The sequence below is a fragment of the Cynocephalus volans genome, chromosome 10, assembly GCF_027409185.1.
Source record: "Cynocephalus volans isolate mCynVol1 chromosome 10, mCynVol1.pri, whole genome shotgun sequence".
In the NCBI taxonomy this organism is placed as follows: domain Eukaryota; kingdom Metazoa; phylum Chordata; class Mammalia; order Dermoptera; family Cynocephalidae; genus Cynocephalus; species Cynocephalus volans.
Window position 1 is genome coordinate 21,178,935 of NC_084469.1, and position 112,415 is coordinate 21,291,349.

Consider the following 112,415-nt stretch of genomic DNA (forward strand, 5'->3'; position numbering starts at 1 on the left):
GCCCCAGGGGGATGCCAGTGATCTTGGGCAATGGAGGGTGGTTTTCATGCCCACAGGTGTCTTATAGCAGAATTCTTTAGATGCTGAGACCCTGGAACAAAAGAGGCTGCTCACTTGGGCTACTCAACTTATCCCTCCCTCTTATCTCTTCTTTCAGCCAACAGGTTTTCAGGAGATGGTAGACATTGGCACCTGGGGGATTCCAGAGCAGAGCCCGGCATTACAGGGAGATCAGACATGACTGATGTTGTTGATTGGGAAGGGGAGAGGCATTGAGGCCTCACCCCCCAGCTTTCCTTCCAGTAATACCTGCTGTTCACTGCCCCAGCACTTGGGACTGCAGAAGGTCTCAGGCTGGCCAGAAGAGATGGCTGTTTCCTCAGCTTCACTCTCAGTGGAAGCATGTAGAGCCCCAGGCGAGAGGGGATGCTGCAGTGCAGGGACCCAGAAAATTCATGTTGGTGCCAAGTTTCCTTCCCCTGTTTCTACCATGGATGTTTCTGGCAGGAGCTGAGTTCACCCTGGCTTGGTGCTTCATTGCAGGGGCACGCTAGTGACTGGAGGGTAATCCCGTGTGTCACTGTCATACCCTGTGCTCCATCCTAGCACTGTGACTGAGCCAGGAAGCCTCCAGCTTGCCTTTGTGTCTCTCTCTCTTTTTTTTTTTTTTGGCCTCTGTTTTTCTACCTGTTAGATGGGGCCCCTTTTCCCTTAGTTCTGTCTCTGAGTTACTGGGTGGAAATTACCTCAAACATGTAAAACTCTTCTTCATCTATGTCCTGCTCTTAAATATATAAAAAGGAAATTCCCTGAGCCCCAGAGCCACCTGATTTCCCCCCAGAAGGTGGTTTTCAGTTTCCCCCAGTGAGCCCCAAAGTGCGGTCATTCCTCCTTTCCTTTTGCTGATTTGGTTTCAAACACCTGCGTGCATCACCATGCCTAGTGAGAATGTGAGCTTGCTGCAGTCCCAGGGATATAATTTAACAGGAAGGGAGGATATGACCTGCTGCCGGTGAATCCAGCTGCTTGTTTAATATGCATGTTGCCCTGTGGGGCCCCTCCACAAAATAGAGTAACCAGAGGTGCTGAACCATGGCCTTGCCCATAAACAGACGGAGGAAAATTTGCACAGTAAATAGAGCCAGCTGGGAAAATTGATGCTGACGTAAATAATACACGGCAAATCTAGTCCTTTATGTAGAAATTCATTGCCGGTGGCTCTGAGATGCAATATAATTACACTTCTCTTCCTGCCAGATGTACCACAGCTAGTGCCCTAGTGTATGAAATAACCCCCCCGTCTGTTACCAGCACCACGGCCATCCATCTGAGAGCTGTAACCCTGGCTAGGAGGAGAGGCTGACACCAGAGCATGGAAAATAAAAGGCAAAGTGGAGAAATGATCAGGATTGTTTACTGGCCACATTTTTTATAGGAAGGTCATCTTTCTTGGTCAGCGAGCCTGTTGCATAAAGAATGAGTTGTGTCTTGGCTGCAGGAAAGGAGGGTCAGAGTTACATGCAGAAGATATGACATTTAGAGGTGGTGGATGCAGCCGGGATAGAAGCAAGAAGCTTGGAGGACTGGGAATGAGTGGCAAACCAACTAAGGGTGTCTTAGCGAGGACAGGGTTGGTGAGACTAAGACTGGGGGAACCCTGACACTTGCTCTCACAGAAGACCCCAGGAGAAACGAATCTTCAGCACCTTTACACCATGGGTGGTTGGCACATTCTTGCAACTATAATAAGAAGCAATACATTAAGCTGGGAATGGAAAATGCATGCCACTCGTGGTACCATTTGGGCATCCTGAGCCAACAGCATACATCACCAGTCAATCACAGGCATTCTTTTTTGTGGACCTTGTAGTATTTTGCAGTTTTTCTGAATATAGCACTCCAGGTAGCCACTACCAATCACTTGGAGTTGGCATTCAAGGTTGCCATCCCTGCCCTGTTTCCTATATGTGGTGAGTCCAGGTGCTTTATATCAGACTAAAGACCCTAGAACAGTGCAGTCACCCATAAAGATCATCTGGCCCATCCTGTCATTTAACAGAGAAGGAAAGGGACAGTCCCAGTGGCAGAACCAGGGCTGGAACCCAGGATTCCTGATTCCTAGGCCAGTACTCTATCCCCATGTTGCCTTTAATTTCCAGTCTGTACAGTTCTGTTCCTGCTGGGGTGCAGACACCAGCTGAAGGTGTCATGGTCCTTCCCCAGGTGGCCACGGGAAGGCACTCTATTCATTGCTACTCCAGACCACCGGGTGACATTCCTGCAGGCCTTGTCCCTCACAGTAGGCTTGATCCTTTGGTCCTTGCTCCTAGATCAGGCTTTGTCTTGCCTGGTGCTGCCACGGCATTTTCTTTCTTTTTTTTTTTTTTTTAAAGATGACCGGTAAGGGGATCTTAACCCTTGACTTGGTGTTGTCAGCACCATGCTCACCCAGTGAGCTAACCGGCCATCCCTATGTAGGATCCGAACCCGTGGCCTTGGTGTTATCAGCACCACACTCTCCCGAGTGAGCCACGGGCCGGCCCAGTGCCACGGCATTTTCTGTTCCGGCCACACCACGTGGTGCACACCCAGGGGACTAGCTCTTCTGCCCAAGTGTCTTTTGTTTCCTTATGTGTCTGCCTCAGCCTAATGCCCATTATATCTGGTGCACACCCACCTTGACATTCTCCTTTTTTTGTGCCTCAACTGTGGTGTAGATAGATGTTTATCATAACTCCCCTGTGCTACTCACTTGTACTTTCTGTTCATGTGCCTACCCATGGGCTCCTTTTTTGTCAATTTTTTCCTCTATATTATGGGAGCTCCGTAATTATTAAATATATGAAGGGGGTAGCTTTAATGCATTTTAAAGATGGCAAAGGAAGAATGCAGGAATGTTTTTCTCTTGATCTAGTCATTGAGTCCCCACAGTCTCTTTTTACATATTTTTCTACTGGGGACTACTGTATATCGTTCATTTGATATTAGACAAAATTAATGGTGAGTCCCTACTATGTGCTAGCACTTGATGGCCTTAGTTAAGTAAGGCACTTAGACTCCCAAAGACTCTCTCAGGCAAAAGATCCATGTATCATTGAGGCTGCTGTTCACTGCAAGTAACAAAACCTGGCTTAAAGAGGCATAAACAATAAGGACACTTACTGTCTCTGATAATGTGAAATCCAAGGTTAGCTAATTCGATGGCTCACTGTCAAGTGGCATAGGGCCTTTCCATCTTTCTGCTGTGATCTCCTTTGGTGTTAGTTTTGTCTTCAAGTTCATTGCCCTCAGCAAAGCCTGGCTGCAGCCATTCTGAGCATCAATCCACCCAGGCATGACAATATCTACAGACAGGAAAGGGATCACCTCCTTGTATACTTTTAAGAACAAGGAAAACAGAGCCTCCTTCCAACCAAAGCAGACTTCCCTCAAAGCTCATTGCAGAATTTTTTCATGCACCCATGTCTAAATCAGTAACTGGCAAGGGAAATGGGACCACTATGATGGACTCAGACCAACTAGGAAATAGCCCTGGAGCGGGGGCCAGGGGCAGGCTTTCCTGAAGCACATGCTGTGGTCATTGGAAGAAAATGGGGGTTCTACTAGCAAGGAGGGAGTGTGTGTGGATGAACTGGATGGTGGATGGGCAACCACTAGAGCCTGCCACAGTCCAGGAGACAAATTGATCAAGGCTCTCATACGTGTCTTTAGGCCCTTTATAGACATCTCATTATGACCTTAGGACGGCCTTGTGGCATAGGGAATCATTCCATCTTACAGACAGTAAATGGGAGCTCAGTGAGGTTAAGGACATAAAGTTAGTAAGTGGCAGCATGGGAAATCTAAACTCCAATCTGTCTGATACCAAACTCACTTCCTCCCATCTTCATGCTGCTTTTGGCTATAAATATGTAAATGTTTCAACAAAACTTTTTTTCATACTTTGCCTTGATAGCAAAGGCTGCACATCCCAATGTCTTTTCAGCTTAGCTCACCATAAAAAGCTGGATCAGAGATCTACTTTATCAGCTCTTTCTGATTTCCCCCAGGGAAGTTAGAGAATGACAAACACTTGGAGAAGGCACATATTGTTAGTATTAGAGAAAACTGGAGGTTTAGGGGGAAATAAAGCTGATTAAAAAAAACAGCAGGGTCTGTGCATCTCTGAGATGTGAGCCAGGAGGAGATAAGGGATTTAGATGCATATCCTAGTACATTTTTGCTGTATTTTGGCATGGAGTTGTCTGGGCAGAGTTTAAACTGCAATTCTGTGTGCTGGAAATGGGTATTGGAGAAGGCTCTGAGATGCAGAGAGAGTAAATTAGAGCTAGGCATATTATTAATCAAAGGATAACCTGACAAAGGTGCTTTTCATCATTTTTTCTTGTCCTATTGCTCTGGCTAGACTAGCTTTCAGTACTCTGTAAAGTAGAGGGAACAATAGCCGTCATCTTTTTCCTGACTTTAGTGGGCTCCTTCCAATATTTTAACACTGAGTTAAACGCCTTAGGGTCCATGTAGTTACCTTTTATCAAGGTAAAGACCACATTGCATTTCCCGTCAGTCTTGGAAGGGTAGTCCAGGTATTGGCTATTACATTTGCCATGGATAGAGTTCCCTGTCCCAGCCAGTGGAATGTCCACATGCCCTGGAGCTGTACAACTGCACATCAGCTACTGCCCAGGTTTGACTCCTTGAATAGCCTGTGGATCTCTGCTCTTCCCTGGCTCTGTAGTCTCTCGGTATAATAGTCTCAGTTTAAGTTTGGGTTTTGCCAGAAAACAGTGGGCCTGTGCTGAAAAGGATACAAAGTCAAGGAACAGGATTTTTTTTACATATCAACTAACCTGGTTCTGGCTTTGACATTTACTTGCTGTATGACATTGGATGAGTAACATAGCCTCTTTAAGCCTTAGTTTCATCCACTGTGAAAAGGGAACAATAATACCTGCTTCATAGAGTTGTTTTAGGGTCATATAGCTTATGTTAAACACTGAATACTTTTCCAGGCATGTAACAGGTACTCAAACTCATCATTGTGAAGTTTATGATGGGAGGTACTGATGACAGTCTTCTGTCCAGGCAGAACCAACTTCATGGTCATGTGGCCAGTGCAGTCACACAGGGCCCGATGCTTAGTAGGGCCCTGCACTTAGTTTAATGCTCTGATGTTGCCGTCTTGAAATTCTTAATTTTTGAACAAGGGTTTCACATTTTGCCTAGTGCCCTGAAAACTAGGTAACCAGTCCTGTCTCCAGGAATGGGTTGAGCTCTAGTACTGGCCCTTCTCTTTGAGAAACATCCTACCACTGATTTCTTGGGGAATAATTCCCTGGGAGACTAACCTCCCATAGAAAAATTAGAGTTAGCACACATATGTACAATCAATTATGTTTCAATAAAAAAATAGAAAAGTTAGAGTTAGCATCCTGTGTATGTTTATCTCTAACTGTTCCATTCTGGGGTAACCTACGCAGCCTGTCTCCGAAAGGAACACTTTATATTTCACAGAATTGTTAGGTTCAGAAAAATTAGGGAGGGTTGGTGAAGTGGAATGATGATTCGGGATTTTGGAATCAGGAAAAGATCTAGGCTCAAAATCCTGCTGGGCCCTTTCTGGCTGAGCTACTTGGACAAGGTAACTTCTGTCTTATTGGTAAAATCTGTGTTGCAGGGGTATTGCATATATCTTATTGGTAAAATTTGTCTCAGGGGAATTGAACAGATAATTTACATAAAGTGCCTTTCACAGACAGTCTAGCCCATAGTAGGTGCTCAATCACCATTAATTCTTCTGGCTCCTGGCAGAAATAACAAAAATTAAGGCACTAGGATTACAAGCCATGCTGCTACTAATAAAATAAGTAATATATTTTTTCACTGCTGTTTGGGGAAAGGCATGTGCTTTATAAATATGTGTTGGAAAGTACTTAGCAAATGAGTAGAAATAATAAAGAATATGTCAAAGTAAACAGCTCCTGTAAATATGTCACTTGGTAGACAAATTAGTGTTTTACTACTAAATACTATTGCTCACTGAAAAGGATTTCAGATTACTTGCACAATGGATACATTATTGAGTGCCTCTGTGGAAAGGCGCGATAAAGATGAAAAATAGTAATGGTGATAATGCCTAAGGTGGAGAAAGGAGGAGTGTGGGTAAATGCAGCTCCAAGACCTCCTTGTTTCAGTGATATGCACATTATTTAGCAGCATTCCAATGATTTAACTGTAATATGGGCCAGAGGGTCCAGAAAAAAAATTTCCATGGGATGTTATGAATCCAGACTCCAATTATTGGGTACAATCAGTGGATTAAGTGCACTCCCTTTCAGAACTGAGCGCTCAGCTTTTGTAAACTAAAGACATATCTGGGTCTCACCCTACCCTTATTCTGGACCTGTTAACTTTCTGTGGCTATAAATCATATTGAAAGAATGAGAGATGTGGTGGAGAAAGCAGTGCTTTAATCACAACTCATGAATCCATTTCAGGATTGAGAGGATAGACAAGGTCCTGCATCTCAGGAGAAAAGGAACCAGGGAGGGAAAAGAGGGGACAATAAATGCCTTTGTGGGGGGAAATAAAGCCCTGGAGGGAAGCAGAGAAGACAGGGACTTGGATCAAGGAAAGTTATAAAAATAGCCAAGTAGGAAAAAGATGGGCATACTTAATTCAGGTGCAGGAGGCCTCTGCAAGGCCAGTCTACCAAGCATTCCAGGTGGTAGAAAGAACTGGTTTCACATTCCAGCTCTGCCTTTTTCTAACTAGTAACTGCTTTGGATAAATTACATAGATCCTCAATGATAACATGAGAATAATAGTACAGTTAGTTTGCTGGGTTGTGAGGACTGGAAATAACACTTGTAAAGTGAGTCTGATATGTATACATATTATTTTTACTTCACTTGTCCTTATGATATTATTTTAAGATACAAATTGCTCAGAAAGCCTTTGGGAGGTCTCTATAGGATCCTAAAGCACAACAAAATTAAGTGTCACTAGACACCAGTTAGAAGAGGGATTAGAATTTATATTATTTTTATGACTAGGCATCGTCTTAGCCCATGCTGGCTAATGATCCCCCACGCTACCCTGCTGCTTTATAGTTTACCAAGAACTTCTACATGCATTAGCTCATTTAATCCTCCTATCAGCCTGCATTTCTGGGATGAGGAAACGAGTTCAGAAAGGTTAAGTACCTTGCTGAAAGGTACACAGGTGATGAGAGACCAGGATGGGCTGCTCAGCAGAGCATTTTCGTTCTACCACAGCCTTTCTCAGCAGCTTCTTCACCTTCTAAGGTGAAAGTGCTAATCCTAGGGGATTAAGACTGGGAAATGCTAGACAGGGAGGTGCCATAGAGTGAGTGGGACAAGCATGGGTTTTGCTGTACCCCAGACCGAGCTTCTAATACCTCCCACCTATGGGAATTTGAATAAGCTGGTGAACTCCGACGGGCCTGGGTTTTTTCAGACGTGGGGTGGGAAATCATCACCTGCTCATAGCATTGTCCTGAGGAACGATGAGATCGAGTGAGGCAACTTTCAAACTGCTATCATAAAACGAGTTCAGAGAGAGGGACTCGCTCAAGGTCACTAAGCCGGGTCTCGGCCTACCTGAGACATGGATCTGGACCCTCCAGTCCTCAGGCAGAGCCTTACAACCAACGCAACGAGGAGCGGCGGCTGTCCTACCATCTACCCCGCCCCGCCTCCGGGAGGCTCGGCTCCGCCAGGGGGCGCGCGCAGGGGCCACGCTCTAGCCCGCCACGCGCATCGCTCCTCTCTATGGTGGCTCGCGCGCGGCGGGAACGGAGGCGCGCTCCCGGGAGGGGGCGGGACCTAGCAGGGGGCGGGGCCGCGCGAGGGGCGGGAGCGGCCGGGCCGGGCCGGCTAGGGATGGTTGGGGGGGCCGACTTCCTGGGGCCGCCCGTGGGGATGTCACGACCGTCCCCAGATGCCCCTCAACCCAGGAGACGACGCCGCCGCGGCGCAGTCCGCAGCCCCCCTGTCTGAGGCGTCCGCGGCCCGGATCCGGCCCCTCCCCTTCCCTCCCAGGTGTGGGCCGGGCAGGCGGCCGCGGCAGGTGAGGAGGCGGCGGCGGCGCTGGGGTCCGCGGGGCGCCCGGCCTGGGGTGGAGTCCAGGGAAGGACGAGGAGCGCTCTTCGGCCTCCGGTGCCGGCAGGCTGTGGTCTGAGGCGCTTCCTCTGTGTGGGGCGCGGCCTGGGACTCTCAGTGCCGTACAGGGGATGGGAGAAACCCCTTTCCCATTGGAAGTCTCTGTACTCAGGGCAGCCCACACCTGTCCTATTAAAAGTCCCCTCAAAGAAAGCATTTCACCTGTGGGGGCGGCACAGAAGGCTTGTGTCCTCAACTAACTCCAAGCGCCTTACAGACCGGCAGGTCCAGCTGGCTTGTGGGGGAAAGATGCCTCTTTGTACGGCAGAGGAAACTGAGGCAGTTTGCGGCGGCCTCTTGCCTCTTTCAAAGAACTGGCCTGCCCCCGCTTCCTAGTGGAGGAGCCCTGAGGGGTTCTCGGAAGAGCGAGGCGGCTGGAGGAGGGAGATTTGGAGTTTGGAGGTTTGATGGAGAAGTTTGGGAATGCGGTTCTCCCCCCAGGGTCCACTGCTCCCTCTCTCGGGAGTTGCCCTCTGTTCAAGATGTGTGTGAGGTCGCTTCTGTGCGGTAGTGGCTGAGATGGAGAGGCAAGTGGGGCTTCTCTTCAGCTGGCTGCCTAGGAGACATTTGACCAGGCGTAGGGAAGCCTGGCTAGACCAAGGGAGCCGAGAGCCTCCGCTGGCATCGCTCTGCTCAGAGCTTGATTTCAGGCCGGCAGAAGAGACAACAGCATATTTTCTCCTTTTTGTTGGTCTGTCATTTGTTCTAGGAGGGAAAAAAAAAAAAGGCTTGTGTAATCAAGGAAGAGTGTACCATGCTCCACCCAGTCTACCAAAGGGAAGGATAACTGTTAACTTGGAAATAGGGCTTTACCCACAACTGTCACTTTGCACCCTGGTTAAAGGCCAGAGTGACGTAATGAACCAACATCCCTAGGTGCATGTGGCCTTCTAAGAAAGGAGTTAAGTTCTTTATGCATTTCTTTGGTAATTTGGAGGACAGAGAGACTTCCTGTCAGCACTGTTGATACAACTGTATGGGGAGCGTTGTGGTTCTCCCAGTGACTTCAACTTACTGAAATGTGGGCAAGGCTGCCCATTTATTGTATCATTTTTCTTGGAATGAGACGAGGTGCTGGGCTGAGTTTAGAGTTCTAGGGCTGGATGATGACCGTGATATTTCCTTTCTGTTCAGGGGATTTCAAGTTTGACAACTTTATCCTTTTGCCTGATTGCATTCTCTTTCACTTCAAGGAAACAGATGATGACAAGCATTTCTGAAACTATTGCATATTTCCAAATTCTGGACTTCAGAGTGCAATTCACGCAGTATAGTTTATTTAGAAGTGTTATTTTCTTAAGTTTGAAAATGGGTATTGTGCATAACAAGTGCAGATTGATATGGCAAGGCTAACTAGTAACTTGATTGTGCTTGAAGACAATGTGCATATAATCTAGGACACACACATATGTTAATGTCTATCTAACTACAAAAAATAGCCCACTAAGGGGCTGGCCCGTGGCTCACTTGGGAGAGGGTGGTGGTGATAACACCAAGGCCACGGGTTCGGATCCCTATATAGGGATGGCTGGTTAACTCACTTGGGAGAGCGTGGTGCTGACAACACCAAGTCAATGGTTAAGATCCCCTTACTGGTCATCTTTAAACAAACAAACAAAAAAATAGCCCACTAAAAACTTTCATACTCATCATGTTGTTGGCTATTATCCTGATTGTTTATATTGGGATCAAGGGCTTGTAAATCCTCTAAATTGACCAATTTAACCAATTGCTAAAATAATACAGGGCCGGCCCATGGCTCACTCGGTAGAGTGCGGTGCTGATAACACCAAGGCCACGGGTTCGGATCCTATATAGGGATGGCCGGTTTGCTCACTGGCTGAGCGTGGTGCTGACAACACCAAGCCAAGGGTTGAGATCCCCTTACCGGTCATCTTTAAAAAAAAAAAAATAATAATAATAATAATACATACAAAAAGAGAAGGCTATTCTCAGAAAACTTAAAAATTGTTTTTCAAACTGTCTCACAGCCAAGCCAGTTAACGTAACTCTGCGTAGTACCATCTAATAGGAAAGCCTCTTTAATTGGACTCTTCAAACAGCAGTAGGAAAGCCATTTTCAGTGACCAGCATTTAAGACAAAGCAAACAACAAAAATAACAAAAAGGCACAATTTCTTTTCTAATTACATGTGCATTGTGATGTTTAATACAGCTACACCCATCTGTATGAGGGTTATGCCTAGGGCTTTCTGAAAACACCTACATAAACCTAAGGAGTGTTAGGGGAACTAATTCCACCTTGATATTTATTGTTGTAATAGAACCTTTAATTCTGCTATTGTTTTAATCCTAGATTAGAGACTTTTATACCAAACTTGTATTAGCCATAGTGTTTATCTTTTGTGAGGAAAGATTTAACCTCTGTACCTTATCTAATAACTCCTACAATACAGAGTTAAGATAATTTAGTTTAATGAGATTACGTAGCTTAAATTGCTATGGGTGAGGTCTCAAGGGAAGGTCTGCTTCATTATGATTATTGTTGTTTGGTAATGGTTACTGGTTTGGTGATGGTTACTGTTTATTAGTTTTGTTTGGCTACTGTTATGGTCATGGTTACTTGGTGTTTATTTAAGATTTCGGCAATTTTAGGGACGATCTTTTCATATACAAACAACTGACTCCTATTTCTTTAATAGGGAAGTGGTCTGGCCTCTTTCTTGTTTTGTGACTTTATATGATATACATATGGAGTTTTAAAATCCTAAAAACTAATTGGGCGCTTAGTAGGATATCCTATTTTCTCTCACATAAAAACCATCTCAGGGAGGAATTGGCCTCTTTGTTGAAAGATCTTAGCTCTCCCTGTTTCCAGGATTTAACAGATGCCATGGTCAGGACAGTGATCATATCTAATCCTGTTAGGTCAGTATTGGTTTAAACCCATTATCCTTCCTCTTCATTAAGACTGTCATGAAGTTCCTCCTTGGCTTTTCTTATTCAGGTCGAATATTTCACATTTTTGATGCATTTGGGCCTGTTAACATTCTGAAGTGGAGCTAAGCAGTTGGTTAAAAGAGTCCTCCTGCATGTTTTTAAACATTTTCCTTTTTCAAAGCAAGCATAAAATCTGCTTGTCCTCTTGGGGAAAACCAGCTCTTTGAATCTGATAGTAAAACAAAAGCTGGTTTTTCCAGCTTTCTACCAATAGGAGATCTTTGTTATTCTTTCCTTATTTTTTTTTTTTTTTTTGCCAGTATGGTGACTAGTGAGTAGTAGTAAAGATGACCCGGTGGCATTGTGAGATCCTGAAGTCTGCTTAATCATCAAAAGAAGGTCACATTGTTTTCAATGCAGCTTTAGCCTTTTTAGCATGTTTAATTGTAAGGAGTTCCCAAAAGCCAACTAGCTGCTCCTTGAAGGATTTGGTACCTGGCAGTTTGTCACAGTCAGGAGGGAGGCATATTTTTTAAAATGCAGATTTCCCAGCCCCACCTCCTGGAGATTTTGATTGTGTGGGTAAGTGATGACCAGGAACCTACATTTCAAAAATTGCATCTATTTCCAAAAAGGCCCCCTAAGTGCTTCTGATATACAGCCAAGCCATATGGAACTTTGGAAATTGGAATTCATTTCTCTTCCCTTTTTCTTTTCTTCTTTTAAAAAATATTTTTTAATTGGAATTGTATGCATTGAAATTCTTTATAAATTAGTAGTGCCTGTAATAACATCATTATGCTATCCAGGATGTTTGATTTGCTAGAATAGCCCATTTCCCAGTCATGACAGATAACAAAGAGCTTTTATAACTTTTATGTAAATTGCTTTACAGCAAGCCCTCCTCCCCCCTGTATTATCTATCAGGAGTCATGAGGGAGGGTTTTTGGTGAAAGTAGCTTCCCTTATTTTATGAGTGGACAAATGAATGATAATGTGGAAACAACTGGAGGTCTGAATAGGTAGTCAAATGTAGTTATGATGAGTGTTAGATGCCTGGGAATTCTCTGTATGTAGGATTTTAAAGCCAACTTGCCAGTTCTATTTCGACATAGTTGAAGCCCTTATTGAAAATAATAGGTGCTTAATAGTAAAATTTAGTCACAGGTCCTTTGTTGAGTTCATGGAAGAAAAAAAAATTACTGAAATACAGAACCATCTGAGTTAAAACAGAATCAGGCACTAAATATGTGAGGAAATTAAACTTGGGAAAAGCCTAACAATTTATGAAATAGGCAAACTTGATTTTGAATCCTGGCTCCTCCACTTCCTGGCTGTGCTAGCTTAGGCAAGTTAATTAACGTCTGTGAGCTTCATTTCTTCATTTGCAAGAAGAAAATAGGAATAGTATCTGGTAGGATTATGTGGATTAAAAGAGGAAAAATATGGTCTTTGTGTATTGTAGGCAACTCAATAAATGTTCCTTCTCCCACTTACTCACAGATTTTTATTCTGTAGGCTGAAGATGTCTTTCTAAATCTAGCCTTCTCTGTATCTCTTTCCAGGAATATCTTCTCAGTCTGCCCTTTCAGAAAATATATGAAAGAGTGATTGAGGACTAAAGTTAAGAACCAGAGGATATGGGTAAGAAGAATGAGTCATAGGAGAATTAGCAACATTAAAGAAGTTTTTTTAGAATGAATGGAGTGTTGGCACTTACGCAGAGTTACTGTCTGCAGGAATAAATTAATAATATTATCCAAATTCTGCCCTATGTGTTTGGACAGTAGCCTGGGAGCTCAGATTAGGCTAGAAGGTTTTGAGAGTAGCCCTATTGAATAGCACCTGATATCTATTTCTTATCTTTCTTTTCCTTATCTCCTTTTTGGTCTCCTTTGTTTTTCTTTCCCTCTCCTACTTTTCCCTCTTTCCTAGGTACCCTTCCTTTTGATTTGACAGTCATGCCACAATAATTACAGGCCAGGCCCCTGTAACGGGAGGCTAAAAGAGATTGCTCGTTGCTAACACCTGTCTCCCAGCTAAATGAATAGGCTCTTTTGTGGGCAGGATGTTAAAAAAGCTGATTAGTACAATACTGGCTTAAAGGACGTATTAATGATAAAGCATATGTAATTTATGGAGTGATTTAAAGCCATTTTAGAGATTAGTTTCTTATACTATATATTTTTATATTGAATTTGGATGTCAGTTGAATTTCTACATCTAAACAGTGAATCTGTTTATTGCTTAAACAGACTAATGACTGTCATATTCATTGAGAATCATTTATATTCTAAAGAAATTTCTACCCTTAAGGGCCTTTGTATTGTTTGGCAAATGTCTAACTAGTCTGTAATACAATTAAAGTTTTGTTCACTCTGCTGCTGACATAATTAGTTTAATTTCTGTTCCTTATATATTTCTGTTGGCAGCTGGAAAATTAAAATACTAGATGTGGTATAAGACTGCTTTTTTGAAGGGTGATTTTACTGTCAGTTGAATGGACTTGAGCCCCGGGGTACATTTTTAAGGATGTCTTATTCAACTTTCCGGTAATAGTCTCTTTCTCTCTATAGAATTAATGTATTAAAACACATAATTGGCTGTTTAAGCATTCAGAAGTACAATGTTTGGCCTTTTACCCTGTGATTATATTTTTTCCTATGTCTCTTTTGAGGAAATGAGTGTAATTTTTGGAAACTCCTAAGTATATTACAGTTACTTGAGCACGTGAACTTTGCAAAGACTAAAGAATGGAGTGTTTTTCTCTGATAAGCTGTATTATTTATTTCCCTCCCCAAATCATGGTTCTGTTCTTTTTAGATCATAGTGTTTGCAGACCTGATATGAAATAAGAAAGGCTGATGCCTGGTAAATCCTCTTCACAATTTTGCACTTAATTACTCTAATTCACACTTAATTTCCTACAAGATTCTTGGAGAGATTCTCACCAGGCTGCTGATTTCATGGAGTTATGACCTATGCAAGTTTTTATTAGAGCTGCTGTTTTTTTTTTTTTTTTTTTAAGTGACCTTGGTCTGGTAATTTCTCCATTGTGCTCTCCTGTAAAGATAAAGCAAAACCTTCTTGCTCTCTCAGCAGCCTTTTTCAGCTGCTACTCCCCGTTTGCTGAATTTGAGCACATTTGAATTTTTGATTTTGTTGAGCTAGTATAACTTACTTTTAAAGCTGCCCTTCTCTGATGCTACAGGTTAAGCCTATATCTTCTAGTTTAACATTTATATGCCTTTTCTAGAATTGCGTATAAAGATATGGTTTCATTATCTCTGGGTTGTGGAATTATCAGGGCTCTCTGTTGAAGTCATTTGTTTCCATCAGGCTAAGAGTAGGGGAAGTCTATTAGATTTGAACTGCTTGGAGCCGGTGTTATTTGCTGAAATATTTTAACTGTCTTAATCTACTTTAAAGAAATGCTGCCTAGTCATCCTGAAAGTTACAGGAAGTTAAGCCAACTGGAGGCCCTGCTTGCAGCTGAGTGGTTAAATACAATTCATTAGTAATCAGCACCATTGTTTACTTGCAACTGCTGGATTATGTTAAAAGATTTGAAAGGAAAAAAGCTTTTCTAAAGTAAATAGAACCTCCTCCCCCCACCCCACACTCCATGCTCTTTTCATTTCCTTTGGAAAACCTTTCTAGTTTCGGTACTGATCATATGCATAGACTTAGTGGCAGATGAATCAATATATTCTATCCTGAAATATATGGAAAGTGTGTGCCCCACCCCCTCGCATTTTCTGTGGTTCTTCCAGTGCTTTTTAACTTTCATAATGATTAAGATACCTGCTTCAGAAATAACCAAGTCTTGTCCTCTGTCGACTTTCAGCCTTCTCCTAGGTCTTGAGTTAGTGCGTGCGTAGCCAATTGCAGTTAGGCGGGATTATACCCCCTCTTAACATGCTAAATTATTAGTTTACATGATGTGGGAGAAAATTAATCAGAGCTTTATTCAAAAATGCTGGGCAAAGGAGTGTTCTAATTTGGGGAAAAGAGTGGAGTGTTTTCTAGGGCTTTAGGAGTACTAGGTCAGCTGAAGTTCAGCTAGTTTGAGGAATACTTAGTCAAGGATGGTTCTCAGAATTGTGAGGAATTGTTTTTGCAGATTATCAGCCATTGTTTGGGCAATTTGGATTTTTATCAAGGGGTGGAGAGGATCTGTTAGGGGTTAAAATAATGTGCAAGGGGGGTGGGAAGGAATAATTTCTGGGACAAGGACTTGCCCAGTCCACAGTGGAAAATTCTTAGTCCTTCAGGTTCTTTTGTCTGCTAGATTCAGATACCATTCTTGGCAACACCAAGGTCAAGGGTTCGGTTCCTTGTGCCAGCCAGCTGCCAAAAAAAAAAAATGTTTCCACAGGTACCATTCTTGGTCATTTTATCATATACTGATGAAAGAGTTTGCATAATCATTCTACGTCAGAGCTGAAGTATACCTTAGCCAGTGTTTACTGAGGGTCTGGGGGAGAGATGTCAGAATATTTCTGGAGAGCTTGACAAAGAGCACTCCACCTTACCTGTCTACCCTTGGACATATGGTTGGACTCCAGATAACTGAATCATCACCCCCCACTCCCATTGATCTAGTTCAGTGTTTTCCAACTCTCTGGATTGTTGACACAGTTGTAGACTTGCAGCTTGAGGAATAGTGACTGTGAAACCGTCGATTAATGAGGGACATAAAATGATTGTTCTGTGGCTTCACCTCCAGATCATCTTCATCAGGTTTCTAAATTGCATTTGCTTGATAAAAATCTTTTACACAGCACATCAACATATCTCTTGTACTACCAAAGCCAATATTAAAAATGTAAGTATGTTGATAATTATGTCTAATTTGGTTTTTATTTGAAATGCAGTCTATCTACACCTGCTCTGTTATTTGTGGAAATGCTTGCAAATAACTGCCTGAAATCTTTCTCCATGTTTCATTTTTTTTAGAAACACAAACATTACAAAAATTTGTCTCGGTGGGAATGGTACAGAATTTAAGAGTTCTGAACACCATCAAGAAAGCAGTTTTTGATGCTTTTATTTGTGTGTATTTTAATACGCATATTTGGCCTTCCCAACCAAACCTCATATTTTAAAATGGAGAAAAGTTGAAATTTGCTGTTACATGTTACAAATATTGTAAGTGTACTAAAATATGCTTTCTGTAAGTTTTAATTTACTGATTTAAAATATTTTTCTTAAAATAATTTCTTTATTGGGAATTACAAATTGTGACTTTTTTCATTCCTAAAGGCTTTAATAAGATTATATATTACGGCAATAGATCTCAAATTGAGTGTGCTTCAAAATCTCCTGGGTGTTTGTAAAAAATGCAGATTCCTGGTTCCTAGCCCAGATCTGTAGAATCAAAGCATTTGGGAATGAGATGGGGGATTCTATGTAGTTTATCTGCAGACCCCACTTGGAGAAAGTATTTCTGTGAGAAACAATCATACATTCAGACAAAAAAAAGTTGAGAAATGCTGATCTTAGTCTACTGGCTTTATTCTGCAGAGGAGGAAATAAGGGCACAGAGCAGTAAAGAGACTAGACTCACCAAGGGTTTCCAGCTAGTTAGTTGGCTCCTGCACACCAGAAGTGAGGTCTACTGACTCCTGATTGCTGCTCTTTCTATTAGCTCACTCTATCGTGCCTCTTCAGTGGTTTCTCTGATTGCCTTTAGAAATGCTAAATAGTGAGGTGCTTGGATTCCTTCAGAACAATAATGACTTAATTGGCACTTAATTGAGTGAAAAGTGAGTGCTTCTTAAACTGTGTGTTGAAGGATCAACTGTGTAAAGGTTTCCCACTCCCCCGCAATCTGTTGCCAACCAGTATTTTTATTTATTTTTAAAATTATTTTATTTTTTTAAAAGATGACTGGTAAGGGGATCTTAACCCTTGACTCGGTGTTGTCAGCACCACGCTCTTCAAGTGAGCCAACCGGCTATCCCTATATAGGGATCCAAACCCATGGCCTTGGTGTTATCAGCACTGCACTCTCGCGAGTGAGCCACGGGCCGGCCCTACCAGCCAGTATTTTTTAAAAGTACAAGAACAATGAGTTACTAGAAAAATCATGCTCTTGGACGTCACAGCAGTGTCAGAGGACTAGTAAAGATTTCTAAATGCTTACTTTGATTTTTTTCTGTTTATCTTGACATGGACCACTAGCAGTCTGACACGCACACTTTGAATAGCATTGTTCTAGGTAGTTCTGAGGACATTTTAAGAACTTGGTATCAGAAGTCTTTGATCATTTTCCTCCTCATGCCAGTCGTAACTGAAGCGACTGACAGAATTCCCATTCTTACCTGGGGAGAGAAGTTCCATCACTTTGTGATGTCCTTTGTCTGAACCACAATTTTAATACTTGGGGATTAGGTGAGGGATGTTTGCTTTTAATATATTTAAGAGTAAGTTGATAAACTTGCATTTGGTTCCTATATCAGGAAGCATATTCACCTCTTTTGACTAAACACTAGAAAGGAATTTCCAAATTCTTGGCCTGTAACTTAACTCACAGGTAATAAAGATGCCTAAAGGCAAAAGACAGAATAAAATTTGGGGGTGTGCAGTTTCTTGAGAAACTTCAGTTTGTGTTTGCTTTTTAGAAGCCTTTTATAAGTAATCTGGGAAGAAGCATTATTAGTTTGTGTGGCTGTAATGTCAAAATTAGTGTTGATTTGAAGCGGGGGTGGGGGTGGGGGGAGAATCTCCATGCATGCTTTCTGTCTGGGTTTAATTAGTTGGATGAAATGTCAAACTTGATAGATTATTGGAGCTGTTATTTTGGTAGTTAAACAATAATGAAACTGTTCAGATGTTTTTAGGGAACATTGCTTCCTGTGTCTGGACTTTGCACAGGAGAAAGTTTCAATTGTTCAGAAGCAATTCTAGTTAGAAAATGTAGCTTCTGTGGCTCCTAACACAGCTGTCTAAATTACTATCTATATTGGGGACTTTGGACAAGTATTGTTTAACACTTTTGGAAACAATTTATGTTTCTGATTCCAAAAATGTCTGTGGTTGTTCCCTGAATAGTTGAGAAAACTAGAAATGGGAGAAAGGTATTGCATGTATCTAGGTTATCCAAGTCAAGTGTTTTTTCTTTAAGCATCTCTAGAACAAACCATCTTTTTAACTAAGGACGGAGGTTTATGGGACTGTCGTTGACCCCATGAACCTTTCTTTCCTAGTTAAATGACTCTTCAGTAGGATAGCATGTTGTCAGGCTGTGTGCCAGACTTCAGAGGGCTTTGCTTATTATAACTTTGATTAGCAGAGAGGGGTGGGGAACATGAGTGTTAAGGGTACAGATGTTTTTGAAAGTCTCTCTGCCTGCTATGGGAAGTCTTGACTTTTTTTTCACTTTGAACATTTCATTTGGTGACGGATGTTATAAAACTGTCTTTCCAAACAAGCCCCCTTTCCTATTGAAATCATATGTTGGCCACAGGAGCTTGGGAAGCGCTGGGTGTGCTCGGTAGGATTTATTTTACTCATTCCATTGTGTAAGATGATGCTTTTTTCTGAATGAAATCGTATGCATTCTTCAGTAGGAGTTAGGGGAAGGCTTATTCTTGTCTAAAAGTATGAAAGAATTGTGTGTAAGACTGATCAAAAGACTGGCATTTATTTTGTTATGTGTTACTTCTATTTGTACTATATTTTACCTGTATAAAAATTACCAACAGTTATTGTGTGCTTTCTGTGTGCCAGGGAATTTACTATATTGACTCATTTAATCTTCCCAACAGGCCTATGAGGTATGTAGGTACTATCATCTTTGTTCCAGAGATGTGAAAGTACAGCAGAGAGAAGTTAAATCATGGACCTTAGGTCACACAGCATTCAAACCCAAGTAGTCTGGCTGTAAACGTTGAGCTTGCAACCACTGGGCTACAGTTGCCTCACTCCATAGCTCATCTAGTAGTAGTATTTTCAGAGTGGGTCTTTACCATGTGGGCTTAAAACTATGGTTCCATTTCATACCATGGGGGCTTAAAACTATGCTTTTATACTGGGCCTCCTTGTGTGGAATGCAATTTAAAAATGGTGTTAGCAATACTTGTTACTTGTTTTACTAGTTTTAGTTCTGTAAGTGTATTTGATATATAAGCCAGGCAACCCTTAAAAACACATTTGGCTAAATAGCTACATCATTGGGTTAGAGAAGAATTCGTTGGTGGTTTTTCATTTTTCAGTTTTTTTTTTTTTGGAGTGTCTTCCTGTTTGTCAGTAGGCTTTCCCAACCAAGGGGCCTCGTGCTGTAAGTAATATTGGTAGAGTAAACGGTGATAGACCATTTTCAGTCAGAAGCAGAATAGAAAGTATAACTTGGTTATCTGGACTTGAAGCAAATATTCTGCTTTCGGTGCTCATGAAGTCCCATGAGGATGGGTTTGAAGAATCACAGAGGAAGCATCGGTTTTATTTTTTCCACCAACCTCTCCCTCATGTTTTGGAGATTGCTACAGAGACTTTTGTAAGAAAAACTATTTGCATAATGAAGCCTGTCACATGTGAGGTGCCCTACCTGGTAACCACATCTTTGACAATTTATTTGTCTTATTGCTGTGGTTTTCAGATGTTTTTGATATCAAACACAGCACTTTTGACTGCCTGCTGAGCTGAAATTGCAGAGAGTTTATTCTGCATGGGTTACTTCTGCTGCCTTCTGGCCTATTGCTCATGGTTTTGGGGGAGCTTAGATAAAAATACCAGGAGGGATAAGGGCACAAGTAATGCCTGAATGTATTTCAGGTAGATGGGCCAGCAAACAATCCACACTTTAAGAATCTTTTTTTTTACTCCTGGCATAGTAAATACTGCAAAATAGTATGAAGCAGGCTGTGCTTTATAAACTTTTTACCTTTCTTAGTTCCCTGTAGTGGCTAGACAGTTGACTGAGTGGTTGCTTTTTTTTTTAACTTTTGGGTTTTTTTTGGTGACTAGTTGCCAAAACCCTTGACCTAGGTGCTAAACACCACACTCTAAACAACTGAGCTAACAGGCCAGTCCTAACTTCTTATTTTGAGATAATTACACATTTACAGAAAGTTGCAAAAATAGCAGAGTTCCCATGCACCCTTCACCCATTTTCTCCCAGTGGTTGCATCTTATTTAGTCATAATGCAGTATCAAAACCAGGAAATTGACATTGTTGTGTGTGTGTGTGTGTAGTTCTGTGCCATTTTATCACATATGTAGATTCATGTACGAACCACCACAATTGAGATACAGAACTATTCTGTCAATACAGAAATGCCCCTTGTGCTACCACTTTATACTCACACACGTCCCTTTCTCCCCACCATCCCTAAACCAGTAATCTGCCCTCTGTCTCTCTGTAATTTTGTCATTTCAGAAATGTTATGGAAATGGAATCACACTAGTATGTGACCTTTCGAGACTGGCATTTTTTACTTCCAAGTTGTTGTGTGTAGCAATATTTTGTTCCTTTTTCTTGCTGCGTAGTATTCCATGGTGTGGATGTTCCACAGTTTGTTTAACCATTTATCCATTGAAGGGGGCATTTTGGTTGTTTCCAGTTGGGGCTGTTACAAATAAAGCCATTATGAACATTTGTGTACAGGTGTTTGTGTGGACACAAGTTTTAATTTCTCTGGGTTAAATGCCTAGGAATGCAATTGCTGGGTCTTATGGTAAGTGTATATTTAGTTTTCTAAAGAAACCACCAAACTCTTTTCTAGAGTGTTTGTACCATTTTACAGTCCCACCAGCAATGTATGAGATCCTGTTTCTCTGTATCCTCATCAGCATTTGCTATTGTCACCATTTTTAATTTTAGCTGTTCTAATAGGTGGCATATCTGGTTTTGAAGTTTATCAGATTACAAAATAAAAATGATTTGACTGATGAAGGTAGAGTTTTGAGATGTGTATTTTTAGCCTTCCGTGTGAGTCTGCCTCTGTACAGTGAGATAGTGGTTTTTAACTCCCCTTCTGTGGTTTCGTTGAGAGTAGGACTCAAGAGGAACTCTTTTTAAGCAGCAGTACCTACCTAGTACAGCACTGCTCCTGGAACAGTACTGCCAGTGAACAAACTACGTTTTTAAAACTATAAATTTCTTGTTAACTCTTTATAAATTTGACTCCATTACTGTAGCCTTTTTTTTTTTTTTGGTGGGTGGCTGGTAGAAGAATCAAACCCTGGACTTTGGGGGCCGAGCCCGTGGCGCACTCGGGAGAGTGCAGCGCTGGGAGCGAAGCGACGCTCCCGCCGCGGGTTCGGATCCTATATAGGACTGGTCAGTGCACTCACTGGCTGAGTGCCGGCCACGAAAAAGACAAAAATAAATAAATAAATAAAACAAACCCTGGACTTTGGTGTTATCAGCACCATGCTTTAACCAACTGAGCTAATTGGCCAGCCCTATAAGCTACATATACTCAGAATTAGCTCAGAAAGGCCCTAAAAACTTGTTCAGATTGTTTTGTTTTATGTTATTTGTCAAGTGGTCTTGGGTACTTTATTTCTGACAATATTAATTAGCTTAAACTGCTCATTTAAAAATACTAAAATAGCATGCAAGTATATATATAAAGCAGAAGATAAATCCCCATCCCCACCAAAAGTAACTATTAAGTGGTTCTAGACTATTTGTTTTGTATCTCTCTCTGTGTATGTATGCATATGTATCTATCATATATATCTAAATATTCCCTACCTGCTGTACACAGGGTTTTTTTATTCTTTGAATGGGTAATGTGTTATGAGCATTTTTCCATGTGAATTTTTTAAAGCACTTAGTGCTTGGGACAGAGTTTTGGGTTCCTTTCTCTAACTTGTATTTATTCTGTTATAAAAGGGGTGAGTCTGGCTGGTTAGCTCAGTTGGTCAGAGCAGCCTTGTAACACTAAGGTCAAGGATTTGGTTCCCCTACCAGCCAGCTGCCAAAAAATAAAAAAAAAAGTAAAATAAAAGTGGGGAGATCCTTGTACTGGCCAGCTGCCAAGAATGAAAAAAAAAAAAGAAAAAAAGAGGGGGGAGGTGAGAGAGGTACCTTTGAAAGACCTAAAGAAAATCAATTTTATTCTTTATTATATGGATTTGTGTTGAAATAAGGTGGTAGATTTATTTGTAAGTAAATCTGTAAAATTCTGCATGTTAGGATGTATCTATCCACTTTATTATAAATAATAAAAGTCTGATTTTATGATGTGATCTCTTGCAGAACCTTGGGGGAAGTGAGAACTGTGAGCATAATAATCTTTAGAGAATGTGCAGACCTTTGGGTATTTGTCTACCCATCGGCTGCTTAGTCAGATGGAGTGTTTTCTTAAGTGCTACTGAAATGCACAGTTCAGTCTTTATTTTGAAATCTCTCCTTCTGTCTTCTCTCCCTCTGCCATTACTTTGATTACCTTGATGGGATGTTCAAGCTGTGCAGTCTTATCCTTTTATTTCCATAGCCTACAGAAGCCAGTTTCAAGAGTAACTGTAGGTGAACAGGTAATCTTATCTACTTGGCTAGAAATCACCCTTCAAGATGAAACATGTTGACAAAGGCCCACTAGACTTGGGAGTGTGAACAAAGGTAACTTAATCTTGTGGTATTTTTAGTGGAAACCAGGAAGTCTGACTTACTGGAGGCAGAGGATGTGTGTGAGGGAGAGAGTATGTGTGTGTGTATTTGAGGAGAAGAATCCAGAGGTATACAGTAAAGAAGAATTATGAATTCAGGAGATCTTCAAAGTTGAATTACAGAATCTTTGTTCTGAGAGGATGGTTACAGGGGCAAGATAATAGGACCTGAGCCTACTGGTCACTTCATTATGAAGCTATTAGAGTTGTTTAAGTGATGGAGTCTGCCCTTCTTCTGTATTAACAGCTTAGGAAAAAACCCAAGAAATAGCTTTGTATAGAAAATTACACTCATCAAATGGTTCCAAGATGCCTGTTGCTAGGTATCTGAAATGAGCTGCCCAAGATAGCAATTTGGTCACATTGCCGACTTTCTTTTTCTCTGTCTTGTTATCAGGTCCTCAGACTGTGTCCTGACAGCTTTGGATTCTTCTTTTTCCCACATGCTTGCTACTTTTTCAATTACTGACATATAGGAATGTAGTATTTCATTGTGCCTGAGGTAGGCAGTTGCTAGACTCTTGAATTTGGATACCTTTTCTGAGCTATGAAGTATTATACCATAGTGGATAATAAAGTGCCCACAATTACATTTTAGAACAGATTCTGGTAACCGTTCTAGTGGGGATAGACTGGGTTCGCATGCCCCCATGCACCTCGGGTTGTTCTGCAGCAAAGTGCTGTGAAGCAGGTCGCGCCTCATGCAGTGCCAGTTCCTATGTCTGAACATGAAAGTGGCTCGTTAAAGATTAAAGGGACCGCCTGGTCCTTCTGGTCCTTCTGGCCCTAAGATGGAATGATCTCCACCATGGCGACAGCCTTTGTCTCCCAGGAGAGGCCATTTTATATAGTAGGTTTGTGCTTCCAAATGTTACAGTAAGCCTGTGCTGGCTGATGCTGTGGTGATAAGTTGGCATTTGGGTGCTCTCAAGACATATGAGCTATATGCCATCCCATCGTTTGGATTTCTGAGCAAAACTGACTGACCAGAAGTCAAAAACCTCTACTTTCAACCCATGCCATTGGGGGAAGTTTTCTCCTTTGTTTTATTTTACTATTCTGTTGAGTTGAGTGAACTTTAATTTTCAAAGCCATAAAAATTCCATTAAGTACCATGTACTTACTGTATTCCAGGTGTGAAAATGTCTCAGTATAACAAGATTGTGGGTGACAGCTAAAATCCTTAATAGTTAGGATAATTGTCTCTGGGAGCTTAAAGACAGTAATGGTCCAACCAACAAAATAAATACCATTCAATGGTCATATTCTTTGTGGTTTTTATGAGTGAGGGGATTGATGTCGAGGACCTGCTCAGTGTGATTACTGTTCAGCTTGGTGGTCTTCTCAGACAGAAAAATCTTTTCATTTTACTCTGAGCAGTGCTTAGGGAACATAGCTGTGACCTCTCTGAAAACACGATCCAAGGCCTATCTGCATCACGATTGCTTGGGAGAGAGAGTTGCTTACTAAAAATTCAGATTCTGGGGCCTCCCTGCACTTCTGCTAATTCAGAATGTCTGAGGGACTGGGATGGTAAATGATCACTTTCAATAAGCATCCTTGTTGATTCTTAAGTACCCCTAGAGTTGATACTTGAGTATCTTAAAGCTTATTTTTCATGTTTAATTTCTGTGATTAGATGATAGATGTTTGGGTGGCACCCTTATTATTTTTCTTAAATAGTAGATACTCTAGTTTAAAAAAAAAAAAAAAAGGGTTACAAGATCCTGAACACCAAAGATTAGAATTTGTCAGCGCCCTTAATTATCAACAATGTGGAAGAGCCACTGATTCCTGGAAATTTGGGTTTATCAATTCACCATCTTCTCAGTCAGAAAAAGGATGTGGACATAAGTATGATTAATTTTGTTAAAAAGAAGAAATGTGCAGTACCATTTAGGATGCTGGGAGCAGAGAAGTAGATGAAAGGGAGGTATTGAGAGGAAAGAGTTTGAAGGGGAAAAGATTAAAACAGTTTATAAACTACAAAAATGTAAAGCTTTAACTGAATATTAAACTACCAAGTAATATTTGAATATATGCTTGCTGTAAAAAAAAAAAAAAAAATTAAATGCTAATAAAACTAAAAATGGCTCCTTGATCCTCGTTCCCACTGCAGTTCTCTCCCTGGTGTGTGTATCCTCCCAGATTTTTTTGTATGTATTTGGTAATTTTCTATGGATTTAGAAGACTACAGTTTCCTGAGAAATGAATATTTTTCTTTTTCTTTTGACACCTGCTTATTGTTTATAATGTTAAGATCTATTGCAGAAAGAAAAAATAAATGTGGACTAAAAAATGGCATCACATTTCTGTTCAAGTAAAACAATGAGTGAGGTTGTGTACAAATTTTATATATACATACACACACATAGCTACACACACATTACGTATCTGTTGAACCACTCATTAAAAAAAAACCCTGTAAATAGCTTTGGGTGGTAAATTACCTGAGTTTTAAAATAATGTATTGAAAGAACTTAATCTCAAAGCCACAGTTATTTTTCTTATTTCTCACATAGCCTCATATTCTCATAATTTTCCTATTACTTTAAAAAAACCTCAAGTGCCTGAATTCGTTAGTTCAAATTTAGCATCTTTTATAAGCTTTAAATGTGTAATCCTCAGCCTTTCCATTCTGAAAGAAAGAACTAGGATGGAGTATGGCTATATTTGGGGGGAAACTGATGAAAACTGTATCAGAATCCCAGAGAGGGAGAAGATAAGCTGCGATGGCTCTTCTCACCTACTTACTGGTGTCTCTCTGGGCAGCATTATGGAGTTCCCAAGCTCTGGGCCTCATGTTGCTCTTTGTATAATTCACATTTATTTGCTAGGTACAGTACCATCTAGATTTTCTCTTATTTTAAATTTAGTAACATAGAATGGGCCAGAAGCTTTTAAAAATAATACTTTGTTTTTTCCAAAGGAGGTTCCATATTTGTCTGTACCTTGGGAGTTGTTTCATATTAGAAAGTTTGTGACTTATCATCGTCTACAGAAATATGTTTTAAAGTGTGACCCATGAGATAATGGTTGTCAGCTGCTGTAAAGATGCTTTATCATTTGAAAAGGACTAATTAACACATACTATAGGGAAACTGCTTTAAACATAGCCATTTTCTGAAAAGGAAAATACCGAAGGGGAAGAAATAAAACGGAATATTTTATAATACCTTATAAAAGCTTAGTGTGGCTAACCTACTGGAATAATGTAATTAAGGAGAATTAAGTGAGCTGGATAAAGAACTTTTTTTAAGAATTAAGTAGCATAGTTTTTTAAACCCAAATTCTGTCCGCACATACATTTTAATTAACCTAACATTTATTGAATGACAAGCTGGGTTAGCAGCTACATCCAGAGTTCATGCCGTGAGAGACCTACCTTGAAGGATGGAATGAGGCTAGGTGTGGCGGCCTCCAGTGCTTATACTCAGAAACAGCTGATGGTCATGGGGAACCATCACATGTTCTGAGTAGGAAACAGAAGAATCTGATATGAACTTCAGTTTCTCTTTTGTCAAATTAGAACACATAGATAGCAAGGACTTGATCTTTTGTTTTCCTTGTATTGCACTAATGCCAATTCTAGCCTGTTAGGGCAAATTCAATAAGAATTAATAGCTGTTGATGAACCAGTCATTCTAGAATTGATTTTTTAATAAGCAGGCTAATAAATGAGAATTGACACGAATTTAGGGATTTTTCTTTTAAGAACAAGTGTTAAGGTGATTTTCACAGCCTCCTGTATTCCTTCTGCATCCATCCTGGTGTGATAGTGGATAATTTAACTTTAGCATAGAGAATGTAGCAGCTGATTTAAAAACAAACTGCAGGACTTCTGTCTTAATCAGGGAACTTGAGTTATCCAAAGACAGAGGTCAGAGGAGGCCGGGTGGGAAAAGGATCAATGAGCCTGGTTAGAGCTGACAAAAATTCACCTCAATGATTTGACCAGTTAACAATGACTGGGCAGGGCCGGCCTGTGGCTCACTCGGGAGAGTGTGGTGCTAATAACACCAAGGCCACGGGTTCGGATCCCATATAGGGATGGCCGGTTTGCTCACTGGGTGAGTGTGGTGCTGACAACACCAAGTCAAGGGTTAAGATCCCCTTACCGGTCATCTTTAAAAAAAAAAAAAAAAAAAGCAATGACTGGGCAAGTTCCCTCCAGTCTACTGACCCAGGTGTTCTAATTTATAAATACAAAGTGACTTCTTTATCAGCCTCCTGGGAAAATCTTCAGTGTTGTGAACCTGCTACCTTCTGTAATCTTGCCGTTTGAGCCCCAGGTTGTTCTCAGATGAAATTTCAGAAACTGGCCACTAGAGCTTTCCTGGTAAGGGCTCTAGGGGCGGTTGAGCTACCAGCAGTACGGGGAATCAGGTTTACCTGCCCTCCAGTAATCAGCACTTAATTGAAAACAATCAGTGGGGTGCCTCAACTTTTCTAGGTTGCATTTGATTGCATTTGGCTCAGGCTGAGTTGTTTGGGAGTTTTGCCTAGCGTGAGTCAGCACTGCCCTGGGTAAACTGCCTGCTCTGTTGCGATCTTGCTTACCAAAGAAAGATACGTCCCCAGGCGGTACCATTCACTTTGCCTGAAAGCTGCTGCTGTTGGTTCCTGAGATGATCTCATCTGAACATGGCTCCACGACCTCAGCCACAGGAACCGGGTGAAGCTTGCTTTCTGCCGTGGCATTGTTTTGAAACAGGCAAAATCAGGTAACCCCAGACTGTTTTCTTAGTTTCATTAGCTAGACTCAGCTGGGAAAATCTTTAGTCTTCAGAAGCGAGTCAATGCCTTATCAATTTGGGTATCTTAAAAGTCAGTCCTTCAAATCTCTGAAGGGGTACTTGGGGGAAAAGTTTCATTTCATTTGGGATCTGGAGTGGCTTTAGATCTAATTAGACCATTGATTATATAGAGAAGTCAAGCATTACGTTTGCAGCTTTATCCATCTTTTGCTGTTGTATTTTCTGTTCTTTTTGTGTCTTGTGAGAAACAGTTGTCAAATTAAACAAGTTAAAGGAAAAGAGGCAAACACATTTGCTGACTGACCTAATAGCTGTGAATATTGAATTGTAGAGGACACTGTCTTACCAGTGAGTTTGTCCCCAAATTCCTTTCTGAGGTATTCTGGAAAACCTCCATCATCCCTAATTCTGTTCAGGCTACTGCCCTATATCCCTCCTGCTTTTCACCTCTAAACTTTTTAACTCTCCAGCTAGAGGGTCAGACTATTACATCTCTAGGTAGTCGCACCCCTCAAAGTTATGCTTCTGCTCCGTACAGTTATCCTACGTGGTCCATGTTCTCTTTCACTTTGACCTTTGCACATATGAGCCCTCTCTGAAACACCCTGCCCCAATTTAACCTGGCTAACCGGTTTCATCCTAGAAGTCACTTCTTCCACAAAGCGACGTATTTACTAAGACTGGGTGAGTACTCAGGAGAACCCACTATTTATTCCAGTCATAGGGTATATTGAGAATCAAGGTCTGTTTTGTTGGAATTGTATCCGTGGTACTTGGCATGTAGTAGGTTCTCAGTAAGGGTAGAATGAGCAAGGACCTATACTGTACTTTCTCAGCTCTGATCCTCTTATCAGTCCTTTGTTATTTTGGCTTTTATGCCTGTTACCGTACTCATACTTTCCGAAAGATCACCAGTAAACTAATTGCTAAACCCAGTGTCCGGGTCTCAGTCTTCACCTTACTTAATCTCTGCCTGCATTTAACACTGTTCAACTCCCCCCTCCCCCCCAGCAATGCTCTTCATTTCTCCTCTCCTTAGTTTTCAGTTCCCTCCTATTATTTCTTCTCATTCTCTGTGGACAATCCCATAAATGTTAAGATGCCCCAAGTCTTTGCTTTGCGTATCTTTTCACTCTTCCCTAACTCCCTTCCTCTATCTCAAATATGCCCATAAATTCAGCTACCCTCATTATGTTTTACTATCCCAGCTATCCTTCCCAAACTTCAGATCCTTATTTCCACCTTGACAAATGACCAACTTGACAAACCTACCAGGGTGTTCAAAAGGCATCTTAAATTCAACATGTGTGTAACTGAACTTATCTCACTTTCCCAGTATCTATCTGCTTGTATTGCTGTATGTTTGAACTTTGTTAATTATATCCACCAAATCTCCCTGTTCGTTCTTTTAATGCTCACATCCTCTAAATATGCAAAACCCATGGTTGCTAAACCTTGTCGATTATATTGGAGTACTGTTTGATGTGTAGCTTTTCTTCATCCCCATTCACATTGCTTTAATTTACCAGAAGTCAAAAACAGGACATTTTGCTTAACCAGACCAATGACCTAGAATTTTGTGTGTGAATATTTTTAGGCAGGGCCTGCACTCTTCAGAGATTATAGATACCACCATTCTCTGAGATCTTTCACATTGAAGACTTCACATTTTACCTACTTTGTTCCCAGGAATTTGAGTTCGTAACTCCTGGTTCAAACCCTTACCAAACAGACTTCTTCCGCTCCACCATAGGTCTTTCTCTGCTCCTGTCTTCTCCACATAGCTCAGGTTATCTTGCTATAAAGGCCAAATCTAGTATTTTCATTTTCAGGTTTTCAAGGTGCCATTGGTTCTCTGTGACCTACTTAGCTTGATTTGTAAGTTCCCTTCACAATAAGACCCTGTCCTTCCCATTATGGTTATCCATCTTATCTCCCTCTCCCATAGTCATTTCTCTCCTCTCCAACCTCTCTGAACTTCTCATTTTTCCATTCCCTGTATATAATATGTCCTTTAAGACTCTATGCCTTTTTCTGATGGCCTTCCCCTTCTCTGACTGGCAAAGTGCTCATCCCCCAGGAGACTCAAAACATATATGAAATCTTCTCTGACTTCCCCTAGTATAGTTATTCCTTATTTGGACTTCTGCAGCACTGTTTGCCTCTCCCACTAGACTGTTGAGTTCCTTGACTGAACTTGGTGTCCCTGGTCTAGAGTCTGGTACCATCATAGACAGTGGCTGAAGTGGGTCTCCACTGTTCTTTTTTTTTTTTTTTTTTGGTGTCTGGCCAGTACGGGGATCCAAACCTGTGACCTTGCTGTTACAAGGCTGAGCTCTTAACAACTGAGATAGTTGGCTAGCCTCAAACTACTATTCTAAATGTCTTTATTAGTCTTTTCAGTATTAGGAAATCCATAAGCTCTCTTATTAGATGGCATATTTTTGGTTTCCATTTGATGAACTTGAGCCCATGGGTATCTATTCTGTATGTGTCACCTGAAACTATCAGGTAACCATTCTGCTAATTTGAAGATTTAAAGGGCTTATTGAAATCTATTCCCACAATAGATTTCACCTAACATTTTTATAGTGCTTTACAAAATTATTTCCCTTATGTCATCTTATTTGATACCTACAGTAATCCTGTGTTGGGTAGGCTTTCTTATTCCTATTTTATCTGTAGTTATAAAGCTAGTTCTGACATGGAAGCATATATTCAGGTAAGACTCAGAAGGAAAACATGTTCTTACACTTCATTAATCAACTGGTGTTTCTCTTTGCCATTAAATATACTCTCTTGGGTTCTATAGAAATGGTGCCTGTGCTCTATAGGCACGTGCTAAAGATTTTGCCTTTTATAAGGCCACTTATCATCAAGGTGCAAGGAGAAGGTGCCCACAGCCTGCCCGACCTATCGAAAGCCCATGCTGTGGTTAGAGACCTTGACTGAAATTAATGGTGTGCCCACTCCAGCCTCTCAAGCTTTCCTGTTGTACTTCAAATATCTGGGATTTGTTAAAACCTACTACCATAGTGAAGTGTCAAACCAGGGTGGTGAGTGAAGGTAGTCAGCACAAAATGGAGTAAACTGAGTGTTAAGAGCAGAAAAGATTTCGTAGTAATTCGAGCAAGTGATTAAGTTTGTAGAGCATTTTACAACTTCTGGGGTGCTAAAATGCCATATTTGTGACTATGTGAAATTTGATTATAGAAAGATGAACCATCAGGGTTAGGAAATAATCTGTTAGATACTGGCATATGGCATTCAATTTCGGTCCCCTCATACTTGAGAGCATAATCAAAGATGATTGATTAAAAGGTTGAAAAATAGGTACTATCATTAAAAGTTAAAAAAAAAAATTAAGCCTATGGAAAGAAAAGCTAAGGGATAGCTTGACTACCATCTTCAAGTACAAGAATTGTTTTTGCCAGGGGGATTTTTATTAATTATTCTTCATGAACTTCAAAGATTTAAGAGGAAATACACTTAAATTGAAGGATGATGAATACAAGGAAGATATTTTTGATCACCAAGGTTGGGAGACATTTGAATGATTGCTAAAGAGAGTGTTGAATTTCTAACGTTTCAGTTGTCTGTTACTGCGTAACAGATTACCCTAAAACTTTTGGCCACATAAAATGACAACCATTTTATTTCTCATGATTCTGTGAGTTAATAATTCAGGGAAGGACATGTGATTTTTGTTGGACTGGAGAATCCAAGATAGCTTCACTCAAGGTCTGGGGCCTGGGTGCTAGCTGTTGACAGAGACATCTTGGTTCTCCTCCATGAGGTCTCTTTATTGATCTCTCATCATTCATTGATCTAGATTGGGCTCCTATCATGTGGTGGCAAGGCCATATGGAAGCTGCAGGGTCTCTTAAGACCACATCATCGCTTTTGCCCCATTTTTTTGGGTCAAAGTAAGTTACAAATGTTGCCCAGATTCAAGAAGAGAGGGGACATGGACTTCAATTCTTGAAAGGAGGAGGGTCAAAATCACACTGCAGAAGGGCATGCAGTATGGGTAGGATTACTTGCCAATTTTGCAAACAATTTACAACATTGACTGTAGAGATTTTTCATGAAAAAATTATACATGTTTACTAAATGGGTAGTTTGGGCATATGATTTACAAACTTGGCTGTATATTAGAGTCATCTGGTAGCTTTTACAAGCGTATACTCCTAGGTATCAGACACGTAACTGAGGATCTCCTGGGGGTGTTGGCACATAAGAGATACTCTGTGTCATTTCTCTTAGGTGACTATCAGTAAAATGAGTATGGGGGTGGGGAACAGATCCAGATAGGTATAATATATAAGGAAGATTGGTAAGTGGGTTAAGATAGGCCTGCTGGTCTCTTCTGGCTTCCAGGACTTGGCTGCACCCTCTGCCTGGTATACTGTTCTCCCCAGTCTGCCTAGTGTAAGTTCTATTTTATTTAGTCAGCACATCATCAGAGCAATGTTTCTTGATGCCTTATTTGTTTTTTTCTTATAGTTTCTAGCACTTCTCCTTCTTAGTATTTTTTGGTTTATAATTAGATATTTATTTGACTGATATATAATAGACAAAAATATGTCTGCTTTGCTTTCCAGTATCTAACATGCTACCTGCCTCATAAAAGGCACTCAGGAAGTATTTGTCAAATGAATAAGTGGTTGATTGAATGCATGAATAAATGAAGTGATATTTGAATTTGGTTTTAAAAGGTGATTAGAATTTTGGAAACATAGAACAAATGAATGGAAAATTCATTGTTCTGAAGTGGAAAGTGTGGATCATATTGCTTATATAATTTCAGAAGATTGGAGGAACAGGTTTGGGAAAAGATGAAGGGTTTGGTTTTGAGTGTACTTAGTAAGCTACATTTGAGGTATTGATATCTAGCAAGCATCTAGAAATGAGGTACTGAACCTGAAGGATGAGATTGATTCCAGGTTGATTTGGGAGTTACCTGAATGAAGGCTATGGAATCTTTTCCTTCAACAAATACTTAGTGAGCTTCCACTGTGTGCCAGACAACTGCATTATAGGGAAGGTGAACTGAAGTCTGACTGGTAAGGAGCCAGCTGGGGAGAATGTTCCAGCCTGGAAAGGAACCACAAGTGTTCAGGCCTTGGGGCAATAAATAATTTATTATTTTTGAGGAATTGAAAAGAGGCCACCGAGGGCTGGAGTGAGGTGAATAGGGGTGTGGGGTGGGGGAGTTGCATGAGGTAAAGTGGGAGAGGCAGGCAAAGCCCATGTCACATGGGGCCTTTGTGGGCCATATAGAGAGTCTAGACTTTACTCAAAAGCATGATGAGAAATCATTGAAGGCTTTAAAACAGGAAAGTAATAAGAAGAGATTTTTTTAAAAAATAAAAGGTTACTTTGGCTACTCTGTAGAGAATAGAGTGGCAAAGAAGGGACCAGTAAGGAAGTGTTTGCTCTAGAGTTTAAGAAAGATCATGGCAGATGGGGCAGGGTATGGCAATGGACAAAGTAAGAATGGGGTAGTTTCAGGATATATTTAAAAAGTAGAACCAATAAAGTTCACTAGAGAAGGAAAGGAAGAGTGGGGAGTACAGAACCCTAGGGGATATTCAGGGGCAAAAGGAAGAGCCAAGGAAGGAGGCAGAGAGAAAGATTGGTCCTTGAAGTGAAAGGAGAGTCAAGCTACTGGACTTGCAGTAGGAGCCAGTAGGGAAGAAGGAGCCTCTAACAGATTCAAGGAAGGATATGGGTAGGTCATCAGTGTGTGGGGCTGAAGGAAAGTCATGAAGGTTGAGGACTTAGGAAAAAGCCATGCATTTATCCATCATAAGATCATTGGTGACCTTGGCGAAAGGGCTTTCAGTAGAGTGAAGTGGAGTTAATGAATGAGTGTGTGATGGGAAAGTGAAATCAGAGTACCAGCTACTTTCTTAGGGAAGTTGGGAATTGAAAAAGGAGACAGCAGAGAGCTTACTGTGCATAAACTTGTACAGAGAAGCTTGTGTGTAAAGGTATGCTTTTAAAAACTGTACTGGACCAATATTTACTAAGCACTTACTCTGCCTGTCACTGTGCTAGATGCTGTACCAGGTCTATTTATTTTTGTCTTTCAGCAGTTTGCTAAATAGCATAGTGGCCTCCAAAGTGAGTTTCCAAATTCTAGGGTTGCATAAGACCTTCCTTTGGGGTATGAAAAGGAAATATTAGAATTAAGTTTTTCTATATTTTATCTTACCCTTTGAAATTTCTTTTCAGTATTATGTTTTAGATAGAACATAGTAATTTGTATAGTAGTACATGTCTAACTTGCTGTTAAATACAGGTACATTAGAGATGTGCTAATTTTTTAAAACTTAAAAATGGTGAACTCTACTGGTCTAGTGAATAAGGGGAATTTTTTTAAGATAGAAAAGAAGAGGCAGGAGAGAAGGATGGGAAATCAACATGCCAAGTAGTCTACACATTATTTTAAACCTCTTACGAACCCTGGTAAGTTATTTTCCCCATTTTACAGACAAGAAACTGAGGACTAGATAATTGAATTTGCCCAAGGACACACTTAATTAAAGTGATAGAACTAGAATTTAAAACCAGGTCTGTTTTGCTCAAAAGCCTTGTCGCCTCACTCTTAACCCTCTTCATCTGCTTAATGCTTTCTCATATTTTTCCATTTAATTCTCAGTGATTTGGTAAGAAACTTATTAAAATACCCATTTTGCAGTTGAGGAATCTGAGACACAGGTGAAATGACTAGTACATGGTTATGTATCTAGTATTATGGCACCAGATGGACTCCTGATTCCAGTTCTCTTTCCAATGTACCATAACTGCCTCTCAGAATAAATTGATGGAACCCAGGTTGAATTGTTTTGGTAAAGTAGGTGAAGATGTTGCTAATTATCTGACAAAGAAGGAGTGGAAGAGGGGATAGGAGTTGGAAGATTACTTAGACAAAGTAGAAAACAGTAATAGTTCCTATTTTGGGGGCACTCATCTGTTATGGGTTTGCATGAATGCCCTCATTTAGGTAGTCCAATGAGAAAAATGAAGCTTAGGGAAGTTAATCACCTTGATTGAGGTCACACAGGAGGAAGACTGTGAGTTCTGTCTGACTCTAGGCCCCATGTTCCTAAACCCTGCATCACACTGCTCTTTGGAAAGTCACTATGGGAACATCAGTTAGAGTTGAATGAAAGGTTTTCAGAGCCCAGTGATGGTTTGGCCTCAGTTGTATGAATTTGTTGGGAACCCAGATAAATAAAGTCTTCTGATTTTTCTGGAATACTTGGTAGCTTAGGAGTGGAGAAGTGGAGGAGAGGGAGGGAAAGGAAAGGGGAAGGAAAGTGTAGAATAAGAGTTCAATAAACCAGAAAGGGGCCTCAGCGCAGGAATGGTGGGTTGCAATGGATTGTGTTAAGAAAAGTTGTGTTTGAAATGCATTCTTGCAATGAATATTTATTGTAGTTCTGTTTGATGCAAGAAAGATATGTTGGGATATGGAAGAAAGAATGCAAAAATGAATAAGGTCTAGAAGGTTGGAGCGGGAGATAAAGTGCCTCACATAGTTCGTGACTGAAGGGTACGGGAGAGGTGGAGGGTGGAGAAGTACAGGAAAGTATTACACACATTGGCTTGTTGTAGATTGAGGGCGACATTAGGTAGGGCTGGCCAGGGGGATGAGAATCTAGCTTTTCAGGAAGACTCCTCAGGGTTTTTGTCACTGTGTTCTAGGTCTGGTCTCAAGTCACAAAGTGTATTTTGTTGAATACCTGGAAATGATCAGTCTTTTGGAGACAGTATTCTATTCAGACTTGAGCGGCTGATCTCAGAATGGAATGCCAATATGTTATTTTTGTTTTATTTCTGGTGGCTGGCCAGTGCGAGGAATCGAACTCTGGACATTGGTGTTACCAGCACCATGCTCTAACCAGGTGAGCTAACTGGCCAGCCTCAATTTGTTATGAAGGATTCCTTTCCTGTTTTATTACCAGGATTCTGGATTTTGCTAGGTTACTGATTTTTAATATCAAGAGATCTGGAAAATCAAATTTAATAATATCAAGCTTGCTTGGTAAGCGTGGAGTAATAAGATAGAATGGTTTATTGGGGAGAATACAGTTACAAAGAAGCTGAGATATTGACTGCTTACCATATACTAGGTACTGTATTAAGCATTTTGCATGCATTTGGGCATTTAATTCTCCTGGTAGTACTCCTGCAAAGTAGGCATAATTATCCTCAATTTACAAATGAAGAGACCAAGCTGGTAAGAGGCTAAACTGAGATTTGAACCAAGTTCCTCTAAGAGCCCATTCCCTGAGCTACTTACTACTAGATGCTGTCTCCACTTAAGCTTTATGAAATAACCTTGTTCTGCTGCAGAGAAGATGATGTGTCACCTAGCTCTAGTGTTTCTCTGCCTTGGGTTGTTCTGGAGTCAAAATCCCCCTCGTTGTTTTCTCTAGATTTTTCTAAGTTTCTTGGACCAATCTTTGATGTGGTCACATTCTTTGTTTAACTGTGTTAATTCTATCATCCGAGCCTTTATGTCCTCTTTTCTTGCTTTTGGTTTAGAAGACATTAGGTCCCTTTGGAGGGACTTTACATATCTGCACACATTGATTTTGTGTTGATTTTATTATCTTCATGAGTTAAGTTTTTGAGTTTCCTCTAGCTTCTAGCTTGTCAACTCCCCCCTCTCCCCTTCCTCCTCTGCTGAACTTCAATTCATATTCAAAGGCTGATTTCTGAATACTTAGTCTGGCTCCAGTCCAGCTATCCAATTTAGCCATGGCTCTCTGGATTGCTAGCTGCTGTTATTAATACCATCCCTCCCTTCGTGCCTGCCTATGTCTAAAATCAAATCCAGTTACTATATGTCCTTGATTTCCTACTTGGGTGCCCTTGTTTCTGTAGTGCTTTCAGCCTGGAATGTCATTCTTCTATGAAGCCTCACTTCTTCCTCCTAGTCTCATAGCAGAGGATTCTCTTTTATGTCTCCTTTATGGCAGAATACACTTTCTGCCATATGTTCCAGTGGTTTGTGTACATGCCTTCATCTCTCCTACTAGACCATGACCTCATTGAGCAGGTTGTCTGGTTGGCCTTCATATTTCTCCTAGCGTCTAGTTCAATTCCCTGCACATAGTAGGCTTTTGATGTCAGTTGGATAGATGAATGACTGGATGAACAGAATTCCAGATTTAAGTTTTTGCTCACTGGTTTAGGTTTTCCCCCTTCTTGGCTTTTCTTCTTCCTTTCCTATTTCCTTTTCTTTCTTTCTATGCAGCTTGCAGTGTTTTCCCTTGTACTGAGTCACTGAACTTGTCTTCACCACCCCATTTTTTTACTGAGATTTTTCTTCATTCTTTCCCCATTAGCAGTCACTATGTGGGTGTGCCACATGCTGCTGGTAAGATTTTCTCTATCCTTTTGTGGCTCTATTCTCTCCATGAATCACATGACCAGCGTGGGAATCGTGTGGTGATTACATTAAGATCTTAATAAAAAGACCATGTATAGTCTGGCCAGTTAGTTCACTTGGTTAGAGTGTGGAGTTATAACACGAAGGTCAGGGTTTGGATCCTTTCACGGGCCAGCTGCCAGAAAAACAAACAAAAAGGCCATGTGTAAAGAACAGCCCTTAAGGTTTGTCAGTATATTGCTTTCAAGTGGGAAATGTTCTAATCCATGTTTCAGGGGAAAGGGAAAAAAATTCCTTGGGTACTTAAGAGGTAGACCAAGGCATATATTCACACTGTGGGATGTGGGAAGTCAGAAGTATCTTATTTGACCAAAGAAGTAACGCAGGAAGCCACAGAAGCTTCCGCTAACTGAATCCCTGAATTTTTCTACAGCTGGAAAAAACATTAGAGATTAGTGCAGTCCAACCCTCCTATTTTCCAGATGAGAAAACAGACCCAAAAAGACTAATGACATGTCCATAAAAACTGGGGTGTTTGTTACCCAGTATTTATTCCTAACACTGAACATGGCCTGGGGAACCATAAACTCTTTGAAAACTACAGAAGTTGTGCCTGAAGTGGAGGCTTTAGGTCTCTAACTGCAGGGTTTTGCAGTGCTGCAAAGTAGACTCTATCAGGTTGGTAGCAGGTTGGATTCAGGGCAGTGTTTACCAGAAGGGCCCTTTTAACTGTCAAATCACTCCCTTCTGGGAATCTGCCCACTGGGGGCTGCCAACAAAAATCTGTTCCTTCTGCATTTGAAAAGGGGCCAACGGGCTGGCTGGCCGTGGCTCACTCAGGAGAGTGTTGTGCTGATAACACCAAGGCCACAGGTTCGGATCCCATATAGGGATGGCCAGTTAGCTCATTGGCTGAGCGTGGTGCACACCACACTGTGCCAAGGGTTGCGATCCCCTTACCGGTCAAAAAAAGGAAAAAAAAATGAAAAGGGGCCAACGTTTAATTATAAAAACATTTCCAATTTTTCTTGCGTTTTTTCCCAGCCTTCATATTCTAAGTTTTGTTTCAGGCTTAATTTCCTTATCTTAGTACTATGTGTGTTAAGTTTTTATTGCTTAGTCTAGGTCAGACGTCAGTATGAAGCATGGGAAATCCAGAAAGTGTCTTAGAAGCTCGTGGTTGTTTTTTGGTGCTTGTTAGGCGAATCATTTACCTGACTCATAGAATAATGTATTTTATTGTCACTGAAATATTGTCCAGAGAACCAGTTGTTAGAAGATATGAAAGGTTACCCATTTGTTGAAGGTCTAACATTGTTGGCCTAGGGAGCAGCAGTGTGAAGAGATTGGACTGCCCCAAACAGGAAGTCAAGTGCAAACAGGATGTGCTTGTCTTTACTGTAGCTTGTGTGCCTGTGTTTTGAAACTTGTTGTGGTTTAAAAGTCAAGACTTCTAATATTTGAGTTTGACTGAAGATGTCTCCGTTCTGCTTTTAAAAGAAGCTAACATAACTAGCCCTTTACTGCCCTTGCCTTTATACATATGTACATCTTTCTAACAGGGACCAGGTCATTCTTTCTTCCTGGGGTTTGGTTTTTCCATATTGCATCCGTATGGTTCATAAAATGAAACCACTGAATTGATTGCTGGTCTGTTACTTTTGGCAGATGTGGGATTTAATCTGTGCTTGGCTTTTTTTTTTTTTAATATCAATAGGAAATTTTAGCCTATGATTCACCAGCCTTTTAAATAACAGGTTCCTTTTGCTGGGTTCCAGGATTTCCAGCACAACTTTTGGGTGTTTTCTGAGCATGGTAGTTTACAAATTACTCGGGGGGGCCTTTGTGAACATTTTTTTAGTCTTTAAATTGAAAATTTCCTTGAGTACTTCACGCTAGGTCTAATGCTAGCTACTGAATTTTTTTTATTTCTTGGCAAGTCTCTGGAGAAGTTATTAAATAAGTAATTTTCTTGGGGTCACTCAGCTGGTAAACAATCTCAGCAATCCCTATTTTCTGAACCCCCTCCCATTCCTGATTGCTTCCTCTTGTGAAATCTGGTTTATTACTTTCATTAGGGGACTAGATTGCAGGAAGTCATCTTGGGATCTTTGTAGGTTGTTACAACCATTTTTTTTATTTCAGAACAGGTTAATTCTGCTGATTTTAAGCCATAAATGGGGCAGGTAAAGGCCTTGATAATGTTTTTTGTCCGTCCTGTATCTCTGCCACATTGCAAAGGAGACTGTCTATCCATCCACTTTGTAATTCTAGGAGCAGTGGGTAAAGTAGCAGCACATCTCAATGTGGGTGGTCTGGTGGCTTTGTGTGTGAAAGTAGTGAGAACAACATTCTTTCCTGGTATCAGCACAGGTGTCTTTTTTCTTGAATCTATCAAGGGATGGTAAATATTAGGCATTTTGCACTTTGTTGTGGGATAGGCTTAGAGTAAAGCCTGAAGACCAGGTTAAGCACAGGTGTTCTTTGCAAGGAGAATACAGTAAGCATACAAAGTTTTCTTTCTTTTTTTTTTTTTCCTAGCACTACGCAGACTAGAAATCTCCATTTCTTCTTCTTGGAATGGATAGGGAGCATACCACATTCTGGCAGGAGCAGAAAACATTTCAGAAAGTCAGCATAATTTTCAGATTGTGATCAGACATCAAACCAAGCTAAAAGTCTGAGAGGAAGGGGGTGCTTAGTCTGAATTCATCCTAGATTTATCACAAAATCCCATCTGACTTCAGTGCAGTGCAAGCAGTTGTGGTGTACCAGGTGAGGGCCAGAGGTGAATATGTTCATTCTTCTCAGAATTTGGCAGAGAAGAAGGGTTGATGGGTTAAGGGAGAAATTCTAAACTGCCCCGGACTTGGAGAGAGGGGGCAGGGTGATGGTAGGGGAAGTGACAAACTCATTAGCAACTGAGTAGAATTTGGAAGAGATTTAACAACCTGGGGCTGCAAGGATAAACCACTTCTGACCACCTCTGAGAGAAGTTCTTCAAAGGATTATATAAGTTGAGCTGATGGGAGGGGTTTGGAGTCATTTGGTTCTTGGAGGAGCAGTTCAGAAAATAGATTGAACCCAATTAAAGGTATTGGCAAGTCTAACGAAAAAAAGCAGATAAATTTTGTCTTTTTAGAGAACTTTAAAAAATATTTACTTTAAATTATTTATAACCAACTTTTGTTGAACACCTATTATGTGCCGAGATCTGGGGTAAATGTTTGACGTGTTATATTAATCTTTTCAATTATCATTTTAGTGTAGCAGGTTTTGTTTTTTTGAGGAAATTAAAGGTTTAAAAGGGTTAAATAACACCAGAATCTATAATCTCGTTCATTCCATACCACAATACATTTGGCTACAGTAACTTTTATGCAGTCCATTTTAGAAAGGTAAATTGCATAATTTTGATGCTAAACAGAATTCCCGTTCTGAAGTCCTGCCTCTTCCCAGGGTATAGGAGTGCCACAAACCCTAGGCTCTGGCTTCATTTGTTTGTTTGTTTTTTATTTTAAAAATTATTATTAGCATATTCATTATTACAGGCTTCGTTTTTTAAATCTCATTAGTCAGTTACTGTGGTAGTATCTTGTGAAAGTAGTTTCTTCAGTCAGAAGGTCTAGAAAAGCTTATCTGGTAAATCCTGTTTCCTGCACCAGAGTACTAGGGGGATCAGAGTCTCTTTATTCTTGATGAACTTTGTCATCAGTTTTGGAAGAAGGATCCTGCAGTAATTAAACTGCAGGTCCATTTATTCTGTTTTCAGCATTGTTAGAAGACTTTACTCTGAACAGCTTTCTTTCCTGATTGACTCACCCACTGGGGCAGAATGCCTGGGTTGAAATTAAACGTGTATGTTTCTCTGCTACAGTGTTCAATCTGTCATTTCTCCTAAACTTCAAACTAAGAAGCAGCCATTTAATTGTCAGACCCCAGGGGTGATATTTTGGCATAGATCCATTGGTTTGAATTACTTTTCCCCGAACTTCATGGCAGATACCTAGGTCCCTCTGCAGATATTTGTCATAGACTAGTTGAAACCAGGGAGTTTCCAAGAACATTTATAACTTGTGATGATTATGTATGTTTTTCAGGTGTTTACAACAGTTACCTCTTCAGGAAAAGAGCTCACTTATTGCTAGGGTGAAGTGAAATCTCTCTCCTTTCCCCCTTACTCATATTGTCATCTTGACACTTCATACCCCAGGGCCCTCTGCTGTTCTATTTCTTATATCCTTCTGTTATGTTTCTCCTTCCACCGTGCTCTGGAACAACAAGCAGCGCTCCTCCCAGACTTGGGTGTATCTGGTAGAGGTTGGTTTCTTTGATTTCTAGCATTTCTTTTCTCTGTTATTTTACTTCATTTGTTGTTTTCATGTTTGCTTGTATTTTTTGTAATTCGCATCACAGCACCATTCCAAACCAAGACGACCAGGAAGACATTGGAGCCTTTGGTGCTTTTTGGTGTAGAGAAGGGATGGAAATGACAGTCTTGTTTCTCTTCCAGGTGCTCCCTCTCTGGTTTTCTACTGCTGTAATAACTGACAATTTAAACATTTTCTGTTACTTTTTTTTAGGTCAATCTTTTCTTATTTTTCAAGTAATCTTAGCAAACCCTTAAATAATGATCTTCATTGTGTCTGAGGTAGGCATGTTACTCTTAGGTCTTTCCTTAAAGATATTGCTGTTAATTTGCTGATCATCCTGGAATCATAATTGTGAAGTTTTCAAGCATGAATTTCTGTCCTTTTTTAAAAAAAGTTCTATTGTTATTAGTTAGTAATTCAACAAATACAGGGTGATTACATTTACCTGGACTAAGACTGAGAATAAAGAATAAAGCTGTGAAATAGACTCACTCTTGTTTCCTGTTTCCCTTTCCACATCCTAACTATGGGAGAAAAATACTTTAAAAAGAATTATGCAAATTGTTAGCCAATTGATTACATATAGTGTTGCTAGAATGCTCATTCCTCCAGATTGTAATCAGCCTTGAGGTGCATGGACCTTGCCTATTGTTGTTGTTCTTGGAATCCCCAGAGGTATTCCCAGAGAGTAGTGATGAATAGGAAACCTGATAAATGAATCAGTTATAGGGATGTGTTTAAGATGCTATTAGAGCACAGACAGAGTGCTCTGAGGAAATAATATAAACAATGCATAAGCAAGGTGGGTGGGAACAGTGGTCCAGGCTGAGAGAACAGCTTGAAGAAGGTTACTACTAAAGCCAAAATAAGCTTGGCATTTGAGGGACTGAAAGAATTGGAGTAGCTCCAGCTAAGAGCAAAGAGAGTAAGGTCCTGAGCACTAAGGATTTACTTTCATTGCTATTTAAGTTACCCGAAACTCTTACTGAAAGGAGGGTAATAAAACATTAGTTGTAGTTGAAACAGTTAAGTAAAAAACTCTTCCTCAAGCAGAACAGAGGTGGTTAAGAATCAATTAAAAGCTTTATCTTTAGAAAGTTGGGGCTTAATATAGGGGTCACTAGTACCCTGAAGCTGTAGAAAGTAGAAAATGCAGATGATTTACTGGATGTATAAATTTAAATTTTAGTTTCTTGGGGCTGGCAGGTTAGCTCCGTTGGTTAGAGCATAGCTTTGTAACAAGGACAAGGGTTCAGATCTCCATACTGGCCAGCCACCAAAAAACAAACAAAAATTAAAAAAAATAAATTTTAGATTCCCAGAAATGGTTTTTCTGTCTACTATACTTTTTACAAGGTGCACAAGTGTTGAAAGGTTGGCTTGGTGATTAGGTACCCTTTTTTGGTGTCTTTAGGAACTAGTATTTGGTGTCTTTAGGAACTAGTATTAAATTAAATACTTTCTCCCTGCAGGCCACTTTAGGTGATTTCCATTGTCTTCTCCCACAGTAAAGCCATTGACCTTGCTCTTGCCCCCCAGGCCCTTGAATTACTAGTGCTTAAGGGTAGACACTGTGGATAGTGCAAGCAGCTCCCTCTTTCTGTAGGACCCCAAATCGGAGAACTTGGACTCATATCTGTCACCCCACTACCTGTGTGACTGTGGTCCAGTTACCCAACCCTCAGGACACAGCATTTTCATTCACAAAATGAGCATTTAATTCTGAATTTTATAGGACTACTGTATTAACTGAGACAATTGATGCAAATGTGACGACTAACCTGGCATATGTTAGATGTTTTGTAGTGTTTTTACTTTGTACTTAAAATGTAAAGTTCTCTAGGTGAGAAGGGACTTCAGGAACCCCGAGTCTGAATAATTCCCCCAATTTTCCCCTTGTCTGTCACCTGAAATAACAGCATGGGAAATTATCTCACTCCTAAAGCTTTGATCCTTTCTATTAAAGTATAATTTAAGGACTGGAGGAGAGAGGAGACTCTGACCCTACTGTCTCTGAAGTCACTGACATCCCAGTGTGAATGGAGGCTCTGGAAGCTGGTTTGGAGAGAGGCAAATATTTAATCCTTATTGGCCCTGGGCCTTATAATGCCTACCACTTACTAAATGTCTAGCACTGTCCTCTGCTCTGTATGTAAGACTGAAGAGCCTAGTAAAGGTATGATCCCTCTTTGTACTGAGCACCACTTCTCTGTTTAGCCTGTGAGGTGTAGGTAAGTTTATTCCTGTTATTCTGAAGCACAGAAAGGCAACTTACTCCAGTTCATTCACTTACTCATTGTTAGAGCCAGGATTTAAGGTTAGGTCTGACTGACTCTACAACGAAAGTAAAACATATTTGGAATAGCTTTTTTTTTTTTTTAAAACTGTTCTGTCATCTAAAAATTTAGCCCTAAAACAAAATTCTTACTAGGAAATATGCATTATCCATTACCCACATCTAAAAGACTGCCTTGGAGGGTGGAAAATATCCATTAGGAAAACATTTCCAAAGGCTCTGCTGAGTTCCAGCCTTATGAAATATTCCTCGATTATGTCCAACGCATGCACCACTTCAGCAGAGCATGGGTTCTAAAGTTCTCCATATACTTATCTCCTTTGTGACTTAGGTGTTCTGAGTTTTTATTCGAAAAAAAAATCTCAGAAATAATCTCAGTATTACAGAGAAAACGCTTCATTGTCCTGCAGCCAGCAGGTGAAGCCAGTCTGTAATATGGTTTACTCTGCAGGTTGCTTACTTACAAATGCAACAGTTGCCCTATTTTATGCTCATTGTGTTGTCACTAGCATTTTAAATCTTCCCAAGTCAGGGTGGATACCTCAGGCAGGTTTGCTGGAAAATTCCAGTTGCAACTCTGAGATTCTGTTTCTTTTTTTTTTTTTTCCCCCTGAGATTCTGTTTTGAATTAAACAGTTCCAAAGGAGTTTAGGTTTATTGCCAGACTAGCATATTTTTAAAAGTAAGCAGCCTTCCAAGTTTTGAGAAATGATTTTAAATTTCAGGTGAGTTCTCAAGATACAGATGATTCTTTATTATGTGGGTGGTGTGTAATCTGCTTTGTCAGGGCCCTGCCCCACTCAGTACCTTAGGTGGTAGGAAACCCAACCTTTGAGTGACCAGAGAGAGAGAGGGAGATCTTGAGCTTTCCAGCCAGTAGTCACTATTAAACATGTAGGCTGTTTCCATTTTAGAAACTATTATAGTTTAATAATTTTTTTTTAATTTTTAAATTTTATTTATTTATTTATTTATTTATTTATTTTAGATTACCGGTAAGGGGATCTTAACCCTTGGTGTTGTCAGCACCATGCTCAGCCAGTGAGCAAACTGGCCATCCCTATATAGGATCCAAACCCGCAGCCTTGGTGTTATCAGCACCACACTCTCCCGAGTGAGCCACGGGCCGGCCCTAATAATTTTTTTTAATGTGCTGTTAATTGAGTGCTTACTATAGGTTAGGCACTATATGTTATTTCTCATCCCTACAACTACCCTCTATCATGGGAAGTAATATCCCTTTTAAACAGGTGAAGAAGCAGACTCAAAAAGGTTAAATAAGCTGTCCAAGTTTAGCTATCCTTTGTTTTTGATAAAGGACTTTTTCTTTCTCACAGTCACTTTGTCACTATAAATATTGAGAAAATGCTTTTGGACCTAAGGAGAGATAACTAGTACTTGTCTCATCAGCTCTACTGATAGAACACTGAATGTTCTCTGACCTCAGTTTGTTCATTCCACAAATTATTTGGCGCTGTGCTAGATGCCCCAGATTAAAAAAAAAAAAAAATGCAGACAAACGAGGTTCCCGCCCTTGGAGTTTATAGTCTGTGAGTAGATTGTAAACCAACAAACAAATACAATTACAGATTGATAGTTCTCATTGAAGGAAACAGGCAGTGAGACAGTGTGACTGGGGAGGACTTCTCCAGATAGGTGGTATTTGAGTTGAGACCTGAAGGATGAGAAGGAGCAGTAGAGGCAGAAGGGACCACAGTGCAGGGACCTGAGGCAGGAAGGAGGCTGGTATGCTTGAAGAACTGGAAGACCACTAGGGCATGAAGCTCAGAGAGAAAAGTAGATCAACATGAATTGGAGAAGTGGGCGGGGTCTTTTAACCATGTAATGGGAATTCATTAAAGAGCTTTAAGTTTGTGGGTTGTCAGGGAGGAGTGGAGTGGATGATGCCTTGTGGAGAAAGAAGTGGAGAGACAAGAATTGAAGCTGGGAAACAAGTTAGGAGGCTATTCTTCCAAGAAGCCATTCTAGACTCTGGAAATACAGTAGAGCACAAAGTCCCCACCCTCATGGAGTTTTTTCTATTCTAGCGAGGGAAGGCAGTTAACAGCAAATGATATATCAGCAAGTACCAAGTGTTATGTATGAGCTTAGTAAGTGACATTTAAGCTGAGTGTTGGATGTCAAGAAGGGCCAAGCATGTGAAGTTCTGGGGAGAATAGTCCAGGCAGAAGGAACAAACAGCAGATCCAAAGGGCCTACAGAGGGAAATGTAAGTAGTAGATGAAAGATGATTTAGTCCACTGTTGGGAGCAGGGGAGATGGAGATAGGAATTTATGAATCTTTAGCTTAAGAGTGGTATTTAAAGCTACGAGAGGTGTGGAAGGAGAGGGTGGCCCAAGACACCCTGGGTACCCTCAACATTTAAGAATGGAGAGAGGAGGAAGAACCAGCAAAGAGGCTTTGAGGTAGAAGGAAAGCCAAGGGAGCAGAGTTCTGGAAGCTGAGACGATTAGAGGGGAGAGTGTTTCAAGAAGGAGGGAGAGGTCACTTGTGTGCAGTGCTGCTGAGAGGTCAACGGAGATGAAGATAGAGAAGTGTCAATTGGATCTGGCCACTTGGAATTCCTTGGTGACCTTGAAGAGATTAGGTAGAGTGGTTGGATCAGCGAGATTGGAGAAGGTTGAATGAATTAGAGGTTAAGGAATGGAGGTCAAATATTTGGAGAAATTTTTATGTAGATGAGAGCAGAGAAAAGGAGCTTTATTGGGGAGAGGGGGATGTGGGGTCAAAATGTTGTTTTTTGTTATTGTTTTTTATAAATTATAAATATTCTAGTAGTGCTTTAAAAAAAACCCCTCACTTTTAATTGAAATACGACTAGAGAACTACACAAATTGTAAGTGTACAGTTTGAACTTTCAAAGTAAGCATATCTGTATAATCAGTACTCAGATTAAGAAACAGAATGTTACCAGAAACCCCTTTGTGCTCCCTTCCATCTACTGTCCTACCCTCAAGGATAACAACTACTCTGATTTCTAACACCGTAGATTAGTTTGACTGTTTTTGAATTTTATAAATGGAAGCATTTAGTTTATATTCATTTGTGCCTGCTTCTTTTGTTCAACATTATATTTATAAGATCCACCTATACTGTTGTGTATCAGTAGTTTATTCTCATTGCTGTATGAACCTACCATAACTTACTTCTCCATTCTACTGTTCATGGACATTTGTGTTGCTTCCAGCTTGGGGCTATTACAATATTGCCTCCATGGACATTTTTATATACTTTTGGTGAAAATGTTTCTGTTGGGTATATATGGAAATGGAATTGTAAAGCTGTGGACATGCATATAAAAAAAAGTGTGTGTACGGATATGTGTGTGTGTGTGTGTATATATATATATATATATATTTTTTTTTTTTTCCAAATTTGTTGTGCTAATTTGCCCTTCCACCAGCAATGTTAGAGTTCAGTTGCTGTATGTCCTTACCATCACTTATCTCTTTTTCATTTTAGCCATTCTGATGAATGTTTGGTGGTAACACATTGTGGTTATAATTTGTACTTCTCTTATGACAAGGAAGTTTTTAAAGCCTGGAAGATCCTGGAGCATTCCCGTGTGCTGATAGGAAAGTTCCAGTAGAGAGAAGAGATGAAGAGCAAAAGCTCAGAGGAAGATGGACTGCAGTGTAGTCAGATTGATTTTTTTTTAAAAATAAAATCAGGAACACTTCTCTTATAGCCTACAGAGCATAGGCTTCAGGGTCTAAGTGACCTAGGTTCAAATCCTGGCTTTGCTACCCTCTAGCTGTGACTGTTATCAAGTTACTTAACTTCTTTGAACCTTGGTTTTCTTACCTGGAAATGGGAAGAACTAATCTACTTTGCCAGAATTCTGCGGATGAGGTAACATTAAGAGAAGAACGTAGCTCAGTGCCTGGCAGATAAGAAGCATGCTTGCAGTAGAGAATGGCTACTTTCTTTTTACTTCTAAAAATATGTGATTACTTATAATTATTTCAGAGAGGCTTAGCTAAGCTGTATTGATAGGCTTTTCACAGCATTTCCTTTCAAAGCCTTTGCAATTGTATTTTAATTGCTTTTTAAGGATAATATACGAGATGAAGCTAAACCCATTCTGTATTAATGATCCATAATGTGGGCTAAGTTTTTTAATGTACTTAATGGCATAGGTGCTTTCAACCATTCCAGGAATATATTAGTGACAGTAGGTTACCACCCTTGATAAACTGGAGATGATTCTGTAATGCTTGCTATCCAGCCATTTTCTGATTTGCAGTGTCAGAAAGGTACTTCTTTGGGGATAGGGGGCATTTTAATGAGGCATTTAAAAAAGATTTTTGTAAAGTGTTATATGATGGGTTCACCATAAGTGTGTTAATTCCAGAAGGTAGCAGTCAGTGCATCATGTAAAGCCTGTTGTTGCAGAACTACCTTGGTGCACAGAGCAGTTAATTAAAATCAGAACAGATTGGATGGAAACCTTGGGGACTTTACTGCCTTAGTTTCTGGTGGTTAGCAAGGTGGCTTTGGAGTTACATTGCAAATCAGTGCATCCCTTCTATTCCCCTCTCCTCTTCATGGGAAAGCCCATGACAACCACTGATCCACTTTAAATTATTTGCCCTGGGCATGTGAACAAGTGGAGAATTGTTTAAAATTACTTAGGAATCTACGATTTCATAGTGAGAAATCTCTTGCCTCTAACTATGACTATACCCAGCCCACCTGGGATAGGTCATTTATCTTACCCTGTTATTAACACTGTAATTTTCCTATTCAGCAGGGCTAAGTCTCCCAAGAAATACCAGCATACCTTCCAAGCTGACAAAATCCCACATGCTAGCTAGCTGTTCTTGCCTCATACCTGGGTTCTTTCAAAGGGAATAGTAAGTTTTTTTTGTTTACCTCCAGCCTTACATCTTTCTCAGCTTTAGGCAAAGTAGAACAGGAGAGGCTGGCAGGTTTCAAACAAGCACAGTGGGAGAGTAGCCAGAGACTGTTTTTGAGGATTAAATTGCGAAATCCATCTTTTCAGAAGAGAGTGAGGGGAGTTTGGGAATGAATTTTCAAGCCTTCAGTGAAGATTTGATAATTATGTTTCAAGATCAGAGGGAGGTTTGCAGATCAGAGAGTGAAGTTTTTCAAAAATATTACCATAAGAATTATTTACTGCTCTTCACAACTGGTTCCACTTTCAGTCCTTTAGTAACATAATCAGACATGATGTGTGTGTATCTATCCATTTAGGGGTGAGGGAAGAAAAAAAAATATTTCAAAGAGAAAAATGTTTTGTTCGTATGGCATTGTTACAATTACAAACTCTTTCCTTCTGCCCCCTTGAAATAATCCTGTATATAGTTGTTATTTAGGTTTTTAGGGCTTTTCTAGTTTGGCAGGAAAGTACTTTCAACTGACATTTGGAAATGTTTCTTTTTTGGTATTTAAATATCTGTCAAAAAGAGTAAAAGCCTAGCTGCTGACATTGGCGAACCTATTCTGTTAGACTGAGCAGGTCTAAGGTATTTTAGCACTGGAGACTCTTGCCACCTACCTTCCCTTCCCAATAATAATCCCTTTCTCCACCTACACATATTCCTAGGATAAGACTTCATTCTCCACCTGAACACAGAATGGCAAATTTCAAGTTGATGGCTTTTCTTTCAGAGATGTTCACAGGAGGTACTTAAGATTAGAAACAAAGTTGGGAGAATGAAAATAGTGTAGAGGAAGATTAGTTCTGACTCCCAGCTAAGGAAGAGCTTTCTTCCATCTTGTATCAAGTTGGCCAAGTTGAGCTATAGTGCATTTCTAGGCCTGAAGACCCCTCAGAGCAAGGACCTTAGTGAAACCACTTTTGGTATCCCTAGTGCCCACCACATAACTGATGCTTCCTGAGTGCTTGTTAAAGATTATGGATTTATTTTTTTATTTTATTTTTTATTTTTTTTAAAAGATGACCGGTAAGGGGATCTTAACACTTACTTGACTTGGTGTTGTCAGCACCATGCTTACCCAGTGAGCTAACCGGCCATCCCTATATGGGATCCGAACCCGTGGCCTTGGTGTTATCAGCACCACACTCTCCTGAGTGAGCCACAAGCCGGCTCTAGCTTGTGGATTTAAAAAATATACAGCTTTCCAGTTTTTTTCCTACTGATTGTACCCTGCATTTTGTGACAAAGCCCTTACCTCTCAGGAAAAAGGAAAAATTTACAACATGTAGATTCCTTGTGTGGAAGAACAATTTATTTTCTTGTGGCTAAATTTATCCCCCCTTTCCTTTCCTTTTTTTTTTTTTTTTTTTCTTCATTCTTTAACCTTTCTGTTGCTAATGCTATAAACTTATCTGTGGTCATATCTGCTTTCACCTCCCTTTCACTCTCTGGTGAAAGAGGTGACTTTCCTCCTGCCCAGGAGCAGTCCACCCCCTAATCTGATCACTTGATCACTTTTCTTTCTTCTCCTGGCCCTTGCTACTGTCATTTATTGCTGGCTTCCCCTCCTCTACAGTTTTAGTCTTTTGAGTTTTCTCTGCAGTCTGTGAATACGTCTACATTTATCCTAGTGATCATGGATCCTCTTTAGCAATTTTCTTCTCTCTTCCTTTCACAGTCAAGTTTCTTGAGAAGAATAATTTATCCTTGGAATCTTGTGAATTCTCACTTCTCATCCACTTTTTATTTTTTTATTTTTTTTATTTTTATTTTTTTTGTCTTTTTTGTGACCGGTAAGGGGATTGCAACCCTTGGCTTGGTGTTGCCCGCACCGGGCTCAGCCAATGAGCACACCGGCCATCCCTATATAGGATCCGAACCCGTGGCGGGAGCGCCGCTGCGCACCCAAGCGCCGCACTCTCCCGAGTGCGCCACGGGGCCAGCCCCTCATCCACTTTTTAACCTGTGTCATTAGTCAGCTTCTTTCTTCCTAAACTGCTCAGGCAAAGAGCACGCTCACACTTTGCTAAAACTAAGTCCATTGGGCATCTTGCATTCTTTGTTATATTCTGTTCTGAGTCATTTGACAGTGTTGATAATTTCTCTTGAAACTCAAAATTCTCTTCCAGTTCTCCCATTTCTGAGCATTCTTCTCCCTCTGTTCTGGTTGGCTTTTGCTCTGCTTGCCCTATAGATGTGGTATTTTCTCAAGGGTTTTCCCAGGCCCTCTTTTCTTCCAACCTGGACCATCTCATCAGTCTGCTTGCCCCACTCTGGCTTTATATATTTCCAGTAGGCCAAGTATGCCCAAACCTTTATCATCAGCCTGCAAATATATACACATACCTATCTGTACATCAGCATGTACCAACAACACAAAACTCATCATCTTAAGCACCCCCCGTTCTCCTCCACACACAGACACATGCCTCCTCCTGAGGGTTTTATCCCAGTAAATTACTCCACTGTCTATCCTGTGGTGTAATTCAGAGACTCTAGGATTTGTCCTAGACTCTTTTCTCTCCCCTTCCTCCCACCTCATTCAGTTAATTGACATTCTGTTAATTCTGTTGGAGATCTGTGTCCCTTTCTCTTATGCCCATATCTTCATATCTTGCCTCTACCACTGCAGCAACTTCCTGCTTCTAACCTGTCCTTGCTGATCTGTTATCCACACTGCTTAGTGCCATAAGTGCCCACTGTAACATGAAAAGAAGATCACAAAACCTGACTGCCTAAAACCCCCCAATTGTGTTCCGTTATGTGGAAGATAAAGCCTTGATTCCTCTTATTTATTTATTTATTTTTAAAATTTTATTTTGTCAATATACAATGTGGTTGATTATTGTGGCCCATTACCAAAACCTCCCTCCCTCCTCCTCCTCCTCCCTCCCACCCAACAATGTCCTTTCTGTTTGCTTGTCGTATCAACTTCAAGGAACTGTAGTTGTTACATCTTCTCCCCACCCCCGTTTTTTTTTTTGTGTGTGTGTGTGTGTGTGTGTGTGTATGAATTTATTTATTTATTTTTAGATCCCACCAATAAATGAGAATATGTGGTATTTCTCGTTCTGTGCCTGACTTGTTTCACTTAATATAATTCTCTCAAGGTCCATCCATGTTGTTGCAAATGGCAGTATTTCATTTGTTTTTACAGCTGAGTAGTATTCCATTGTGTAGATGTACCACATTTTCCGTATCCACTCATCTGATGATGGACATTTGGGCTGGTTCCAACTCTTGGCTATTGTAAAGAGTGCTGCGATGAACATTGGGGAACAGGTATACCTTCGACTTGATGATTTCCATTCCTCTGGGTATATTCCCAGTGGTGGGATAGCTGGGTCGTATGGTAGATCTATGTGCAATTGTTTGAGGAACCTCCATACCATTTTCCATAGAGGCTGCACCATTTTGCAGTCCCACCAACAATGTATGAGAGTTCCTTTTTCTCCGCAACCTTGCCAGCATTTATCGTTCATAGTCTTTTGGATTTTAGCCATCCTAACTGAGGTGAGATGGTATCTCAGTGTGGTTTTGATTTGCATTTCCTCGATGCTCAGTGATGTTGAGCATTTTTTCATATGTCTGTTGGCCATTTGTATATCTTCCTTAGAGAAATGCCTACTTAGCTCTTTTGCTCATTTTTTAATTGGGTTGCTTGTTTTTTTCTTGTAAAGTTGTTTGAGTTCCTTGTATATTCTGGATATTAATCCTTTGTCGGATGTATATTTTGCAAATATTTTCTCCCACTCTGTTGGTTGTCTTTTAACTCTGTTAATTGTTTCTTTTGCTGTGCAGAAGCTCTTTAGTTTGATATAATCCCATTTGTTCATTTTTCCTTTGGTTGCCTGTGCTTTTGGGGTCATATTCATGAAGTATGTGTCCAGTCCTATTTCCTGAAGTATTTCTCTGATTGCTCTGGCTAGTACTTCCAACACTATGTTGAATAGGAGTGGTGAGAGTGGGCATCGTTGTCTAGTTCCTGTTCTTAAAGGAAAAGCTTTCAGCTTTTCCCCATTCAGGATGATATTGGCAGTGGGTTTATCATATATGGCTTTAATTATGTTGAGATACTTTCCATCTATACCTAACTTATAGAGGGTCTTTGTCATGAATGAGTGTTCAATTTTATCAAATGCTTTTTCAGCATCTATAGAAATGATCATGTGGTCCTTGTGTTTGGTTTTATTAATATGGTGTATTACATTTATTGATTTGCATATGTTGAACCAACCTTGCATCCCTGGGATGAATCCCACTTGATCTTGGTGAATAATTTTACGTATGTGTTGCTGTATTCTGTTTGCTAGTATTTTATTGAGGATTTTCGCATCTATATTCATCAAGGATATCGGCCTGTAGTTTTCTTTTTCGGTTATATCTTTACCTGGTTTTGGTATCAGGATGATGTTTGCTTCATAGAATGAGTTTGGGAGATTTGCATCTGTTTCAATCTTTTGGAATAGTTTGTAAAGAATCGGTGTCAATTCCTCTTTGAATGGTTGGTAAAATTCTGCTGTGAATCCATCTGGTCCTGGGCTTTTCTTTGTTGGGAGCCTTCTGATAACAGCTTCAATCTCCTTTATTGTTATTGATCTGTTCAGATTTTCTACGTCTTCATGGCTCAGTTTTGGTAGCTTGTGTGTGTCCAGAAATTTATCCATTTCCTCCAGATTTTCAAATTTGTTGGCATATAGTTTTTTATAGTAGTCTCAAATGATTCCTTGTATTTCAGATGAATCAGTTGTAATATCGCCTTTTTCATTTCTAATTTTTGTTATTTGAATCTTCTCTCTTCTTTTTTTTGTTAGCCATGCTAATGGTTTGTCAATTTTATTTATCTTTTCAAAAAACCAACTTTTTGATTCATTGATCTTTTGTATTGTTTTTTGGGTTTCAATTTCATTAAGTTCTGTTCTGATCTTAATGATTTCTTTCCATTTGCTAACTTTGGGTTTGGATTGTTCTTGTTTTTCTAGTTCTTTAAGGTGAAGTGTTAGGTTGTTCACTTGCCATCTTTCCATTCTTAGGTGAGCATTTAATGCAATAAATTTCCCCCTTAATACTGCTTTTGCAGTATCCCATAGGTTTTGGTATGATGTATCATTATTTTCATTAGTTTCAATAAATTTTTTGATTTCCTGCTTGATTTCTTCTTGGACCCATATGTCATTAAGTAGAATGCTGTTTAATTTCCATGTGTTTGTGTAGTTTCCAGAATTTCGTTTGTTATTGATTTCTAATTTTAATCCATTGTGGTCTGAGAAAATACATGGGATAATTCCAATTTTTTTGAATTTGAGACTTGGTTTGTGACCTAATATATGATCTATCCTGGAGAATGATCTATGTGCTGATGAGAAGAATGAATATTCTGAGGTTGTTGGATGGAATGTTCTGTAGATATCTGCCAAATCCAATTGGTCTAGAGTATTGTTTAGATCTTGTGTTTCTCTACTGATTCTTTGCCTAGATGATCTGTCCAGTATTGACAGTGGGGTGTTCAGGTCCCCTGCTGTTATGGTATTAGTGTCTATTTCCTTCTTTAGGTCTAATAGAGTTTGTTTTATAAATCTGGCTGCTCCGACATTGGGTGTGTACATACATATGATTGTTATGCCTTCTTGATGGATCACTCCTTTTATCATTACGTAGTGTCCCTCATTGTCTCTCTTTATGGTTTTTAGTTTAAAGTCTATTTTGTCAGACATAAGAATAGCTACTCCAGCTCGTTTTTCTTTTCTGTTTGCATGGTAAATTTTTTTCCATCCTTTCACTCTTAGTCTATGTGAGTCTTTATGGGTGAGGTGGGTCTCTTGAAGGCAGCATATAGTTGGGTCCTCCTTTTTAATCCAGTCAGCCAGTCTGCGTCTTTTGATTGGGGGATTTAAGCGTTTTACATTAAGAGTTGTTATTGAAAAGTGTTGATTTATTCTAGCATTTTATTGATTATTGTTTGGTTGTCTTAGGTGTCTTTTGGTCCTTGCTTTCTGATTTACTGTTTGGTTTCTGTGTTTGTTGGTTCCTTAGGTTGTAGATAGCCTTTTTGTTTGTTTTCTCTTCATGAATGCCATTTCTGTTATACTAGTGGGTTTTGATTTTTCTTGGGTTTTTATGGCAGTGGTAGTTATTTTTCAAGAACCACACCCAGTACTCCCTTGAGAATTTCTTGTAAGGGTGGTCGTGTGGTGGTGAACTCCCACAGCTTTTGTTTGTCTGAGAAATATACTATTTGCCCTTCATTTCAGAAGGATAGCCTTGCAGGGTAGAGTATTCTTGGCTGGCAATCTCTGTCTTTTAGTATTTTGAATATATCATCCCATTCCTTTCTGGGTTTTAGGGTTTGTGATGAAAAGTTTGATGTTAGTCTGATTGGGACTCCCTTATAGGTGATTTGACGCTTCTCTCTTGCAGCTTTTAACATTCTCACTTTGTCTCTGAGTTTTGCCAATTTGACTATAACATGTCTTGGAGAAGACCTTTTCGGGTTGAATATGTTTGGAGATCGTTGAGCTTCCTGGATCTGAAGATCTGTGATTTTTCCTATACCTGGGAAGTTTTCTGCCACTATTTTGTTGAATATGTTTTTTTTTTTTTTTTTTTTTTTTTAAAAGATGACCGGTAAGGGGATCTTAACCCTTGACTTGGTGTTGTCAGCACCACGCTCACCCAGTGAGCAACCGGCCATCCCTATGTGGGATCCGAACCTGTGGCCTTGGTGTTATCAGCACCACACTCTCCCGAGTGAGCCACGGGTCGGCCCTGAATATGTTTTCAATGCAATCTCCTTTTTCCTCCCCTTCTGGAATACCCATGACTCGGATATTTGAGCGCTTAAGGTTGTCTGACATCTCTCTCAGATTTTCTTCAATGCTTTTGATTCTTTTTTCTTTTTTTTTTTTTGTCTGCTTGTGTTATTTCAAACAGCCCATCTTCAAGTTCAGAGGTTCTCTCTTCAACTTCCACAAGCCTGCTGGTTAAACTCTCCATTGTGTTTTTTATTTCGCTGAATAACTTCTTCAGTTTGGCAAGTTCTGCTACATTTTTTTTTTCAGGGCATTGATTTCCTTGTACATTTCCTCTTTCAGGTCCTGTATACTTTTCCTCGTTTCATCATGATGTCTAGCTGAGTTTTCTTGTATCTCATTCAGTTTCCTTAGAATTATCACTTGAAATTCCTTGTCAGTCATTTCAAGGGCTTCTTGTTCTATAGGATCTAGAGCTTGAGAGTTATTATCCTTTGGTGGTGTACTTTCTTGATTTTTCGTATTTCTGGTATCTTTTCTTTGATGTTTATTCATTGTGGCAGGGGGTTTCACGGTCCACAGGTTTGACACTATTGACTGACTAAGATGTTGCTGTGGTTGCCAATTTGGTATGGCTACCTCAGTGACTGCTCAGTTGGCCACTAGTGCCTTGCGTGTGTGGTTGCCTCGGGTCTTGGGCCCCTCTGGGGAGCCATCTCTCTGGTCAGCTTGGACTCTGCGATGCTGCTGGATCATGGGGCGGTACTGCAAGGTGTGTGTTCTCTGCTGAGCTTCCACCTCCCGTGCTGGACTTCTCCCTGTACCGTGTGCTCTGGCCCGGGCTGCTGGATGCGCCGAGGCACCGCAGAGTGTGTGGTCCCTGCAGAGCTTCCCCTTCCCCTGCAGGATGTCTCCCTGCTCTCTGCACCCTAGGCTGGGCTTAGGATGGAGCTGGGTGGCAGTGGTGGAGCCTACTCGCACGGCGGCAGCCCCCCCACAGGGTGTGTGGACTCTACAGAGCTTCTAATTCCCTTGCTGGACGTCTCTGTGCTCCGTACGCATTGGGCAGGGCTGCTGGATCGCGTGGCAGCAGTGTGGTCCCCGTGGAGTTCCCGCCTCCCCTGCCGGACGTCTCCCTTCTCCTAGCGCACTAGGCCAGGCTGGGAATGGAGCCAGGTGCCTGCCGTGATGCCTACCTGCTGGATCACACAGTGGCGGCCCCACAGGGTGTGTGGTTTCTGCGGAGCCTCCATCTCCCCTGCCGGATGTCTCCCCACTCTGTGCACACTGGGCTGGGTGGGAATGGAGCCCGGTGGAGGTGGTGAAGCCTATCTGCCGGATCATGCGACGGCGGCCCCGCAGGGCATGTGGTCTCCGAGGAGCTTCTGCCTCTCCCGCAGGACGTCTCCCTGTTCCATATGTACTTGATGTTATGTTTTTATAGTTTAAATCGGTTGATTTATGGGAGAGAGTGACCCTAGGGACTGTGTATTCCTCCATCTTGACCGGAAGTCCTCCACTGATTTCTTAAAGAACAACAGATTCTGGGACAGCTGCATCTGGCATGGACCTCAGACTACTTCTACTCATGGCAGAAAGTGGCAGGCAGCCGGCGGGTACAAGCAGATCCTAAAGCCTTGATTCCTTACCTTGGATTACAGGGTTTTCTGTGGCTCCTTGTCTACTTGTTGTACCCTCATCTACCCCTACCCCTACCCCTGACCCAACCAAGCACTTTGTAGTTTCTTTAATGACTTGGTGCATGCTATTTTTTTCGTTTGTTTTTGTTTTTTGAAAACTCCTTCTATACTTGACTTTCTGGTAAATTCCCTCTTACTCCCACATCAAGATAGGATGTGTGGCACTCCATTTGAGAAGTTCTCTGGTCACCCCTCTGTCCCTATGGAGCTTATCATTTCCATCTTTGTAGCCCTCCGTCCCCCATCCACATACACTGTACAAATTTCCATTAAAGCACTGATCACCCTGAAATCAATTTTTGGTTTTACATTTCTAGTTCCCCTACTAGACCATGAACTTGCTGGGGGTAGGCACTTTACCCTCCTCACCTAGCACTGGAAATGGCAGGGCACTGGCTTCAATAAAGGTTGCGTGAATGTATGAATGAGAAATTTTAACAGAAATTAGTGAATCACCTATAGCCTTGTCCCCTTTGCGGGGACAAGCCCAGGAAGCGAGATGTGGTAAAATCTCTAGGTTTACTTTCTACCTTTGCCTTCCCAGAGAAATAGTAGTTAAAGGCATTTTTATAATGCTAATAGCAATAACTAATATTTGTTTAGTGCTTTATTGCCTGTAGAATGTTCAGATGAGAAAAATGAAGTACCGAATGGATATGAGTTGTTAGAGGTAGATAATAGAACCCATAACTAGTAGAGCAGGACTCAGGACCCAAGCCTTTGCCTCCAAATCCTAAGTTCTTTTTATTATTACACCCTGTCTCAGATGCATCCATCAACATGTGATTTAAAGAATTACAAAATTCATTTTTCAGAGGGCTACCAGTCCTGTTTTCCCCATTCTCTTGCCAGAAAAGAACTCATTTACTCCATAATACACACACTGTGTGAAGAATTCTTTATTTCATTATTCCACATGAACTACTAATTGCAAGTAAGGCAAATTAGGTCCCTGTCTTCTGGGAATTTAGAGCCTTCAGACAAGTAATACCGAGTCAGAGACAAATGATTTTAATGTGCCAGAAATTGAAAGAATGTTTGGTTAGTTAAGATTTAAATATTGTATATGATTTATTCATTCACTAGTCCTTGTTGAGCCACCTGTCTAACCAGGCACTGTAAGACTGTCACATTCCCTGTTCTCATGGGCATCACAGGCAAGTGAGGGAGACAGGTGTTAATCAGAGATGCCTACAGAAGAGAATGAATTATATCACAGGTGCATTGGAGGCAGTGTTGGAAAGCCAAGAAGGCCCTAGAGAAGTCAAGAGGCCTAAAGTTATAACATGTATGACCCAGGAAGTTACTTCCCCTTGCTGGGCCTTATTCTTTTCTTCCGTAAAATGAAGATGGACCATTGGCCTCTTAGTTCTGTTAAGCTTACCATGTCTTTGAGCTACGAAAATGTCTTTGTTTGAACAATGAGTCACAAGACAGAGCAGACCATTCTTTTGTGTGAACTGATTATTGAATGATAATGCCAAATGTTGCATTTATTATCTCTGTAAGCAAAGCTTTCGGTCTCAAAATGTCCATATTGACTGCCTTAGTTCATTGAGAAAAACATACTCATACATCACAGCAATGCTCAGCATTTTAGTGGACCCTGTTACAATCTTCAGATTATTCTGACATTTGAGAAACTGGATCTTCTTTGTTCTGTGATCATAAAAATCATCAATCTCCTTGTTTGCCATACCTGTATTTGATATGTAAAATGGAAATAATAATCCAAACTTCTTAATAAACCCGGAGGCACTGGTTCAGCAAGGAAGCAACTATTTGATGAACATCTGCTATGCGTACAGCACTGCTAGGGTACATACAGCACAGACATGAATAAGAAGTAGTCCCTGCCCTAGAGGAATTTATGCCTTAGTCGTAGAAAAGAAAGGGTAAACGTATCTGTGCAAGAAGCTGTTAAAGGTGCTGTGATAGAAGTCTATCTGGGATTGGGAGTACAAATGTAAGAGTAGTTAGTTCTGCTGGCTGGAGGGAGGGAAATCAAGGGGCAGTGTGATATACGGAAAGGACGTTAGGCTTGGAGTTGGAGACCTGGGTTTTTATTTATTTATTTTATTTTATTATTATTATTTTTTAAAAGCTGACCAGTAAGGGGATCTTAACCCCTGACTTGGTGCTGTCAGCACCACGCTCAGCCAGTGAGCGAAGCGGCCGTAGCTATATGGGATCCGAACCCATGGCCTTGGTGTTATCAGCACCACACTCTCCCAAGTGAGCCACAGGCCGGCCCAAGACCTGGGTTTTTAGAATATCAACTATACAAAGATACTTCAAAAATGTGGGAAAATGGAATGAAAAGATAATATGAGGCTGGCCAGGTTAACTCAGTTGGGTAGAGCACAGTGTTATAACAACAAGGTTGTGGGTACAGATCCCACACTGGCCAGCTGCAAAAAAAATAAGATGAGTCTTTTGATGAACTCTTTGAAGGCCCCTATTTATTAGTATATATTTGACTTCTTTGAGCCTGGGTTGCCTCATCTATATAAAAGAACTAGTAGTACGTCCTTCCCATGGTCAGTGTTAGTGTGTGGAATTGTGTGTGTGTGTGTGTGTGTGTGTGTGTGTGTGTGTGTGTGTGTGTGTGTGTGTGTGTGTGTGTGTGTGTATGATAAAGTTCTATCTGAGCTCTAGGGACAAGGCCATGTTCTTGAATAATTTGAGCATTAAGCCAATTGTAATTGCAAAGGTAAGAAAAGATTTTATTTGAAGTTAGAGTTCAGATTAAATACAATCAGGGATGAGCAATCTTTCAAAGGTAGCATGCCAACTAGGTGCCCATCTTGTCCTGGAAGATCAGGTGTCTGTATTCACCTCTTATGTGGAATAGCAGCTGTGGTGGTAGAGGAAGTGGCAAGAAATCTGTGGTCCCTGAAAACATGTCCTTCCGTCGACTCTAGTGGCAGGTGTGGATTGAGTATCCTTGCTCACCTGTGCTCTTGGGGATGGAAAGGGCAGTAGAGGTGTGTCTTGTTATTATTTCCTTAATTATATTTTATTTAATTAATTAACTTTTATTGATAGAGGTGTATTAACTCTGACCTTTTTCCCCTTCCTCCCTTGCAACCTCCCTTGCAGACTTTATCATGTGGGCAACCTGCTGCAACTGGTTCTGCCTGGATGGACAGCCTGAGGAGGTCCCACCACCCCAGGGAGCCAGGACGCAAGCCTATTCCAACCCTGGGTACAGCTCCTTCCCTTCTCCAACAGGCTCAGAACCGAGCTGCAAGGCCTGTGGGGCCCACTTTGCAAACACGGCCAGGAAGGTAAGTGCTAGGGCCGGCCTGTGGCTCACTTGGGAGAGTGGTGCTGACAACACCAGGGCCATGGGTTCGGATCCCTATATAGGGATGGCCAGTTAGCTCACTTGGAGAGCATGGTGCTGACAACACCAAGTCAAGGGTTAAGATCCCCTTACCGGTCATCTATTTTATTTAAAAAAAAAAAAGGAAGGTAAATGCTGACTTCTTAACCTGCTCTGCCGCTTTAATCTCAGGACCCCGGGCAAGCCCACTGACCCCTCTGAGAGTGCTTGCCACCTTGCCTCATCTGTGCAACGCTGGTGACTCAGATCTGTCCCTTCACAAAAATGTTTGAGAAAAACTGGGCTGGCCCGTGGCTCACTCGGGAGAGTGTGGTGCTGATAACACCAAGGCCACGGATTCGGATCCTATATAGGGATGGCTGGTTAGCTCACTGGCTGAGCGTGGTGCTGACAACACCAAGCCAAGGGTTGAGATCCCCTTACCAGTCATCTATTAAAAAAAAAAAAAAAAAAGTTTGAGAAAAACCAAACAAAAGCAAAGCATCTCAGTGTACATTTGGAACCAACAGACCTGAATTGTTTTCAGCTTTGCCTCTTACTAGCTGTATGACTTAACCTCTCTTGAGATTCAGTATCCCCATCTATAAAATGGGGATAATAGTAGTACCCATCTCCCAGTGTTGTGAGAATAAAATGAGATAAGCCATGAAGGGTGCCCAGCATGATGCGTGGAACATAGTAGACACTCAGGGATTATTTCCTTCATTATTTATTTTATTAGTTATTTCCTTCATTAGCCACCATCATGGAAGGCCTGACTGTAGATTAATTTATACTTTTTATTGAAAACAATATCAAGGATGCCTCAGGTGCATCAAGACCCTAACAGACAAAGACTGGAGCTTATTTACTATTGTGGATTTCATTTGAAATGCTTGGGATCTGTGCTTCCCAGATTAGCGAGCAGGAAGTAAAATTATTGGCTGGGTAATGGTGTGTGGGTGTGGGCCATCCCTTAGCCAGTGCCCAGAGGTTCCTATGGCCAAGCATGATGAGCAGAAGGTGAAACCCTGACCTGGTTAAAGAACTCCTGCTTTCTACATTCTCCTGCAGAATTAGAGGTTTGCAGCCCAGAATGGGCAATAGGATGTAATGTTAAAGTGGTAATAATGGGAAATTTGAGAGGAAATACTTTTTAAACCATCTGCTAAAGTAAGGGGCTGTTTTAAGGAATTTAGATTTTTTTGTTTCCTATAATCCTCACAATAACTATGAGAATAGGTTTTGGAATCCCCCAATCCCATTTTACATATAAGAAACTAAGACTTAGAGTTTAGAATTGGAAATGAAAACTGTGTGTTCCAAGTTCTTGACAAATAGCATATGAGATGTGAAAATACGCATTATTTTGCCTCTATTTAAGTAGCACCACAAGATCACATAATTATTAAATGGCAGAGCTGGGATTCAAACCCAGGTCCTTGATTCCAAAGCCACTCAGAAGACATTTGGTGTGACTAGCTGAAGATGACAGGTCATAGGCGTGAGTGCCCAGGAGAATGGCAATGATTAAAATAAGGGACTTTTTCTATTTATTGGAAAATAAATTATTGGACATCTGTGTTGCTTTGCGTTGCTTCGCCTCCCATGGATTTGTTACCTCACTTCCTCTGGGTGACAGAGATGCAAAGGATTACTCAAAGCCCATCTCTACTGAGCAGTGAGAGGCCTCGAAGTGGTTAATCCCCCGCTGGAACCCTCAAGAGAGAGGCATTTCTTCCTTGGGAAATTAACGCTGAATTGGGGTTCTCTTCCTGCATTTATTTTCCAGACCAGGAAGTTACAGGAAGAGAACAAAGGTGGGGTTATAGTTTAACACTATAGGCTGGTAACTTTCAGTGAAACAAGCCAGATGACATTCCAGTCAGGCAATTAAGTGGTCCTATCAACAACAGTGTGATCTTAGTAAACATTCCTTCTTAACAGTAATTTCTCAGTAACTTTACATGACAATCAGTAACTAGTCTGTCCTTTGAGCCAGCAACCTGCTGTGCCACAATCTTTAATCTTGCAACAGAGACATAGCCTGAGGAAAATTTCCTGTCCTTGCAAGGTCAATATTTGAAACTGCAAGGCTTTGGAAAACCAGGCCCTGTGAAGTACATATGCTTTTTAGTATATTCCACATATCCGCTGTGTGTCAGCATTGCCTGGGCTAAGGAGGCAGAGATGAGGAAGGTCACCCCTGCTTAACAGGAGAGAGCTTGTGTCAGACAGGGAGGCAGGGGATGTATGCCCTACAATGACACAAGAAGAAAATGTCTGTAGCAAGAAGAGCTTTTGTGGGGGGAGGGGAAAGTCCAATTTGTATGGTAAAAGATGGTTATTGGTACAGTATTTTCTTGCTTACAAAGTATGAATGTTGTGCAATTCACAATGAATTTCATGAATGTTAAGAATGTTTTCTCGTATGAGAATTTTTCATTTGTAATTTTATTTCATACTTAAGTGGATCAGCATTCTTATCTTAAGGGTTTGACATTTAACAGACAAAGGCTTTTAAAATGTCCTTTGTAGAAGTGGTTAACTGAAATGATTACATGGATTCAGGTGTCTTTCTTTTTTTTTTCCCATTATGGTCAGTATTTTCTGAATGCTCATTTGGTGCAAAGCACAGATAACATTAAGGACTTCATAGAGAGAACATAGTAAGATGTGTCCCCTGAATTCCCTGAGTTTCCAGTCTTAGAAATGGCTGGCACAATTTTGCCACAAGCCAAATATTGCATCTGTATTGGTAATACCTAACTGTGGTTTAGCAGCAGCCCTGACAATTTTGGAGGAAGTTTGGCACCAGGCCTCTTTAGTTGGACCAGTTGGAGGAGGAGGAGGAGTTTGTGCTTGGAAACAGGAAAGTGATACTCAAATCTCAGAGGGGAAAGAGAGGAGTGGTTCTTGGGTACTGGCAAGAGCTCAGTCATGAGGCAAAGGAGAAAAGGCATAAAAGGTGATGGTGTTACATTTTCACAAGTGTCCACCTTATGCTAAGGTTTTATGTACATTATCATGTAATACTTTCAATCATCCTTAGACTGGTAGGGTGAGAAAGTGTGCCTGACCAGTGCCAGAGAATATGGGTTGGGAGGGGGAGGGGAAGGGAAGGGCTTATTGGCAAAGGGGAAGCAAGCAAAGCACCCCACGAGGCAGAAGCTGGATGTTTGAGTGCACTCTGGGCATTTCTGCACACACATTCCTTCCACCAATTCATCTTTCATGCCCCTGGTTGCTCAGTTGGTCTGAACCATTTGCTAGAATTTATATGTGTTTCCTTTGCTAACTCTGCCCACATTTGTTGACAGTCCTTTTTTCCTTTCCCTTTGTTCTTTCCTGCCACTGCACCCTGGGATTTTGGCTTTGAGCGCTATCCTCCTCCTTTAGGGTGTGTTTCAGATGCTGGCTTACTTCAGAGTCCCCAGTGAGCAGTGGGTATGTGGAAGCTGGGTTGCTACCTTTGCATTCTGATCTTGCATCCAACAAGCCACATACATTTGAAGAAAGAATAGAGTTGCTTGGGTCTGGCTGATTGAGCAACACAGGCTTTATAATTGTGTCAAGGTAGGTCTTGTCAAACTGCATTGACTTAAGCAGTGTTCCATGTCAGGAGCATAGCTTTGACATTGAAGCCTCTTCACTATCAGTCATCCTAAAGACATTTCATTTCCCAATAAAAGCTTTAGATATGAAGGAACCCCAAATCCCCCAAAACATCCATTTTTTCCACCTATGTGGCTTCCGGTCCTGGAACTGTTACAGTGCGAGCCCAGCCGCGCATCCTTTTAACTCAGTCTCTGAACAGTTTATTGTCTGGTTATAAAAAATAAGGGAGCTTGATAGGTGTGTCTTCGCAATGCCTTCTAAGTCTTAATAGCTGAAACTGTATGGTAAACTTCATGTCCTTTCTTTTTTTAAAAAAGATGGGGATCTTAACCCTTGACTTGGTGTTGTCAGCACCATGCTCACCCAGTGAGCTAACCGGCCATCCCTATATGGGATCCGAACCCGTAGTCTTGGTGTTATCAGGACCACACTCTCCCGAGTGAGCCACGGGCCGGCCCTATGTCCTTTCCCTTTACTATATGAATGACACTTAGGCAAAAACTGTAACTATCTTAACTGTGCAGACTTTTACTTTAGCCCCACACAAGAGTGTCTGTGATCTCAACTATGAGAATCTAAGTCTCTAGGGCATTCTTTTTTAGCTTGAACAGCTTTCTATATTTAGAAAAGAAGGAGCAGAAATAGTTAGGTTAATACTTAAGTCACCACAGGATGAAAAGTTTTTAACTTCTTTAAAGGATTAGTGAGGTTGCCCTCGAGGATGATCCCATTCAGCTCAGGAATTACCTCTCTTGCGGGAGTGTGACCTGCTCTTGACTGGAACAGAGTAGCCAGATGTCATTGTGTTCGCTCAGCCTGGGGGGTGAGAGGCTGAGGATTTTCTCCCCATGGGTTGAGCAAGCCTTGGTGTGTTGTTTGTGATTGTGGGAGTAGCTGCTGCCAGGCAGTACCAGCTTGCTTGTCAGCCAGTCTTGTCGCCTGAGACACTGCACTTTCACAGATGAGAACACCCTATTGTCCAGAGAGCCTACTGTAGCTGTCTAAATATTTGTCTTGGATATGGTCTTCTGTACCACTGAATTCCCAGCACTCCAAGTGCGCCTTCCTGGAGTAGAGGAGCCTGGCACCAGCCTTTGGATGTGGCTCTGGGATGGGAATTTGGAGATGGAAAGCTGGACCCTTGACTCAGTACTGCTGTATGCTTGAACGGGACTGAGCTAGGCAGCATGGCCCTCAGGAAAGAGCAGGATCGTGGGCATTAGACTTGGACAGGCCTTGGGTGTGCATCCCAGCTCGCTGTTGACTGCCTGACCTTGAGTACAATACTTGATCTCTCCAAGCCTGTTTTGTCTGTGGATTACGGAAGAACACTAATACCTACTTTGCAGGGTTGCTTTGAGAATTAAATGACAAGCTAGGTATAGCTCTAGCACACAGTAACACCTCAATAAATTTAATTAATACTAATATTAATAGTAACAACCACCACCATAACTTTCATCCATTTGCTTTCTTGCCTCAGCAGTAAAGCAGAAAGAATTATAGTTTAGGGTTTGTATCTTGGCTCTCACCATTAGCTAGTAGTTCTTAGCAGTAATAATTAAAAACAGCTAACACTTATTGAGGACTCATTATGTGTCAGATATGCTTTTGTCTCTTAATCTTTACAACAACCCTATGAGGTAGATACTATTATCACCCCATTTTACAGATGTGAAAACTGAGCACCACAGAGGCTAAGTTACATGCTTAAGGTGACACTGAAAGAAATGGGGAAGGGAGACTTAATAAGAGTACAGAGCCTTTGATTCTGAAGCTGGTAGTCTTAAGTAATAGCCTCAGGTTCTCTGTCAGTAAAATAAAGTAAGCCTCAAATGAAATAATAAATGTAGTATCCTGTACATGGATAGAGAAATACATTACAGGAGGGCTGCTGCCTCAGACTGGCTTTTAATCTAAAATCTACAAAGTAGCTTTCATCCGTAGATATGAGATAGCTTAGTAAAAGTAAGAGTGGCTGAAAAAAGATCTTGCTAGGCTTGGCAGCCTGAAGCTCTCATCTCGCTCTCTCTGTCTTGTTCTCTCAATCTGATGTGGTTTCCTCTGCCTCTTGCTCTAAGCAGCAGACCTGCCTGGACTGTAAGAAAAATTTCTGCATGACCTGTTCGACCCAAGTGGGGAATGGGCCCCGCCTCTGCCTTCTCTGCCAACGGTTCCGAGCCACAGCCTTTCAGCGGGAGGAGCTCATGAAGATGAAGGTGAAGGACCTGAGGGACTATCTCAGCCTCCATGACATCTCTACCGAAATGTGCCGGGAGAAAGAAGAGCTGGTGTTCTTGGTGCTTGGCCAGCAGCCTGTAATCTCCCAGGAGGGCAGGACTCATGCCCCCACCTTTTCCCCAGACTTCCCTGAGCAGCAGGTCTTCCTGACCCAGCCTCACACCAGCACAGTACTTCCTACCTCACCCAATCTCACTCCTTCACCTGCACAAGCCACCTCTGTTCCTCCAGCCCAGGCTCAGGAAAACCAGCAGGTATGGGCCCCTTCGCAGTGTCTGGTAATCTGCACCAGTTTGAGGGTTCATTTTCCTTTCCTGCCTGCTTTGTGGGAATGAGGTATGAGGTTAAGTGTCTTGATTATTTGAAGTTTTTCTGTCTTTGATGCAGTAAGTGATGTTTTCTGGACATCAGACTCACGTTTTGGGTTTTTCAGAGATATGCATGCTGTCAGGTTTTTTGTTTTTTGGTTTTCTTTAATACATATATATCCCAGTTAGACGTTTTGAAAAAATTCATTGTTCCAGAAATATTTTGAGAAAACTCACCATTAACTCTCCAAATGTAGTTATGTTCAAATTTGCCCTCTGACTTACCTTCGTTGTGGTCTTCCTTAGCTGGATTGGGAACTTGATTAATAACCATCACAAGGTATATAGGAAAAAAAAGGAATATTTGGAGGGAAGGGAGAGTGGGGAAACACTGTGACGAGGACACTGCTTTTCTTACTGGTCACCGTTTGGGAGGGGGAGTAGTCGTCATACCACTGTATTGTAAGCTGCTTTGTCATTATCCCAGTGGGGCCTGGAAATGATAAGAGCAGCATTTTGAATTATGAACTAGGCATGGTGAGCACAGAAATGAGTAATACACTGTCTTTGTCCTCAAAAAACCCCTGGAAGAGGGAAGGTAGACACATAGAACAACCATTGGATTAGAGTGAGGCCAGTGGGTTTAACCATTGTGTAAGGAGTAGTGGTGTCACACAGGTCTACGTAAGTGCCTTAGTGACTCTGTTATTATGCTTTGGACAATAGTGGGACGATTAGGGGCTAGAAGATCCGGTTTCCATATTCATTTTTGTCACTGACTCCTTGGTCACCCTGGGTAAACTTTGAGCTGACAACAATGAAATGGGTTTGGTAATTCAGACCACTTTTGATCTTGCTAGGATGCTGGAAGGCTTGAATAGGGTGATATCATGTCTAAAGAGCTTTGAGGTACTTAGAGCTGTCTAGTGCTAGTGTTATCAGTTCCCACACATGATGTGGATGGCTCCTGCCTCTCGTTTATGATCACCTCCTTTGCCAGGACTGGGCCCCCTGATTCAGCTCTTGATGAGCACTGAGGCATAAAGGCCAATGTGATAGCATAATTTTACTGCAGTAAAATCATTTAACTCCCCTGCTGGCTTGAGCATGTTTTTCTCCCCAGCTAGACTTTAACTCTTTCCTAAGCTCTGGCTTTCAGTCTGCCAAGCAAGTTTTACTTCCTGCTATGCATTTCTCCCTGTGCTTGGTTTTTGGAGCACTCCTCTCTATTTATGGGGGAGACAGAAGAGGAATTTAAGGGATTGTTTTTCCCTAAAGAATGTTTGGGTGGGTTTTTTAATGAAAGACTATAAGCTTCCTGTCATTAACCAGAAATTTCCAGATCACACCTGTAGTCACACTGCATACCAGATCTTATTGGGTACTTTTCCTCTGAGGTTTTTAGAAGGCCTTAGTATCAGCTCACATTCCCAGTTCTGGTGAGATCTGCAATTTCCAAACAGGAAAAACAGGCATGGGGAAGTTACATAATTTGTGAACTTGTCAATAGCCTTGTACAGGTCATGTTGCACAAATGAGCTGCACATAGAATGCAAATCTCCTCAATACGTAGCTCCACCAGGGTTCTTTCTTTTACCTTTAATGCCCTAGCAATAGTTGCTAGGGAAGAAAGTATGTACAGTAAGCAAAGTCATGGACTGATTCTAGTTGTAGATTTTGATTTAGCCAGTGGGCAAACTGGAAAGACAAGCACATGTTTGCAGCATGAGGTCCAGTTTCTCTTTCTAGGAAACAAGGGATATATAAAAGCTGTCTACTTAAGAACAGGTTAGGCTCTGGAAGATTCAAGGTTGACGCTGTCCAAGAAGCCAATGGGCACCACATCTACATATAGATAATAGAAAACTAGAGGCGTTGATGAAGAGTTGTTTTGGATGCATCTCCTATACATGGGTGCTCTGTGTGCGATCTTGTCAGCACTTGGCATTTTATTGTCGTTATTTTTACTTTTCATTTCCATTGTAGTTGTTTGCCTCTTCTTGATTAGCTCCATATTATGCATCCTAATCTGGGATGAGTGGCTGGGGCCAGGGCATGACTTTGGCTTCCCGGGTTGCTCCCAGGGTCTGGTAGAAAAGCCCTGTGAACTCAGCCACCTCTTTGCTGTGGGCTTACACCAGGCCCTTTGCCTGGAGGGAGCAGTGGGTGAAGAGGATCTAGTTAAGGGCTTTGTGGCTTAAATGGTGATAGAATTAGGAGGCTCACAGTTCTGATTACTCTTTGGCAAAACCTCCTAAAGGAATATCCAGAAGGAACCTCTTAAGATGTTAAAATTCTAAGCAGAAGGAAACTCCTTAAGCATAGGCATTTGTTGTAATACAGTCTGAGGCTAATAGATTCTTAGATGCATTAGAATGATGTTTGACAGAGTTTCGAGATAGCTCTTAGTTATAGTGTGCCCTACCGGTTGGAGGACATTTCTAGAATGTGGGAGCAGTGACTAGGCAGGAGAGAGGGACTAAGATAGTGAAGGTCTGGAAACTTTGTCTCATTTGGGTTAGATGAGGAAGTCAGGGAGGTTTAATGTGGAGGAGGAGAAGACATGATGTGAACAGTTCAGAAAAACCAGTGGGCATTGGTCTAGGGGGCAGAACCAGGAACAGTGGGTGGAAGTTATAGAGAGGCCAGTTTTGGATCACTGTCAAGAAAAAACTTGATGGCAGTTAGAGAGCAATCCAGCAGTGGAATGGACATAGTGATCTTCCCTTCACCTGGATCTTTCAAGCTGAGATTAAATTGACAGTGAGTGTAGCTGAGGCCATCCTGGTGGTGGGCAGAATTAATGCACTCTTGTCTGAGAGGGCAGCTTTTTTTTTTTTTTTTTTTTTTTTTTTAAAGATGACTGGTAAGGGGATCATAACCCTTGGCTTGGTGTGTTGTCAGCACCACGCTTAGCCAGCAAGCCAACCGGCCATCCCTATATAGGATCCGAACCTGTGGCCTTGGTGCCATCAGCACCGCACTCTCCCGAGTGAGCCACGGGCCGGCCCTAGAGAGGGCAGCTTTATGTCCATTGAAATCTGTTTGTATTGTTTCTCTGCTTGACAGTTAGTATTGGGGAGCAGGCTTTGTAATGGCTGTTGTGAGAGACTCCAGGTTTCTGGGGGAGATGGGAATACATTTTGGACATTGTGAACTAGAGAGGCCCATGCTATGCAAATCTCTGGGACATCTCTGTGGATATGATGACACCTTTCTCTTCCCACAGGCTAATGGCCGTGTGTCTCAGGACCAAGAAGAACCCATCTACCTAGAGAGCACAGCCAGAGCACCTGCTGAGGAGGAGACCCAGGTGGGCCTCTGCTCGGGTCTTGCCTTTGCTGTTTCACTGGTGTTCTTAGGATATTCTTAGAACCTTTTAGCAGACTCAGAGGTGATGACAGTCCTTCTGAAATTCTGCTTTCGGGGTGGGGTTTAGTGTTAGCATTCCAGATTAACCTTTGATTCTGTCAGTGTGTTATTAAGGAGTTGTGAGTGACAGTGGAGACTGCAAAGTCTCATAGCCCATTGTTTCCAGTCTCTCGACTTTCTAAGAGCTGCCAGAGGGCAGGTGCCTGGTGCTTTTGTGAAAGTTCTGTTCTTTTTTTCTGTTTCTAGCACACAATAGTCATTGTCAGGGGAGGGAGGTCAGGTAAGCAGTTCAGGCCTCAGCCAGCTGGGGGAAATCCATGGAGCTGTGGTTGAGGTTGTGTATAGAGGAGTGCTTGCCAGGGAAATCTGCCTCTTCAGTGGGCAAGCAGAGCTGTCTCCAGGGAAGAGAGAAAGGCCAGTACCATGCTTGGTGGTTTTGTGTGCTGCCACATTTAATCTTCACAGGAACCCTGTGTGGTAGGACTGCTCTCATTTATAGAGGTGCAGATAGGCTCAGAGAGGTAAGCAACTTGCTGGATATTATTTAGTATTAATCAGTGGAGGAATCAGGATTCAAAATTAGGGCCATATGACTCAAACCAGTGCTCCTTCTACTGTATCACACTGATTGGTTGGTTTTGTGGCTGGCTGCGCCTGAGCACAGAACTGTGGGTCAGGAATAGACAGAAGTCTATTTTGCAATGCAAAGTACCCTGCCAGGTACTCTTCCTGTCCATCTTCCTACTCTTCTTGAGGTCAGTTACCAAAAGTACGGTGTCATGAGTGCTCTGGAGTCCTTGGAGAGAGAACTTGAGGGGAGGTAAGAGCTGAGCCCACTGATCTGATCTCACCTTTGCTGTTGCAGTCTGTCGACTCAGAGGACAGCTTTGTCCCAGGCCGGAGGGCCTCTCTGTCTGACCTGACTGACCTGGAGGACATTGAAGGCCTGACGGTGCGGCAGCTGAAAGAGATCCTCGCTCGCAACTTCGTCAACTACAAGGGCTGCTGTGAGAAGTGGGAGCTGATGGAAAGGGTGACGCGGCTATACAAGGACCAGAAAGGACTCCAGCACCTGGGTGAGGGGCTGTCTGGGTGGCAGCTGCACAGAGCTCCAGAGTATTTGCTGTCACTCAAAAGCATGATGGCATCAACCTGACTCAATTTCCACACTTTCAGCCTTACATATTTGTTCCATCTACTAATAGCTGCCATTTATGGTTGAGTGCCAAGACTGGGTTAGGCATGTATATACTTACATAATCCTCATTATTAACATCATCCTTTTATTGTGGAGCCCAGATTTGAATTGAGGAGTTTCTGGCCTAAGTCCTTGGCCTTTCCCAACATATGCCACCCCCTCCATACTCAATACCTACTACCTCCAACAGTACTTATTCTAAACAGTTGGGGGATTAGGAAGCAAATCTTTCCACACATAGTGAGAGAATATATCTGTTCTGCTTGTACTTGGGCTTTTCCTTTTATTCATCTCCCAAAGCATTTTACATGGTGTCATTTTCAGGTGATGCCCAGAAAAATATCTGGGTCTGTGGTTAAATGAGCTTGGGAAAAAGTACTTTATATTATGTCATTGTTACTGATTCATGGTAGATATTTTAAAATTAAGGACAGAGAAGTCTTGCAGAAGAGAAATGTGTTTGGCTGTTTTGAACTTGGCATTTTCTGAAATTTTTTTACCAAAGAACCTTCACCTTCCCTCCTATATCCCTAACTGATTTATTTCCTCCAGATCGATATTTTGATTCCTTGTGTAATAGTGGCTGAGATCAGATTTCATGCTTTCTTCTCCTAGAAACTCAAATTAATCAGAATTAGGAGATGCTCGACTATTCACCTGATCACAGTCTGAGACCTACTCATGTAGTCTCCGCTTTGGGATTGTCTCAAGAGTCTCTATAGAGTTGTGAGGACCTGGGGAATAGAACAAATGATTCCACATGGGAACTTTATGCAGACTCCTGGCCGACTGAAATAGCCAGATTGTTCATTCATTTTTGACTTTAATGCTGGCTTCAAAAGCAATAGAAAAGGATATTGTGCATGTACAGTATCGTTTTACTTGGCTGTTTTGTTCACGCACACCAGTGGGATACCTTTTCTAAGAGTAGACCAGATGCACCAGCAGGAGCTTCATGTGAGTTCTCAGCATGTAGAGTGTATGAGGACAGCAAATAAATGTCTGTCTAGGCTCTTGGCAAGCCTGGTTCCCAGCAGGGAAGTGGTCAGAGTTCAGAAGCGACGTCAGAGTGGTGGGACACTTTCCTCATGCCATCACATCATCACATGTTCAGACATCTTTCTCTTTCCTTTTCAGTGTGTGGTGCTGAAAACCAAAACGGTATGTAGCTGTTTCTGTTTGGGAATGGGTTTCAGCTCTTAGTGCTTTTTTGTCTTTCCCTTCCTTCAACCCTAATCCCTGTTAATAGTCTAAGAATTCTGAGCATATTGGTTTCCAGGAGAGGGCGTGTGGGAAATTCACTGAGAACCAGGGCTTCTCAGCATCTTTAGAAATTCCCATTCTCCTCTCCCTGTGAAGGAAGCAGAGTGGTATCATACCTAGGGGCACACTTATTTGCACATCTCTGGGCTGCCAGAGCTCAGAAGCCAACATTTGTAAAATATTGAACAGAGAGTGGTGGCATGTGTCACACTCAATAATTCACTTTTCATATTCCTGGTGTTTTCACTCAGTTCTGGTCTGGGTGGGGAGGCTCTCTGCGTGTCCTTTAGGGAAATCACTCAGGATGTTTACCAGTTTCTGGTACCAACCAAAAAGGGTGGCGACCTGAGAGAGCCTCGTTTGTATAGTGCTGGGCAGTGGTTAGAGCTGCTCTGGAGGCAGGTCAGGGAAGGTGTCACATGGGGTGCTGTGTGGGCACAAGGAGCACATCGCACCTCAGCTGCTGTGCACCCACCTGTGTGTTAAAGACCACTGCTGAGCCTTCAGGTACCCCCAGAACACACTGCAGAACTCCTGATGATTCTGGGAACATTCTAAAATATGCTATACACTTTTGAAAGCCTCAAGGCTATATGGTTGTGAGCACCTTTATTTCTCATCAGACATCAAAGAGAGTAGAGCTTTTCTGTTTCCCAAAACCATTTGGGGTTCTAGAGCTACTCCCTCACCTGGTACCAAGATCAACCTAATCCACTTGGTGCTTTCTTTCTTTTTTTTTTAAAGATGACCGGTAAGGGGATCTTAACCCTTGACTTGGTGTTGTCAGCACCACGCTCACCCAGTGAGCAAACCGGCCATCCCTATATGGGATCTGAACTCATGGCCTTGGTGTTATCAGCACCGCACTCTCCCGAGTGAGCCACAGGCCGGCCCCACACTTGGTGCTTTCATTCCTTTCTCTGATTCCCTGGGAGAGTGCTGACAATTGAGTTGATGTGTTTATTGTTACTTCTTTTTTTGTTTGTTTTTTTTTTTTTTTCTTATTTTTTTTCCTTTTTTTTTTAATATTGTTACTTCTGAGAGAATAAGTAACAGAAATTCCATAAATTACTCCAGCTCATCCTAGGTATTTGTATAATTCAGTCCCTTTCAAACCTTCCCTGTTAGGGTCAGCAGCTCCTCAGAGGAGGTAAATAGACTTTGTTCTCTTTCACAGCCAGCCCACCTCTTACAGGAAGTGTTTTTTGACTTTTTGGATAGCCCAGAAAAGATGAAAAGAAAGTACAGAAGTAACAGTAAGGGAGAATTCCCCTATAGAATGGCCAAGCTCCATGTGGTGGAGGTGAATGGTGTGAGGCCAGTTCTCCATTTATGCTTACCTAGTTCAGGCTACAATTTAAGACATGCTGGGGGCTGTCCAGTTAGCTCAGTTGGTTAAAGTGTAGCCTTCTGACACCAAGGTCACAGGTTTGGATCCCTGTACTGGTCAGCTGCCAAAAAACAAAATCAAAACAAAAACAACATGCTGGAGATGGCTGCTCTTTTGAACATGAAGATTTTTCTGTTTGTGTAGGTAAACTAGGATACTGGTTATGCCACTATATCCCACCACTGGCACAAGCCAGTTAGCAATTATTGAGAACTCGGTGCACTGGGCAGTTAATATTACTTCCATAGTCTCTACCTCAAGGCACTAACCCAGAAGCCCATACTGCCCATGAGCTGTAAAGCCAGCCTGCCTAGGTTGGAATCCTGGTGCTTCTTCTTAGCAGCCGTGTGCCCTTTGGCAAGCTACCAAACTCTGGCCCCAGTTGCCTCATTTATAAAACGAGAGTAACAATAGTACCTACTTCATAGTTTTTATGAGGATTCAAAGAGTTAATGTATGCAAAGCTCTTTGGACCCTGCTGTCTGGCATGTGGTAAGCATTCAGTAAATGTGAGCTGTTATTATTCCCTTGGAAGACATTCATTTATCAGACATTTAGAGAATACCTACTATGTGACTGGCATTTTGGGGATTCAAAGATGAATATCTGACCTCAGAGCACATAGCAAATGCTAAGTATATACTTGTAGAAATAGATTAAATATGATATATTAAGGAGCTCAGTCTATTGGGTGAGATAAGTAAGCAAAGTCAAAATTATAATCCAGTGTGATAAGCAATCATGGGGATTTGAATAAAGTTCTGTGGGGGTAGCACAGAAGAGGGAGCAGTATCCTCTGCCAAGCTCCTTCACCAGGAAGGCTCGTCAGAAGAAGCTCAATGGCAGTTCGTGGGATAGCACAGGGGGCCCCCGTGATCCCTGGCTTTACTAAAGTGGGGATATGTTTATACATAAGCCTCCTGATCCCTAATAAACCACTTACTACAGTCCTGTTTATATCTAAACTTTTTTGAACCAGTTTTATCTTTTCAGCATGTTCTGCCTCAGGGGATAATGAGTCCCTAAGTGCCACTCACTATATTACAGCCTCAATTGTCTGAAAATTATTTAAGCTTTGAGGACTTTGCCTTAGTTCTCATGTTCTGGAATGTATTTGATCCACAAATCTATAGCCCTTTGGGAGGAGTTGTAGATTAAGCAACTGAAGTTGATTACTGAAGAGATGTTTTCTTGGAGGAGCTCTATTTGAGGGAAACTTGTAGATTTGGGGGTTTGTTAAAAGTGTGCCCTTTCCCTCCCACCTCCATCCCCCCACGACCCCATGTACTTAAGACAGTCTCCTCACTTTCCTCTCTGCCCCTTTTTTCTGGCCTGTGTTTGTACAGGAGCGGTACCATCTGGCCTGGAGGAGAACCTGTGTAAGATCTGCATGGATTCACCCATTGACTGTGTTCTGCTGGAGTGTGGCCACATGGTAACCTGTACTAAGTGTGGCAAGCGCATGAATGAGTGTCCCATCTGCCGGCAGTATGTGATTCGAGCTGTGCATGTCTTCCGGTCCTGAGGGCCTGCACCGGCTTCTTCAGTGCCTTATGGGACACAGCCTGGGGTGTCTGGGCTCCGGGTTGCCAGCTTGCAGAGGGGCAGGCTAACAGAAGAAATATTGCTGTGTTCTCAAGACCAGGGCAAGCAAAGATGCCATGTCATCCCTGAGCATACCTTTCTTGCCAGGGGTGCACCTTTTGTCTGGCAGAGCCCCTGAGGCCAGTGGGAACTAGTAAAAATCACATGGGTGAATCCCTGTTTCAGTTATCTTGGGGTGATGATAAGTCATGAACAGAGGATTTCCAGAACTTGGACCACATCTCCCTTCCTCTGAGAACCTGGACACAGTTTCCCCCTTCGTCCTGTACCCCACCCATGCCCTGGATCTGCTTGCCTCTGTTTCATCATCCAGAAGTCCTGCTAGAAATGGCTCGTTCCCAGCACATTTAGATTTAAATTTCTGGTCTCTCTGGCTATCTGTACTTGAGTCTACCTTTGCTAGAGTCTCTTGCTACATTGCTTAAGTCCATTTGTTTCTTTGGACCAAAAATATGTTAATTTACCAGACCAATAGTGGTTCAAAGGACAGAATTTGGACTAGTAAATTTATCTCTGGTGAAAAATGAAACACAGATGTTATAAAAAAATTTCAAAGTTGTTAAATGCTGGGATTGGAAGCTCTCAGTCTGCTGACCTAACCCTGGCAAAGCATCTGGCTCCCGAACTGCTTGGAAATCCCAGTCTCTGTATGCAAGGGATGGTGCATGGATAATCCCTGCTGCTTCCTCTCTTGGGGACTGACTTTGTAACATCCTTAATTTTAGTTTATGAGGAGAGGGGAAGAATTGGGTGGAGCAGAGGCTTTCTACTTAACTTTGGCTTCTGATCCTCCTTTTCCAATAGGAAAGTCTGAAACTACTTTCCCATGAAAATGAAGTGTCCCCTCTCTTTACATGGAGGTTTTAAACTTGTTCTCACCAAAGGCATGGAGTCTTAGGCCAAGAGCCTTGCTCTTCTTCAGCCATGCTTCTCATGAAGTTCCTGGAGAACAAACATGTAAGATAGGGTACCTAAAAGGTATCAGATGGTACTGAGGCTGAACTCTGCCTGTGAGCAGACAGCTGGACGTCTTAATTTCTCAGGTTGGTGGGGGTGGGCATCCCTACTTCCCTTTCCTTTCTCAGCCGACTGATCTGGGTGCAGGTCAGGAAGGAGCATTCTCTAGGCCCTTTATGAATGACCATGTAATCAGTAGGTGATGTATTTGAGCCCTCTTAGGGTGTTTACACCACTGCTCAAGAAAAGTTTGCGGGAGAAGCTTAGCCAAGCACAAAAACACACATGCTGTCGGAAAAGCTGTGTGTTCCCATTACTAAAGGATGAACTATGCAAACCCTAAACACCTGAGGGCCTTTTCTGATCACCCCTCCCAACACACACCCCCACCCCACCACACCCCCACCCCCACCACACCACACCCCCACCACACCACACCCCCACCACACCACACCACACCACACACCACACCACACCACACACCAAGATCTCTGGCGACACACACCAAGATCTCTGAGACTAGAAGAACCAATCATGACTCTGGAAAGCAGTGGGAAACCTCTAAGGGGCCCTATTACATTGGTACATACATACTTATGCTTTCCCTCCATCAACCACCACTAAACCCCTTCAGGGGAATGAGATTTGTCAGCTGAACACTGGGCCATTTACCTTGACATACCAAGTCCTGGATAATTTGATTCTGGGCCACAGCCTCTGTAGGAATTGGGGAAAGTCAGGTTTTCCCATGAAGATGTCTCCTTTCACCTCACCTTTCTGCTGGACAGTAAATAGTTTACAATGGCTACCAGTTAAACAAAGGATCACTCCCTCAGCTACTCCTTGATTCCACTGTGAAACAGGTCTATGTATATGCAACTCAGTGAAGATCTAGCAATAACTTCAGGGCAGAAGCTGGCCCCCTCCCTACTTAAAAATTGCTTTCTCTGCTGAGGCCTTACCTCCCCCTACCTCCCAATTGCCCTCCTAGACATGAGTTGAAAATGATATACTGATGCCCTGTTAGTAACCTCAGTAGGAGTCAGAACTGATGTTGGGGCTGGCCCGTGGTAGCTCACTTGGGAGAGTGTGATGCTGTTAGCACCAAGGCCATGGGTTCAGATCCCTAAATAGGGATGGCCGGTTAGCTTACTTGGGAAAGTGTGGTGCTGACAACATCAGGTCAAGGGTTAAGATCCCCTTACCGGTCATCTTTAAAAAAAAAAAAAAGCATCAGAACTGATGTCATTTACTTATTTTGGAGAAAGTACTCACCTTTAAATCTTTATACTCTTGGTGAAGATTTCCATTTAGGAAAAAAGGTGTCAAAACAACCTGATTCTTTTGTTATCACCTTTATTATTACACCAAATAAAAGTTGGGAGTTCCAGGATCCCATTCTAGTTAATATCTAACCCAGGTAGGAAACTTGTTTTTATCTTTGAAACCTCCCCCTCCCACCCCTCATGGATCCTTGGTCTTAATTATCATGGAAACATCTAATTTGTTCAATTATCCCATGGCTTTTGCAGTGAATGCTCTGAGATTTCAGTTGAGACTTGTTTTAAAAGACTTGGACAGCTGACTGGTTCATAATATATTGGAATAGTTGGATCCAAACTAATATGAATAAGCTGTACAGGAATTAGTGCTCAATATATATTGTATAAATTTGTTGAAATCTCTTGGATGTGAATGTGTTACTTCAAGTGGCTTACATTAAGGTTCTCTCAGACTTTCGTGGGTGTTAAAGCAAACCTAAAATGTGTATTTTTTGTTACAGAGCTTTGCTTTATAATTTTGTAATAAAGTTTCAATATAGATGCCTGTCCAATCTGGTGGGAAGATGCCAGAGATCTGACAGTTAAGATTGACAAAAGAACTGATAAACCACAGGTATGCTCTTGATACTGCATTATTTTTGGAGAGGTTTGGACCATGTGGCCTTGGTCAACATATCCCTGGTTCAGTGTTGTGGCTTGCCCAAGACCTCACAAGCAGTATGTGAGAGAGGCCATAGAACAGCTCAGAAGTGAGCTGGATAGGGGAAAAGGATGAATCCCAAGACCAAATGGGAAGAAGCACCAAGTAGGTTCAGATATTTACACTGGTCTAGAGTAATCTGAAGACAGCTAGTGTGCCCAGTAGTCTTCAGACTACCTTGGGAGATAAATAGAAGCTTTTGGATACAGCTGTGACACGGTGGGAATGTAGCTTAGAAGAGGATGGCCCAGCTTCTTGGGTAGACTGCTGTGTGTGCACAGGCCTGTACACACCTCCCTGACCAGATGCCTGAGGGAAAGGGAGTAGACTAGACTCCTGAGAATGCAGCCCTTGGGAGAACAAGATTATGTGCATAACTGCCATGACTGAGGAGAGAAGAGGTAGGAATCTTGCCAAAGGGTGTAAAAACTCCAGGCTGAGCCATAGCACTCTGTCCTCACTGCTATAGGCAGCTGACCTGTTCAGCACCCAGCAATGACCTCTGCCTGCTGCCAGACAGCAGCATGCAAAGCAATGTTCAAAAGAGGGAGGCCAGCATTCGGCTGGAAAGATTTAAGATGATATTGCTTAGGGTGCTGTGGGAGTACATGAAAGGATACCAAATTGTATACGTAGTCTAGTCTCAGCAGCAAAGAAAGACATGTCAAAGATGAGGGAAATACACAGAAAGCCGTTGACAATGAATTAGAGATAACATGGTAAAGTAGAGAAGGGTCAAGGGGCTGAGCTCATTACTGGGATGATCATCTCAGCTGGCAGAGCCCCTTTGCTGTGGGGGTGCATGCTGTAAGCAGCCAGCAAGGGCGGTTGGGCTGGGTTTAGGTCAGCCAGGCTAGAGAGGGCAGTGACTTTGGCAGGATCCCAAGGGGACAGCCTTGTTCTGCCCTGTCCAGCTGCTTGGCCTGAGGAGGCTGGAGTGGGGATGGAAACCTATGTAGGTCAGTGCTCAAAGGAGGAGCAGCTTTTGCCTCTATAGAGGATGGAATAAAGTGTCTTATTCCCAATACTGAAGCCAGACTGAATGGTGCCTATTCAAAAACTAAACATCGTGGGCTAAAGTCAGGGCACTACCCACCCTCCTGCCCTGCCCCCTGTCAGAGCAGTACCCCCCTCTCCTGCACCCCTTCTGTCAGGGCAGTACCCACCTTTCCTGCTCTGCCCCCTTTTAAACAGCAGGTGGAAGCAAAGGTCAGTCAGATTAAAGTTGGCATCCAAGTTGACTGACAAGCAGCCTCCCAGCAGACTATTACCTTAGTTGAGTACACTGGGGTGGGGATGGGGGACAGGTGAGGGCAGGTGGCAGCCCTCAATCTTACAGGCCCAGACATTCAAGTGCTTCAGGGGCTGAGTCACATTAACCAACTCACAGGAGAAGGACAAACACCTAATTTGTTGATAATAAGAACTGACCCTCAAGAATTAGCAGGACTGTGACATGGAAACTAGTCTATAACCATATGGCATCCTGATAAGCCTGCACTCAGAGTATGAGCTATAACATGCAAACATATGGTTGAGGGTTCTGAAGGTATAGGCCAGGGTCCCCTCTCCTGGGTAGGGTCTGGACATGCACACCAATGGTGGTGTTCCCAACTCTATATAACTATGTGCCAGGCCCTGTGCTATGAGCTTTACTCAAAATGTATCTGAGTTTATTACAGCAACCCTATGATTTAGGTACAATGCCAATTCCCATTCTACTTTGGGGAATTGAAGCTCAGGTGATAAATAACTTGCCTAAGGTTACAGCTGTTAAGTTCCAGGCCTCTGATTTGAACCAGGTCTGTCTACACCTGTGTTCTCCAGTGTGTCAGCCACTAGCAACATGTGACCATTTGAAGTTGAATTAAAATGAACTTCAGTTCCTCAGCTGTTCAACAGCCATGTGTGGTTAGTTCAGTTGGACAGCACAGATTTACAGGCTATTTCCATTGCTGCAGAAAGTTCCATTGAACAGCACTTGTCTACACTAAATTGTCTTCCTTTGTTCTTCAAATAAATCAGCCTCAGGTGGCAGAGGAGCCATTCTTTGTAAGCAGGTTGTGTAAATTTGTTTTCAGGTGTGGATTTTTATCCTTAAAGAGCAGTCTTGTTTCCAGATTTTGGGGAGGTAGATCTTCCTGGAGCCCGCTAAGCCCCCAGAGGAGTAGCCCAAATAACTACCTTTTCCTCACAAAGGCCACGTTTTCCCACCTGATTCTAGTCCTCCTCCCTTCAAACTGGAGACCCCTCACCCTGTGATAGAACAGAAAATAAAGTCATCATAAAAGTTCATTTTCTTTCGAATGAGGGTTCATTCCTGGCAAAAGGGTCAAGGCTGAATACAAGTTTTGCCAAATAGAAGCATTTCTGAGGGCAGTCTTTTAAATACAACTTTAAAATGAGTCAGGAAGTAAAAAGAATAATTTGTGGACAGAGCTTCAGTGGCCCAGCCTTCCAGAGATAACTGCAAGATATTCAGCACCCAGATCTGAAAGATCTATTTAAACCAGCAGAGAAACTGATTTCATGTGTGACATCCACAGCAACTAATTCCTGGTCAAGAAGAGACCATGAAGAGTTGGTGGATTTTGGAAGATGCACTGCTTGGAGAAGAAAGTCCAACCCCCCATTCTGTTCCTCTGTCTACCTGCCTTCATCCTGAGCCCAGTCCAGTGGTATGGTAAGGGAGAATACGACGCTCAGGGAGAGGAAGACAGCAGTCCTAGCAGGGAGCTACTAGTCTCCGTTTCCGGATGCATGCCCAAATCCATTCTGGGGACACCTGCTGGGCCTCAGGGTTCTTGTCCCTGCTGCCCAGCACATGTGTGGCTGAGGCCATGTCAAATTCCTGTACCAGGTCCCCATCGAATGCCACAAAGTAGCGTCTGAGACGGCTGAAGTCTGGTGTGGAGGGTGGCAAATAGAGCCGCACCCCAGTGAAGATGTCCAGCAGCACCTGCAAACACACAGGGGTCAGGGTGGGGTCGGACCTGCACTGGGTGCAGATGGGTCTTTACCCAGATGAGCACAGGACAGAGTAAAGGTAGACAGAAGAGGCCTAGAGTTCAGGACACAAGCAGAAAGAGTTTACTGAAGAAAAGGACCAGGCATCAATACCCCCACATCTTCCAGTCACTGCAAATTACACTCCCTGCCATCCCTGCCTAGGGGAAAAGGAGAGCAAAGGGATGGGCCCCAACATTTGAGACCTGGATACGGGAAAAGTACGTCTCTAAGAGCCATCCATGGCTCTCAGACTCAATGCTCCCAGACCCAGTGACATTCCCTGAAGATCAAGCAGCCCAGTCTGCACAACTAGGTAGATTGAGGAGTGCGAGTCCTGCTCATTACTGTGGAGGGTGCAGGGGCTGTGCACAGGGCAAAGAGATGGTAAGGGCTTCTACTGGTCTGCTGGGAACTGGGTTCAGGCCCTGAGTCATCAGATTTCTGTGCTTATTCTTGGGCAGAGGAGGGGAAGATAGGGCGCAATCAAACTGTAGTGATCATGTGTTCATTTCTCTGCCCTTTCGGCATCAGCTCCCTAGGATTGAGCCAGTAGTAAACCTAGTTCCTGGTTTCAGTGGGTGCTCATTAGATGTTGCCAACCTGAGACTGACAAATGAGTATAAAAGGGAAAGCTATCTCAGGTGGGAGGAGAGTCACCAAGCCAGTGCCCTCTCCCCATCTCCTTGCTGGCTGGTCCTGCTCCCACCCTGACCACAAACTCATACTGCTACACTCCCAAACCACACAGAGCTTTCTCCCCTTTACTGTAAATTGTGACTTGGGATCAGCAGCGGGGTGGGTGCCTGCAGCCTCTCCTGGCGAGGCTGAGCTGTTCTATCTCCTGCCTGCTGGCACAGCTCTCCTTCCTCTCTGCTGGCTGGCTGGCTGCCTCTGCAAGGCAACAAGAGTGCACAGGGTGGAGCAACAGCACTGCTGCCCTGCCCTCAACACAGGAGCAGCTGCAGGGAGGGGAGGGGTTTAGCTAATGTTCCCCCAAAGACCTTTATTCTTCTACTTTGAAAATTCAAGTACAGAGGGTTGGAAACACAAGGCCCTGGACCAAACTAGCCCATGTGGTGCGTTATTCTTACCTTCACCTTTGTTTGGCATGGGGTCTCATCAGCAGCTTTGCGCTTCTTCCCCACTTTCACTGGAGAAGACTTCGTGGACAGCTTCTCTCCCACTTTCACAGGGGAAGGCTTTGCAGTCAGCATGTTGCCTGCAGGACAGTTTGGGATAAGAACTAAGAGGGCAGGGATTGCTGATAATGGTCCCCGAGGACAAGGGCAGCACAGGGAAGGACCAGGCCCTTTCTCTGCTATGAGCGTTGGGGGGAGGGGAGGGAAGAGCTATCAGCCAAGCCCTTTAGCTCAGAACTGACTTATCCCCCGGGCAGACTGGCTCTCCTAGGGTGCTGTCATTCAGGTTTGCTGAGCAGATATAGGGTGTCCAACTGAACAGCTTCTGGCCCATGGCTGGACACACATGAGCTAAAGAGTTGGAACATGAGACTGGGTCCCTGCTTTTCCATCTCTTACCCTCAAACCCCCTCTTCATTACCACACTCCCCTCCCTTATCCTTACACTACCTTTGCTGTTGGCGTTACTTAACTTTCCTTCTGCCTTCTTGGCACTGGTGGAGGGCTTGTTGGGGGAACCTCTGGGGGCCTTGCGGGACACAGCAGACCCCAAGGTGCCCTCGTTCTCTCCACTGCTGCCCCCTGTAGTGGAGCTCCCCTCATCTCCAGCCACTACAGTGAAGTCTGCCTTCTCCTTAGACAGCTGGTATAGTTCCTGAGGAGGGGGAAGGAAAACACTGGGTGGTATCATTCCCTTTGACACTGGCATCAGGGGAGGTGTGTGTGGTGTGTTTTAGGGAAATGTGGCTGGGAAACAAAGAGGTGAGAAAGACAAAGGGCAGGGAAAAGGAACTGGCTTCCTTGGTGCTTTTCCAAAGGATGGCCCTGTAACCTGGGTAATTGGTACAAATCACTGTTGTCTAGTTCTTAATCATCAAAGCACGGACTGCTGGCTGGGACAGGCCGTCAAAAGGAGGCTGTGACAGCAAGCTCTTACTCTCTAGACCAAGGGCTGCTCAGTGGGGCCTCATGAATACAAGGCTCTCTGCTCAAAGATGCAGGCAGGAGGCCCAGTGCTGCTGCTCCTGACCTGGCACCCTCCCTCTCTAACTGCCCTTCTTGCTCTGTCCCAGTGGAATTGGGGAAGGAGAAGACAGAGGACATGTGAACAAGACAGATGCCCAAGGTTCCAAGGCCAGGACAGTGGGGTGGAGGACACATATGGAACCTAAGAGCTGGCACCTTGAGTTGCGGGAGATCAGTGGCAGACTTCCAGTCCTTATCGTCACGGATTCGGGTGCAGCGAGGAAACCGGATGGAGATACCATCAGCTGTGTGAGCCTCAGATTTGGAGAATTCAGCCCCTGTGATCTCCCACACGGCAGCTTTCTGTCAGAAGTAAGTCAGGCAGGTCAATAAGAAAACATCTCTCAAACAGCTAGAAGCAACACAGAACAGTTAAATCCAAAAAGGTTTTGGCTAACAGCTGGGAGACTACTGCTGCTGCTGCTGCTAAGTGAATTCAGGGAAGTCCCATTTCTTCTGGACCCCAAGCCACAGGGTTGATACCTTTGGGTCTGGAACAATGAAGTCAGGGTAGTAGATCTTATTGATCTTCAGCCAGTTGGGTATTTTGCTGGGATCCTGAAGGAGAAAAGATGCTGTTCTGGGCTGTTCCTAAGCTGAAACCGGCTTAAACCCCCCCTCTTCACAATGGGACTGTGAGAAAATGTGACAGATAAAAAGGCTGACCCTTACCCCATGTGATCCTCCCTGCTCAGAGGGAGCATGGCCTAGAGGTCATGCAAGCCATTTTCTACAAGGTGGCCACTCAGATTTTAAGGCCTAATCCTTCTCCCATGGCCAAGCAGTAGCTCTCCTTTCTGGGAGACAGATAAATGGTATTTGTAGTCCCCAAAGCTCAGCCTCTGTCTCAGTAGGCCAGGGTTAACCAGGTCCTTTCCTCACCTTGCTGATCTTTACCATGTCCAGTTCCTTCTGCAGGCGGGCGAGCGTTGCATCATCATGGCCTCCTGCGCACTTGGTGACTGTGCACCACTTCTGGCTGCTCGGGTCATAGCAGCCCATGAGGAAGATGGACATCATGCCACCTGCGAGGGGAGCATGGGATGAGGGTGGATTGGAGAGAGGCATCTCTGCCAGCCCCACAAGTCCAGTAAGAAGCAGCCTGGTAAAGGGGAAAGGGCCTGGGCCTTATTTAACCTTATGAGCCCCAATCTCCTCTTCAGTAAATTAGGGATAATCACACCCAACCTGTTGGGCTGTGGTGAACTGAATAGTGGCTGGCACATAGCAGATTGCCTAAAAGTATTAGTTCCTCAGACCCCAGGTTTTCTCTCCAGCCAGGGAAGAGATTTTCCCCAAGGAGAAAGCTGTCAGGTCCTGAAAAAATAGTTGGTTATGAGCTCCCCTGTTCCAGGCTAGCACAAGGTGTTCTTGCTTGACTTTTTCTTGCCCAAGTCTGTACTCTCTGATATTCCTGCCTGAGGTGACTTGGGTCAGGTGGGGCTCCAGATCCCACAACTTTGGAAGTTATGACTGCCCATGCTGGCAGATCAAGCAGTAAAAAGCCAGCTTGTATCTCAAGTGGTGCCTCTTCCAAAAGAGCACCATCCCAGGGGCTAGAGGCCATCCTGACCTTTGCTCCCTTGCCCATAGAAGGCTCCAAGGACCACCAGGTCAGCTGTGTCAGCCATGGCCCCCTCGTTCAAATAGTCTTTCTTCACTTTCAGCCAGTGCCGCTTTCCAGGCTCATACGTACCCTGAGGGGAAACAAAAGAGAGACCACAAACTAGAACAGAAACTCCATGAGGGTGGGATACCTCTTCACTGCTACATACCAGATCTATCACAGTGCCAGCTCACTCTGGGGAAGAGTTCTCAGGCTCTGGGCACTACGGGAGACATACACAAACCCATCCTCTAGATTCAGAGCAGACCTGTCCAAACCCTGGAAAGGCTCCCTTCAGCATCCACCCCTACCACCTCAGTCTGCCACCATCATCTCCTGCCAGGGCCGGAAAGACTCAGCAGAGAGGGCTTCAAGCCTGCAGATGAAAGCAGAGGGTGTGGCCATCTTACCTTCACATCCTTCAGCACCAGCCCTTCCAGCCCCTCCCGGATCACTCGATTTATCATGTCAGCCAAGTCTGAAGCTTTCTGAGGGACAAAGGGAGAAAGGGTTGTTGAGGTTGGTGTGAGAATAGAGGGTGGCATTGGAGTGAGGTGGGGATTGTTCTTTTTCACACGCTAGTAAAATGCCTACTGGAAACACCCTAACTAGAATATAATGGGTAAAGGGTTTGCAAAGCAGGGAACGTCCCAACCAGAGAGCTACTGTGACTTGGAGACATAGGGTGCTTACTGGAGGATTACCATGCCCTGCCCTCCTGGGTGAAGACTAGTAAACAACATATACAATAGTCAAAGGAAAACACATCAGCAGCCCCCATAAGAGAATAATTAAGACTCACTCTCCTAATCACACTTGACCCAAGGAGCTCTCTACTTTCAAACCATTTTGACCCTGCCTAGGAGAAGGGCCTTCTCTTACTGTGACTTGCTTCATTTCTGAGAACATGATCCGGTTGGGAATTTCAACCATGTTGTCATGAAGAAACTTCCGCCGCTCACACAGAGGCCTAAGGGGTACAGGAGAGCTGAGGTCAGGCCAGGATCCTCCCACCCCTATTAGGTAATCTGAGGAGGGAAGGGGCAATGATAAAGCTGCTGCTTCATGAGCGGTCTGCCATGCATTAAAGCCCTCATGTGGGCTAGCCAGCTAGCTCAGCTGGTTAGAGCTGGTGCTGATAAAGCCCTCATGTGTAATATTTCTTTTTTTTTTTTTAAAAAGATGACCGGTAAGGGGATCTTAACCCTTGACTTGGTGTTGTGAGCACCACGCTCAGCCAGTGAGCGAACCGGCCATCCGTATATGGGATCCGAACCCGGGGCCTTGGTGTTCTCAGCACCACACTCTCCTAAGTGAGCCACGGGCCGGCCCTCATGTGTAATATTTCTGCTGTGAAGGGCTGAGAGGGCTCCATCGTGACTGAAGATGGACAACTATGAGTGGTGGCACAGAGCCAGTTCAGAGTGATAGTTTGTGTTTCTATTTTATCAAGCCCAAATAGAACTGGCCTCTAGTCCAGATGTTATAAATTCTGGTCCGACTTGAAAAATGACTCTGACTCTCACTTTTTAGCCCCTGTACCCTGTTTCCCCCAATCCCAAGGCTGGCTGGTCCTTGAGTCAGCAGGCTGAGATAGGCCACAGCACCCAAATCCCAACTCTAACCACCCCTGCCCCCCACCCCAATTCTTTCTCTTTTCTACTTCCTTCTCCTTCCACAATCAAGGATGTGGCCACTGCAGGAGGAGCAGGGTTAGGGATATATTTCTAAGTGTGGAAGGGGCCAATATTGGTTTCTTGGGCCCAAGCATTTGGTTTCATCCAAGTCAAGACTGCTAGTTGTCCCCAAGACAACCCTATCCATGGCCTCCCCTACAATCAGGAGCTTCCTGTTGTCTGCCTCTTCTGAAATGGAAACCTCTGAGCTGAAAAACATCTGCCTTAAGCCCCCATGGATGCCACTGAATAAATAAACGGAAACCCCACTGTGCTCACAGTCTATTTCTCTGCAGCAGTCTATTTAGCTTTAGCAGATAAATTTCTTTGGGAGTTTGGGTTTCCTCTGTGACTTAAGTACTCAGAGATGAGATGGAGTCAACACTCTTCCTCACATCAAATGGGGAGTTGATTATGTAGCAATTGTGCTGCCTCTCAGCTCCCTTCTGCCACTGCCCCTGCCAAGCACCTGGGCACGAAGGAATATACGCACCAGCCCTGTCTCCTTCCCTCTTTCCAACCTAAACCCACCACCACCCCACCCAGGAAATGAAAACAAATTCCTGGCAGTTCCTGGCTTTAAAGATGCTAGCCAACTCACCTGTCCATCAAGCTGACATCGTTGAAGTAGATACAGTCAAAAACAAACAGGCAGACATTAGCATCTTGGAAAGCAGCTTTCTGCAAGGGAAAATGAGGTAGTAGGTACATGAGGGACAAAAGTCAGAGGGCATGAAAAATGGGGACTACCAGTACACTTCAGGAAGCCCTCTGAAACACCTGATGGAAAAATCTTATTTGTGCTCTGAAGCCCCTGGACCATAAGGGCACTCAGTAGAATGGAAACCAACCCAATCATAAGTTGGTTCCAGTACCAGCAACATTTTATGCAAAAAAAAAAAAAAAAGACATATCTAAGCTCAAGGCTAAATTCAGAAACAGTTCAGAAGCGAAGAATAACCCCTACCCCAGGCCAGTACCTTGTGCACTCCCAAAGTCCCAAAGGGCAGTGGTTTGCCTGTCTTGTTGTCAATCAGGAGCACCTCAGAGTCCAAGATCATACTGTGGCCCCCAGGAAAAGCCTGAGGGATGTAGTCTTTAAAGTGTGCCACCTGGAAGTAGGAGGGTAGCATTGGTAAGAGATAAATGGACAGCTGGGACCCAAAGCCAACCCACGGACAGCAAACCTCAGGTCCCAGAAGGAATGCAGAACAATAACATGCAGAAACCCAGCTAATGTGCAAAACATATAGCTAGGCCTTGTCAGCTACCCAGACAAGAGGAATAGGGTATCTGTTTTAGTGCCTCTGACCAGACCCACAAAGAGGTCAGCCCATGCGGAGCCACTTTCTATGGGCTGTAGAGAGAGCAGAGTTTTGAAGAAAAAAGGAAGAAACAGAGTGAGCATATCGGGGGAGGAGATAGAGGGAGAGAGGGAGGAAAGGCAGACAGGCAGATATTAGTGCTTGTTGCAGAAAATGGATGGGGAGAATTGGGGGTTAGGGGAGAACAGACTGTTGGAAAGAAGATAGGAAGAAATGAACACTCTTAGGAGCAGTAAGGAAATGTCTTCTGTACAGCAGTGTCTTCTGTTAAGTGGGAACCCATAGTCATGTTCAGAATGAGTTAATGTTTGGAACTGAGTTTTTCTTGAAAAAGGAAGAGCCCTAATCTTTATCGGCTCTATACAGGGAAAGGTCCCACTGTAACCCAGGCAGCTCTTGCCAAGTGATGCCAGCATGGGGTCCAAAGAGTACGACTATGATCCAATTCCTCACCTGGGCAGGACACACAGGCCATCACTACCCAGGATGCTTGCAGCAGGAACAGGAAAGGCCTCCACATCCATTCCACTCCCCTTCAATCCCCAACCCAGCCTTTTAAGAACCAAAAGCACATCAGAAGGAAGGGATGAGTGAACCTTGGGTAAGGGAAAGCAGGAAAAGGGCTCATTCTGGAAAGCCATACTCAAACTTCTTCCTGGGCCATAGGAAGTGCCTATTTAACAGCAACCTCACCAGGAGCAGTTCCTCAGCAACTTTACAGAGCCCCACAGAATAAGTGAACCTGCGGGGCCGGCCTGTGGCTCGCTCGGGAGAGTGCAGTGCTGCTAACACCAAGGCCACAGGTTCGGATCCCATATAGGGATGGCCGGTTCGCTCACTGGCTGAGCGTGGTGCTGACAACACCAAGCCAAGGGTTAAGATCCCCTTACCGGTCATCTTTAAAAAAAAAAAAAAAAAAAAGTGAACCTGCAGTAAAGCTCCATGTGGAGGCCACTGCTTAGCTCTCCTCTTGGACACCTGAAACAAATGGTCTGACTGCTTTGTCCCCAGCACTCCAGGAAGGTAAGGCTCAGGTAAGCACACTGACCACACAAATGCCCCCCTGATCCCTGGGGCTCTGAAAAACTGGGTCTGGGCTAGGAAAGAAGAGGGTAGCAAGGACAGGAATTCCATCTACTCATAAGCTACTGAAGCCAGATGTTCCAGAGGCTTTTCTCTGAAGACACCCCAAAGTCTCAGTGGCCCTAGGAGCCGAGAAGGGCTGAGGAACAAGGTTCTCAATGCTCCCACTCCCAATTAGGGCAGGAATCTGGACTCCAGATGTCCCCCATGGGATTGTGTTTACATCAGAATCCAAGTTTCATGACAGCCAGAACTTTTGGTCATTCTTTCCACTGCTGTATGCCCACTGGCTGTAAGGTGCACAAGCATTTGATAAATATTTGTTGAACACATTAATGAATGACAGTCCCTTGTACATGAGCCTTAATTTGGTTCAGGAGGAGCACAGCAACTCAACAGCTAAGCTCACTGTCCCAATGTCACTGTGGGCAAATGAATTATCAGTGTCCCAGGGAGCTCTGTTCTGACTAACCCAAGTCTGGACTCTTTGGCTGTCCCTGCTGGGCAGTGCTTCATTACTAGAAGACTCCAAAATTGACTAAATAAATCGACTCATTCATTCAGCAAATAGAAACCAAACCCTATTATGTACAATAATGGAACTCTGCTTCTGAGTTTCTCAGAGAAGGGAAGGGGCAAGGCAGTCCTGGAGGAAAGAAAGGAACTTATACCTTGTGAGGCAGGACGGGCTTGAGACTGCGGCTGAAGTAGCTGAAGTGGTCCCCGTTCTTATGTACCTGGACTCGCTCACCATCATACTTGATCTCAGAGAACATGCCGTTAGGACACTTCTTCATGGCATACTCGATGGACTTGCAGGCCTCGGCCTTGGGGTGGGGAAAACAAAGCCTGGAGACTTTCAGTGAAGGGCTGCTAAGCATGGACAACCAAAGAGCCCGGAACTGGGTTAGTCAGGACAGGACCCGAGTCCTTGGGACTGACTGCCCAGAGCGTATGCTCAGGGCAGGCCATTGAAGGTGATGGGAATGGAAAGGGATAGGCAATGTTGTATTCTATGAAATCATCACCAGAGTTGACACAGGAGCTTGCATTTTGAGGAATATGAATGCTATTCATTGTAGAACAAATAAAATTCCACTGAAACAGGATTTAATTTTTTCCCTCAATAATTTAGGGTATTGCAGAGCCTCTGGCTTATTATTAAACACACTGGTTATCTCAGCACAAGAGGAATGTAAACATAAGATTAAGGAGTGCAGGTGACAGTGAGGCTGGCAGGGTGACGGTGATGAGGGATCCATGGGACAAGACATCCCGACACAGGAGTGTTTACTCACATACCTGTGCCAGCCTGACTCAAACAACAATAGCTACCTTTTGGGTGCTTGTCAGATCACTTAATCTCATTTCATCTGTGATGTGATATTGTACCTGACAAACACTGTTTTCATTTTATGAATGAGAAAACTGAAGGTCAGAGAGATTAGGTACTTGCTTAATGTTCCATAGCTAGTAAACAGCAGGAATGAGATTTAAATTTAGGCCCAATTCCAAAGCCTATGTGGTTAACCACTAAGCTATATAACCCATGCCACTCTTCAACTGACAGGTTGCAGAACAGACTCCAGGAAAAATTCTTATAAAAGTCAGAAAGGCCACTACTGCAGGTGACTGGAGTCCTGTCCCTAGGATGGAGATCTCACTGTTTTAGTGCTGGTTGTCTCACATTCCTAGCAGGGACAAAACGCTTCCCTATCCCAAACAAAGAACTCTAAACCAAGGCTTCAGTATAACACATAAGACAGTTTCAAAAAAAAGCACCATACTCCACTGGAAAACCCCATGCATACGTGGTGGGTCCTGCTGCACAGGAAAACAGATGACAGAAAGGAAATCCCATTTCTCATGAAATGAGCAGAGGCCCAAAATTATCTCTATCAGAGTTGGTCTTCATTCTTTAAGCTTCCTCTCCCTCCCAAGTAACCCTGTCCTAGGAAGCCTGGTTCTGCTGCTTACTCTCAGAGCTACTTTGTGGTAGGTCACAGAACCTCAGGTGTTACTTAACACATCTACTGGTATTCAGGTAAGATGATAGATAAACCATACTAGGCAGATGCTTCAGAGAGTGTCAGACATCATTCACACAAGAAAACTAAAGACCAAGAGAGGCCAAATAACTCATCTAAGATTCTATAGCTTGTTGGTGGCACAGCTAAGACTAGCATTCAGTTTTTCCATTAGATCACCTGTCTTCTCTTTTGCCTTCACTTCCCCATTGCAAAATGATGCCCTGCACTTCCACTATTCCTTCCCCAAACTCCTCCAGTCACCTTGCAAGAGCTCTCCACATTCATGCCCTCTTAGATCTCACCCCAAAGGATGTGAAACTTGCAGAGGCGTGCAGAGCAGGGGTGGGGCAATGCTCCTCACCAGCATGGGCTGCACGGGTGTCATCAGCGAGGCCTGAACACTCAGAGTCTGTCTCCGGCCCGGCTTCTTCTCCACCTCCTGCTCGTTGCGAAGGACCCTTTCCACCACGTCCTGCAGGTTGCGCGAGGCTTTGAAGGCTTCATAAGCATTGGGGTCGAGCGCGTCTAACCTGCCAAGAGGAATGGGAGCAAGGAAACAAAACCAATACCTTTGACATTATGGTCCTCACAGAGAAGAGAGACGATCCCAATCTGTAGAGAAGTGGTTGTGTTCTATTGTCTAAAGACTTTCATAGAAAAAAAAAATACTCTTAGAAAATTCAGCTCTTTTGACAACCTGTGCCTACCTGGATGCCACCTTATCTGAGAAGGGGGCTGGAGTGGGCAAGGGACTCATACTACACTTACTGAACATATTCCATACTCTCAATTTTGTAACAACTCTGTGAGAAAGGTATTGTTATCCCCATTTTAACATGAGAAATGGAGGGAGAGACAAGTCACGTGATGGACCAGGATCCCACTAGAAGGTGGAATGAGGATTCAATTCCAGATCAGGTCTCCAAAGTCCTGACACCAGCTGGGAATAAAGGAAGCTGGCAGCTCAGCTGTCAGAGGAGCTGGTACTTACACATGTTTTGCACCTGAGTTCATCTTCAGATCATGTTTGATCAATCTGATGATGCATTTAAGGTCATTGGCTGTACACCTAGGGGGATGAGGCATATTTAACTTGGTCTTTGAAGAGCTCTATAGCCCCGAACCTTCCTTCCCAAGTGATTCCATCTCCCTAAGCCCATCCCTGTCAGGCATGGTTTCACTGGGGCAGCTCTCCCACCTGGAGGCAATGTCCTGCAACGCCTGTTGCTGCTCATCCTCCTTGGTGAGCTTGGAGAGCCGCAGGAGGAATTCATCCACTTCCTGGATGGTAAGGAGGCTCTTGGCAGCTGGAGGAAAAGACTTGCTCTGCTCAAAGAAGACTCTGATTGTCTCTGACACGTCACCCTGTCTCCAAAAACCAAAATGCCACTTCTGCAATCCCAGGGTGGCCAAGTATATCCTCCAAGACCCCAGGACTAAAGATAAATTAAGAGATTTCAATCATAACTCCTGTCCCCAACTGAACATATCTATCTCACTTCTTAGAGACACTATCCCATCCACAGTTCCTAGAAGGGGCATGTCTATTCACCACAGGATCTATCCACCTGCCTTAGCTGAGAAGAGACACAAGAATCCAGGGACTGAGTCATTTAGATTCCTGCTTAAGAATCTGAACTAAGAAGCAAATATGTTATTACATAATGGGAGTGCTTGGATGGAAACTTTCTATGGTGCTAAGGCTGGAGGCATGAATAAACCAAAGCTGAATGGTAAGTCCAAGTTATAGGGGAGAAAAGGGAAGAAAAAAAAAACAGCCCAGAATAGAGCCCCAGGAGAGATGAAGGAGAATCTCATATACCAACTTTTGATATCCAAGAATTTTGTGGCTCAGCAATGGTATGATTTCAGTCCTCAGAAACTTATGAAATTAACAGCTGTAGCCTCACATTCAGCTCCCCTTATAACGGATGCCTGCTCAAATGTTTCAGTTTCCTAAAACAGTAGGCCCTGACCACAAAAAAGAGAATGCAAGTGCCCGACTTGGCAAAGCCCCACCTAGAATGTGGCCTACCCTCCCCTTCCTCTGACCTGCTCTAGGTCCCGTGCCATGTCATCTGGGTTGCAGTTAAAAATGCGGCTGAAAAGCTTCACAATCTGCTTATCATTCAAGTTGTAAACACTCTTAATGACACCTGGCAGCAGCAGCTTCACTGTTAGGTATACATCACCGTGGAAACCATCTGGAGATAGAAGAAAGGAACTCTTCCTGAGAAATCAAGCTTAAACAAATAAATACATAAACTCAAAGAAGCCAAGATCAAAAGAGATCTATATATCACTGCCTGTGCTCCCATAGGACCCTGTGCATATCACTATGGTAGGCGAAGCCACAGAACTCAGTGGCTGAAGGCGGATGTGTCTGCCTCACCTTTAGTCCATGGATGAACTCCCACTGGACAGAGCCATGAATTTCACTTCATGCACCCAGTGACAAGCACATTACAGATGCTCAGTGATGATTTGTTAGATGAAAAAAGAAAACAGAATTGGAAAATTCTATTCCAAGCTGTTTTTCATAAAAACCTAATCAAATATGCAGAATAGTGAATTTTCCTACTGGTCAAATGGGATGGGTTCTTCTAGCCTCCTGGGGGCAGAATAAAGGCAGAGGAAGAAATATGCCAAAGTGGTCTGAACAGAATTGGCTATATAATTTGTGGGGTCCAGTACAAAATACAAATGAAGGGTCCCTTGCCCAAAATTATTAAGAATTTCAAGACAGCAATAGCAGAGCATTAAACCAAGCATAGAACCCTGTGCATATGGATAGTTCACATGCCCATGTAGCCAACATGGCTCTGAGCTCTTCAGAGGAAAAGCCCATTCAGGTTGCTCATGGCCCTACCTCCTGCTGAGCCCTTCTGCAGGAAGTCCTGGATGATCTGTGTCTTTGTGTTGTAGCTAGGATTATCAGCAACCATGGCGCACAACTTCCGAAACTCCCGTAGCAGACAATCCTTGTGCCTGGGGTCACATTTGCTTGAGGACAGACTTATCTTACGGGTAGGGCTTGAGGGGGTTTCTCCACAGTTGTTGGGCTTGGCTGTTGGAGAAAGAAACAAGAGATGATTCATTTTGCCTTTCTGAGAAGGAAAAAAGGGAAGAAAAAAATTACTAGTCCTTCTGATGACGATTTATATGTAGCTTCACTTAATCCCCTCAAAGGGGGATTTTATATATTTTATATAAAAGGGCTCTGAGCTGTCAAATGATAGTGGTGGGACCAGAACTCAAGTCCTCCGACCTCAGGTCTAGGCTTCTTTCAACCACATAAAGCTGCTTTCGATCCCCAGATAGCTTCTGAGTCCAAGTGGTTTGGCTTTATTTGTTTTCTTCAGCTGAGTCAATCACAAGAATATCTCCAAATAATAAAAGAGGCAACAGGGTGTAGGGTGAAAAAAGCACAGTTACTGCAGTAAGACTTCAGTGCAAAATACTAAGTCCACAATGAACCTGAACTTTAGCCTTCTCATTCATAAAATGGGCCTAAATAAAAGTACATCCTAGTGTTAACTGAAAACAAATGAAACTACACACATAAAGGCTCCTACCCTATGCTATCTGTTACGTGAGGCCAATACATGATCCTGATCTCAATTCCTGTTTCCACCTCATGCCCTAGCAAAGTTCTCCTGAATCCCTGTCTATGAAATAGTAATTCTATGTTTATATAAAAGAAATCATATGTATGTGTATGTGTATACATATATGTGTGTATGGTGAAAAGGAAAGAAAATTTAACATTTCACAGTTTGTCTCTACTGCCACAATCTACCCCTTTAAGAAATGTGATTTGAACCCTGAGCTCACTGACTCCAAAGTTGATATTCTTCACCACTAGTTTGTACTGCCTCCCAACAAACAGCAATACCCTTCAGATGCTTTTTTCCTTCCTGCTCCATGTTCCACAAACATTCCAACCCTTTGAACAAACAGCTGTAAGAACTATGAAGAGAAATCAAGGGATATGGTCAACGCACAGCATCTCCCTTCTTCCATACTTTCATCTCCAGTTCAGGCAAGTTTAGGGATGTAATTTCTTAAAATTCTTCCATTATCAAAACACAAGGAGAATGAAACTAGATCCATACCTCTCGCCGTATACTAAAATCAACTCAAAATGGATTAAGGATTTAAATATACACCCTGAAACAATAAAACTTCCTAAAGAAAACATAGGAGAAACACTTCAGGAAATAGGACTGGACACAGACTTCATGAATACGACCCCAAAAGCACGGGCAACCAAAGGAAAAATAAACAAATGGGATTATATCAAACTAAAAAGCTTCTGCACAGCAAAAGAAACAATTAAAAGAGTTAAAAGACAACCAACAGAGTGGGAGAAAATATTTGCAAAATATATATCTGACAAAGGATTAATATCCAGAATATATAAGGAACTCAAACAACTTTACAAGAAGAAAACAAGCAACCCAATTAAAAAATGGGCAAAAGAGCTAAATCGGCATTTCTCTAAGGAAGATATCCAAATGGCCAACAGACATATGAAAAAATGCTCAACATCACTCAGCATCCGGGAAATGCAAATTAAAACCACACTGAGATACCATCTAACCCCAGTTAGGATGGCTAAAATCCAAAAGACTATGAACGATAAATGCTGGCGAGGCTGCAGAGAAAAAGGAACTCTCATACATTGTTGGTGGGACTGCAAAATGGTGCAGCCTCTATGGAAAATGGTATGGAGGTTCCTCAAACAATTGCAGATAGATCTACCATACGACCCAGCTATCCCACTGTTGGGAATATACCCAGAGGAATGGAAATCATCAAGTCGAAGGTATACCTGTTTCCCAATGTTTATCGCAGCACTCTTTACAATAGCCAAGAGTTGGAACCAGCCCAAATGCCCATCATCAGATGAGTGGATACGGAAAATGTGGTACATCTACACAATGGAATACTACTCAGCTATAAAAACGAATGAAATACTGCCATTTGCAACAACATGGATGGACCTTGAGAGAATTATATTAAGTGAAACAAGTCAGGCACAGAAAGAGAAATACCACATGTTCTCACTTATTGGTGGGAGCTAAAAATTAATATATAAATTCACACACACACACACACACACACACACACACACACACACACACACACACACACACACACACACACACACACACACACACACACACACACACACACACACACACACACACACACACACACACACACAAAAAAAAAACCGGGGGAGGGAAGAAGATATAACAACCATAATTATTTGAAGTTGATAGGACAAGCAAACAGAAAGGACATTGTTGGGGGGGAGGGGGGGAGGGAGAAGGGAGGGAGGTTTTGGTGATGGGGAGCAATAATCAGCCACAATGTATATCGACAAAATAAAATTAAAAAAAAAAAAAAAAAAACAGAAGGAAATAAAGGACAGGTTATAAAAATCTGTCTGACCCAGGTAGCTACTTCAAGGGGGAAAATTCTTGACAAGACAAACATCTACCTGGTGCAACAGAGATTAAAGTATCCAAAGAAATGCTACACAAATGAAATGTTGAGAATTAGCCATTACCTGTCTTTTATCAGAGAGAAGCAAATTATTAATGAGAGCCTCGACAACAAAGAATTTTCACTTTTAGCCAGATGCCTAAATAGGATTTCAAATAAAAGGGGGACTATAATAGCTAAAGTAGCCCTAACCTATATTACCTGAAAAGCCAGAAAATTTCCGGGGATTGGTATTGGTGACAAATGAGGTGCCTTTCATTGGAGATGTCACTTGGCCAGTGGTTGTCAATTTAGCCTGAACAACAGCTTTCTTCTTTGGTGTGCTTGATGCCTTAGATGACAAATCTGTAGTATTCAAAAAAAAGAAGGGAAATATTCTTTAGTGAAAGATCTTTGAGAAAGCTTCCAAACAACCTATCAACTGCTGTTACAGCCTTCCTTGCTAAGTCACTACCACAGCACTACCCCTAGGCTGGCTAGTTGTTTTGAGGGAAGGGAGTATGTGACAGAGTATTGGACAGAGGGGACAGAAGGGTGTTCTGGGGACAAAAGATCCAGTTACCATATACCTCTATTAGTAACTAAATTTTCATCAACATTCTCCACCTCTTACACCACATATAATAATTTCTCAAAGTGATAAGATTGGGGGGGAATCAGAAATCATATCTTGAGACATAAAACTTGGAGACCCCAGCTCCATAGAATTAGCCCTAATTTATAGATGAACAAAAAAGTAAATGAAGATGGATCACAGAGAATGTCGGTTTGGCATAGGTAGGAAAATTTCCAGCTGCTGAGTTATGAGTCATGTGACAGTTTAACTGCCCTTGTATCTTTCTTTCCCTGAATAAGAAATGGGTCAAGAAGTTAAAAAAGGCTGAAGCCACAAGCCAAGGCAGGGCAGGGTGAGATGGGGAGCTTGAGAATATACAGGAAGTAGAATTTTCTCTCCTTGAAGACTTTTTTCTCCTCAAAGAACAAGGATAGATTTTTAGAGCTACTGTTAGAATCTCCCTGCAATGACCAGAACTATACTTAATTGAAGATATGACTATTATTTTAAAGACAATGATGGTCAAAGAGGACTAACTGGATTTGAAGGTATTGGTGTAAGATTTCTAAAATACGCATATGTACATGAATACACATGGACATGTGAATATGTATTTGTATATATGTATGTGTGTTTATGTGTATATACATGCATATATTTTTTAGCTCTGACTGCTGAAAGGGGTTAGAAGCAAAGACAACCCATGACAATGAGGACAAGCAACATTTAGATTTTGGTCTCTAATACTATTCCCCAATAACAGGAACCTGGACTCCTCAGAGAAATAGTTGATTCCAGGGCTGGGGTAGGACACATACAAAATAAGACAAAGAATATCTTGTTATGCCTTAGAGTAAGAAAGTACTTTAAAACATTTTTTAAAAGAAATAATGAGGGAGTGCAGGACACAGAAGCCATCTTAAAGGGGCTCCTAACTGGCCAAATATGGGACAGTTAAGTACCAAATTAATTTAAAACAATAATGAATTATAAGCCACTGGGGAAAAAGTAGTAATCCATGAGTCCATAACAGATAATAAATTAATAGATAAGAGGGGGTAGTAATGTGTACTCTGTTCTTCAAAAATGTCAAAGTCATAAAAGAAAGACACGGAAATGTTACAGATTTAAGGAAGCCAAAGAGACAAAACAACTAAATGTAATACCTGATCCAATCCTAGACTGGAATCCTAGACTGGAGAGGATTTAAAAGCTATTATTCGATCTATTGACAAAATAGTATACAGATGGTAGATTAAAGTATTATATCAGGATAAATTTACTGAAGTTGATAGCTGTATTATGGTCATGTAAGAGAATATTCCTGTTCTCAAGATGTACATACTGAAATATTTAAAAGTAAATGGCAGGGCAGGCCAGTTAGCTCAGCTGGTTAAAACAAGGTGCTATAACACCAAGGTCAAGGGTTCGGACCCCCATACTGGCCAGCTGCAAAAAAAAAAAAAAAAAAAAAAGATAAAAGTCCATGACGTATGCAACTTAATTTCAGGAAAAAAAAACAAAACAAAACACCGTGTACATGTGTGTGTAAAGAGAGCACATGAACACAAATGATAAAGCAAACAGAGTAAAATGTGAACAGGAAAATCTGGATAAAGGGAATATGAGTGTTCTATTGTACTATTTTTTTTCTTGCAACTTTTCTGTGAATTTAAAATTATATCCAAATAAAAAAATTTTTTTTAAATAGAGAAAAAAGTTACACTCTCCTTATCTCTTTTCTCTCAGCACCAGTAAGATGAGAAAGCAGTGTTCTCTATCCCACCTGCAATGTGCTGGGTTATCTGTTCCTTCTCATTATCTTCCAGCTCTTCCCAGCCTTCCAGCTCTGTGAGGTCTTCGATTTTTTTTGTGGTGGCCCGGGCCCGCTCCAGTTTCTCAAACATGCATTTAATATGGTACCACTCTTTCATATCACCCCCAGACTCTGAGAAGGGATTGGGCACCACTTTGCCAATTCGGCACATGCCCTTCACAATCTTTTCCTTGCATTTTTTGCAGCCAGCTGTGCCACGCTTGGCATAGTCCACGCAGAACCGTTGCTCAGCCATCTCACAGGGGCCACTGCACAGTTCCACATGTGACCCTGGCAAGAAAACAAGGCTGGTGGCACGTGGTCTTAGACAGCCTCCCTGGAATGACAGAACAGGCTTTCTTCTCTGGAGGAGGCGGCACTGATGAAGTAGATCTGTTTCTGACCACTGGCTGAATTGTCTTACATTAGCCCAGCGATGTTGTTCTCGGAATAGGCACGGTTCTTTTCGGCCAAGTGCACGGAGGGTTTGTTGGAAGAGGATCCTGAAAGCCAAAGTCATGCAACTGCACGAAAGGTTGGGAAACAAAAAAAGTGAGATATAAACAAGGAGCTAGGCTTCCAATTTCTCACAGGCCAGAGTCTTATATAGTCCATGCTGACTAATCAAACACTTGCCAAAGTATTAAAGATTCACTGCCTATAGGGATGAAGAGTTCCAATACAGGAAAATCCAGTTCGCAAAAGGATGTTCAATCATCTAATGTACACATGCGTATCTAGTAAATCACAATTAAGAGAATCCAAATAACATAAAAGCCTTTTTTCAGGCCATCAGCAATGTGATGTCATAATGGATGATGATCTCCAAGTATTACAAGATCCTGAAGTTTCTAATCACCAAGAAAAATTACATTATGTTCATGAAGTTTTTAATTAGAAGTATAACCCATATGCCATCCCCAGAAAATAATTAAGCCACTAGATAGATTTGTGATTTAATCAGAATCCCTATTTTGAGAGGCAACTAAACAGAGCCTTGAACTAGAGTGCCTGGGTTCAAATCCAGCTCAGCCACTTATTAACTGGGTGACTTTGATAGTTTATTTACTCTCTCTGTTCCTCAGTTTTTCATCTGTAAAATGTGGCTAATAATAGTTCCTAACCCAAGGGGTGGTTGTTTTAAAAGTAAAGCCCTTAGAACACAGTTGGGTACACAGCAAGGACTCAGTAAATGTTGGCTCTTATTGCAGAGGCTCCCTATGTGCAATTAACCTGTTTATAAGCAACTGGAATCAGGGAATGCTGAAGGAACTGGACAGCAAGAAAAGGGATTATGTCTGTACCTTTTTATATGCATATTTTCTTTTCTTTTTTTTAAAGATGACCGGTAAGGGGATCTTAACCCTTGGCTTGGTGTTGTCAGCACCACGCTCACCCAGTGAGCCAACCGGCCATCCCTATATGGGATCCGAACCCGTGGCCTTGGTGTTATCAGCACCACACTCTCCCGAGTGAGCCAAGGGCCGGCCCTATATGCATATTATCTAAAGTATCTTTAAAGTTCTAATTTTAAATATACTGGAAATTATTTTTAGTCTGCATACCACTGTGAAGTGAAACTGCCATTGTTGTAATAAAAGCAGGCTTTACTTATTGTAGTGCAACATAGTGTAGAGAAAAGTAGGTGGACTTTGGAATCAGGGATAAGGCCTGCAAGTTTGACCATACAGCTATGGACGGCTACCTCTGAGAAATCTCTTAACTTCTCTGGGTCTGTTTTATTTCTAAAACAGGGAAAATAATACCTACCTCACAGGGTGGCTGGGAAAACTGAAATGAATCCATGGATAGGCTACGTGTGTGTGTTGAGGGGGGGTCTTTCTGAACTCCCAGAAAATGTACACAAATGGGGCCGGCCCGTGGCTCACTCGGGAGAGTGTGGTGCTGATAACACCAAGGCCACGGGTTCGGATCCCATATAGGGATGGCCGGTTGGCTCACTGGGTGAGCGTGGTGCTGACAACACCAAGTTAAGGGTTAAGATCCCCTTACCGGTCAGCTTTAAAAAAAAAAAAAAAAAAAAGGAAAATGTACACAAAATATGTATATTCGAAAATGTATGTTACTTGGGAAGAGAAGGTCCATAACGTTCATAAGATTCACAAAGAGCTACATACTCCCCCCCCCCCCCAACGTTTAAGAACCACGAAGTGAGACAAGTGAGAGAATGGAGGGCAAGACGAGGAGCTCAGAACAAGCTGGGTTTCATTCCATGGAAAGTCATTTATAGAGCGACCCGCAGGCCTCCGCCCGGAATAATAAAAGAAGCCGACTTTGAGGGAGGCTCAGGAGGCGCTGGGCCACGAGGAGGCACAATGCTGCTTTGAGGCAACCCGTCGGTGCCCCCACTCCCAGAGGCCGCAGCCACCGGGCTGAGGAGGAAACCGCTGGGGCCTGGCCGCTTTTCCACAAGGATTTCCAGCGACGCTTTGGGAGAGGGGGCCGGCAAGCGGGGCCGGCGGCGGGGCTGCGGCACGGGGCGCTCCTCCACCGAGCGGACGCCGGCGGGAAGCGAAAAGGCTTTCACACTCCCACCGGAGCGCGCACACTGCAGCGCCGCCAGGGTGCACAACGGGCCGGCATCCGAGGAGGTCGCCGCGGGCCCCAGGCCCGGGGACTGGGCCCCTTCCCTCGCGCGGCCCCGTGGGGGGTCCCTAGGAGCCGCGAGCCTCCCCGTGGGTCCCGGGGGCCGCCACGTCACGGAGGGTGTGCCCCCGGGCTCCGCAGGCGGGCGGGGGAGGAGCCGAGGGGCTGTCTCCCAGTCCGCGCCGAGCTCCGGGCCCCGGCCTGTTTTCCACCCTAGGCCGGGCCCCGCCGCGCCGTGCCGTCCCTCACCTGCTTCCCCGGCTCCGGCGCTCACCGTAGGCCTGGACCAGGCGCCCACAGGCCCCGGGCTGCTCCCGACAGTTGGAGCTCCTGTCTCTTTAAATCCGGGTCCTTGAGCGGGCGGCAGCGGCAGCGCGCAGGCGCAAAATCCCGGACCCCAGCCTCCATACCGCCCCTGTCCCCGCCTGCCGCGTGTTCTGTGGTCCGTTTCGGCCAGTCGGATTTGGGGGTGGTTCCCCATCTGGGACCGCGGCGGGAGACAGCGGAGATTGGTCGCCCCGGAGCGCAGCCTGGCCCTGACTTCCGAGGATCCCCCTGATTTTCTCATATCGTTAGAGATTATCTAGTCCTTAAAGATACTGGTTGAGAAACTGTTGTAATGAGCTTGGGGAAGGCAAAAATCGCGTCATTCAACCTGTTTTCTCGTCCCTCTGTCTTGTATCCCACACAGAGCCTAGCACATAGTAAGTATTCAGTAACTTTTATTGACTTGAAAAGAGGCACTAGATAGATAGTAAATAGGTAGACACAAAGTGTAAAGAAGTGATGGGGGGAGTAACCCCTTGCTTGTATATCGTTTAAAGTGTGTTATCTCTTTTAAACGTCAAGTCAGCTTTATGAGAATTAGGGATGGTTATTTTTACAAAAGAGTAGCAGGCTCAGACACGATAGGTGACCTTGTTCAGAGTCTAGGAATGGCAAACAACTGGTCCTTGTTAAGAAGGCAAAGGTCAGGTCTTGGAGGGAATTCTGTGTTTGGCTTTAATTATGTAGGGTATGGAGAGCCATGAAGGGGCTTAGGGAATAATAATTACTGTTGAATTTGGGTAGGGGAGACACTGAGGCAAGAGCACCAATTAAAAGGCCCTTCCTTGTAAGGGCTGCCCAGTTAACTCAGTTGGTTAGAGCGCAGCCTAGTAACACCACGGTCACGGATTCGGATCCTAGTACCAGCTAGCCGTCAAAAAAATTAAGTAAAGGTTCTTGTAGTGACCTGTGTGAGAAATGAAAGTGGCTTGAACAAATTCAGTTAATTGAGGCGGAGAGGAAGGTGTGTTTTTGAAAATCATTTAGATTTGAATTAACTTCTAGAAAAAGTACTCATTTATTAATGAAATAAAGATAACTTGGTCAGATATATAATGGTGCTGTCAATTGAAATAGAAAATAAGAGGGGAAGAGAAGGGATTTGGGGTGAAAGGATTAGTTTTGTTTTGGATATATTAAGTTTGGTTGGCTGAGGCCAAACACAATTTCGCTGTGTGAGTGGGGTAAAACCTCTCTGTCTTTTCTCTAATGTGCAGCAGAATGAACAAGGGCTTTGGGATTGAGAGGTCGTTGGAGGCTCAACAGAGTTAGGACTACAACTATAGCTCTACAACTTCATTTACTACACTGTTTGAAAATTGCTTTGACTGTATCAGTCTTTTCCCCTAGCCCTGTGCTGAATCACTAGCCACATGTGGCTGTTGAGCACTTGAAATCTGGTTAGTCTGAATTGAGATATGCTGAAAAAGACTTGTTACAAAAAAAGTAAAACATCTCATTAATAATATATTTTTGTTGATTACATGTTGAAATGATTTTTCAAGACATGTTGGGTTAAATAAAATTTAAGATTAATTTCACCTGTTTATGTTTACTTTTTTAGTAGAGAAATATAAAACCAAATGCTTAGCTCACAGTATATTGGGAAAAGTTGCAGTTTCAAATATAGGTCAGGAAGTCCTCACCGAGAAAGTGACAACTGAGGAACAATCTGAAGGAATGAGAGAGAGAGCCACATACTGATCTAGGGTAGAGGAAACATCAAAAAAAGGTGCACAGGCCAGAATGTGTCCTTCATGTTGGGAGAACAGCAAGGACGTCTGTGTGGCTAGAGCAGCGTGAGTTAAGATTAAGAAGAGCAGAAGACGAGGTCAGCAAGGAGACAGATCCTAAGGGCCTTGGAAACCATTGTAAGTTTTTATTCCAGGTGAAATGGGAAGCTAGTGAATTGCATTGAGCAGAGAAGCTATGTGATCTGACTTAGGTTTTAACAGAATCATTATCACTCTGGTTGCCATGTAGAGAAGTCAGAAGACTAGTTACGTGGCTGCTGTTATAGCCTAGAGGAGAAATGAGGGCAACGTGGCTGGTAACAGTGAAAGTGGTGAGAAATAACTGAGGCTCGTGGACCCCTGGGGGATCTGTGGATGGGTTCAGGGGTGTCTTTGAGCCCCTAGAAATTTTATATAAATGTTTGTGTGTATGTGCGTTTTGGGGGAAAGCTTTTATTGGAGTCTCAAAGCAATTGTATGGTCCAAATCAAGAACTACATTGGTGGTGAATAATGAGGATACCTCATGCCTGTTCCTGGCTGTTCAAATTCCATGATTAAGTCCTTTCCTCAGACATTGATGATAAATCCTCCAGGGTATTGATCCTGATAGTAAGCCTCTCAGAGCTTCCCACCCTCTTTAAGACTGTACTATTCCTGATTCCAGTTTAGATTCATCAGGATTGTTATGAAAGAAGGCCATGGGGAAATGATAGATGCTGTTCATTTTCTGTGCTATTCACTGTGGAAGCTTGGGAGCCACAGGCAGGAATAGGGAAACGGCTTCACACCTTCCTAGAAATGGTGAGGGGCACTCATGAGGCTAGTTTCTTATCAGTGGATTTACTTTTTTAATAAGCTCTGATCTATGAATCACATAGATCTCAGCAGCAAGAGCTGGTTTTATGGTTTGGTTTGCTTAATAGTCACACAATTAAAATAAGTTGTAAAAATGTTGGTGATGTTTGCCAGGATAAATATTTAAAAGGGAACGGCTGTAGGAAGATATAATAATTCAAATCAGCCCATGGTTCTCCATTCTCAGTAAAGGCTGCAGAGGTGGATTCTTTTTTGTGCTTTGGTGGTTGGGTGGTTCAGGGATAAAACCCTGGAACTTGATGTTATCAGCACCACACTCTACTCAGCTGAGCTAACTGGCCAGCCCTGATTCTTAACCGAGGGGTTTCTTGGCCTGTCCTTTGAATATTTCATGCTACAGCTGCCAGGGTGAGATAGGGTAGAGCTGAAAGGAGTCAAATGTGCCTTTGTGAGTATCTGATCCATGGCAGAGAGACAGGGATTTGGGGGCAGTGTTAGGAAGAGAGTTGAAGTCACAGATGTGGTGTGAGAAAGTCTCAAAGTTACTGCCATCTTCCCTGAACTCCTGATTGAGTTTTCAAGTATGAAGTTCTGGAAGTTAGGTTTTCAGGAGGCAAGTCAATAACTTTCAAAGGGAAATATATTTTACAAAGAGATGAGCCCATTTGGGAAGCAAGCTTAAGTTTTCCACTGGATTCTGGGCCACTTGATAGGTAGCATTGATGTTAGTTGGTTTTCCAGCTTTGGTTCAGTGGCAGAGGTTGGAGACTGGGCTGACTACTTCTACCTGTCTTGTTCCTCATGCCATTTCCTCTATACCAGGAGAGCCCCTACCCTCTTCTTTCCTTCTCTGGGAGGTTCCACCCAAGCCCTCTTGAAGCCTTCCTGACCAACCACACAGCCCACTGTACTCCGACTCCCCTGCCTGCAGCTCCTGTCTTGTTCTTGGTAATAGACAGAGGTGGGAGGGTCCTTAGGGAGTACCCAGATAACCTAATGCCCAGAGAGGATAAAACTAAGGCTCAAGGAGTAAACTGGCCAGGTAGATTTCACATAGCTGGTGAATGGCAAAGGTGGGACTCACACCCTAGACTTTTAATTAGCTCTCTGTCCACTGCCTAGTAGTTTAATAAATTATTGAGTCTTACCCAGTTTCTTATACTGTTTACAATACAACCATATTGTAGTTTTCTTGAAGGTCCAGGTCATTTTTTTACTGGTTTATTCAACAAGTATTATTTGAGTGTCTGCTCTGTGTAGAACATTGGCTGGGTGAATAAGACAGAAACGGTGTCTGCCTTCATGGAGCAGTTGATATATGCCTTTGAATTCGTTGCAGGGCTGGCTGGTTAGCTCAGTTGGTTATAGTGGTGTTGTAACACCAAGGTCAAGGGTTCTGATCCCCTTACTGGCCAGCCACCAAAAAAACCCAGAAAGACAGAAAATTCAAGAAGAGTCTACCAAACATTCAGTACATAGATATACAGATATAGATATATAGATAGATGTAGATATATAGAGAAAAGAATTTGAGAGTAAATGTGACTTATTTATATGTACAGTAAAAATCTCCTACTGAGTTGTAGATGTTTTTGGGTCAAACAAGTGGGAATGTACATAAGTCAGAATTATGAGTATAGAACTCTTGAAGCACCTGGAGTACAAGGAATGCTTCTGGTGATAGTAATAAAATACTTGACCAGTAGTGGCAAAGCAATAAGGAAACTTAAAACAGAACAAAACAAAACAAAAAAAGAATTCCTTGCAGACCCTTGTACCATAGCCTACACTCAAGAGGTACTCAGTGAACATTTATTATTATTTGTAAGTATTATTAAGTGCTTCTTATATGCCAGACTTTGTGCTAAGCAGTTTCTGTATGTATTTATGTGTGTGTGTTTATTTAATCTTCATAGCAAACCTATGAGTCAGGGCCTGTTATTATCCAACAGATGACATAGGTTGACAGGTTACTTTAGTACTTCAAGCATTGGCTTCTGCCACTGAAGAATCACCTACAGACACTTGTCTAAAATACTGTTTCCTCTGCCCCAACCTAGAATCTCCCTGAGTGGGCCAGGATAGGGCATTGGATGTAGGAAGTTTAGGGAGCTATTGTCTTAGAGATGGGCTCTTTTGGGTTGACTAAGTGAAACAGCCCTTTGTCCAGAACCTGCACGCTGATGTCTGATGCTGCAAACGTTGGCCAGGTGTCTGCCTGCTTAAGCATCAATCTAAAATCAAAACTCTCTTCTGGCCAATATGGGGAACTGGAACCACAACCTTGGTGTTACATTCTAATCACCTGATCAGCTCTAAACTCTTACATCAAAAACCTGAGCTGACTTTGGGATATGTCAGGAAGACTCTGGTTAGGCAGAATCTGTCTACTTAACTCTTCTTCTTGGGTTTTGGCTGTTTCTGAACTTCTCTATTTCCTAAAGGAATTTCTGGGTAGTGGGTACAGGATGTTTGTTATATTATTTTCAGTATGCTTATGTTTCCTAATTAAGCTTTTTAAAAATTAATATTAAAAAACACCCCCAAAAATGCATGAGATTACTTTCCTCAATGAGAGGTTTTCAAGTAGCTTCTAGGACTACTTGAAGGCATAAAATTTAGAGTCCTTTTCTTAAGCGAATATTGGTATTTTTTAGAAGATGACTGGTAAGGGGATCTTAGCCCTTGACTTGGTTTTGTCAGCACCACGCTCTCTCAAGTGAGCCATGGGTCAGCCCGGAATATTGGGTATTCTAATAAAAGAGAGCTTCTCTGTTTTTCCCTCTTTCTACTTTGGAGGGGTCTAGAAGCTGTGGATTGAAGAGCCAATCCATCACTGCAAAGGAAATTCAGATTAAAAGAAAGAATTGTTCAGTTTTGTCCACCATCTCTGTTTTTTCCCAATCGAGGAAGACAGGCTTTCCCAGAAACGAATTTGCCTTTTTCCCACACTGGATTTCTACTTTTGAGTGGGAGTCTAAATTCCTTTTGCTTTCATATAAGGTCCTTTATGATCTAGCCTCGTGGACATCCTGTCCTTCTCACCACTTCCATGTATTTGAAGCTACTATTTTCCCCAAACTCTGCATACTTCCCATGTCTCTAGGCCATTGCTACCCACTTAGTCCACAGTATTCTTTTCCTCCTTCACGGCTTGGCAAAATGGTACTAACTTACTTACTGACTGGCAAAATCTTCACAGCCCAGTTCGAATTTTACCTCCTCAGAAACCTTTCTCAGCCCACCTCCCCATAGTCACTTGTTCCCTCCAACACACTCCCCACTCAACACATTGAACACACATAACTTTACCTCATTATGTTATGGTTAATTGTGTGCATTTAGACCAGTAGTTTCAACCAGGCACAATTTTGTCCCGCAAGGGACATTTAGCAATATCTGGAGTCATTTTTGGTTTATACAATGGTGTGATGGGGGGTTACCACTGGCTTTTATGGGGTAGAGGCCAGGGATCCTGTTGCTGAACATCCTGCCATGCACAGGACGAGCCCCCACCCCAAAGATTGAGAAACCCCAAATGGGAGCAAATGGGTCTAAAGCTTCTTGGGAAGTACCTCTATTTAATCCAAGCCCTCTGCTACTTCTAGATTATCCCAAACAGAGCAAACCACCACCCACTTTGTATTTTACCTCAGATACCCTCTGAGGGTTGGTGACATGGAGGAAAGGCAATGCCCTAGGATACAGGAAACATGTAATAACAATAATAGCAGCTAACACTTAGTGGGTACTTCCTATGTGGATCAGATGCTATACTAAAAGCATTTACATGCATTTAACTCATTTAATCCTCTCGGTAATCCTAGAAGTTAGGAACCATTCCTGTCCCTGTATTGTAGGTGAGGAAACTAAGAGTGAAGTAACTTGCCCAAGGTCTCCTTGTTTAAACAGTGGTGGATCTCAGGGCACTGTGTAGCTGTTGTTTCACACTGGAATATCTGGGAACTGAAGTCGTCATTCTTCCATCAGAGACCACTCAGGAGTAAAGTTTATTGCTAGTGAAATGGGGGTAAGGCAGAGGAGTGTGGGAGTGTGTGGAGAGAACCTGAGCATAACAAATGTCAAAAAATATGCCTTTGCAGCCTAGCCAAGGTTTCTAAAGAGCTCTGAGTTCCTTGAAAGCAAACTTCCCTAATCTTAATTCTTGCTATTTTCGGGGATTCTCTCCCACTTTCCACACTTCATTATTAAATACAGAAAGAATATTGGACTGGGAGTCAAGTTATATTTAGTTTTACATTAGTGATTAACTTGCTGAGTGACCTTGGATAAATCATAAGACATCTAAAATAATGATAATAGTTGTTTTATTTCTCTGGGGGGTGTTGAGACTTGAAGAAAAATGATGTGAAGGTTGGTGAGAAAATACTCTTTCTATGCAGATATAAATTAATATTAAATAATAACACTACATTAGGAATATTTGGTATTAATAGCAATATTTAGTAATATTAAACATATTAATTATTTAATAATATTAAGTGATAATATGATGCAGGGTAATAGAGGGCAAAACAGTGGCTTCGGGATTATTGCCTTGAGCAAGTTGCTTCACCTCTGAGCCTCAGTTTCCTCATCTGTAAAATGAAGAAATTATATGTTACAGGGTTGTTGTGAGGCTTATAGGTGGTGTATGTCAAGCCTTAGCATAGTGCCAGACACACAGTAGGTATCCAGCCAATGGTATCTATTATTAATAACCTGACCACCTGGCTTGGTTGATACCACCTTATAACCACACTTGGCAAAACAACAAGCAAACAACACACACACACAATGAAAACAGCAATAACCACCATCATTACCCACCCAGTGTGGTCTTCCCCATTCCCCTAAAGGTGACTGCTGGCTCCCAAGTGTGTATGAAGCCCAACAAATGCTGTTAGCAAAATGGAGGTGCAGCCACATGGAACTCCTTTCCTCCTCTGAGAGACGGCAAGTGTTTTCAATGAAGTTCAGCTGAGTGCAAAGACACTCTGAAATAGCTTTGACTGTCAAGTGACAGGAGGAGTGAGCCAAAGGGTAAGGGCTGGGAGCAGCTGGGAGGCCGTGTGTACCTGTTGACTCTTTGATCTTGTCCTGCCACTGAGTCCCTTTGTTCCCCCTGTTCTCCGCATGAGGCCTCTGGGCAATCAGGGCTGCCCACTGGCTCCTGCTGACATATGGTTGTCCCGCTTTGCTTGTTTGGTGCCGTGAAGAACTCCTATTAGCTGCTAAATGTGGAGTGGTCCCGTTGCATGCTGGAGGCTGTTGTGTATACCTCCTTGCACTGCTGTGTGTTCAGAATAGGTAAGGGCTTCATGCACCACAGGAGTAAGGGAGACACGTGGCAGGAAAAGATTTCTTAGCCCTTTGATCAAGCTGGTGACCGACTTTTATTCCTGGTTCCTACTTTCATGAGTCAGCGTGGTCTTTTTTGATTTTTTTCAAGTAAAAAAAATTTTTTCCCCTGCTTGGTCTTTTTCTACTCCCAAACAACTTCCTGTTATATGGGTATTCATTCAACAGATATTAACAGAGCTCTATTATGTGCTTGGCATTATTTTAGGTTGTGACTAGGACAGACAAGCTCCCTGCCCTCACGGAGTTTACATTCTGGTGGGGAGAGACATTAACTTATATACAAATAAACTAGCTAATTTAAGATAGTGATAAGTTTAACAAATTCATAAAACAATGATAGAGAGTGATGGGAGGTGGAGGGAAGGCTGTTTATACCATCTGAGAAAGGGGCATTAGGGCTGAGAACTGAGTGATGAAGAGAGAAGACTGCCATGCTATCTGCAGTCAGGTTCTAAGCAGAGAACCACAAGGGCACAAGCCCTGGAATGGCACATTTGAGGACTAGAAAGCTAGCCAGCGAAAACTGGGACATAGAGAATAAAGGGGAAGAGTACAGATGAAGTTAGAGAGGTAGGTAACGAAGTGTGTACTCATGATCACATTCAGCCCACACAGTGCTTTTGAGATTTTACTAAAAAAATCCTGACTTGCAATTTCTCTTGAAGATTAAAAACAAAACAAAACCCAAAAAACTAGGCCATTCCACCATGCTAGACATTATTCCCGAGTGAAAACAATTGCCTTCAACGTAGAGCAGTTATGCTCTCCTGCCCGCTTTCTTCTCCGTTTAATGTCATCAGTTCATAAGTAGTAGACATTTGTATTGTCAATCCCTGAGCACCAGGTAGGTTAATAAGGACTTGGATTTTTTTTCCCCCTCAGTGTGACAGAAGCATATAATGAAGGGTTTTAAGTGACAGAATGACTTGATCTAAATTTTTATTAGATCACTCTACTTTGTTGATAATAGTTTGTGGCTAGTGTGGGGAGAGGAAACAAAAAATGAAAGAAATGTTGATGGCTAGAACCAGTGGAGACAGAAAGAAGTGGACAGATTAGAGGTAGAGCTGACAGAACTTCACTAATGCATTAAATTTGGGGTATAAGGGAAGGGAGTGAAGGATGACTCCCAGGGTTTGCCTTGAGCACCTGGGTGGGTGGTGCTGCCATTTACTGAGATAGGAAAGACTAAGAGGACAGTTTTGGGAAGAAAATCAGAGCTCTGTTTGAAGTTTACTAAATTTAGGGCACCCAGTGGACATCTGAGTGGAATGTTAGATAGGCAGTTAGATGAGCCAGAAGATTTGGAGGAAAATCAAGGTTGGGGATCTAAATTGGGAGTCTTCACTACATAGGTGATATTTAAACCCATGGGAATGGATGAGATCACTGAGGGAGGAAATGCAGATACAGAATTCATTGGGGTTGGGTGGTTAGAGCATGGTGCTAACACCAAGGTCCAGGGTTCGATTCTTGCACTGGCCAGCTGCCACAAAAAAAAAAAAAAAAAAGCGGTAGTAGGGGGGTGGGGGTGGGGGGAAGCAGTAGAATGCAGTAAGTTGCGGGATTTTTTTTTTTTTTCAAATGTAAATCTTCTGAGTTCCTGGGTCATAAGGGATATTAGACTTTTCAGTATTAAAAAGCAATCTAAGGTCATCTACCTACCCATCACTCTTACCCATTTATTTACTCAATCCCCCTGCACAACTTCTAGCCAAGTAGTTAGCCAATTAATTGGTGCTTCACTGGCAGGAAACACACTATTTCCATTTAGACCTTCTGTTCTTTGTTCATTAAAATGAGTCCATGTCTCACTGTACTCCAGTCACACCCACCAGAAATTATATATCCTCATTTCATAGCCAAGCAAACTAAAGTTCAGAGAGCTGACTGCCCAAGATCATTAACCATTGAAAGGTAGAGTGGGAACATGAGCCAGGGTCTTCTGTTGCCAATTTCCTTGTTCTTTCCAGTATTCCATACTAATCTAGGGATTATTACTATTAAAGATTTTAGGTCTAAATTATAATTTTCCCTGCAATTTTAATTCCACATCATCCTATTTTGTTCCCTGGTGTGTAAAAAGCAGTCATTAATTCCATTATTAAATGAAAAATGTGAAAGCATTTTGCAGATTTTAAGGTACCGAAGATTTGAGAGCTAGTTGGATCAGCACTTTTTCTTCCAAGCTAGGGGGACTGTTTTAAATTGGTAAGTGAAGTGGGTGACAGGATACCTTTATAGCATTTACAACAATTCTATATTGTGGTGCTGGGTGAATAAGTGGGCTCTCTAAAAATAGAAGTGACTAGAAGGAATCCTTGGGACCAATTCTTACAATTTAGAAACAGTGGTGGGTATTCAGTCTAATGTGAAAACCTATGACTCAGCTTAAATAAGGTATAATGGAGCTTTTCAATGTCTGGAGGATCAGGAAGGATCCACTAACGACTGTGGCTGTTTATATTGATCTCAAATTCAACAGATTTATTGAGTACTGATTATACTCTGGGATACAGAGCACTGGGATCAGATTTTGAGGGCTTTTTGTCCTTCTTAAAAGCTCAGTGGGGGTTCATATGAGTAGTAACACACACCTCGTACCCTTAAG

At 42.6% G+C, this 112,415-nt stretch overlaps 3 protein-coding genes across 8 annotated transcripts in view; 2 read left to right on the forward strand and 1 right to left on the reverse strand.

Annotated features, from left to right (window-relative positions):
• RAD51D (RAD51 paralog D) overlaps positions 1 to 1,403 on the forward strand; it is a 15,531-nt gene extending 14,128 nt beyond the window's left edge. The window contains exon 10 of the mRNA XM_063111059.1: positions 158 to 1,403. Within this exon, the coding sequence (XP_062967129.1) occupies positions 158 to 241 (84 nt within the window). The 3' untranslated portion in view covers positions 242 to 1,403. The remainder of the gene's footprint in view (positions 1 to 157) is intronic.
• Positions 1,404 to 7,941: 6,538 nt separating this feature from the next.
• RFFL (ring finger and FYVE like domain containing E3 ubiquitin protein ligase) lies at positions 7,942 to 84,364 on the forward strand. Of its 4 annotated transcripts, none has more exons than XR_010024559.1 (9): positions 7,942 to 8,088; positions 60,015 to 60,202; positions 65,943 to 66,353; positions 69,637 to 69,720; positions 70,645 to 70,855; positions 72,115 to 72,138; positions 74,977 to 75,009; positions 83,397 to 83,661; positions 84,256 to 84,364. XR_010024559.1 is itself a non-coding variant. In XM_063108979.1 (9 exons), the coding sequence occupies exons 2-8, from the start codon at positions 60,023 to 60,025 to the stop codon at positions 78,058 to 78,060; spliced, it is 1,026 nt and encodes a 341-aa protein (XP_062965049.1). In that variant the 5' UTR covers positions 7,942 to 8,088; positions 60,015 to 60,022; the 3' UTR covers positions 78,061 to 78,088; positions 83,397 to 83,459. The 4 variants fall into 4 exon arrangements, 3 of the variants coding, with proteins under 3 accessions (XP_062965049.1, XP_062965050.1, XP_062965048.1); XM_063108979.1 differs by lacking the exon at positions 84,256 to 84,364 and adding an exon at positions 77,976 to 78,088 and having other exon boundaries at positions 74,977 to 75,007; positions 83,397 to 83,459; XM_063108980.1 differs by lacking the exons at positions 83,397 to 83,661; positions 84,256 to 84,364 and adding an exon at positions 77,976 to 78,021.
• On the reverse strand, positions 80,455 to 101,905 carry LIG3 (DNA ligase 3). Of its 3 annotated transcripts, none has more exons than XM_063108975.1 (20): positions 101,812 to 101,905; positions 98,926 to 99,479; positions 96,785 to 96,928; positions 93,939 to 94,136; positions 93,122 to 93,273; positions 92,268 to 92,434; positions 92,061 to 92,138; positions 91,431 to 91,599; positions 89,711 to 89,866; positions 87,612 to 87,743; positions 87,233 to 87,312; positions 85,838 to 85,925; positions 85,366 to 85,443; positions 84,923 to 85,046; positions 84,232 to 84,374; positions 83,833 to 83,907; positions 83,506 to 83,652; positions 82,774 to 82,978; positions 82,276 to 82,403; positions 80,455 to 81,134 (listed from the first exon to the last, which is right to left on the reverse strand). In XM_063108975.1, exons 2-20 carry the CDS (start codon positions 99,473 to 99,475, stop codon positions 80,901 to 80,903), a joined length of 3,048 nt encoding a protein of 1,015 aa, XP_062965045.1. In that variant the 5' UTR covers positions 99,476 to 99,479; positions 101,812 to 101,905; the 3' UTR covers positions 80,455 to 80,900. The 3 variants fall into 3 exon arrangements, with proteins under 3 accessions (XP_062965045.1, XP_062965046.1, XP_062965047.1); XM_063108976.1 differs by having other exon boundaries at positions 101,837 to 101,904; XM_063108977.1 differs by lacking the exon at positions 80,455 to 81,134 and adding an exon at positions 81,155 to 82,075.
• Positions 101,906 to 112,415: the final 10,510 nt, after the last annotated feature.

Excerpts from the sequence above, each read along its gene's own strand:
- RFFL (XM_063108978.1), top strand. The coding sequence starts at position 60,023 with ATGTGGGCAACCTGCTGCAACTGGTTCTGCCTGGATGGACAGCCTGAG. Across the intron at positions 66,354-69,636 it reads AGGCTCAGGAAAACCAGCAG|GCTAATGGCCGTGTGTCTCA; the intron begins GTATGGGCCCCT and ends CTCTTCCCACAG. Across the intron at positions 69,721-70,644 it reads CTGCTGAGGAGGAGACCCAG|TCTGTCGACTCAGAGGACAG; the intron begins GTGGGCCTCTGC and ends TTGCTGTTGCAG.
- LIG3 (XM_063108975.1), bottom strand. The coding sequence starts at position 99,475 with ATGACTTTGGCTTTCAGGATCCTCTTCCAACAAACCCTCCGTGCACTT. Across the intron at positions 93,274-93,938 it reads GCAGAAGGGCTCAGCAGGAG|ATGGTTTCCACGGTGATGTA; the intron begins GTAGGGCCATGA and ends TTCTATCTCCAG. Across the intron at positions 82,404-82,773 it reads AAGTAACGCCAACAGCAAAG|GCAACATGCTGACTGCAAAG; the intron begins GTAGTGTAAGGA and ends ACTGTCCTGCAG.